Here is a 144,179-nt window from a genome sequence, read left to right as displayed (position 1 = left end):
AGAATATGTCTTGGTATAGATCTGCTTTTGTTGATATTTTGGGGGATTTTCTGTACCTTCTGGATTTGTATATTTGTTCGTTTTCTTCCCCAGATTGGGAATGTTTTCAGCTATTAGTTCTTCAAATGAAATTTCTAGCCCTTTTCTCTCTTCTTCTTCTTCTGAGATCCCTAGAATATGAATGTTATTACATTTTATGGAGTCACTGAGCTCTCTAAATCTATTCACATTTTGCATATTTCTTTCCCTTTTGTTGGGCTTCATTACTTTCTATTTTTTTGCCTTCTAGGTCATTAATTCATTCCTTTGTTTCTTCCAGCTTCTTGTTCAATTCATCAAGTGTGTTTCTCATTTTGCTTATTGAACCCTTTATCTCTGCTGTTGTCCCTTATCTTCATGTTAAAAAAATATCACTGATGATGATGATGATGATGATGATGTCCTCTACTCTTTTTTCAAGTTCAGTGAGTATCCTTATAATCATTACTTTAAATTCTCTATCAGGCATATTACTTATATCTGTTTTGTTTAGATTTCTGGCCACAACTTTGTCCTGTTCTTTCATTTGGGACAAATTCCTTTGTCTTCTCATTTTGTCTAAGTTTCTATGCGTGCTTTGTGTCTTAGAAAATTCAGTTATGTCTCTTGTTCATAGGTTAATGATATGAAGAAGAGGTCCTGTAGTGCCCTATAGTGTTGTGTCCTCTATTTCTCAGGAGCTGGCACTTCATAGAGTGTCTCCAATGTGTGTTGTGCATGCTCCACTCTTGTGTCTTGACCAATTTATCCTTCAGGCCAGTCATCAGCAGAAGCTTTCTTCAACTGTTGTGGGTAGTGTTTGGTCCCTGGTCTGAATGTGATTAACTACATGTGCTTTGGTCTATTTGTGAAGTGAAACCTGTTGCCACCACCACTAGAACCAAGATCCTGCAAAATTCCTAGGTCAGGAGATGCAGTGTGGGCAGGGGTTTGCAGCAGTCTTCTCAGAGATGGGCCCACTGAACTGGGACCGAGGCAAGCTTGACTGGAAAAAGCAGGTCCAAGGAAAAGTTGAGGGGAAAGGCTTGGTGTAACCAAGTTAGGTAGCAAGCATTGGTGCTACACTGGTTTCTGCAGGTGGTCCTGTGCTTATGCAGAAGGGTGGAGGAGGAAATGGTACTTGCCCATTTCTTTGTTCCCAGAGGGTTCTCTCTGTGAAAGCTGCCTCTCTGGGACATGTTTCAAGAAAAGCAATTAACCTCCCCATAGTGTGCCTCAACTCTTCAAATCATTTCTACACTGTATGTCCACTTGCTGTTTGCCCTGTCTTCACTCTAAGAGCAGCCCTAGTGTCCTCCATACTCTCATGCCAAGCGTACTGACTTTAAAACTCCAGGCTTTAAGCCCACTGGAGGCAAGAACTCATAACATTTGGGCCCTCTATTTTCCAAGCTAATTGCTATGGGGATCCATCTTCCACATGTGGGCGCCCATCTAAGTCTGTCTCCCTCCCATCTCTGTGATCATGGGTCCTTCATTACCATGGTGGTCATGATCTGTTTCTCTCCCAAACTCAATCTCTGCACTCCCTACATTCTTTGATGTGGTCTCTTCTCTATCTCTGGCTGTGGAGTTTGTTCTGACAGTCTTCAAGTTGATTTCTGGGGTATTTAGGATGATTTGATAGTTATCTAGTTGTACCCGGGGATGAGGGAAGCCTAGTGTGCCCCTACGCCACTGCCATCTTCCCCATCTTTCCAATTCTTTCTCACCAAAGCTGAAGAAAACTAAACACTGAAAAATGAGTAAAATGTGCCACAAAGCGAGGAGAAAAAAAATGTGGCTATTATTTTAAAAAGAAGCTACGGGTACGGCCCATATGATTAGGAGTCTATAGACCAGGGATCTCATCCTTCTCACCACAGATATGTGAGCTGTGAAACATCTTTTTCATTACTGGTTCCATGTGTAATTACTTTCATCATTTCATAACTGTTTTGACTGTTGTAAAGATTTACCATGAAAACCAACTGGAGGCTACATAAGGAGAAGAGTGTCCCAGGTTGAACTGATGACTTAGGAAACACCACTGCCACAGTTGATGAGGACAGGACAACACATCACGTGTGCTCATCCTGCTCCTGCTTCCAGTGTGGCTGCCATTCTCATCCCAGGAAGCTTTCAGTCTCCCTGTAACCCCACCTTCAACCATCATGAAGAAGAATGGTCCAGGCTGTCCCTGTTTAGGGGTCACTAGCTCCAAAGCAAAGTCCAGGCAATAAGGGATGAGGGAATAAACTCATGAGGGAATAACCAGCTGCAAAGGAGGCTGGGAGAGTGAGGACTTATTTCCCAATGAGAGTCAGGTGAAACATGATGTAAGTAAGAGGAAAGATCAAACTTTCACTTGTAAAAAGAAGCAGTCAGAATTATCCCTTGAATTCTGCAAGGACTGGTCCTGGTTTGTTTGGTAGCTAGAAATGGGATCACCTTTGCCCCACTAGAAGATGGGGCAGCTGGAATAGAACCTCTTGTAGTCTTCTTCCCCAGACCCTGAGGGTCAGTAGCTCCCTCATGGGCATTGATTTTATGTGCTGGGCAGCTGGCTTTACCGACAATTGATGCACATAGTTCAGACTGTCTGTCATCATATATTCTGCTTGTACAAGGTGACTATCACATGTAAACCACCAAAAAGGATCAACAGCATGCCAGTGTCTCTACTGGCATGGTGAATATCCAGCTTCACCTTAGTTTAAACAGGTCTCTATGGGATGTTAGAGACTGGGTATTCATGCCCTGACTGCCCTTTTGCCTGGAGGTTTCTGCTTGAGCCCTGTATTTCCAGTGCATTCTTGGTATCCTGTTACATAATAACATCAAGACATACACATACAGACCCTTATTCAGAGACTAACACTTAACATAGACTTGCTCTCTTTTGCTATGTGTGCCATGGGTCTTTTTAGAAAATCTAGACAAATCAGGGATCCCTGGGTGGCTCAGCAGTTGAGCACCTGCCTTCAGCCCAGGGCGGGATCCTGGAGTCCTGGGATTGAGTCCTGCATCGGGCTCCCTGCATCAAGCCTGCTTCTCCCTGTGGCTGTGTCTCTGTCTCTCTCTGTGTGTCTCTCATGAAAAAATAAATTAAAAAAAATGGAATATTACTCAGCCATTAGAAATGACAAATAACCACCATTTGCTTCAATGTGGATGGAATTGGAGGGTATTATGCTGAGTGAAGTAAGTCAATCAGAGAAGGACAAACATTATATGTTCTCATTCATTTGGGGAATATAAATAATAGTGAAAGGGAATAGAAGGGAAGGGAGAAGAAATGGGTAGGAAATATCAGAAAGGGAGACAGAACATAAAGACACCTAACTCTGGGAATGATGGAAGGAGGGGTGATGGAAGGTGAGGAGGGCGGGGGATGGGGGTGAACGGGTGACGGGCACTGATGGGGGCACTTGACAGGATGAGCACTGGGTGTTATTCTGTATGTTGGCAAATTGAACACCAATAAAAAATAAATTTATTATAAAAAAAACAAAAAGAAAATCTGGACAAATCAGTGAAATTATTAAAAATTAATATTGAGTAAAGCTTAACATAAACAGTTTAACTATGAAACAACTCATTAATCTTGTTTTAAAAGCTTAAAATTAGACTATAATCTTAAAAGTATTTTAAAACATCACAACCATCTCAAACCACATAGTCCTTAAATTTAAAAAGAAAATAAATAAGGAGTACAGAAGAGTTCCACTTGAAGCTCAGCAATAGCAAAAACTCTATCTGGAAATGTAGTACTGAAACATCTCAATGTGATTAGAGTTAGGAAGAATGATGAAATTCTTACCTTCCAGAGAAAATAACTCAAAATAACTGACAAGGAGAAGATAGGAAAACCAAGAGAAAACATGTATTGGTTCTGTGATCTAATCCTACCAATTAAGAAGAAGAAAGAAGGAAGAGCCCAGAGGTCCACATTGCCAGGCTGAGCTTCCTAGGGAAGGTGGCACTCCCTCTCTGAAAGCAGGATGCAGACTTCTGGTCTCAGCCCTTAACTGTGAAGAGCTTGGAGTCCTACTTCCAGTTGATATGAAAAACCTGAACAAACTGGAAATCAATGGTTTATCTTGAAATCCTTAGAGAGCTAAATTCTGAAGGCAAAACACCACCCCCAAATCCAGAGAAACACCATTAAATTCTGCATATCTGGAATAGAAGCTGCTGGAACCATAAACTGGTAAGAGCACTTCAATGGTGTTTTTTGATGAATTGCTGGTGGTCAGTATGGACTAGCATGAGACTAAGAAACTCCTGGAAACTGAAGTCTTTATCTCTAGGAATCCCACCAAGTTTTCACAGTGAATATCTGAGAAAGATATTCTCATGCCTCTGCTAGGGGAAGGAGAAGAGTGGTAACTGAAATGTTTCCAGTATTCTTTAAAATCAAAGCCTACATTTCAGGAGAAAAGACTGCCAGAACCATATTCCACCTGGGGGAAGGGCATTCTTTCTACAGCTTCTGTCTCACCTAAAAAAAAAAAAAAAAAAAAAAAAAAAGCCAACAGGAATCAGAGCTTCAGGGACATAGGTTCAGAGTGTTATAGCCCTGAAACGAAGTAGGGGTGAGGATGGGGTAAGTGGGAAGCCATACCATTGGAGACACTCGTGGAGATCAGAGACTTAAGCCACAGTTTGTCTGAAACACCAAGGTTTAATCAGAAGATTACAGAATGTTCCCACTCTCCCACACCATCTCACCACACTATCAGGGCTCCAACAGAATAACAATGAATCATAGCTAAAAGGGCTATAAGACACTGACACTTTGGAGAAACCCAAAGTGAAGGAGAAATGAAAAACAAGACCCATAGAGGAATTTGAAACCTCTACCACCTACAGCTGTAGTGTACTTTAAACACAGCTCAATTCCCAGCCTGAGTAACATATATCCTCACACTAAAGGTATAGTTACCTCAGTTATTATCACCTAAGAAAACATGTCTGGCTTCCAACAGAAAGAAAAAAATATAAGGTACCCCAAGTGCCAAGAAAAAAAACACAATCAGAAGAGACAGAATTATCAGGACCAGACTTAGACCAGACTCAGTTGGAATTACTAATAGGAAATTGAAAATAACTAGAATTAATAGGCTAAGGGCTCTAACAGAAAAAAATATACAATATGCAAGAGCATGCATATTATAGGCAGAAAGATGGAAACTAAAAAAAAATCAAAGGGAAATTCTAGATGTAAAAAAACATTGAAAAATAATGAAGGATACCTTTGGTAGGCTCATTAGTAGAATGGATATGGTCAAAGGAAAAAAATCATTGAAATTGATTATATATTAATAGAAACTTCCCAAGGTGAGATGAAAGGAGAAGAAATAGTATAATAATAATAATAATAATAATAATAATAACAATGCACAAACATGGAAAATCCAAGACCCATTGGACAATTTTATTTTTTTTTACTTTTTTTCCATTGGACAATTTTACATGTTTTATCATATGTGTAATTGAAATACCAGAAGTAGAACAGAGCAGAAGAAATATTGAAAGTAATAACATCCAAGTACATTTCAAAATTAATGACAGACACCAAATAACAGATCCAGGAAGTTCAGAGAATACCAAGCAGAATAAATATTAACACACACGCACACACACACACATACACACACACCTAGGCATATCATATTAAAACTACAGGAAACTAAAGATAAAGAGAAAATCTTGAAAGAAACCAGAATAAAAACAAAATAAGCAAAAAGCCAGATTGATTTAAATAGAGAGAGGAAAAAGGGATAAAACTTATAGTGGACCTTTCCTGAGAAATCAAATAAGCAAGAGTTAGATATTTAAAATGTTGAGAAAAAAAAAAAGAGTCAGACACATATATAATTCTTCTTTTTTAAGATTTTATTTATTTATCTGAGAGAGAGTGGGACAGAGAAAGCACAAGTGGGAGGGGTAGGGTGAGAGAGAGGGAGAGAATCTAAAGCAGACTCCATGCTGACTGAGTGAGGAGCCAGACATAGGGCTCAATCTGAAGACCCTGAGGTCATGATGTGACCCCAAGCCAAGAGTTGGATGCTTAACCAACTGTGCCCCCCAGGCACCTCAACATCTAATTCTATATACAATGAAATTATTCTTTAAAAGTGAAGGAGCAATAATGACTTTCTCAGACACACAAAAAATAAATTAATTGATAATTTTACTCAAACTCTTATCTGCAATCACTCAGTTCTGATTTTTATGTAATTTTCAATTATTATTACTTGCTATATATATATGCCACATATAAGCAGATTATCTGCCCATACAGCTAGTTTTCTAAATATCTAATATCCCTTTGTCTACCTACTGACATATCTGCCCAACTATCTCTTCCATCTTCCTAGTTTCCAACCATTACCTCCTCCAGAGTATTATAGTTGGAAGAAAACGCAGGAGATGGGATATTGAAGGATGTGTAAGGTTTATTGAAGTGAAAATATTCCTCTGCTTCCACTAGGTCTTTATGGGGCATCATGATATATACATACATAGTTTCTTAAATTGATTATAGCTAATATGTTATGTTTAAATGTAAGCAGGCTAAATGCTGAGTAGATTGGAGTACCAAGTGAATCTCATACGTAAATGGCATTAATTATATATGACACATGGACTTTCCAGCAAACACTAGCCAAGAAGGCAGATAAAATTGTCAGGGAAACCAGGGTCAGTATCATCATCATTGGGAAAATACTCACTGCTATGGCTGTTAGCTCAGAACTTAATGAAAATAGATTTTACTATAAGACCAACCAATCAAACATGATAATAAGCACAGAAAAAATAAAAATAAGTAAATAAAACCAAAATTCACAGCATAGAACATAATACCTGGAAGATTCAGGAATCCTGATGACAGAGCTTTGCACAAGGCTCCAGCTGCATATATTAATACTTGGATAGATTGTATTTTAAGCTCTATACTCTCTTTCTTTCTACATTGTTTCCTCTAATGAGAATCAATACCCATATATCTGATATGGCTGTCTTTTTTTTTTTTTTTCCCTTCTTCCTCTGGACTGCTCATAGACAAACACTTCATTTCCTAGCTTCTATTCCAATTTGCATTTTTGTATTCTCTATCTCTGGATTATTTTACTCTGTTTTCCATAACCTTTTGAATCAGTTCCCCTACTTGACCCAGTTAATTTGTTTAAAAATACATTGGCATCAGTACTTTTAATTTTTTTTCATGTTCTCTATTCCAATTTCATTACATCATGTTCTTTTGATAAGAATGCAAAGTAGTTCAAAATCTGAGAGTACTGAGTAGAAAATTGTCTTAATTATTTATTTGCTGGATTGCCTGCTTTTTCTGAGGTCAGTTTTTTGTTCATTCATTTGTATTTTTCTCTTTCATGCTCCAAATTTTGTTGCCATCTGTTGATACTATGTTCCAAATCCATGACTGAATCAATAGTATGATTAGTTTTGCATATTTTCCTTTACCCCGCAGGCCTCTATATAGGATCAGTTCCTCAGATCTATCAAGGTAGCTAATTATGTCCACTTCCGAAGACTAGGAGCAGAAATAGGTGGAATGAACTATAACACCTATAGAATATGAGGTTAAAGAATGTCCTGTTGACCTCTCTGTACAATTTAATGTGTTGCTGTTTACTTCTCTATGCAATTTAAATTAATGTAATTTAATATTACCATATGCATTTTTTTGTGTGTGTCCTACATAACAGGACATGAGCAAATTTGATGTCCCTCAGCTCTTCACTGGGTAGCTATGTTGCAAAAGGGCACATTGCAATGTAATTTCATTTATCTCTAATCGTCACAGCTATTATCTTTACAGAGATTTCTGGAATGTACCTGAACCATATAAATGACTGTCGGCACATTTAAGACTACCATGTTTACAAAATGGGTCCAGTTGCAAGTATTTGGAAAGGGTCATTAGAATATCCTGAAGATCATACATGACCTCATTCAAAATATCATCCATAACTGATCATCCTGTGGTGAATATTTTAAGGTTGGAAGTTTATAGCACCGTCTGACCTGCATATATTACCTTTTAGCATCCCTATATCCTACTTGCACTGACTTCCTCTGGTCCATAGATGAGAAAACTCTTGCATCCAGTGTTTCCCTTTTTTTTTTTTTTTTTTTTAAGGATTTTATTTATTTATTCATGAGATACAGAGAGAGAGAGAGAGAGGCAGAGACACAGGCAGAGGGAGAAGCAGGCTCCATGCAGGAGCCCAATGTGGGACTGGATCCCGGGTCTCCAGCATCATGCCCTGGGCTGAAGGCAGGCACTAAACCACTGAGCCACTCAGGCGTCCCATCATCCAGTGTTTCCTTTAATCCCAATGTACTATGTAGAGTGGTGGGACAAAGCCTCTCTCTCAGGGGGCATCTAGAACAGGCATCTTTACTTATGTTATAGGAAAGATCCAGAAAGTCCTCACTCAAAATAATGTCCAATGATAAGTTTAGAGTAGAAGGCCGAGTAAGATTTCTGGTACCCACAAAGAAGACCAAGACTGAGTGGTTGAGTGGTTAAAAATGGAGGAAGTAACAACAGAGACACAGTCCCTACAAGGAAAGAAAGAAAAGCATCAAATTGTTTTAGCTTAAAAATATAGTAGCATCTTACGTAACCATCAAATCATTCTTCTAGTCTTGCTGTGAATTTTGGGGTTGTTCAGTTTTACCTATGGGTCAGCTGCAGACAACAGTGTGGGGATCACATACACAATGCAGTCTACACTGACCTTATATCCCCTTCACCTTCTCCAACCTGTGACATCTGTTTCCAGTTTAATTCAGCATGGCGGCACTTCTCAGGGTTCACCCTTAACATTGGTTTAATCCACAGTTATTCTATCACTAAAGTACAAAATACTGTTCTTTGCACAAAATCTCAGAATGTGTCACAATAAGCTGACTTTTCATCTCAAAAGAACTTCTGGAATCATTATAAAAAATAAACAAAGAGACATATTTCGTATTCCAAGGAAAATGCCTGCCACACCACAGGCTCTCGATGTTAATTCCTTTATCCCTTTGCCCAAGATAAGTTCAATGATCAATTAATTTTCGCCAATCCAATTTGCACTCAGCATGCTATTGATAATTACATACCTGCAGATAACCATATTACAAATGTATTTATTTTGAAGAGACTAATTCTTCAAAAATTGTATGCATGGGCACGAAAAAAAGATCTATTTTCTACAAACATTTACTAAATATAAGACACACATGGAAAAATTTACAATTATAATTGTACAGCTCAGTGATGTATCCAAAGGAAACACCCACATACATAACACATGGGTAAAGTCATAAAAGATCAGCAGCATTCCAGAAGATCCAAGATGCCTTGTCCACACATTTCTTCCTCCTAAATTCAACCATTACTTAGATTTCTAAAATGATAGATTAGTTTATATCTATACACTTAAATGGACACAGACCATATGCATTTATGTCCTGAACCTGACTTTGATGTGGCCTAGCTCTTCACTGGATAGCTAAGTTGCAAAGGGACACTTTCAAAATAGTGGAGATGGGGACTGCAAGTCTACAGAAGGCTCAGCTCTGGCTTCAGCAGTATCCCACTGGTGAAAAAAGACCAGGGTCAACCAGATTGAAGGAGAGTGGACTTAAATTTTACCTAAGAGTGGTAAGAGTGGAAAAAAAAATCCTCTCACCTTTGTTCCATCTCAGAGATCACCTATGTATTAACTAAAACTTTTTTGGTTATATTAATGAAAAAAATTCTTATCTCAGCTTAGATAAATTGCTACCCACACTCATCAGTGGAGAGAGTACTCATTTTTCAAGGTCTAGTTTACTGCCCCATTCTCTGGGAACACACAATTTTTATTCTTCCATCAAAAATTATGACTTTCACTTCATATTAATTGCATTATGACATTTTTCATTCCCAGCATCATACTTGAGATTTATATTAAATTCCTTTCTGCATGACATAGTAAGCAAGTTGAGAAAGGAACAATATTTTATTCATAATTGTTCCCAAGTTACTATAACCGTGTCTATTTTGTTAGCTCTTAATAAATAATTGTTGAATAGTTGATGTTAAATTACAACATGAATTAAACATGGGATTAAAATTTTAACAGAAGAAGTTGTGTGATAGGTTGAATTAAGTTTAATATTTATTTTAGCAGTGTGTATTTTTGTATTTTTCATAGTCTACTTGTTGTAGAGAAATTGGAAACTATGAGCAAAGGGTAAAAAAAGACAAAAATCCATAATTTCATGACTCAGATAATCACAACTAAATTGTGATTGATAGATTGTTTGAACTCCCTACTTTTATCAACACTCAGAATTACTTTTTAAGGATATACATTACTTTTCTGTGCTTCAAATTTTCTTCTTACTTCTCCCATTTGAAGTTAACAAATACCATTTTAATGTTTCTCCAAATAACAATGATAAAAACAAAAGCTACCATATCTAATATTTTGTAGCCAGAGTGATTCTTTAATTTCATCTTTAGCATTCATTCTGTTATTAGAAAATAACTAAGTTTTGATGTCTTCATATTTTTCTGAAAACCAATTAAGATTTTTTCCTATGTATTATGGGAAATTTTCTACTTTAGAAATGATGAAAATTTACCTCATGTTAGTAGCATGTAGTTTTTCAAATTAATTAATTAAAAATAACTAGATGTTCTTAAATAACTATTGCATTCTTCGAAATCTTTTGTATTATATAAAAATACTTTACTAATTTACATATTGTTGAAATGAATATTGTTTAGTTAAAAATGTCTGTTCACTAAAGATTATTCTTTGTTTTTTAGATAAATTATTTGAAATGGGACAACTGAGAAAAATTATAGTATGTGAACTTTTTTTTAAAGGGGAGGCAAAGTTAACTTGTTTTTACAAATTATCTACCTCTTGGATCATCCTGGTAGTCGTTCTGTGGTAGATGTTTGCTTTGCAGTGCATTTATGTTAATATATATATGTCACTTTTCATAAGTACTTATACTTTGCTTCTTAATTAATAATCAAGGTTTACCTTAACTTTTTTTATTTCAAACATAATGGACCATAGTTTAGAAGTAAGCAGCCAGAAAATTCGTCAAATATATTAAAATGCTAAATAATGTCATGTTAATATCTGGGGTCATATAATATGCAAAAATTTGGATTCCACAGTATCTTAGGTGAAATAACTCATAATTGATTTTGACTATGAAAAAGTCAAATTAGGGGCAGCCCTGGTGGCTCAGCGGTTTAGCGCCTCCTTCAGCCCAGGGCGTGATCCTGGAGACCTGGGATCGAGTCCCACGTCCGGCTCCCTGCGTGGAGCCTGCTTCTCCCTCTGCCTGTGTCTCTGCCTCTCTCTCTCTCTCTCTCTGTCTCATGAATAAATAAATAAAATCTTTAAAAAAAAAAAGAAAAAAATTATAGTAAGAGAAAAAGAACAACTCTAAACTATTTTGTATTACTCATCCAAAAATAATTGATTATAATGCAAATAATTGATAAGTTTCAACAAATATTGATAATTTTGTCTTTCTGTTTTTGTTCAAACTCTGTCAGACTCCTCCATGTCTTACATACACCTATAGTTTCATTAATTCTGTTTGTTGTGTAGTAGTCCACTTGAGGAGTGAACTAAACATTTTTATCCATTAGAAAATGTCATTTTCCCCCAGTTTGGAACTTTGGTATGTAATGCTATTATGGATGTTCTTGTGCAGAAACAGTTCTGTTGAGTACATATTAAGAAGTATATCCTTTAGATCAAAGCATATGTCCATCTTCAGTAGACGACAAAAAACAGTTTTCCAAAGTGCTTGTACGGGTTACATTCCAACTAGCAATTGGTGAGCATTCCATTTATTTTATATTCTCACCAACATTTGGTAATATTGGTGTTTATAACTTTAGCCATTTTGCTGTGTACAGAGATTGAGGATTTAATTTACATTTTCCTGATGAAAAATAATGACTTTTTGTCACTTTTATGAAGTGACTGTGTAAGAAATTTGCCCATATCCCTTTGGTTGTCCTTTTTGTTCTTATTGATTTATTTTTCTTTATATATTCTGAATACGGCTTTTTGTTTGACATATGTACCAATAATATTCTATCCCAGTCAGTGGCATAATTTTGAATTTCTTAATGATGAATTCTTACGAAGAGAAGATCCTTGTTTGAATGTGATCCTGTTTCTCAGGTTTTTCTCTTACAGTGAGTGCCTTTTGTACTCTGAAGAAATCTTTTCCCACCTCACTACCAGTAAGATCAAATGTGCTATCCCCTCTAAGCTTTAATTCCCCCTTCACATTTAGATCCCCAATCAGCCATGTATAGTTTTTGTGTACCATGTAAGGCAGATGCAGTCATTCACTTCCTTATGGATATTCCAAAGGGGAAACATTTTTTTCCCAGTGCTCTGGGTGCATCCATGTGAAAGTGGATTGCAGTGCAAAGATAGGAGCTCAGAGGAAACAGGTGTGTTTGGATTTCACAAGCGCTTCTACTGTGGGCACAAATTACAGATGCTTTTCATCTTGTAAACTCACTTGTCACCATTGTCATAAAATTCATTCCACCCATATTTGTTTTTGTTTTTTTTCTGGATTCTTTATTGTGTTTAATGGTTTCTTTTGGTACTGATACCAAATCGTTTTATTTACTATAGCTTTATTATGGGTGTTGATTTTATGGCAATGAAAGTCTACCATTTCATCTTTCATCTTCATTGTCTTCACTATTCTTCGCCCTTTGTATTTCCACAATAACTTGTAGAAGTGGCTTGCAAATTTTCACAAAACAACTTGATAAGCATTTTTATTAGGATTACATTAAATTTTTAGATCAATAAGAGGATAGCTGACATATTTAAAATATAGATACTTATAATTAATGAAAATGTTATATTCCATTTATTAGGCATTTAAATTTCTCTCTTAATGGTATTTTATGATATTTTATTACTTACTCTATAAGCTATTGCATAACTTTTGCCGGACTAGTTCCTAGGCAGTTGATTTTTTTTTTTAATGTTTAGATGTATAATTCTGTTTAAGTAGCTTCTGTTTTCTATTCTACTCCAGAAATTATTTATTTTTGCTGACAGGGAGCAAGTAATCTGAGAGTGAATCAATGTAATAATCCAATGAGAGACTGATATGATTTCCGTATGGATTGTGCAGTTTAGACCTTTGAATAGCCCTTGGTGTCCCCAAGGGAAAACCTAAAGAGTTTATTGAGACTTTTCAACCTTGGCAGGTCCTGAACCCCAAAGCCTGCCAAAAGTTCTACTTACTTTATCATCTCAAATGCCGTTAAATATGGGGAATCAGCAATCACCTAACTAGGACAAAGCAGCTCAAATGTCAGACTCCCCTCTCACTAACCCCTTTTCTTTCATATGATCAGATGATTAGTCCACAGGGTGTCAATACATCATATTTGACAATTTTATTTTCTAACTTAACTAAGAAAACACACTTTAGCAAACTGCAGAACTCATTAAGAAAGGATTTTATGAGATTATTAAAAACACTAATATCCATAGCTTTCCCCAAATAATTCTAATTTAGTAAAATAACTGGGTTCATATATTGCCAATATCGTACTGCATGTTTGCTATAATTGGGTTCAGATATTATATGCTTTACCAGTAAAATAAGTGATTCTGATATTTTTCTCTGAAGACCATAATTTTAAAATATATTTGAAAGTGAAAATGAATCACAATACTGATTCATTCCATTTAACTTCCATTCTCTGGAAGTTAAAAGAGAATGTATATTTTGCACATTCAAAAATGATGCAGATGTGGTACAATTTTAACCTTTCTTTCATTTAATGGCATGCATCACTGTTTTCAAATTCTTTCCACCCAAACTCTGTGTTGTTAATAACGATAATGGAGATATCAAATAGGCTATTTCCAAAGGGAACAGCCAACATCTCTCTCGGCCAGCATTCTTTTTAAACATATAATATTTTAAAGATTTATTTATTTATTTTCAGAGAGACAGAGAGCATGCACATGTAGGGAAGGGCAGAGGGAGAGCATGAAGGAGGGAATCTCAAGCAGACTTCTGACGGAGTGCAGAGCCTACTCGGGCCCGATCCCACACCCTGAGGTCACAAACTAAGAGGAAATCAAGAGTCAGACATTTAACCAACCGAGCCACTCAGGTGTCCCAGCCATAATAATATTTTTTAAAGCAGCAGTATTTTCATTTATTAGTTATTTACAACATATTCGTACTGGAAATATTCAGGATATTTGAAATATAGAATATGTAAGAACTTTCCAAACTTGGATTCTTTAATATACTTCATTGCTGTACATTTAAGGTATTTCTTCTGGACAAAAACTATTTGTCTATTTATATTTATCATGGGATTTTACCTACTCACAATATTTTATTGAATTGCTTATTTTTCTGTAATATCATCAATGAATCCTTTTTAGAGAAACTGAAGTGTTTTGAAGTTCTTGTTTTTCCTCATTATGATCTCACTCTCCTCTGACTAAATAAACCCACACAGTAGCATTTAATGTCATAGTGCAAGTTAGCTATAAATTAACTAACCTATGATAACATGTGATTATCAATGTTTGCTTATTCTGTAGCTCTTATAATAATATTAGTGATATTAACTTCAAATTATTTCTAATTTCTTCAACTGTCATAAATACTACTGCCTTTTAAATTATTAGAAGTCTTTCTTTTCTTTGAAAAACATGCTTTTATTTAAAAAAAATTGAAGTGAATCTTGTTTGTTAATTTAGAAACAAATTAGAAATTATGAAAAGCAACATATGCACATTGGCACAAATGCACTATAAACCAAATAACATTAGAAAATGTATTATAGAATATTGACTATTAAAATGAAACCATTAAGGAGTATTCATTTACAACTACAAGCAAGCACTCTTTTTAAAATTTTGTTCATGTACTATTGATGTAGGCTGTTTTCCTCAGCCATCTCACTCTTAGAGTTTATCCAAAATATCTTCAATGTACACACTGTTTTACCTAAAAGTTACACAGTCCAATATTAAGAGTAATTGTAAAAAAAATGATATTTTTAATATAAGAACATCCTTGAGGGGGCACCTGGGTGGCTCAGTCCATTAAGCATCTGCCTTCAACTCAGGTCATGATCTCAGGGTCCTGAGATTGAGCCCCATGTCAGGCTCCCAGCTCAGCGCAGACTCTGCTTCTCCCTCTACCTCTGCACCTTCTCCCGAACCCCCTCTTGGTCTCTCTCTCAAATAAATATTTTTTTTAATCCTTGAAATAGAAAAATATGGATCTCATTAAAATGATGTTAAGGAAGACCATTTTATTTTTTTTTGGAATTTGAGGCAATTTATGATTTGACATGATTTTATTATAATTTGATAAATGAAAATTATAAAATGTTACTATTCTACACATGTCACAAAGAGCTAAAGATAAAAAAAATGTAATCTATTTCTACAAATTTACTGTGCACTACAGATTAAATTGAAGTGTTGACCCCAGCCCTAAAATGTTAGAGAATTTTGTGTTCTCAGTTGTTATTAGTGAGAAGTATTAGATTTATGCGAGTCAACACAATGTTTAATGTGCCGAAAATGCCACGTGTGCTATCTTTAGAAAAAGCTAAGAATGTACATAAAAAGAATATGAAACTTTGCATGATTATCTATAAATTATGGATTATTGATGAATTTTATTTTCTTTTTGTATTTATTTGATTTACTTAAATGTATTATATTCATATAGTATATTTCTATTTTATTTATAATGTATTAGATTATATCATAATATGTAGTAGAAATACCTGTAATTAAAATAAATATTAAAATCATCTTCCCAATATTCCATTTTTCTTTCAAAGAAATACAGTCTTACCATATGATGCAGCAATTGTGCTTTTAGGTATTTATCCTGCAGATCTGAAATGTATGTCTGCATAGAAACCTACAGGTTAAATGTTAGTAGCAGCTTTATTCATGATTTCTAAAAACTAGAAGCAACCAAGGCGTCCTTCAACTGGTAAAGATATAAACAACTATGAAACAACGTACAATGAATTATTATTCAGCGATAAAAAGAAATGAACTATCAAATGACAAAAGACATAGATGAAACTTAAATGTGTATTACCAAGTTAAAGAAGCCAGCCTGAGAGACTGTGAACTGAATTCAATTATCTGCCCAATCAGCTATTGCTGTGGTAAGAGGGTTGAATAGGAGAAAGACAGGGTATTATCAGGATGGGGAAACCATTCTGTATGATACTGTAATGGTGAACACAGCATATTGAGTATTTGTCAAAAACTCAGGGAACTTTACACGATAATTAGGAGCGTAAATGCATGCTAATTTTTAAAGTCATTTAGGAGTTCAGGGATCCCAGAATAGAATGAAGAATGTGACAAAATAATCTAAATGTATCACATTTGTATGAAACAGCTGTACTGAAGGGAGAGAGAAGGTGCTGACCTATCTATCTTTGGACATTAAGGGGTCTATGACAATAAAGGCAAAAGAAATTATGCATAATTTTATAAATGGAACTTATAAAGCATACTGTACTCTGCTTGATAAAATTGTTTCTGACAGGGTACAGGTTAGCAGCTGACACCACTACACATGGATACTGGAATTGAAAAATTAAGTAAATGAATGGCAATGTGGGAGCCAGGATTCCCACTGTTGAAGTTGGATATGACAAGCAAGCCTGTGGAGGATTGTACAATGGTCTTACGGTCATGGACTAGAATTGAAAACATCTATATGAACTCATGTTCAGCTAAATATAGATATGTATAGTTACATATAGAAATATTTAGAGACATGCATGTAGACAAGGGTTAGTGTACCTATACTTTGCTCTATTAGCGGAAGGGCCTAAGAGCAATGATATCCAGTAGCAACATCTGGCACCCAGATCTGATTTCAATACCCTTATAAAAGGAATTAAAGGAAGGAAAGGAATCAGGGCTCTTTGGAGAAATGGCTAATTCTAAGACTAAGGCAGGAAATATACAAGATGTACCTGAAGTATCTTGTACTGCCTGAAAGTAAGGAAGCTATTTAAAAATAAAAATTTGCAACAACAGAGGTTTGTCAAAGGATGACAAGAACCAACTGAAAAATCTCCTAATGCTCAGACTGGCACAGTTTGTACAAAAAGGTTATTAAAAATAGTATTATCCATGATTCCAGGATGATATATACAAATAATTGAATGAATACATAAATTGGAGACACTAGACAAACCCCTGTGCAGAAACACTGAAAATAACTGATGTAGATATTCTACCTCAAAGAAGCAGAACATAACTCTCCACTCACTAAGTGTGGGCTATATGTAGTAACTTCCCCCATGGAGAAGAGTGTGGAAGGAAAGGAGATGATTCCAATGGAGAAATCTGAAAAACTCTACTTCAGTCAGTTGAGCAAGATCAACATCAACAGTAATGAGTCATCAATATGTACACTTGATAAAATGTGATAAAAATGACATTGTATCTCTGTGATCCTCCACCCCAAAACACATAAACCCAGTCTAAATCATGAAGCAAATATTAGACAGGTCGCAATAGAAAGCCATTCTACAGGGATGCCTGGATGGCTCAGTGGTTGAACATCTGCCTTTGGCTCAGGTCATGATCCCAGGGTCCTGGAATTGAGTCCCACATTGGGTCCCGCATTGGGCTCCCTATGGGGAGCCTGCTTCTCCCTCTGCCTGTGTCTCTGCTTCTCTCTCTCTCTCATGAATACATAAATAAAATCTCGAAAAAGAAAAAAGAAAAAAAGGGAGGGGTATTCTACAAATCCCTGATCAGTAATTCTAAACCGTCTAGATCATCGAAAACAAGGATAGTCTTAGAAACCGTCACAACCAAAAGGAGCTTATGTGTTATCTTGGGTAGGATCCTGGAGCACAAAAAGGACATTAGGTAAAAACCAGGATAGTCTGAATAAATTATGGGCTTTAATTAATAATGCATTGATATTGGTTCTTTATTGTAATAAATGTGCCATATTAAGACATAAGATGTTAATACTGAGTAATATCGGTAGTATATTGGAATTCTCTGTACCATCTTCATACCTTTCTTATAAATCTAAAACTATCTAAAAACATTTTAATGTTTATTTAGAAAATGTATATTCTTATTAATAAGTTAATTTATTCCTCACTAAATTTTGTAAACCTATGTTTAAGCCATGGTTAAATATCAGCAATTTAAAACACCAAATATTCAATAATTATTTATTAAGGACTAATAAAAAAAAGACACAGTTGTAGGCACTTGGTAAAAATGTATAAATAACTCAGTCTTTTTTTCTCAAAGTATTTGCATTCCAGTGAAGACAGAAATGAATATATTGTACAAGTATTATGCTGGGCATGAAGAGCATTATAATTTAATTAAAATGAAAAGAAAGCCATTATCTAATAGATGAATTAAAAAGGCTTCCCAGATAATGGATAATTAAAATACATCTTGAAATATTAGTGCTCTTTCAATTGACAGTGAGGCTGATGAAATGTAGCTTCCAAGTCAGACATTAGGAGATCTGCAAGTTCCTTCTTCACTTCTTGGAATGCTCCCTTTGGTCCGAGTCATAAAATGAGAAGTCTAGGCTGTATGGTTTGCTCAGGTGAATGGAAACCAAGGTGCCTTGATCGACCCTTAGTTTAACTCCCAGTGGAGAAATCACAACGGAGAAATCTGAAAAACTACTGCCTTCTGTGAGTCTGCCATCTGGGATGTCCCAGCCCCCAACCCCAGTATCTAAGGCTGCGGTGAAATGAGAATCCATGAATGTTGGTAGCAGCTTTATGTATTTTTATGTGGGAAGAATATAAATAATCTATAGGTAGTCTATCTCTAGAATTGTAAGAGATACTAAATGTTTTAAACCCTTAACTTTAGAATCTTTTGTTATTTATCAATGTATAATTGAAACAGAAATTGGTCCTTGTGAATTCGGCTTTGGGACCAGGCAAAATCCTCAAACCCCTCAGGCTTAAAACATGCCATTTACTCATAGAATTACTACTTAAGTCTTCAGAAAAGGAGTCTCAAATTATATATACTATAACTGCTAGCTAAGTGTTACTTGCAGCAAAATGTAAATAAGGACATATATAAAATGAGATTTCCCGGCAAAATGTTTTAAGCACCACATCCTTTTACTATGAAAAATTACATGACCCCCCAAAAAAGAAAAACCAAAAAAGAAAATAACTTAAAAACAACTATTAGGTTTTTTTTTTTTCAACTGTCAGTTTTTAAAGAGAATTTAGATAATTGACAACCTAGGTCTTGCTGAGTTGAAAAATAAAATAGTTTTCCTAGTTTCTCCAGCTATCTAAGGTTGACCAATTAAGAAATGGTTTCAGAGCAAAGTTCAAATCCAGTAAATATGAAGTCAAAGGCATGGCTATGACACATACCAGAAAAATTGAGAAGGGCCTACCTGGTAAGATTTATGGGTGTGCTTTAATATCATAGACTGGATTATAATTTGAAACATAGAAATTTAAACAGTACTTAAAGGAGTTATCCTACCTGGATTGATAGTTACAATATAGTTCAAAATGAAAAGATGCCTTTGAGCCCCCGGACCTCTATAGTCAGAAATCAGGCTTAGATTATTACTCAGTTGCAAGCACAGGCCATTTCTGATGGAACAGGAACACTGAGGACCCAGATGGTGGTGTCCAGACCCATAGAGAAGTGATGTCGTTAAATAAACAGAATTGATTCCTAAGCAAGGACTATTCTCTGTCCCTGGAGCAGGAGAATCAGTAGCATGTGCTTGGTTAGATTTGTAGTATTGTAGTCCAAAGACTGTTATGTATCCTCCATTCTTCTCTCCTATATTAAGAGGTGGGTTATGACACCCCCTACCCATTGTGTCCATTCAACTTAATTAACCTTTAAAGGACTTATCTCTAAATACAGTTACATTCTGAGGTATTGAGGATTAGTGCTTCAGCATGTGAATTTGAGGTCACACAATTCAGCCCATAAGACCTCATTTTTGAACAAGAGTGTCCATTGCACTTGTACTGTTCCCATCACCCCATTTTGTGCTGGGAATGAGGGAGCATAAGGTAGATAGATCCCTGCACCTGGAAAAACAAAACAAAACAAAACAAAACAAAACAAAACAAAATGCATGCAAAGAACTTCATCTTCAGTTGGACCTTACTTAGATGAAAAATCCTAGACCATAAGCTTGACCATGATGCTATAATAGAATGAGAATTTAAGCAGTTTTAGGAGGGGTGAATGCACTTTGCATGTGAGAAAAAAAATAAACAATTCTGACCAGGCAGCTGATTCTAGGGATTAAAAATGGCTACAAAACATTTTTCGTTCTTCTTATTGAGAGATAAAGTCATATCCCAACCTGCTTAAATCACAGCTCCCCCTGTGGCTTATTTTGACCAATAGGATGAGTTACAGATGATCCTATGCATCTTCTACAACAACTGCCTACGGTGCTAGAAATGCACTTTCTGGAAACTCGGTGGCAATGGTGAGACAAATGTAAACCACATGGAGATGCCATGTGCAGAAAAACTGAGTTATCCCTATTGATAGACCTAGTTGAGCCCTCAGCTGAGAGCCAACATAAACAGTTAGTTGTTAAGACTAAGACTTCTTGATGTGCCCACCTAAGCGAAGCCTTCAGGAGATTGCAGCTCCAGCCAACTCTAAAGGAAGCAAAGGAACCACCTACCCAAGCCTTACCAACCCACACATCTACAAGGATAATCAAAGTGAATTTCAGACTCTATGTTTCTGTGTGGTTTGTTATGCAGCAATACATAACTAAAACTGTTATATATTATCATATATTATAGAAACTTTAATAAGCTAATTAATAATTATAAAAATTATAAGTGCTATGAAATAAAACAGTTTTAGATACAGATAAAATAGCAATTTCAGTGAAATTGTTACATTTAAATCCTCTCTGAATTTAAAGTAGAAATAAAGATTTTAGTATGGGACATGTTAAATTTGACATACCTATTAACATCCAAGTGGAATTTATAATTAGCTGTCAAAAATAAAAGTCTGGAATTTTGTTCCAATGGGAAGTAAACATTTTGGAGATATTTGCCTGTGGAAGATTTTAAAAGTCACATAATAAATATTTATCACAATGAGTGAGAATTCTGAGAAAGAATACTACAGTAGCAGCACAGCACATAAAAAGGGGATTTAAAAGCAGAAATGTGAATGTGCACAGGACACAGGAGAATCAGGAACATGAATGGTCTGATGTAACTAGAGCAGAGCAAAGGGCAGTGAGCAGAGAGGTGTCATACATCCTACACAATAGAGACTAAAAGTGCAATATATATGTATTGTACAACATATATGGGATGGCCTGGTTCCTTCAATGAATAAAATAGTGCAGCCTAGCTAAACTGGAGGGTGAATATGAACTAAGCAGATCAGAATAAAGAGGAAAGTGGGCCCCAAACACTCATGTGCTTATGTATCATATTAAAAAAGGAAGGTTTCATTTTAAAGTGAATGGAAAACTCTTGAGGATTATAGTCATATAACTAGATTTTAACTTATGGAAGAGAATTCTTTTAAAAATCAGTAAAGTAGGGGTACCTGGGTGTCACAGTTTACTAAGCATCTGACTTGGTTTTGGCCCAGGTTGTGATCTCAGGGTTGTGGGATTGAGCCCTGCATGAGGCTCCACACTCTGCATGGAGATTGCTTAAGTTTCTGTCTCCCTCTCCTTCTGTGACTCTCCAAACTCCCCCCAATGGTCTCTCTTATCCTTTCTCTCAAAATAAATAAAATTTTATGACATAAACATAAAAATAAATAAATTAAAAAACAGTAAAGTAGCCTGAAAGGAGGTGAATATTACATATGAAGAGACATCTGTTACAAAGCCTGGAGATATATGGATGATGTTTAACAATCCCCAGAGTAATCATTCAACTCTCACAGTATTTTCTGAAACAGGATAAGCTGAGAGGAGGAAAGCTTGGTGGAGAACATAATAAGATTTGATCTGTGAAATGTAAAGTAACTGAAATTTGTCCATGTACAAGTGAGTTAAATATAGTTCTAGGCTGAGGAACAGATGTTTGGGCTGGCCCATTATAGGCTTTCAATATCATGCATTGAATAAATGAGCCACTGGATGAATTCCAACTTTAAAGAAGAAGTGAAAACAGATACTGTGAGAGAGAATTAGAACACCTTTTACTGTAGTAGACACACCAGGAAGACCAAGGAAAGACCATGATTTAGAGACTGAATGGCTCAGAGATATCCCCTCACACCAGACAGAGTGGCTCGTATCAAAAAGAAAGAAATAACAAGTGTTGGAGAGAAGGGGGAGAAAAAGGAGCCCTCATGCACTGTTGGTGGGAATGAATTGGTGCAACCACTATAGAAAACGGTATGGAGGTCTTCAAAAGATTAAGAATAGAAATATCCTATGATCCAGTAATATGACTTTGGGATATTTTTTACCTGAGGAAAACAAAAACACTAATCAAAAAAAAAAAAAAAAAAACTATGCACACCTATGTTTATTGTAGCATTATTTATGAAAGCCATGATATGGAAGCAACCTAAGTATTCACTGGTAGATGAATGGACAAAGAAGAAAATATCGATTATATACACAATGGAATATTAGCCATAAAAAAATAAATCTCGCCATTTGTGACAACAGGGGTAGACCTAGAATATATTATGCTAAGTGAAATAAGTCAGACATAGAAAGACAAGCTCCATATGATTTTACTTATAAGTGAAATCTGAAAAAGAACAGAAAAGAACAAACTACAACAGCAAGAGAAAGAGACACTGACTCATAAACACAGAGAACAAACTAGTGGTTGCCACACAGGAGAAGTTGAGGGTTGGGTGAAATAGGTGAATTGGCTTAAGAGGTACACTCCTCCAGTTTTAAAGTAAGTCACAGGGATAAAGAGTATAGGGAATACTACTAGGGGAAAAGAATCAATAGGGAATAGAGTCAATAATATTGTAATAACTTTGTGTGGTGACAGATGTTAGCTATCCTTGTAGTGGCGAGCACAGCCTGATGTATATAATTGCTGAATCACTATGTGGTACACATGAAACTAATATATATCAACCATGTTTTAACAAATTTTTAAAATTAAAAAAAAAATTGTAACAACTGAATGTCGCAGAATGTCAAGTGCCATAGAGAAGCCAAGAGTGATACACTCTTAAAAGTGTCGCTTTCACTCAAAGACATCGAGGACTTTAGCAAAGCTTTTAGCAATGCCAGAGGAGTCATGAACTGAAGAGTGACCAGTCAGTGGGGGCAAGTATTGATCAGTGGCCAGCATTGATGATGTGATCCATAGAGATTGTTTTTGTTTACATTTTAAATTTAAATAAAGTCTACAGGTTTACTTGATGAAATGAAAGAACCAGCAGCAAATTAAATTAATGGAGTGATAGCAGTTTATTGATGAGAAGGCAGGGGTTTTGAAGTCTGAACCATGGATTAGAGGTTTGGCCTTAAACTGAATCTGTTTTTATTTATTTATTTTCTTTAATTCTATGTTTCAGTTCCCATTCTGAAAATTTCCCAAGTTATCCACTATATAACTGATTTTATTCCTACAGTTTGACATTTGTTCTTCACATCTTTTACCCTGGCTTTCACTGCAATTTCACTCATCCTTGCCTTGTGAGATATAATTTCAAAAGTAAGCTTTTATGCCTCAGCCCAGATTTTCTTTTCCTTAAATTGCAGTATTTTATCACAGACCACCACCTCCTAAAATAGGGCAACATCAACTTTTGTTGAAAGAAGAAAGATATAATAAGAAGATAAGCATTTATTATAGGATTATAGAATTTTCTTATTATGTTTGTAAAGATCTAAGATATTAGTATTTCTTATTTTTATGGATCATCCTGCAATTTTATCAGTTAATTCACAAAGTAAAATGAAACGATAAAAATGGAAATCATTTGATTCCTCTATCTGCTTCCTTGAAATTCTGTGCACTGATAAAATTTTCAGTATCTAGAAGGAAGGATGTGAAGACCATCTTGCCAGAAGGCTGCACACAGAGTTGAGGACAGGTCATAAAATGTGCATTTAATTGACATATTGAGACTGCAGATCTTCCACTGGTTACGTGTTTATGTTTGCATAAATTGTTAACCTGATTGTCATCGTTCTCATCTGACAATTTGGTAGGTAGCAACATTTAATTCAAAAGCAGTTTGAGAGATTTAAATGATATAAACTGATAATGATACTGGAGAGCTTGGTTGTCGTCTCGTTCTTGGAGTCAAGAATGAAGTGAGAGGGGTCAACACTGAGGGCCTTTAGTGGCATCTTTTATTGAGAACCTAGCCAGGGAGCCCATGGCTTTGAGATTCTTGTGCAGTCTTGGTTTGAGCAGGGACTATTGATAACACCTTAATGACATATTTCTTTGAGGTCTGATGAGTTTCTGTGATTACTTGGTAGCCATTAAAGGGAGATACTCCCTAACATTTTGGAGCTAGGGAGCCAGGTTCATTATTTTCTCTGTTTTTACTGTCTTATCTCTGTTTTCTTGGGATGAGTAGGAGCCTGGCTCTGGGCCTTTCGATGTCCTTGGGGTTTACAGGAGCCCACAGATTTCTGGGAGCCTGACTCTGAGCCTTTCCCTTATCTTTCCCTGCCTAGCCCTATCCGCCTCTAACTCATTCCTACATCAATAATATTGAGCTCTGAATAAGCATTGAAAATGGAACACCACTATGAAAAAGTAGAACTTACATACAGACGCAAACAATCGTCAGCTCATTACCACATCAACCTGAATCATAGGGTCAAAAGATCAAAAAGTACACATACAGATGAGAGGGAAATCATGGGCAAGTATCAACCACTGGCTTTAGGATATATTTCTCATGGGAAGGTATCAGGAAATAACTGAAACCACAGGACACAAGTCCATCATACATTTGACTACTAGCATGCAAACAAAATCTATGGCCTCCAGAAGTCAAGAAAGTACAGTTTTGTTCTTTACGATTTGGAGTTTTCATGAAACAGTGTTTCTATTTGTAAAAGTTATAATATTGTCATCTAGTTCTTTTGCTTATACTTGGCCTCACAATTACTGCTGTGTTTTCTGAGCAGGTGCTGTAGATCTGACAAGAACACTGCCTTCAGCTCAGCCTCTATCTACCGGCTGTTATAACTGTAGACAGTGTTGCCATTATGTAATGGACAGAACCCTGATCTCAATGCTGACAGCTTCCTCCCTATTTGGTTATTGCTAGTCAAAATTTCTCTGCTCTCTCTTTAGTCATTTTTCTGTGAGTTACTTAATAATCAAGTTTATTGCATTATTAGTAACAACAATGGATGGTGTATGCACGTTAGCTGTAATGCTGGCCTGTCAGTTCTTGTTACCGACATCAGTAGAATTTGACAGTGGATTCAGTTCTGTGCAGTTTCCTTCACAAAGCTATGCCTTAAGATATAATTAGGAACTTGGCAATAGTACCATGATAAATGTTCAGTATTCTAAAATGATCTTTTTTCCCCCACATCAATAAGCTTTATGCTGCATCTAAAGGCAGTCATTCAAAATTTCTTAATGATGGTGATTGCAGCATTTTGCTGACTATTCTGCAGTCACTATAGCTGTAAGAGCTGACAATTAACTTCAAAGAAACTGAATTCATGTCACAGTCTACACTAAGCATAATCCACATGCTGTCCAAATTGCATATGGGCCATTCAGACGTGACAGATTACACTGAATTTTGCTGTGTTGGCAGCCATTCTAATAAACAAAAACTCAAATACCAAATAAGAAAATCAGATTTGACAACATCTGGTGTTAATAACATATGTATAAAGGAAGGTATAGAGGACCCAAGAAAAGGCAAAGAAGAAAAAGAACAACAATAACAAAACATGAGAGCAATTTATGTGTCAATGACACCAAGGACAAGAGCACTCCAAACTGACCAGTCTACCTTAACTAATCACCCCGTCCTACCTCTCTTTTCTTCCTTGCATTGTGGTAAAGAAAACTATGACAGGAATCAGTAAGTATATGACAACAGGCTGTTTTAGGGAGCTGTGTTGAAACCGGGTATGACACCTACCTGACAAATACTAGACACTGAAATTGAAACATAGAGTCTCACGGTTGGAAATCGGTTCTATGAAGCCTTGAAATATGTTTGCCCAGGAGTGCTTGAATATTCCTGGTTCTAGAGAACTTAATTATGCTGAAGGCAAAGTGTTACCTTTTGGGATCAGTAGCCACGCTTTTGAATCCTTACCCTACTTTTCTAGTCAATCACCTTGAGGAAGTTAAATAAAATCTCCAGTGCTCAGCTACCTCATCTTGGAAGAGAGACATAATCTCAAACCAAAGACCCATAGTCACTGTTTTTCAAAGATCATGTGTTTTTTTCCTTTGGTCTCTCACTTTCCAACTGCTCACCACTTAGTCTTAAGACAATCTTGAATTATGTAACCCTTGGTATACCAACAATTTTCGTTCTTTGTTTACCTCCAGCATGAAGACAAGAGTAAATATAATCTAAAGTCACATTGCCCTCACAGATGCCAGTATCAGTGACTGAGTCATCATTTTAGGTTATCTTCTAGCATTTTTACTGCCAACTGGACTTAGAAACCACCAACCTCTAGGATGACTATAGTTCTGGGGAACTGCGTTGGCAGGATACTTTTGATCTTAAGTCACAGGAAACCAATATAAAGCTAACTGGAATAAGTTCTAACTCCTGTAATTCAAGTCAGATTAGGCTTGGTACATCAGGTCAATGATATCACTAAGGAACTACTTCATTTATGTCTTTCTATTATGCCCTCTAAATGAACAGTTTTATTTAAGGCTGCCCTCACATGGGTACAAGATGAATGCTAATAGTTCCTGGGATAATATGTTCAACAGCTGCATAAAAACCCCTAGCTCCACTCCAAACCAAAGGTATGTGCCGACCCTGAAACATTCAGGCTGTCCAGACTACATGCTGATGGTCTGAAATGTGGGTTGGATACTCAGCCCTTCACCAATTACTGTGATGTGGAGATGGAAAGAGGAGGCTAAGGATGGGGTCAATCCATCTAAATCACTTTGCTGCTACTCAACAGATGTTATTGAAGGATGTCCAGGAGGCAATTACATTTCCCACCATATCTGGGTTACCACCAAAATATCTGTGTTCTTCTAATGTCCTACTATGCGATACTGAATAGAACAGTTCATACTTATCTCAGGATAGATGATTAATAGTAAATCCTCTCTCACATTTATGTAGCCTAACGCCTACTTTTCTGCTGCTGGTACTTCATCTTGCCTATTGAGAAAGTGGCCATTCTGAGAAGGCTGCATTCAAAGAGGTCATAATAGCAAAATGTAAGTTAAATTTTCATATGGTCCTTACCTAGCCAGTGCAAAAGAGTCATTCAGGATAAGGATGCATTCATATCTGCTCAAAGGGGAAGGGCAGCTGCAGAGGTTTATAGTGTGAATCCTCAGTTCTTCCACTTGGCGACAGCTACTGACACCCTTTTACAAATATGACTTGGCTGTGAGTCATTTAGCTTTGCGTCCTATGCTCTTTGGAACCAAACTGGGCTCAGGGGAGCTTCTCCTTCCAGGTATTGGACCACCACTCTGTTATTGTAAATAAGTAATTGAAATCTTGCCTCCAAGAAGCATTCATTACTGGCCGTTTCTGAAAGCAGTAGCCTCAGTGTCTTCTCCTGATTGCTTTTACAGGCCTGCCTCCTCAATTTCCACTGCTTTTGGAAGTTTTGCACAATTGGGTTTGTAATTTTGAATGTTTTCTAGTTTCAACAGTCATTGTACTTTGTTTCAAATTAGCTTTATTGCTTTTAAATGCTTCCTGGTGGTGGGGGAGTGGAGATGGGGGTAGGGGGAGATGGAAAGTAACAGTTTTATGCCTTTGTCATTATACCAGAATTCTTTCATTGTTTTTTAACAGGGATATTTGATGCACAATAAATCGATAAAACTCTTTTCAATTATTCTTGAAACTCTCTCCTCACATTAAGCTACTCCTGTGTTACCAGTCTTCAAGTATACAGTAACTATTTCACTAATTTTTTTCAGCAATTACATATATATTTTGCAAGACTAATGATTATTTCTTGTGTATAACATCATGTTCTTGTTTTATAGATGTGATCATTTCTTTACTCTCTATTTTTGCTCTCTCTAGATATAAATTCTATTGATTTTAATTTATTTTTGTTTCTTCATTTAGCACATTATATATATAATGTGTATATATATATAATCTTATATATTATATATATATATATAAAATCTTTTTCCTAGTTTTTATACTACTTGTTCTTATTGAGTAGTTGGGATTCCTGGATATCTATGGACACCTACAAATGATAAGTATTAATGTTTCTAGAGTGTGTCCCACTATTTACCTAAACATTTTTACAGTAATGCTTACACTATTTTGGGCCTTGTGTGAACTTCAGACAATCTCACTGATGATCTTTTCAGTTGGTCTCTCCCCAGTCTTGGAAGTGGCTTCCTCACTCATTGATCAATGCATAGCTGAATAATGCTCAACAAAGACCCTCCACAGATCTCCAGAGACCCGTCCATGCAGCTCTGTTCTCTATACTCCTTTGTCTCACAAACCCAATCAACTGGGTCTTCCTTGACTCCTAGCTCCATGTTCTCTGCTAAGGAAATGTTTCAGAGGCCTCTAGGCTTTCCATTCAAAGAGACTTGAGATGGAAGAAAAGTTGAATATATGTATTATTCAGCCTGGGTGTACTTTCACTCAGTCAAGTTACTTGTTTCAAGTTTAAGAAATGTGAAGATATGAGAAATATATGTTGCATTTATAATTAGATGCCATATAGATAATGGGAATTTCCTATATTATTAACAACTTATACCGCTAGACTGATAAAGAGTTATAGACTTGACATCCTTCTCATTTGAGAGGAACTCCTGAATCATTTCAACTATACATTAGATCAACTTGATCATAAAAATTGAGTTATCAATTAGTTTCTTTTCAATGTTTGCTTTAAAATATGGATCAAAAGTGTTTTATCTTCAAATTAATAGTTGCATTTGAACATAAAATTGTATTGCTTACCTACAATTCAGGTTTAATATATTGTTAATGGTCACTATCTGGAAATTACTTCATTAAAAAATCATTTTTTAAAAATTTTATATCATGGTCAGTAGCAACATTAAAATGTGGCTTTTGAGATTACAAAAAAGTCCAAGACTAAAGGTTTAGTGTGTATGTTGTTCACTTCAGTCAAAGGGGGTGTATTTTTCTTGAGCCACAATACATAGTAAAACTCAAATTATAGCATCTGGCAAATATGCACATTCAGCCACAGTATATACTACCTATATTCCTTTTGCAAGAAAAAGAAAAAAGATATATGAACAATCAAATTAATGTGTTATATTTATTTCAAAAATCTATTAGAAGCTTAAATAAAAATTTTGCGTATAAATTTCTAACATAATACTCAGTTTTCACATCATTTGATTTCTTTTTTATATTATGGTATAAATGATACTTAGTTTAAGCTTGTTGATGTACAATGTTTTATATTCACATTTGGCCCCAAAATAAGAAGAAGATAAAAATAGGATGTACAGGTCCATCTTTAGTCTGTAAGAAAATAGAATTTCATTCCATATTTTCCAAGAAATGCTTCCTTAAGATTACCATGTGTTGGGATCCCTGGATGGCGCAGCGGTTTGGCGCCTGCCTTTGGCCCAGGGCGCGATCCTGGAGACCCGCGATCGAATCCCACATCGGGCTCCTAGTGCATGGAGCCTGCTTCTCCCTCTGCCTGTGTCTCTGCCTCTCTCTCTCTCTCTCTCTCTCTGTGACTATCATAAATAAAAAATTTAAAAAAAATTTAAAAATTTATAAAAAAAAAAAAAAGATTACCATGTGTCTCTGCTTAGGTATAGCATAAAACTTCCTGTTACAGGAAGGTAGAATTGTGTTCAACAAAAACTAAACCATTTATATTTTAAAAATAAATATTTCTAAAAATCATGCTCTTATTTGTTCATATTTTGTGGGTCCCATAAGTATGTGTGATAATATAGGTTTTCATCATTGGTGGTCTTTGTGGGACCTAAGCTGGATTTCTTCAGTAATAATACCTTACTGAAGTTTTTCACCTTACTCTTTTCTATCATTTTATCTTTTTTTTTCACTCCCTTAGATTATATATGGATATTTAAATATACCACCTCCTTACACTTGGAACTTCTTTTCAAATCTACCTACTATGTTTTATTCAACCTTATTAATGACCGTGAAACCAAGGGAAGAACTCTACCTAGAGAATGAAATGAAATTAATAAGAATATCAGTAGTGTAGAAAAGAGAGTAATGACCCTTTGTGAAGACACTGGCAGGTAAAATAAAAGGCAACCTGCATGATATATACAAATAATTATCTTTGCCAGTAAATTTCAAAATGCTTATCTCAGAAATTTACTGTAGGTATTTCCGGTTATTAACTTTGTCTCTAATGCCTTAGTTTAAGAACACATTTAAGTATTGTGGTAGAACTATCTGAGCTTATGTTGATGGATCCTACTGTGTCGTATAAGGCACAATACAAAATCGGCATGCTGACAGAGATAGTTACAAAATTGGATTCCTGCCCAGGAAATTATTACCTTTAGACCAACTGTGGTTGTGGTAGAGAAAAAAATCACAACCCCTGAGAAATAACCAATATCAGAAGCTTTGAAGTTAAATTGGTCTGGAAGTTGAGGCCATCCTTCAGGAGCGATCTTTTACCTACACCCCTGAGAGATTGATTGCCTACAGGAAAACAAAGATTATTGTGGAGATATGACATTTTAATTTTAACATCTTAAGTTTTCTCTACAATAGAATCTCTAATATTACTTGTTAACTATTTAGCATTAGTTATTTTAGGAACTTAAAATATATATGAATCAAATGAAGTTCTTTGTGTTCAGTAAAAAGAACACATAATGTTCGTAAGGATCCTGAAAATTTATTTTTAATGCCTGGCAAAATGTAACTTGGCAGTGCAGACAAGCTAAAGTAATAGATTGTTGTGTAGATATAATATACTATTAGATGTACACATAATGACTCATGGGAACACATAGGAGGAGCTCAGAAGTAGCCTGTTTCCCCAGAGATGGCTATTATGGTGAAATCAAAGGACAACTGGGTCTTAAAAGGTGCACAGAAGTACTCAGGGGAAACAACAAAAAATCAGTGTGGTGGATAGAGATCATGTGGAAATTCTTCCTCTCCACAGTGCTTACACACCAGTTGCATTGATATTTATTCTAAAATGCAATAATTTATATATACACACCAATACAAATATGTGAATATCAAAGAAATGAAGCAAATATCCAGGGGTGAGATAAAAACAAAAGTATATCATAAATCAACAGAGGAAATAAGGAGGAATTGGAGCCAAACTCTCAGAAGTATATGAAAAGCAGAAATAACTCAATGGTTGGAATTTTCACAACCACATGGGGGATTAGTCATTCAAACTGAATGATCCATGAAGATTGGGGAGCTAGAACTCTAGCGTTTCTTTGTTTTAAACAAAATTAAGACATCTGAAGAGACAACCTTGAAAATAAAAACTGGGAATTTTTTTTTTGAATTGAGGAAAGACATATATTCTAAGACAGAATAAAGCAGACTATATCCTGAAAAAGATAAACACAACCAAATTTATACCTGGCCTCATCTAGTGACAATGCACAATAGCAAGCAAAATGAAATTTATTAAAAGTCCTGAAGAGATAATACAGGTCACTTAAGGAACAAACTTCACAATGAGAGCATCCCACCCATCAGAATTATACAGATACTGGAAGTGATTGGAATATTATTTATCAAACTGTAGAGTAAAGTAACAGTTAATTCAGAGACATACACTCAATAAAACACATATTGAAGAATGAAAATAATATTAAGGTAGCTTTAGGCATACAAAAGAGTTTATTAATATCCACATTTACCACTGAATTTTTAAAAAATATTTTTTAGATAAATGTCTAGTCAAGTATTTGGCCCTTTTATTTTAACTGGGTTGTTTGTCTTTGTTTTGTTTTTGTTTGCATGGTATATCTTTTCTATTCTCTTACTTTTAACCAATTTTTGTCTTTGAATATAAAATATGTATCTTGCAGGGAGCATATAATTGAGTCATATTTATTTTTTATCTATCTGCCTTTTGTTTGGAGGGATTCATTCATTTATATTTAATGTAATTAACTGATAGGGTAGTATTCATATCTGCCACTGTTATTTCTTTGTATATGTCATATTGGCTTTTGTGTTGGTCTTTATTTCTCCATTACTATTTTTTTTTATTTTGTTAAATACTATCTAGCATACCATTTTAAGCTCCTTGTCATTTCTTATACCATAGAATTTTTAGTTTTTTTCTTATCAGTTGAACTTGAGGTTACAGTAACATCTTAATTTAAATCTACCTAGTTGAGGGATGCCTGGGGGCTCAGGGGTTGAACCACCTGATCTTTGGCTCAGGTTGTGATCCTGGGGTATTGGGATCAAGTCCCACATTGGGCTCCCCACAAGGAGCCTGCTTCTCCCTCTGCCTGCGTCTCTGTCTCTCTCTGTGTCTCTCATGACTAAATAAATAAAGTCTTTAAAATCAATCAATCTACCTAGTTCTGATTAATACAAATTTGATTTCATTATTAGATAATTTGCTCCTATGTAGCTCCATTCCCTCCTTTCTCCCTTGTGCTGTTATTGTTATAAAAATTACATATTTATACATTATAAACCCATCAACACAGTTTTATATTTATTGTTTTATGCAGCTGTTCCTTAAATCAGCAGAAGAGAAAATCATAAACAAAAAATACTTTTGAACTTTTTTTACAGTTACCTTTATGGTGTTATTGTTTCTTTCTTAAACATTTATAAGATATATTTATTATTTTTCTGACCGAAGTGCAATGGTTTTTAAATCTCTTTAAACAAATAACTGAAAACAAGTATTCAAGAAAATAAAACATAAGTGGGAAATTAACCATTAGATGTATTTACTTCATGCCAACCCTACATTTAGTCTAGAAAACAAACAAAAACAGTTTGAGTGAGTGTTACTAAAACACTTAACCAAATCAGTTACCATCACGTGCATTTCAAGGTCCCACTGCTAGGAGTTTTGTTAAGATAAATTGAGTCATTAATAAGACTCTATAACAGAGCACAGGAACACACATCATTAGATGTGATCGTTGCCCTTTGCCCTCAGATTCATAATAATAAAGCTGACAATTCTGTCTGTCTCTAAACCTCCAGGGACTCCACTCCAATCCTTGGAAGCAAAGAAGATGCTCTGTCAAACAACTTTGTGTAAGTTGTAGCAAAACAAAGAACAAAGCCTAAGTTTTCTTACTTTTCTATAGGAAATGGTCAATGATTTGATAAATACTAAAATACTTCTAGGGCTTCATTTTATGTACTTGTTTGCTAAAAACACATTTTGCAAGAACTGACTACACAAAAAGTCCACACATTCATTTAATGAGCTGGAAATTTAAAACCTGCAAGAAAATGAGGAAGTGGGGAATTCCTAATTCTAGCATGTGTAATTATTAAGGGGATATACACACATATGAAACAGTTTTGTTCACAGAGGGACAGAGGGCAGAGGGCACAAACTATAAAAGGGATATGTTTTTTTGAGTAAAAAGAAAGAACTGGCTGATATCCTCTTTGTTTTGGGAGCGCCATATTTAAGTTGAAGTTAGGCCTGAATTTACTGTCTACTCCTATAACAAAAAAAAAAAAAAATCTAAGATAAGAAATTTAATTTGCCTTGCTGTGTTCTTTCCAGTCATTAATTGAGATGTAATTATGAGAGACTAAAATCGCCTTCAAAAAGAGTTGTAATAACAGCTCTCAAGGCCGCATTCAACCATGATTTCAAGGATGCTTTCATGTTTAAATTTTCATGTTTAAATTAGCCTTCTTTGTCAAAAATCTTTACAATTTCATCAAAAACTTCATCAACAGACTTAGAGGCATCTATTTTCTTGACTTTCCTCATTTTTTTTTTTTTTCAGATGAGTCAATAACTGGCCTGGTTGTCTGAAGATAGGTCTGAATTTTCTTTTCCAAGCTCTCTCTGTTGTCATCAGTTCTACATTACTTTTTCCCCTCAGGTCATTGTTCAATACAGAGCTCATTATTACAGTAAAAAAAAAAAAAAAAAAACAGAATGAAAAACACATCTGCCTTCCTGTCCATGCCATGGTCTTGTTCCAACCTTGAAGATTGTCTTGATTTCTTGGAAACCCATCAATCAAGAATTTATTCTTCTGATCAATGGCAGCCATTGTCTGATCCATTACTCTCTTTAAGTTGAACTGATGGTTATCTCAACTGGCATGATCTTTCAGTCTTTAATATACTTTATAGTGAGGTCACCATACTGTGAATCTGGGTTCTTCCTTTCATCATGAAGAAGTTCTCCTGCAGAAAGTTGTGTGTAGTCATATTTCATATCACTGGTTTACTGTAAAGAAGATGTAACTCAGGAACTGCCAGATAGATGCATAGCACAAGGGCTCAGAACTTCCATGCCCTCTCCAGGCTAGTCTCCCCCTGAATCTCCACGTGTTCATCAACCCTGGTTTTATTATTTCTTTACATGAGTTTAAATTCTTATCTAATGTTCTTTTATTTCAACCAGAAAAACTGCCTTTATTTTTTCTTGTAAACCAAATCTGAGACAAAACCTCTCAATTTTGTTTATCTGGTAAAGTTGTAACTTCTACTCCACCTTTGAAACACAGATTTGCTGGATATTAAATTTTTGGTTGGTGATCCTTTTCCTTCAGCTCTTCAAATATGCGATTCCACTGTCTCTTTCTTCCATGGCTTCTTATGATAAATCATCTCTTAATCTTATTGAGGATTCCTTGTATATAAAGAGTCTCATTACCCTTGGTGTTTTCAAGATTCTCTATTAGATTTTAGTTTTTGATGGTTTTATTATGATGTGTCTAGGACTGAATCTTTTTTAATTTCTCCTACCTGGAGATTTTTTTTTTAGTTTTTTGTATGTGTAGAGTAACAGTGTTCATCACATTTGAGTTTAGGCCACTGTTTCCTCAAGTATTCTTTCTCTGTTGTCTCACCTTCTGTTATTCCCAAGATTTGTATGTGGATACGTTCAGTGGTATCTCACAGATTTCAAAGATTTAAATTTTTTTTTCTTCATTTTTTATTTTCTGGTCTTCAGATTAGATATTCTCTATTAACCTTCCTGCAAGTTCACTAAATCTTCTGCCATTCAGAAGCCATTCTATTTCATTTGTTATACTCTTCAAACCCAGAACATCCATTTGGTTTATTTTTATAATTTGTATTTGTATCAATATTCTCCATTGATGAGATATTATTCAGATACTTTCCTTTAGTTATTTGGTCATGGTTATTTAGTTATTTGAACATGTTTAAAATAGCTGACTTAAAATTCTTAGTAAGTTCAATGTTTGAGTTACTTAGGGGCAAATTCCACTGACTTATTTTGTGTGTGTGTGTGTATTGGCCATACCTGCCTACTTCTTTGCCTATCTTATATATTTTTTAAGCTGGATACTCTGATATAATGTAGCAATCAGATTACCCTCTGCTCGGTGTTTATCATCGTCGCCATTGCTTTTTTTTAATGTTGTTGTTATTGTTGTTTGTTTGGGTAGTGACTTTCCTATACTAATTCTGCAAAATCTATATTCTTTGTCATGTATAGCCACTGAAGACTCTTCAGTTAGGCCAATGATCAACTAATGATTGGATATTGATTTTCTTAAAACAATAAGACTCTCAATTTTTGCTGAAGGTCTATGTGGCATGCATTCGGTGCTCCAGCAGGCAGCTTATAACACTGCCTTATTCTTCACTTCCTAGTTGCACAGAGCCTCAAGGTCAGCTAGAGGAAAGATATTAAGATAGCATCAAATCTCTTTCCAGCATATGTCCAGCCCTGTGCATGAATGTGGTTTTCTAGATTCTCAATATGTCAACACTTTTCCTTTTTTTTTATATGTCAAAACTTTTCAAAGCACTTATATTTATCTCATGCCACAGCTTTTCCTTTTAAGTTTTGCAGTTAGTTTCTTGTTAGCCCAAGCTACATCACCACCCGAAGCAGTTGCAATATTAAACCAACTGACACTGATTTTTCCCAAACACGCCATAGAAAAGAATTGAGCAAACTCTAAATCACTTCTAATACAAATAAGCCTGGTGTGAGGTATTTCAAGTAACTGCCAGATATGTGAAATAATAACAATTATTTAGGTGGTTGGGAAAGCTCCAAACCTATTCTTCTGTCTCCAACAGGTATTTGGCAGCTGGTTTTCATGGCTACCATTATAACAAGACTGTTGGTTTGTAAGGCTCCCTTGGAGCTAGGGACACAGAAAGGGAAAAGGGCTATTTAACATTTCATAAAGCTCAATCTTACTGAGATTCAGCTATTTTTCTTGAATAAATATCCCTTAGATTATTGCCAGTCTTTGACTAATTCACAGAATTCTGTAAAAGTTGATGTTAATAATTTTAACTGGCATTCTCATGCTTTTATAGAGAAGTAAATTTTTGGAGTTAACTAACCTTATTATTCTGGAAGTGCTTTCCTATATACTGTTTTTAAATTTCAGTACTGGCTAATAAAGCTTCGTTGAAACCAAAGACCTAAGGCTTTAAATAATAGCTTTAGCATAAAAATATCCTTTAAATCCAGTGTTAATCCTAAAGTTTACTTATTCAGGTCTTTCTCTATAATACAGAGATGGATATAGATAAGGTCTGCGTCAGAGACAAGAGAGTGATATTTAAAGAAGTGACTCATACAGTTGTTGGGGCTGGTGGCAAGTCTGAAATCCTGGGCAAACTGGCAGCCTGAAGATTCAGGTAGAGGTTGATGATCTAGTCTTAAATTCAAAGACTGGAAACTCATGCTGAGTTTCTATGTGGCAGTCTGGAAGTAGAATTCTTTCTTCATTGGGAAATAGCCTTTGTTCTTAATGTCTTTAACTAATTAGGTAAAGTCCATCCACATTAGGAAGAGTTATCTCCTTCAGCTGAAGTAAAATTATTTTAAATGTTACTCACATCTAAAAATACTTCTCAGCAGCATTTAGTGTTTCACCAAACCACTAGTCACCGTACTGTAGACACACTGAAATATAATAGTAATCATAACACTTGCACAGAAAGGCAGAGTTGAAATGGGATTCAAGGCTGCTTCCAGTGACTTCAGACCCATTTCTCCAGTTCTCTTGGGTGTTCCTATCCTTGTTTTGGCTTTATCTTCAGACAGGTAAGTGCCACAGTATTCTCAGAGATCTCTTTCATTCGTGCAGGACAAATCCTGAAGAAGAAAATCACAGCTTCCACTAGTTCACACAAAACAAACAAACAAACAAACAAACAAACAAAAAAGAATGTGTCAAATCTCTTTCAAATATCAGCTAGCATTGCATTGAGCAAATGTGTTCACCTACTCATTTGAGAGTTAATCTCTCTCTGGTAAAATAGAATTGGCCCTAGTTCGACAAGGTCCATCCTTGTAGATGAGGCTAGGGTTAGCTCCCCTGAGTCCCTTGTATGGAAAAGAATAGGTGACTGAACAAATTGGAGCTCTCTTGGAAATGCTAAAGGGGAATGGATACAAAGTAGCAATCTGCAATGTCCCTCATCCTCTGCAAACCAAAATTGGTTCTAAAGACAGCAGCAAAAACAACAGCAGCAGGAGCAGTCACAGCAAAACTCATCAAATGGACAAACCACAGACAGAAATAATTAAATAAGAAGAGAAATGCCTAAACTAGCACTGTGAGAAATAAAACTGGGGCATGACTATAGCCAGAAAAGTTTTAATTATTCAAGAATACTTTGAACAAATTATACCAATATTTTATTTTAAGCTTATTTATTTTGTCATGAAAAGAATGTTTAGAAATTTACAAACTAAAAGTACTTATTTTAAAAACTGTATTTATTTTTAAATGAGTAGAAAGCCTAAGTAAAACAATGAAATAGAGAAATTAAATTATTGTCACCTCTAGTTTTTAATCAAAAAGACCTAGTTACAGACATGGTTTTACAAACAAGTTCTGCCAACCTCCAGAAAGATGAGAAAGAGATAATTGTGAGATGATTCAGGGAATTTGAAAAGGGATGAAATTATTCATTTCATTATATGAGTGTAGTGTAACACTGATACCAAAATAAGACAAATAGAGACAAAAAATAGAAAAGTAAAGCCTGATCTAATTGATGAGCATAGATGCAAAAATCCTAAATAAAGGACAGCAAATTAAAACTAGCAAAAGATCATTACTAGGCAAATTTGGTTCCAAGTGTGCAGACATTTCAACATTATAAATCTATTCATGTAAATCACTCCGTTAATGGATTTATCTAGAAAAAAAAAACACAAAACATAATTAAGAGAATACAAGAAAATATATAAAAAATAAAATTAACACACATTAATGATGAAATATTCTGAGTTATTTAATACACACCAGTGATAAAAGTTTTGAGGAGAGGGGTAAAAAAACCACAAAACTTTAAATGAAATATATTTTTTTTTACAAGACCTATAATAAACTTCACACTTACGGTTCTATTTTACACTATAGTGTTTCAATTAAATTTAGAAGGAAACCAGTCATAACCATTATAACACTTAGTGTTCTATTATCAAACAGAATCAGTGCCAGACTCCTTAAAGGGATAAAAATTGGTTTCATTCAGAAACTTGTAATATGGGAAGAGAGACCTCTGTATCCAACCAAGCTCAATTTTGAATACAATAAGAAAGCTGAGGATTTATAACTAGGAAAAAGATGTGTGGGGTGTAGTTCAGTGGATGGAAAATTGCTAAAAAAAAAGAGATATTAAATGTTAGAGGGCAGTTAGGCTGAGGCAGGTCAAGAGGACCAGATATGAGGAGGGGAAGATGAGGAATTTGACTAGATATTGAGACTAATCACATAATAAGGGTGGAGGAGATTTCCTCTAAACTAGCAGCAGGGCTCTTGCTCAAACTAGGAGCTGCATATCTGGCAAGGATAGAGGCCAAGTTCAAGGCCTTGCTAGAAACAACCTGACTAAAGTTTGGTCAAGCACAGCATCTTGTCACCATTATTTTATTAGAAATTCAAGACAATAAAACAAGCAAAAAAAAAAAAAAAAAACGTAGCAGAAAATTTGAAAAGAAAAAGTTAATTTCTCATTGCTTTAGAATTTTACTCTGTCTATCCAGAAAATGCAAAGGATTCTACAGACAAATTGCAGAGCATGCTGATTTGCTGGATACATTCAAAAATGGGAATGCCAGCAGCATTGTAAAAACAGTAACCACTTAGAAAAATAAAAATGCCAGTAAGATATTTTATCTTTTCCTATCAAAAAAAGTCTATTTATAAAAATAATCTTGGAAAAAATTATAAAAACATTGAAATACATGAAAGATGAAGCAAAAAAAATGAAATAGACCATTTCATAAATAAGGAAAAGGATGGGCTAGAGACAGAATATTGGAGATTTTGATGTGTTATCCACAAAAGAGGAAGTGGAGGATCTTGTGGAAAATACAGAAAAGTGAGAATTTAAAAGGTAAGAACCATGACAGATTGGTAATTGGAACCAAGAGACTAGACTTTTAATGAGCGAATGGCCCACAGTATAAACAATAATTCAGTGAAACTAAGATATAGTAAAACAAGAACAGCAGAAGCCCATTGTTTTTGGCAGGATGTTGAGCAGCAGATGATTTTGTCAGTTGTTGCACCGCAGCATGAGTTATGGCAGATTTAATGCCTTGAGTTATCAGGCAATGAGAGAGTTGACGTCTAGGAGTAGACGATGCCTGTAAGAAGATTGGTTGAGAAAGGCAGATGTGAGGAAGGCACAGAGAAGCAGCAGCAAAAAAGAAAGCTGGGATGAGGGAAAGGGGATATTATTATTGTTGTTGTTTAAGAATAAGAGGTTTCTGGGCTGCCTGGGTGGTTCAGATGGTTGAGTGCCTTTGGCTCCAGTAGTGATCCTGGGGTCCTGGGATTGAGCCCCACCTCAAACTCACTGCTCAGCAGAGGAGTCTGCTTCTCCCTCTCTCTCTGTCTCTCCTACAGCTTGCACTCTCTCTTTCAAATAAATAAATAAAAATTAAAAAAAAAAGAATAAGATGTTTCTAATCTTAAAGGAAAGAGTTAACGAGGGAGAGTTGTAAAGAGAAAAATATTTATGAAGTCAGTTCTTAGAGGTTACAAAATCCATGAGCAAAAGTGGAATGCAAGTGCATGCTCCATCAGAGTTGTTAGATAGAACCATTTAGGAATAAAGTGTAGTCTGCGAATTGGACCAGTACTCCTCCAGGGGTGGTTCATACACCAGCAATATCAGCAATATTCGGTCCACTGACCTAGTATCTCTGTGGCTGGAGGGCAGAAATCCACCTTGTAACAGGATCCCTGGGTGACTCCTTTTTTTTTTTCCCCCTAAGATTTTATTTATTTATTCATGAGAGACACAGACACAAAGGCAGAGACACAGGCAGAGGGAGAAGCAGGCTCCTGCCAGGAGCCTGATGTGGGGACTTGGTCCCAGGACCCTGGGGTCATAACCTGAGCCAAGGGTCAGGTGGCTCAACCACTGAGCCACCCAGGTGCCCCTCCTTCAGTGATTCCTATGTATTTTATATTTTTTGTAATATCATGAGTGATAGTTCACAAAGAGGTCTGAAAAACCTTTTTCAGACAAGAATTTTAAATCTACCATTATACTCATATAATCAAGGAAATACAGCACCAGAAAAGTGAACAGGAGTATGAAGAGATGACCTTCCTGTTTCAGGCTTTCATCAAGGGAGGTAAATGTGAAATCAGTTTTCCTTTTCACATAATGCACACTGCCATTAGCTCTAATAATTGTATTTAGTAGTTCCAATTTGTATGTTACATATTTATATGTTTAAATGCATGGGATATACATACATACATATATGTGTGTATATATATATATATATATATATGTATATATATATATATGCAACCTAATCAGAAAAAAATCAGGTATCTTAGAAAGCCAACATTTCAAAATACTTATACAACCTTATTGTGCCTTATTATGTGCCTTATTATGCCTTATATTTATATGCATATATATTATATTTATATATATCTATATGCATATATAATATATATATTACATATATATTATATTTAAATGCATGGGATATACATACATATATATATACATATACATATACATACATATATATATGCAACCTGATCAGAAAAAAATCAGGTATCTTAGAAAGCCAACATTTGAAAATATTTATACAACCTTATTGTGCCTTATATTATGCCTTATATATGCCTTATATTGTGCCTTTTTATGAAATATAACAAATACATAAAATACATCATATACATATGAAATAATAATTATTGACCTGTTTCCCATTGGATTTGCCTCTCTATGCAATAACAAGTCAGTCTTGAGAAGGGTAGCACAAATTGAAGATAAGATTTGCTGGCCCTTTATTAGCCTTTACATAACTTTTTGGTCCTTTCCACTCTGATTTCACAAAAAGTGTCTTTTGTTTCTATTATCTACTGCTAAATATTCTCTTAAATAAACATGACTTTTTGACCCTTAGTTAATATCGGTGGCAGAAACGGGTCTCCCAGCAACCAACCACAGGTTTGATTGTTCTTTACTAAAGGAAACTTCCACTTCTCTAATCAACCAGATAAGAAAGGGATGTTCTGGCTTTTCATCTACTCCCTTTCCACCATATTAAATATGTAGTCTGAAATATGTGATGGTAGAGGATTACATAAATACCATAAAACACGGTGATTCTACTACTGAGTATTTACACAAAAAAAACAAAACCATCAATTTGAAAAAATATATGCACTCCTGTATTTATTGCAACATTATTTAAATCACCAAGATATGGAACCAACCCATGTGCCCACTAATAGTTGAAAGGATAAAGAAGATGTAGGATATACATATATCCTACATTAAGATATTACTCAGCCATAAAAAAGAATACAATCTTGCCATTTGCAACAACATTAATGGATCTTGAGGGAATAATACGAAGTGAAATAAATCAGAAAAAAAACAAATACCATATGATTTCACTCATGTGTGAGATTTAAAAAACAAACAAGGGGGATCCCTAGGTAGCTCAGTGGTTTAGCCCCTGCCTTCGGCCCAGGGTGTGATTCTGGGATAGAGTCCCGCATCAGGCTCTCTGCATGGAGCCTGCTTCTCCCTCTGCCTGTGTCTCTGCCTCTTGCTCTCTCTGTGTCTCTCATGAATAAATAAATAAAATCTTTAAAAAATAAAAAAACAAACAAATGAACAAAGGAAAAAAAAAGACTCCTAAATACAGAAAACAAAATGATGGTTACCAGAAGAAGGTGGGTCAGGAGATGGATGAAATAGATATAGGGGTTTAAGACTTACAAGATTCCAGCTGCAAAATTCAATCATGAAGATGAAAAATACAGCATAGGGAAGGCAGTCAATAAGATTGTTATGATTTCGTTTCATGACAGATGGTGACTACACTTATTTAGTGAGCACTGAGTAATGCATACAACTGTGGAACCATTATATCGTACACATGAAACTATATAACAATGAATGATAGTTATACTTCAATAACAGTTAATTAATTAAAGGATATAGAAAGGAAGAAACTGAAATATGTAATAGTAGAGCATTAGAGAAATATATTTAGGAAATTTATGGAAATAAAACTTGGAACAATGACAACTTAGCCATAAGTCTTGCTAGATAGAAAGTCCAAATTAGAGGTCAACTTAATCAGACCTAATACACCTTCCCATTTATCCAATATTTTGTAAAGTCTGTTTTAACATTGAATTTTTAATAGAATTTACTACTAATAAGCCATCTATACATAAAAGTTCTAAAATAATTTATAGTGGCCTTATTATCATGTAAATCTTATAGGAAATAACTTTCAGGAAAAAATATATATTTCAAAATTAGAAGAAATAATAGAATATAGATATCTAAAATGAGTAAGTTTGGATTTAAATAAAGTAAAATGATCATAGGCATTAAATTTTTCTATTTTTTGGAAAACTTTAAAAGAAATGCAAGAACTGATACAGATTTTAAATTAAACACTAGAAAGGCACGTAGGTGGCTCAGTCGGTTAAGTACTCTTGATTTTAGCTTGGGTCATGATCTCAGGGTCCTAAGATCCACCCCTACATTGGGCTCTGTGCTGGGCAGGGAGACTGCTTAAGAGACTCTCTCTCTCTCTCTCTGGCCCTTCCCCCTCCCACTTGTGCACACACACCCTAAATAAATAAATAAATAGCTATTAGATGCTAGAAATAGAATTAATTTGAGAATAAGTAAGAATAAGCCATTTATTTTTGTATGTGATAAGAGGTAAATCACCTTAAGAAAGAATAATAAGCCAGAACCAGTTAGTTTCAAAGATGAGGAAATAAGATGCTCTTGTATATGATCTGGACCTTATTCAAAGTATAATATCAAAATAAATTCCTTTATCATATTATGAGGTGTGATTGTACCAAATATAACGGGAAATATTTTTTCTGTACTGTGTGACCTATCACATATATCCAGAAACATTTAATCTTGGAGATGATATTTTAAATAGGTGACAGGGAGAAAAGAGGTAACATACAATTTAATGTTAAACCTTAGAGACAATACCAGGATAAGCTTGACGAACAACAGGCAATCTTAAGATTAAAAAATAATAATAATATTCAATTTTCAAAACAGTTTTCTTCATTCTGCTTCAATAACTATAGAAATGCATATGCAGTAAATAACATAATGTTGGTTTAATAATTATTAATAAAATGATAGATTCTTGTATTCATTGATGGTGATTTAACATTAGGTCTATTCTACAAGGACTCTCAAATTGATTTCATTGTTTCTGCATTAACTGCACAACTGCACTGAAACCATTTTCAATCAAATATGTAACTAAGAAATGTTATAATAAGTAATTTAGTTTCTTTGTAAATAATTGTAAAAGGATGTGATTTGGCTTCATTTAATTGGAAGTGAGTCTCCTAGATACATACTTATTAAAATTATTATGGTTTTTTTTGGATAAATAAACCCTTTTATCTTAAAGCACTCCATTTTATTGATGTGCTTATTTCTGATATTAATACACCAGCTTTTTTTTATACTTGAAGTTTTCATGATCTATATTTTTCAATCATTTTACTTTCAATTTCAGCCTATGTCCTCATATATCAAGTACCTCTCTTTTAAATAGAATTACCTGAGTCTTCCTTTTTTTTTTTTTAAACACAAATTGGCAATATCTATCTTCTTAATTGGACTTTTAAATGTTTTTTAATTGCTTAATCCAACTATATTTAATGTAATTATATATGTGATTGAATTTAACTTTATCATCTTGTGGTTTGTTTTCCATTTGCTTTATTTATTTTCTCCTTTACAGCCTTGTCTTGATTAATCAAATGATTATTTTCAGTATTCTTCTTGTGTTTTAGCTGTCTCACTTTGGGTTTTTTGTTTGTTTATAAATTAGTGTTGTAGAAATTGCAATACCACCCTTAACTTACCACAATCTGCCATGAATTAGCATCTTATCACTCTTTGTTGAATGAATAAATCTTAAAATATTATAATTCCATTTGTATCTCCTCTCATTTTTTGTGCTACAATCATATATGGTTTACTTCAAAGTAAACCATAGCACATATTTATAATTTTTGCTTAAAAATATCAGTTGTCCCCCTCTATTAAACAATGTTTGTATCAAAGGAGATACACAAATGAAAATGATTGTATTTCTAACAGAAAGTGATAATGGAAAAAAAATCAGAATCTCTAGAACATATTAAAAGCATTGATCACAGGAAATTTGATGCTGCTTTACACGTTTATAAGTAAAAAAAAGAAAAGAAAATTAATATAAATGGATTAAGCTCTCAGCCCAAAAACCTAGAAAGGGAACAACAAAGTAAACCAGATCATAGATGGAGAATAATAAAAGAGAAAACTAAAGTGAAACTAAAGTGACAGGGAATAGAAAAAAGAGTAAAGCTAATAATGAATGGATAAAAATCCTGGTGTTTGAAAATGCGGTTAAATATATATGTCACCGCCTAACTTGCTTAATTAGTAAATTAGTAATATAATTTAAAAATATATTACTAAAGAACAAAAGTACAGAATAAGAAATAAGCAAGAAGGGTGAATAACCATTGAAAAAGAAGAAAATATATATGTTTTTAAACCTTAAGAAGCTATTTTGAAGACTTCTAGGCATATGAACATGAGCACCACATCAGAAGGGGTAGGTTTTTGTTTTAATTTTTGTTTAATTCAAGTTAGTTAAAATAGACTGTAGTATAGGTTTTTTAAGTGAAATTTAGTGATTTATCCTTACAAATAAAGGCTCATCACGAGTGCCCTCCTTAATGCCCACCACCCATTTAGCTCATTCCCCACCCACTCCCCCCTCCAGCAACCCTCAGTTTGTTCTCTGTCATTAAGAGTCTCCTTCTCTGGGAAGGGATCATTTCTTAGTGAAATACAGACTAAGACAATTAAGCCACTAGAGGCAGAAAGCCTAAACAACCAATGTCTATGGATGACATAGAAAATCTTACTCCGGAACTACAGATGTTTCACAGGAAATTTCTACCAAATCCATAAGGATCAAGTAGCTCTGATACTCTATAACAGAGCCTCTGATTTTGTGCTACACAACTAAAGTAGTTCCAACAGAGAGAGAAAGAGAAAGAGAAAGAAAAATTCTAAAAAATAAGTCTTCTTGGGTTGGCAATGGACAAGTGGTAGGGAATTAGAGGTCCACCGCCAGCCGCCCTTTAGACTTATTAATTTCACACCTGTTACACTATTTTATTCTGGAACCAGAAAATTCAAAGAGATAGAACAACAAAATATACCCAAGAGAAGCAAAAGTAAGCAATAAAGAAAACACACAGAAATAAATAAGAAAACAGATGAAAACTATGTAACTAATAAATTAATTCAAGAGTAATTTCTTTGAGGGAAATAACTAAAGAGTTATTATATCAGATAACTTAGACAAGAAAAAGAGGAAGCAGAATAGTAACTACACAAAATAACAAATTAAATAAGGAAATAACCAGATGTGTGAGAGGAATCAATTGGAGTATCATAGACTACTTTGCTCAATTCTAGTATAATAAATTTGAAACAGAGAAAATGAATCATTTCCTAGCTTATAAATTGTCAGGTCTGGCCTTAAGAGACTAAATAAAAATCTGAATGATCCAATCATCATATAATACATAAAATGATGTATTAAAAATCATCCCATAAATAGGAATGTGCTCAGAAAATTTCTAAAAAGCCTTGAAGGAACAGCAAATTCTAACACTTTAAAAATTATTCAGAACGTGGATAAAATAGTTTCCAAAATGTTTTTCTGCTACATAGAAATCCACAAAAACTACAGAACAATCTTTTAGGTACAAATCCTCAATAAAATATTAGTAAAAAATTAAAGCAGCATACTAATAATAATAATCTACAGTTTTATTTTGTTTTATTTTATTTTTTTAAGATCTTATTTATTGATCTACAGTTTTATTTTCTTGTTTTATTTTAATTTTTTTAAAGATCTTATTTATTTCTTTGAGAGAGAGAAAACAAGACCAGGGGGAGGGGCAGAGGCAGAGAGAGAAGTAGACTCCCCGTTGAGCAGGGAGCCCAGGTGGAGCTGGATCTCACGACCCCAAGATCATGACCTGAACTGAAGTGAGATACTTAACTGACTGAGCCATCCAGGCACCTCTTCGGTTTTATTTTTGATAAACTTTTTTTTTTGGATGTTTAAAAAAATATTTTATCCACCTATGGAGGTAAAAACATAATGTCCTTTAGATATGTTGGTATACCACATTAATACAGTCATGTGGGAAATTTCACTGATAGAAGAAACCATACTTTTCATAGTGTTTCATAGAAACATAAATACAGGTGCCAGTTAAAACTGGATTTAAATCCCATTCCTGACACTTCTTGTTGGCTAACTCTAGATAAGCTTGTTGTTTCCCTGCGGTATGTAGTGTGTTCTTTTCTGTTTTAGGTTTGTTTTGTTTTAAGATTCCCTCTTCTTCTTTGGTTTTCAGCAGTTTGACTTTAATCTACCTAAATGATTGTTTTCTTTCTAATTATTTTTGGAGGGAGTTCACTGGGATTCTGGGTTTGGTGTTTTTGATCATAGTTGTGTGATTTATACATATTATTTTTCAAAAAATGTTGCCTCAGGCTCTCTCCTATCTTTTGAGGTCTCAAATTACACATAATTTAGGCTACTGGGTATTGCCTCACAGGTCACTGACTTTACTTTTTTCTTTTTCAGTTTTCTCTATGAGCTTCAAGTTGGATACTTTCTAATTGACCAGTTCTTAATCTGCTTTTAACAACACTGATCCTTTCTTCTGCGGCAGACAGCCTGCTTTTAAGCCTATCTAACATTTTTATTTCAGATATTTTACTGTTTTCTGACTTCCATTTGATCATTTTTAGAGTTTTCATTTCTCTTATAAAATTCTGTATTACCCATTCCTCCTATATAAAAAAATAAAATTGTTTTAAAGTCCTTTGCATTAATTCCAATGAGTTGGTACTCAGAATGTACTTCTATTGGCTTCCCCCTGCTCCCCTTTATTAGACATTCATTTTCTTGTTCCTTTCTGTTTAATTTTGTTTAATTCCAGATATTATTTAAAGATTTAAAAATGCAGAATGAAGCATATTTTTAAATTGTAATTATTATTTTCACAGAGATCTCTAGCTCTCTCCTGTAGCCCGCAGTTATGATGAGGAGCTATTTTGATTCCTCCGTGATTGAGCTGAACTAGGACTGGACCACACTTTTATTTAAATTAAGTACATTTAAAGTGAACTAATCTTAAACTCTATGCCGGCATCGCCAAAAGGCTGAACTTCTGATCTGAGATGATTGGAACTGAGAGGGAAATGTTCCAGCTTCAGTTAGTTTTTCTTCAACTTTGTATTCAATTTTGTCAGGACCCCAGAATTCAAGCACACTGAGAACACAGGACAGTACATAAATTCTCTTTGATTTACTGCCTCTTCACTACTTTTCCTTTGTTACAGTCTGATGGGAGGGTAGCAGAGAAACACTGTGATTAAGCTATTTACTTCCCCATTTGGGGCTCTCTAGGTATGAACCCATTCTTCTAGCTTATGCTGCCACTTAAAGCTTAATTTATGTCTTCTCAGTCCTGCAAATTTTCCAGTCTAGACTTGATGACAGACCCACTTTTCTGCATCCCTAATCTATCGATGATACCATGGTTTTCTGCTAACGTGAAGGATTTGTATTTCTACTTAATCAACCAGACCTTTCTCGTACCCACAGCTTATCTCATAGCAATGTATGATTTCATTTTATCCATTAACCTTTTTTTCCCTCTTTTTGTTAAAAGTGACAACCATTAACATTTTACTACATTCTAACTAGAAGTGATAATGGTATCCTTAATTTTTAACTAATAGCATAATATGTCATTATTATAATGTAATAAACATTATGTATTTAAACAATTTCCTTTAGAGACTCATCTTACTTCTTTGTAACCTCAGATGTTAACATCTTCCTCATTGTTGTGGGAGTTTACCAAATAATCTGTCATTTAAAGGATTGATGTTATATTGATAGCACTCATATCATATCATTCCATGATTTGTCATATATTTTACTAAGATCTTTTAATAAATAAACATTATCAGTAATAATGAAATAAAGAAGTAAAACATTTGATGTTATCTCCCAGAGTGTTGTACACCCATGTTGTGGACGAATTATAACTGTGGTTTTCTGTTCCAGAAACAAAGATAATTTTTAAGGAATAATTTTTAAGGAATGTGTATACTAGCAACCCCATTGTATCATTATAAATAATTATGTTAAAATATCATTTCCTCTATGACATTTTCGTTCCTTAAAAAACTTATATATGCTACTAGTTAAACTTCATTTGTCACATAGGATGATTTCAATGAGTTGTAATAAAAATTTGTTGTACTATAGTCTGTTACATGCTTATTTGTGAAATGTTTTGACATCTCATTGAGTCTTCTTAAAACCAGTATCATTGCTCAATTGGACAGAGATATAACTTCACTTGAGTTTTTTAATCAGTGTATTAATAACCCCACTCACATTTACTAAGATTAATTTTCTTTCAATATTCCATGGCTTATCAGGGTTATTACTTCCTCCTATTTTCACTTAAAATTGATGTTTTTATCTTGCTGATTAGAAGACTTTTCAATATTCCAAAGATAATATTCAATAGTTTTCCTCTGTATGTCAGAAGTAAGATATGTCTTTTCAAAATTTTTTAGTAAATGTGTGCAAAACATTTGCTTAATCTTGACAGTTTGCTTGCTTCATTAAAAACAATCTTTTTTTTTGACATAGGAGAAACTGTGCACAAAGATATAAAAATAAATTCAATTATTCAATAGAATGTCAATCTTAAACTTTATGAGAGGTTTTCAAAAATATAGTTATATATAGAACAATCAGAAATGTGACAACAAAAAACGAAGACGTGCACAATTTTCTTGAGTTGGTAGCTCAAATACTTAGTCATTGAAATAATTTTACAAAATAGTAAATTCTTGGAAAAGTTCCAAGCAAAAATATGTATGCATTCCTGGACAACTCATTAAATAATAAATACCTCAAAATATAATTTTTTGATATCAAAAATGGATAATCATGGAGAGTTTTACATACATGAATGATCTGGAGACATCTTATTGTTAAGCAGGATGCACGAAAATTCTTTTAAGAAAAAGATTTTCTCAAATATCATGGGCCACCTAGAACCTCACATCCACACACAAAACATAATTGTACCTTTCAGGCATTGGGACACTAAAGAGTTAAGTGATTTTCCAAATTTTATTGTAGAGACATGACCACTTAGAGAATCATGGCTTAAATAAATTAATAAAAGCAGAAATCACACATGTTAAATTTTTCAATTTAAAAACAAAAGAACTGGAAATTATTAAACAAAAGATATAGTGTTAGGTACTGTCCAGGACTAATAGTATGTCGAGAGAAACCGGTTCATTTTCTCAGCAGTGCTTCTTCCACAGATATGAGAAAAATCCATATAAATTATTCCACTGTGAAAGCACCTGAATCATGCTGGGTTTTATGAAGGAGCTCTTTAAACATTATCTCTATTTCCTCTGTGGTAATTGGATTCTATTTCCCCTAGAATATATTTTGGATTTTGGGGTTTTTTTGATTGTTTGTTTTTTAGCCTTATCAGGGAATTCTTTGTTTTGTTCAAATCAGCCAGTAAAAAATCTCTACAATGCATAAAATTATATATAAAATATAGAAAATAATAATATATATATAGAAAATCCTCAATATTTGTCCTTCATTTGATATCATGCCAATATATGTAAAGGAAAGTATTGTTCATGCGGCAAGAGGAAAAATGATTTGGGCAATGACCTAATTAGCCAAGCATTAACATTCAAAGACCGGTAAACAATTTTAGTCAGAAAAGCAGTATTGAAAGAGTTCGTCTAAAGCTGGGATGTATATGCTTCATTTTCCACTTCCTGTCAGGTTTCATACACAGCCTGACTATTCTCAATCATGATTCTCTGCCTTCTTTCACAGAAGAAAGATTATTAGGAGTGGTACTAAAGAAGCTCAGGGAATGGCTATGCCAACAGCAAATTTTCACCATGAAAAATAATAGAAATGGCAAGGCTTAAAGAAATGCATTGGATTTCCAAATAATTTATAAGAAAGTTTACCCTAAATATTTCCAGAATGATCAGGCTTTACAAAATATTGCACAATGTCCTGTGTATGAGTGTCAACATCTAGTTAGCCTGTCGAATTCTGTTCAGTAATTTGTTCTCTTCAACTCTTTCATCTCAGGAAGGGTGATAATCATTTGAATTCCTCTTTCTCTAATGACCTCCTTAGCCTACTTTTAACAATGGAAGAAGAAACTCATATATGGGTTAAGTCAACTGGTTGGATTTCCGTAAGTTTCCCAGTTTCAATTACGTTTGAACATCATATAATCATGAACTTAACAAAAGCAGTCTCTCAGTCATGAATAATGCTTTCCCAAACCTTGTTTTTGTTTTGTTTAAAATTCTTTAATTCTTTTAAATTAACTTAATTTAATTTAAACGTGCAAGACCAAGCACAGGCACTTTCCAAAAACAATGAAGCCAAGCCAGGAAATCACTGAATGCTTGGAGAGAAGAGCTCTGATGGGGGCGAGGCCATGCCTGGTTGCCATGGCACAAGCACTGGTCTTTGGCAGCTCTGGCATTTCTTCCCCTATTTCCACCACCCCATCCAGAGACCCCAGATCTCACAATTCCGGATCGAAGAGACCTGGAAAATTACAGGCATTAGAACACAGCAAGTTGCTTTCAAACCTGTTCCGCAAAATCACGCGGCACAAGGGTCTGTTCTTGCTCCTTGGGTGAAGCCTTCCTAAGAAATAATCGGGGTTCTGGAAGGAGTTTGCTTCCTGACTGAGGGCACATCCCAGGTTGGCAGGTTTTGCCCCTGGGGATCGGAGGATGTGCTGGGAAGCCCTCCCCGGGCCTCGCCGAAGGTCTGAGAGCCGCACCCCCGCGGCCTGGAGACTGCGTGCACCCTGGGGCTGCAGGCCGCGCCCTTGGAGAGCTTCCCCCGGCATCGCACAAGGGGTGGCTCTAACTCCCGAGCGCAGGAGCCTGTGCTGCCCGGGGCTCTGGATACTACTGGTGAGCCACCCCCCGGGACTTGGGCACCCAAAAAGCCTCCTCCGGGCCCTGGGGGGCTCAGCGGTTGAGCATCTGCCTTGGGCTCAGGTCGTGACCCAGGGTCGCGGCATCGAGTCTTGCATTGGGCTCCCTGCATGGGGCCTGCTTCTCCCTGTGCCTGTGTCTCTGCCTCTCTCTGTCTGTCTCGTGAATAAATAAATAAAATATAAGAAAGAAGAAAGAAGAAAAAAAGAAGAAAGAAAGAAGAAAGAAAGAAAGAAAGAAAGAAAGAAAGAAAGAAAGAAAGAAAAGGAAGGAAGGAAGGAAGGAAGGAAGGAAGGAAGGAAGGAAGGAAGGAAGGAAGGAAAAGAAAGGAAGGAAAAGAAAGAAAGAAAGAGAAAGAAAGAAAGAAAGAAAGAAGAAAGAAAGAAGAAAGAAAAAGAAAGAAAGAAAGAAAGAAAGAAAGAAGAAAGAAAGAAAGAAAGAAAGAAAGAAAGAAAGAAAGAAAGAAAGAAAGAAAAGGAAGGAAGGAAGGAAGGAAAAGGAAGGAAAAGAAAGGAAGGAAAAGAGAGAAAGAAAGAGAAAGAAAGAAAGAAAGAAAGAAAGAAAGAAAGAAAGAGAAGGAAGGAAGGAAGGAAGGAAGGAAGGAAGGAAGGAAGGAAAAGAAAGGAAGGAAAAGAAAGGAAGGAAAAGAAAGAAAGAAAGAGAAAGAAAGAAAGAAAGAAGAAAGAAAGAAGAAAGAAAAAGAAAGAAAGAAAGAAAGAAAGAAAGAAAAGGAAGGAAGGAAGGAAGGAAGGAAAAGGAAGGAAAAGAAAGGAAGGAAAAGAGAGAAAGAAAGAGAAAGAAAGAAAGAAAGAAAAAGAAAGAAAGAAAGAAAGAAAGAAAAGGAAGGAAGGAAGGAAGGAAGGAAGGAAGGAAGGAAGGAAGGAAAGAAGGAAGGAAGGAAGGAAGGAAGGAAGGAAAAGAAAGGAAGGAAAAGAAAGAAAGAGAAATAAAGAAAGAAGAAAGAAAGAAAAAGAAAGAAAGAAAGAAAGAAAGAAAGAAAGAAAGAAAGAAAGAAAGAAAGAAAGAAAAGGAAGGAAGAAAGAAAGAAGAAAAAGGATGGAAAGGGCCTGCGTGGCCGCCACGGCCTGGGGTGTTGGGCCCTGCTGGCAGGAGCAGTGCAGACCCGTGGGGATGGAGAGCGGACATCCTGCAGCCACCATCACCTGCACCAGCGTTACTGCTAGAAGCTCTGTCCAGGGCGGGCAGCCCTTCTGGGCCACCTCCTGGGGCTGAGCCTCTGGGCAGCGCTCCTCCTGCTGCTCCCTGCAGGCTCAGCCCCAGGCTCCCCCCACCCGCCACCCCCCCGGGATCTGTGTGGACCCCCCCTCCTTCAGGTCCCTGCATCTCCCCGGCCCCTGGACAGCCTGTGGCTGGGGCCGGGCAGCACAGCCTGCAGCGTGCCCAGGAGGTGGGAGGCAGGAGCTCTCCTAGAGCATACTGTGACCGTTTTTTTTTATTATCATTATTTCTAAGAAAAAAAAAGCCTTTTATTTAAAAATGATTATGATATCAGATGTTGGGCAGAGAATACTCTTTGGATTATTTGCATCCTTTACAATTCATTAGGGGTTTCTTTACAAGGTAATGTCTCACATAAACTTAGCAGGGCTATTCTCAGCTCTTTGTGTTGTAGCGTTGATACAAATCTATAAAATCCGCTTTGCCAGCTGTGTTGTTTGCCTCTATCTTCCTTGGTCTGCACTGAGATATTTGCTGGTTTCTTCTACTCTTAGCTTGATTCTATTCCTCCAAGCACCTGTAGCTCTGTGGTCTCTCCTGGAAGACAGACGTGACAGTGGTGCGGGAGTGATGATACAGACTCATAGAAATTGGTATATTTTCATCGTGAACTCTACCTTTCAGCCTTATAAGGTGACCTTTGCTTTTTCAGTGCTTCCTGGTCCGAATTCTAACACCAAGTATGAGACTCTTCTTCGACTTTTCATTGACCTATTTTTGGTTTATATTTGTCATCCTTTCATTTTTAATCTTTCCAAATCCTGTCTTGTAAGACGGGGGTGTCTCTTGTACTTGCTAAAATGCCAGATTTCGCTTTGTTAGTTATCTAAAATCTTTGTGATTGGTGGCTTAAATAAGCAAAATTCCATGTTTATCTGATCAAATGTTTGCTTTTGGTTCTTTTTATTATTATTATTATTATTATTATTATTATTAGACTGTAGTCTGTGGGAACTATTTTATTTGTTTTGCCTCTTCCTCTGTGTAGATCTTCTGGTATATCAAGGGAAAAGTACTTTCTGAGTCTCTGCATGTTTATTACAGGCCCCTGGCATTTTGAAGTCAATCTGGCTGGATATGAAATCTTTAGTTCTTATTTTATTTCCTTGATGAACTTAAATTCACTACTCCATTGTCTCCAGGCATAAACGATGACTGTCAAAAAGGCTGATGTCAGTTCAATTTTCTTTCTTTTCTAAATAGGAGGATCAAATGCTCCTTTCTGCCGGGATATTTCTGCTTTTTTTTTTTTTTTTCCTGCTTTACAACCCCGTGCATTCTTTCCTTTTACTCTCTAGTCTCCTGGGTTGGATAATAAATTATCTGGTCACTCCAATTAAAAGCAATTTAAACTTTTTCCATGGATGCTCTGAGGATATCTTCTTCTTTTACTTTAAAATTCAAAAGTTTTACTAAACTATGCCTCAGCATTGGCCACTCAAAGTTGATTTTCCCAAGTATGATGTGTATTCTTTCAATACAGACTTGCAAGGAAGCTTTATTTCAGGAAAGTTTCCTTGGACAATAGTTTTTGCTTCTTGTTCTGTTCTGTTGCTTTGGTTCCCTTCCTAGTGGGCCCCTTCACTCAGATGCTATGTTGTGCAGCTATTGCTTTATATCAAGTCATGTCTATCCACGTTTTATTCATCTTATGGCATTATACCTGGTGTTAATCCCTCTTCTGTTCCATCTCGTTTAATCTTTTTTTCAAAAATGATTTTTACTCATTTCATTAGCAATTCTTATTTTGTTGTTTTCAAATCTCTTATTTCTCCAATCTTATTTCTGAGTATTTCTAAGATGGGCTTTGCTTCATAAGTGTTATTGTTTTTTTTTTTTGTAATTTATTCTAATGCATTTTGAAATATTAGGTTGCAGATTGCATCTGCTTTGAAGTCTTGTCGTTCTGGTAAAATATTGCCATTTTTTACAACTCTTATTCTCTTTATTCTTCATATATTGTAGATGAAACTTTTATGGGATCAAACTATAATATTTCCTCTAGTTCGTGTTTAAGTGTGGTGACTTTCCCTCTATTCTTAGAAGAGGAGGTGGATCTCGATAACTTTTCTAGCTTCACACCCTATAGCTCTAGATTCTGAAACTTCCTTTTATTGTCACGATACAGTTCCCAAAAATATGACTTCAAACTTTTTTGAAAGATTCAAACACAGTTCTCCAACTTTTGTCTGGATCCTTTTTTCTCTTTTGCCTCTACCGTGTCTGTCTCTCCCACTCACAGAATTTCACCTCCCCATGGGCTTTTTCTTAGGGGGATTTTTAGGTTGATTAATTTAGAGCTTTTAGGCCCAGACTGCTCCAGCACTAACCGTCTCTATAAAATCCCTCAATCACTCGCAAATTGGAGATTGCACATTTCATGGTTTTGTTGTCTTCCTCAGCTTTCCATCTTTCACTTTTGGACATTAACTGTTTGTGAACGTTATGTCTTCTGGCTCACTGGGACATTGGAAGTCACTTTACTTTCTATCCACTTCTCTGCTCACAGTTGCAGGAATGACTCATGTTGTCCCACCTTCCGGTGGTTTGGGGAAAACAAGCCTACCCTTTCAACACATATTGTTGTAGGTGGTGTTCCTGGCTCTTTGACTTTACTATCCTGTATATAGAGAAGGCGTCCTGCCTGTATATTACATAGGAATCTGGAAGGATTTTAAAACCATGCTGTTGTTGCCAATCCCTTGTCCTTTTCCCCCCCTTTTTTAGTGGAAGTCATTCTTGCCTTGATTTCCTTAAAGACTGTAAACAGGATTTTGAGTCATTCTCTATGTCCATTAGTTTTCTTTCCCAGGGAACAGTTTCTCATGGTTTCTATTTTGCATATAAACTAGATATAGATATAATTTCTTAATAAAATATATCCCTAATATATTTAAATAATGTATATTACATACACATAACTTTTGTATATATGATTGTGTCTATAAATTTTAATTTGGATACAACTTTGAGTGGAACTAACTTCTCTTTTCTTGTTCTGTTCATGTCTTCATTTCTAGGAGTTTTGCATTACCTTTACCGAGGCTCCCAGAACCCCCAATAAAGTGGCAGATATTATGTTGGCAGCAAAGAGCTCTTGCCCACTGATTTAGCCTGTTGGTCAATCTGAGGGTTGCCTAACTCTTTCCTGTCTTATATCACCTTTAAGGATAGTGGGTTCTCATCAAGGACTGTGCCAAGGTATGGCCACCATCATTTCCAGCCTTCATTCAGCAGAGAGAACTGCTCCAGCTTCCTCCTTTACACAGGGATTTCTGATTCTATTCCCCATTTTGTAACCTATATTCTCCAGAGAGGTGAATTGTTTTTAGAATTCCTATGCCAGTCCCAGTGTCCAAGTGGCCTATAACTCCAGCCTTAAGCTTCTGCTTCATAAAGATATGTCTGGTTCCTCGGCACAGCTACATTTGGTGACTAATTTACTGCTTATTAGAGAGTGAGGGTGGATGATGGGAATTGTTGCTAGGAATGTTATTTTCAGGTAAAATCATGGAGCCATCATTATGAGAAAATTTTGTGAAGTACTCCTCCATGGTTTTATCAAATCATTTTAATTAAGACTAATAAAATATCAGTGTGCTACTTAGCAATCAGTTACTGGTTACCCAAAGGTAAATGGAAACAATGAATAATCCTCAGAGAATAAAAATACAGATATACAAATAGGACATATTCAGAAATATCTTCAAAATATACATTAAAAAAACTCACACATGATAAATGGGTACATAAAGCACAGGTACAGATTTTTCTAGGTAAAAAAAAAAAAATCCATGAGACAGTAATCTGGGTGAAATGGAAATAAATATTTTACCTCAGGGAAAACATACTGACATTTCTATTGTCTTTTTTTCCCCACTAAGAATTAAATTGGCATTTCTCGTAGAACAAAAGTGGCATTCTCTACACAAAGAAGGCTCCCTCTAACATTCCTGATATCTTAATAAATTACCACCAGTAATTTAATTAGAAATGCATTAGGTGAAGCAAGGTAGTCCGACCCAACTGGTAAAACTTAGATCAGTTTGTTTTCTGTGATGTGGAATAATTTAAGGGTGAACCAACACTTCAGAAAAAAAAATTCCAGTGAGGTAAACTTAGCTGGGGGCTACAGAGTCAGTGTAGCAATTACCAAGGGGTTCTTTGGGTCAGCGAGGTGAGGTGGCCTGTCACTCAATCTCCACAGCCAACACGCTTGCTCCTGCACTGAAGATTAGCCAGGTCATAAGGATAGCTGCTGCTAGCAACCAGTTCTTGCCACCTTGCAACACTATTTCATTTTTCATGTACTGTTGAAACAATTCAAGGAAATATGTGCCCATATATATTTGTGGCTTTGTACCTTCCAATTGGTTGGGTTCTTACCTGATTTTAAATGAAACGCCTCTTGATCAACTCAAACTTTAAGACTTAAGTCCTCAGGGGATCCTTGGGTGGCGCAGTGGTTTAGCGCCTGCCTTTGGCCCAGGGCGCGATCCTGGAGACCCAGGATCGAGTCCCATATCGGGCTCCTGGTGCATGGAGCCTGCGTCTCCCTCTGCCTATGTCTCTGCGCCTCTCTCTTTCTCTCTCTCTCTCTGTGTGACCATCATAAATAAATAAAAAAATTAAAAAAAAAAAGACTTAAGTCCTCAGAAATATAACAGTGCAATTATAGAGCAATAGTCCAAAATATTTTTTTCCTTTACCAGTACTAAAAAAATTGAGGACTCATACATAAAGTGGTGCAATATAGCAGTGATTCTCAAAGACTGATAATACTACCTTCCTCCCATTGCAAGTCATTGATACAGCATACCGAGGGGAAAATACGCTGCAGAATATATTTAATATATATATATTTTACATTGGTGATGGGTGTATATCTGGGAATACAGTAAATATATATATATTTTAAATGTTTGTGTACATATTTCAAATATGTGGAATGATTTATTACTTGGTAGTGTATTTTTGTTTCTAAATCCTTAAAATGACGTTCAAGGAAGAAGTATTCCCTGGTAAATTATAATGAGCGTTATATAACTAATAATTTATAATTACATGATGAGAGATATTTTACAAAGGTTGACTAAAATATTGTATGAAAGATGATTCACTATTCATTTTCAAGCTATAGAACTTAGTTCCACTACACATTAATATTTAAGGAATGTAAATTAGACATTTATTTACTGTCTCATGATTAGTGATAGACTTTCACTCTAATTTCCTGACTCTAAATTTGAGTTACTTTTCAAAGTTCCTAAGTGCATAGGCACAGAAGGGAGAGTAAGCAGGACTTAGGTGGTAAGTGATAAAAACAGTGGATATTCATAATAACTGATAGGTCAAGATCAAGGCTGCTACATCTGAAATCAAAGTGCAAATTATTTTTTAGGTTAATGGTTAAAGGACAATGTTATCTCTGTATAAAGTACATTGAAATCACATATTTTTGTTAGATACATTATTAGGTAATTGAAACTTAAGAGGAAAATCTATTTTTCAAGGAAAAAGTATGTACTGAAATACAATACTTCTTATTTTTATAAGGAACACTGCCTGAGTATCAGCCTTCAAAGATTATGAAGTAATAATGTCCTATTTAAGCAGAAATGTTAAAAAAAAAAAACAAGATTTATAGCTCACAATTTGAGAATTCTTTAGTCTCAATGGAGCATTGAAAAATAAAAAGATATTTCATGGAACATTTAAAGGATAGATTTCAATAACATTGTTACTTCATTTATAATGGATATTTGGGGATTGCCAGTGTCTCTCATTCCATAAGAAAATAAATTCCTGAAGACATAGTTTATTTATTTATTTATTTATTTATTTATTTATTTATTTATTTATGACAGAGAGACAGAGAGAGAGAGAGAGAGAAAGCATGAGATGGGGGAGAAGCAGAGAAAGAGGGAGAAGCAGACTCCAGACTGAGCAGGGAGCCCAACACAGGGCTGGATCCCAGGACCCTGAGATTATGACCTGAGCCAAAACCAAGAGTCAGACGCCTAACCGAGTAGGCTACCCAGGCGCCCCTTAGTGTATCCATGTTTTTAAAGGATTCTGTGAAGACTTCCAACTCCAGTGATGACAAATGAGGTAATTTAGACCATCTCTCACTCAGAACAACTTGGAAACTTGGTGTGATGGTTAACTTTATGTGTCAAATTGACTGGGCCATGGAGTGCCCAGATATTTGGTTAACATTATTCCTGTGTGTGTCCCTCTTTCTGTGTGTCTCTCATGAATAAATAAATAAAATCTTTTTTAAAAAAATCAGGTAATTCTTGGGATGCCTGGGTGGCTCACTGGTTGAGCACCTCCTTTTGGCCCAGGGCATTATCCCATGGTCCCAGGATCGAGTTCCCCATCAGGCTCCCTGCAAGGAGCCTGCTTCTTCCTCTGCCTGTGTCTCTGCCTCTCTCTGTGTGACTCTCATGAATAAATAATATTAAAAAAAAAAAAAGCAAAGCTTCAGAATGGTAAGCCTCGCATCTGGAAAGACTATTTTTCCATGAAAGCATCTGAGGGACTGTGTAGTGTCTGTTGGCATAATGTACTACGGATGCAAATGCTACATTTTGGGGTCTGCCAACAGGAGGAGATGTGTGCTTGTATATTTTGAGGTAAATTGCCGAAAGTTTGAATCGTATGATAAGGAAGAACTAAAAATGAAGCAACCATTTGCTCAGATTATATTCAAGTTTCAAATCATCTAACACGGAAAAGCTCCATCAATACCTAAAACTGAAAGTTTTACTTAGTGTTTTGATGACCATAAACTTAAAGAAATGCAAAATTTCTCTTTGAAAGAAAATACTAACATCAGTCTAGGCCTTAAATTACTTCTACAATTTCTAGAAGCAACTTGTATAAATGGGCACAAATTAAAAATAACCAGCACACAAGGAGAAACAAATGTCAATCAATAGAAATGGATTTGCCATAGAAATAGACCAACAAAGTCTCTAATATTGGAATTGTAAAGAATAGAATTTTAAATAATTAGGCAAACTATGTTACTCCTACATTTTTATGTTAAAATTAATTATTGCTACTATAAATCCAAATATAGAAAATAATTCATTGGAAAAGAGCAAAAAAACAGGCAAATCTGTATTTTAAAAAGTCTACAACAAAAATTTGCAATAATTTATGAATTCAGAATGTAGGGTTGACTGCAGATTAGAAAAATTAGCTGAAAATTAATAACTAAATAAAAAAACTATTCAGACTAAAGAACTAACAGAAAAAAAAGATTATTGGAGCACCTGGGCTCAGTGGTTGAGCATCTGCCTTGGGCTCAGGTCATGATCCTGGGGTCCTGGGATTGGGTTCCAGGTTGGAATCCCTGCAGGAAGCCTGCTTCTCTTTCTGCCTGTGTCTCTGTCTCTCTTTCTCTCTGTGTCTCTCATGAATAAATAAATACAAATTGTAAAAAAAAAAAAAAAAAAAAAGATCATTGATAGTAAAAGGACTAACAAAATGAAAACAGTAAGAAAAACTGATTTTTGTTTAGTTAAACTGAGTCCCACTGGAATACCCATGAGAATGGGAGGAGCAGCAGCATTTATTTTGTTATTGTTGCTGTTAAGTTTTTATTTAAATTCAGTTTAATTAACGTGTATTATATTATTGGTTTCACAGGTAGAATTTTGTGATTCATCAGTTGTATATAACAGCCAGTGCTCATCACATCATGTGCCCTCCTTGATGCCCATTACCCAGTTACTCCATCTCCCCAACACTCCCCTCCAACAATCCTCAGTTTGTTTCCTAGAGTGAAAAGTCTCATGGTTTGCCTCCCTCTCTATTTTCATCTTATTTTATTTTTCCTTCCATTCTCCCTGTGTTCATCTGTTTTGTTTCTTAAATTCTACATATGAGTGAGATCATATGATATTTGTCTTTCTCTGACTGACTTATTTCACTTAGCATGATACTCTCTGGTTTCAGCCACATCATTCAAATGGCAAGATTCCATTCTTTCTGATAGTTGAGTAATACTCCATTATAGATATATATGATCTATATCTCCCATCTTCTTTATCCATTCATCTGTTGATGGACATCTGGGCTCTTTCCATATTTTGGCTATTGTGGACATTGGAAGTAGCATTTGAAACTGATCATAAGACACCGTTCTAGGGATATATGAAGCTCTAAGTACTCCTGTGTGATTAAAATACATAAAAGCCATATCTAGGGACACTTATAGTATAACTGTAAGACATAAATTACTAAGAAAGAAATATTTAAGGAAGCCAAAGGTAAAACATTGAAGGGCTTAGAAGGAACAAACATTAAAAAAAAAAATTGACTTCTCCACAGAAATAGTTGAGGCCAAAATACAGTGAACAGCATCATCAAAGTGTGGAGAAGGTAACTACCAACCTAGAAATAAATACCAAAAGAAAAAATAGCCTTTGAGAATGAAAGTAAAATAAAGACTTTTTTAGGGGGAAAAGACACTAGGAAAATTTTAACCAGCACATTCATCCTAAAAGATATGTACAAGGATGTAATTTTTTAAGACAGAAAAAATGCAATTCAGATTAAAGGTTTCCTCCAATCTTCCAGAGAAGGGGGATCACCCTGGGAATGGGTGAGGGGTCAGGTGGAGGGAGGGGATGGTATCACTGAAGGTCCATTCCTTTAGGTATTACATACCAATACAAAGCTGAAGCCTTCTTTCTTCCAGTGCCCTACTGTGTGTGTGTGTGTGTGCGCACGTGTGTGTAGAGAGAGAGAGAAAAGGAAATCAATAAAATAAAAATAAAATTAATATCAGAAGGAGGCAAACAGAATTAACCCCTTTGAAGTCCTTTGCATTGATTGAGAAGAGAATAGTACCAATTAATATTACCTAGATTTTTATGTATATTGAAACCTAGAAATAGTAATGTATAACTCACAAACTATAAAAGGAAACATAAAAATACATAAATAAGCTAAAAGAGCAACGTGACTCAGCATCAGAGAAATACAAATCAAAACCACAATGAGATAACACCTCACGCAGGTCAGAATGGATAAAATTAACAACTCAGGAAACAACAGATGTTGGCGAGGATGCTGAGAAAAGGAATGTAAGCTGGTATAGCCACTCAAGAAAACAATGTGGAGATTCCTAAAAAAAATTAATAGAGTTGCCCTATGACCCTGCAATCGCACTACTAGGTATTTATCCAAAGGATACAAACATAGTGATCCAAAGAAGCACATGCACACCAAAGTTTATAGCAGCAATGTCCACAATAGCTAAAATATGGAAAGAGCCTAGATGTCCATCAATAAATGAATGGATAAAGAAAATGTATTACATATACATACAACGGAATATTACTCAGCCTTTGGAAAGAATGAAATCTTGCCATTTGCAAGGATGTGGCTGGAACTACAGGGTATTATGCTCAGGTAAATAAGTCAGAGAAAGACAAATACAGATGATTTCACCCATATGTAGAATTTAAGAAACAAACAGAAAAACATAGGGGAGAGGAGATAAAAAAAAAACCCAGAATGAGAAGAAATTAGGGAGGGAGGCAAACCATAAGAGACTCTTAACTAAACATAAGAGACTAAACAGGGTTGCTAGAGGGGAGGCCAGTGGGAGGAGGATGGAGTAACTGGGTGATGGGCATTAAGGACGGCACATGATGTGATGAGCAATGGGTGTTATATGTAACTGATGAATCACTAAATTCAACTTGTGAAACTAACAATACACTGTATGTTAATTCAATTTATTTAAATTTTTAAAAATGAAAGAAAAAATAAGCCTAAATCATAAAGAAGCAAGAAGTTTGAAAGTCAAAGAATAATAAAACATATATATCATTTAAACTCCAACCACAGGAAAGTACCTATATTCATTCAGGGAAAAAAAATAAGCTGAAAGCATACCAGGGATTAAGAAGGAAAATGTTTTATTTATCAGGATGTATTCAGCAGAAGTATTTTGCAATTCTAAAGTAGTATGCACCTAAAAACATGGCTTCAAACTACATAAAATATAAAATTGACCAAACACAAGTAGGTAAAGACAAATCACAATCATATCAGCAATTCGTTTTCCCTCTTTTAGCACCTGATAAAGTGAACAATCAAAAATAGTGCTGAAATATATACAATTTAAGCAATACAATCAACTTCACCTAATAAAAATGTTTAGATGTTTATGAATCCACAAATGAACCTATAAAAATAAAATATACAATCTATTCAAGCCCATGTAAAATATTTGAATATTTTATTAGAGAATAAAACTAGTTTCAAAATACTGAATCATTTAAACCATAAATAGTAACTTCTTTGATCACAATTTAATTAAATTAGAAATAAATAACATAAAGAAATACAGGTGTTTTAAAATTAAAGTGTATAGCTAAATAACCCTTAAGTCAAAGAATATTTAAACTGAGTACTACAAGAAACATCACCATCAAAAAGAGTGGTACAGCTAAACAGCATTTAAAAGGAAATTTATAACCTTATAAGCATATATCAGAACAAAAAAAAAAAAAAAACAAGCTGCAAAACTCTCAAAAAGTTAGGAGGAAAAAAAAACAAAGAAAGTAGAATGAGGTACAAATAACCAATGTTTGAAAAAAAAAAAAGAGTACATCACTTCAGATCACAGCAGCCTTTATAAAATAGTAAGATGACAATATAGACAAATTTATGCCTTTATTCCAATGAATTAAAATATTTATGAAATACACACATTTCTTTAAAAATGTAATTTATCAAGACCAAGACTGGCTTTTGAAAATTTAGCAAACCTGAATTTGCTTATAATTGTTCATTTTGCACACACACACACTTGCATACACACACACACACACACACACACACACACACAATTTCTAGTTTCCAAATGGTTTCCTTAGGAAGTTCTACCAAAAGAGAAAGGATTTTCAAATTGCACAATCACCTCTAATAGTAGGAAAGTAAGTAAATACTCCTCAGTTTGTATTATCTTCACTTCACAAAAATTTTAAAAGGAGAGTATATATTAACAACAACAACAAAAAAAGGCCACTCCTATAAAACTGAAGAGCAAAAATTCCAAACAAATATTGGCAAAAAAAAATTAGTGTGAGCAAGTTCAGCTTATACTTGGCATGAAAGGTTGGATTAAAAGTAGTAGATATGACAGAAGAAGAAGGAGAAGGAGGAGGAGAAGGAGGAAAAGAAGAAGGAGGAGGAGGAGGAAGAGGAAGAAAGGGGAAGGGGAAGAAGAAGAGGAAGTGGAAAAAGAAGAAAGAATCAATCAGAAACGAAGGCCTGACCACAGGCCCAGGTACAGGTCATGTACTTGAAGAGGTGAAGGTGCTGGCATGCACCTGCTGCGCTATTTGTGTACAGACTTTGTCCATTCCGATTTATTGCTGCCTCTGCTGGGCCAGTTGATTACTATTTTAATTATTACCTCTGGGGAAGGAAAAAATCCAATAAAGAGGATATTCACCTAAAAAAAGCAGTGAATCAAATAGTGTAATTCTTCACATAAGCAAAATAAAAAGAATAATCTTATAATCATCTAATAGATGCCTAAAATGTATTTGATAAAAATAAACATCCATTCATAGTAAAATACCTTAGCAGTTTGGGAACAGAAAATAACATTCTTAATGTGATAAACATACTAAGAAATATCTAAAATAGTTCTTGTCTTTAATAATGAAATGTTGAAAACTTTTCATTTGAGACACAGAACAGGCAAGGATGTTTGACTACAATACTTGGATCCCCCCCAAAAAAAAATAAAATAAAATAAAAAGTACTTGGACCCCGTACTGTGATTGAGGATTTCACCAGTACAATAAAACAATAATGAATGAGTGAGGTTATATGAATGAATATTGAAAGGGAAGAAATCAGGCAATCATCACTCTGCTTCCACAGGAAAAAAAAAAAAAAGTAAACTTCCTAAGGAGACACATTTGGTATGTTGACAAAATCATCTACAGATGTGAAAAGGATTAGCGAGTTTTGCAAAACTACTGGATATAGGGACAACTTCTAAAACTCGTACTGTCATGCCGGCAGCAAAAAGTAAACTGAGAACTCAAGAAACATACAATTTCAGTAGGTTCAACATACCAAAAATATACTAATATTTTTAAAGTCAGGTACAAAATTTGAAAGTAACTACCAAATAATATTAAAGAAGACCCAAGGAAAAGGAAAAATGGACCACGTTCATGCATTGGAAGTCTGAGAATTATAACAAAGAAATTGTTCCCCGTAGTGACCTATAGATTCAATGTATGTTCACTCGTTAGAGGTTTTTATGGTAGACTCTTAGGAGCTGATTACAAATTGTGGTGAAAATAGTGTGGGCAAAGAAAAGCTAAGGTACTTTTGATGGAAAATTTATGAAACATTGCAGTGCAGAAGATTGGAAAAATGATTTTTTTCTTTTCCATTTTTTTAAATTTATTTATTTGAGAGAGACCACGAGTGTAAGAGGGAGGGACAGAGGGAAAAGGAGAAGCAGACTCTCCGCTGAGCAGGAAGCTGGCGTGGGGCTGGATCCCAGGACCCATGGATCATGACCTGAGCCTAAGACAGATGATTACCTGACTGAGCCACCCAGGCGCCCCTCTTTTTCAGTTTTATAGAAATATAAGTGGCATATAACATGTATATATAGATATAAATATAGTGACCACAGTACGTTTAGGTAACATCCATCCATCACCTCACATGGTTACAAAAGCTTTTTCTTTTGCAATGAAGACTTTTAAGATCTGGTCTCTTAGCAACTTTCAAATATACAATACAGTATTGTTAACTACACTCACCGTGCTGTATATTAAATTCCCAGAACTTGTTTATCACGACTGTAAAAGTTTGTGCTTTTTCTTTTTCTTTTTTTTTTTTTCCAGAGAAAGAGATAGAGAGCAGAAGCAGGGGTGGGGAGGGGCAGAGGGAGAGGGAGAGAGAGAATCCCAAGCAAGCTCCACACCCACTGTGGAGCCCTCAGAGGCTTGATCTCACAACCCTGAGATCATGACCTGAACCCAAATCAAGACCCCAATGCTTACATGACTAAGCCACCCAGACCCCCATGGAAGTGTGTGCATTTTGACCACCTTTACCCATTCCAACCTCTCCCAATTCCTCCGACTTTGGCAACCACCAATCTGTTCTTTGTTTGTATAAGTTCTTTTTGTTTTTGTTTTCTTAGACCTCACACATAAGTGAGATCATACATTATTCAGTATCTCTTTATATGACTCACAATGCCTTCAAGTTACATCCATGTTGCCCCAATTTGGCAAGATGTCCCTACTTTTTATGGCTGGATGATATTTCATACCACATTTTCTTCATCAATTCATCCATCAATGGACACTTAGGTTGTTTCCATGTCTTGGCTATTGTAAATAATGCTTGCAATGAACTTAAGTAGGCATTATTTAAAAGAAGGTATTCAAATGTCCAGCAGGTACCTGAGAAGGTGCTCAACATCACTCATCGTCAGGGAACTGCAAATCAAAACCACAATGAGATGTCACCTCACACCTGTTAGAATAGCTATTATCAAAAAGACAAGAGATAAGTGTTGGCAAGATGTGGAGAAAAGGAACTTTGTGCACTCTTAGTGGGAATAGAAATTGGTACAGTCACTATGGAAAACATGGACTTTGCACAAAAAATTAAAAACAGAAACAAGACTATCATATGATCCAACAACTCCACTTTTGGGTATATTTCCAAAAGAAACAAATCACTAGTTTGAGAGAACCTGCATGTTTGTTTGTTGCAACATTATCTACAATAGCCAAAACAGAATTTTTTTCCCATAAAATGGTGCTGTGACATTGAGAGCTATATGTAAGGAAAATATAAAATGAACTTTATCACATACCACACACAAGTAGCAATTCTAAGTTTATTGTAACTATATATGTCAAAGAAAAAAATAAAACAGATACTTTAGTTTTTGATTTATCATCGGTAATTTTATAGAACACAAAAATCAGTATAAATTAAAAGATTAGTAGATTTGGCTACATTGTTAAGAACTCTTGGGACGCCTGGGTGGCTCAGTGGTTGAGCATCTGCCTTCAGCTCAGGTCATGATCCCAGGGTTCTGGGATCGAATCCCACATTGGGCTCCCTGTGAGGATCCTCCTTCTCCATCTGCCTGTGTCTCTGCCTCTCTCTGTATCTCTCAGGAATAAATAAATAAAATCTTTAAAAAAAAAAAACTCTGTCAAAGGAGCATTAAGAAAGTGAAAATGAAGTCATAGGGAGAAGATACTTTCAATACAAAAAAAAAAAAAAAAATGCCAAGGAACTCCTATCAGAATATATGAAACCTCTAAATACAAAAGAAATCAGATAATCTGAGAAAAACAAAACATGTAAAGGACATTTATAGATTTTGATTTATAGATTTTGATGGCTGCAGATTTTGACGAATTTGCCCTAGGAGAAATGACAGAATGAAAAGAGACGAGAGTGGGTCCCTAAGAATAATAGTCTAGTAGAGGCAGAGAATCTTACATAGAGCACTCAGAGGACCCCAGAGAAATGGTAAGGTGAGAGTCTGGAAGTTGAGAATGGAGAGTGTTTTTAAAGTGAAAAACTCAAGAAACTTACATGCTTATGAGACTCACTCCATATAAAATATCCATTTAACAAAAGAGAAATGCAAAAGCCCAGCAGATCTCATTTGTAGCCAGGAATATGTAAAGTAAAGCTGCAATGAGCAATCCACCAGAAGGGCTGAAATCCACCTGACAAGGGCATGATTTAGCAATGGGTGTGGTAGTAGAGAAACTCTCCTACTGCCAGCAGGACAATAAAGTGGTTAAACTACTTTGGGAAACCATTTGGCAATATCTAATATTTCCTGTGACCCCACAAATCTAGAGGCATATATCTGACAGGAATGAAGTCAAGGGTGTGCCAAGAGACATATTCAAGAATATGAAACTCAGTAGAATGCAAACACACACACGCAGCAACATGAAGGAATTTTACAGACTTTTAGAGCCAGCCCCCCACCTTGTATAATTCAATTTCTGCAAAGGGCGACAAATGGGAAAAACTAAGTTACGCCATGTTCAGGGATTCACAGTAAGGTTTAAGTAAAGCAAGGAATGTTTACCACAATGTGTAATGATGATAACCTTCAGGGAAGTGAGAAGGGATTGTGATTACGACGGTGCACAGGGAAGCACTTTTATTTGACCTAGATAGAGATGACACCGATGTTCCACTTACGATGATTAATGATGTCATACATTTATATTTAATGGACTTTTCAGTATGTAAGTTCTAGTTCACAACTAAAAAGTTAAAATAAAGGAACAATAACACAAAGATTCCAGAGGGTACCCAGGGTGCATTCTTAGTAAAGCATCACCGTCACATCGTGAATCTCCTGGGCCATAGGTGTGCTGGCATCTTGCATCTCAACAACAATCCTCCTGGTCCTCTCCTGGCAAGTATCAGTCTTTGGTTTTATGTCTTTGGGAGGTGGGGTGGGAATAGTATCGATCTAGTTCCCTGATTGAACGCTGATGGCTTCGATCAGATCACAGTAACATCTTCAGTTAGAATCTGAACTAATCTAATCAAGACTAAGCCATTCAACATACAGAATTTGTGTGGCTCTGAGAATTGAATCAGGAATTAACAAGGACCCAGTTAAACTGAACCATGAAGGAAGACTTGTTGAGACTTTAGCAAAATGATGTTCTTTGATCTTTTGAAAAAGTCCCTAGAGGTCATGGATTTCAAGCCTGGAATTGTTACTGTATGTGAGAATCCAGCTTTAGGAGAAAACAAAAGCAAAAACAAAACAAAACAAAACAAAACATAACAAAAAAACAAAACAAAACAAAACAAAACAAAAAACTACCACACTTGGAGAGAGAAAGAAATTAGGTCTTTGTAACCACTAAATTAAGGCAAACCCGGAACTTGTCCTATCTATGGACTTCACAATTTTATGAGTGACTCAATTCAATTTCTTTTTTGTTTATTTAAACCTATTTGCATTGTTTTTATTTCTTTCGACTCCTTGCAACATTAAAAAGCCCTAGTTGACAAATAGGAACCACAAAATTGCATATAATTAAGATACTATCATCTGATGTGATTGAAAGAATAAATGGAAGACGATTTTGAGTTAAGTATGCATTTATGGGAAAGAACACTGCGCTGACATTTAAATTTATTTTAGACCCAGCTGTGAAAAGAACTGGGGCAGAGCAGGGAACGTGACCTGGGGTAAGGGCATAACCTCTTTTGATTTTAGTTTTTTTTTCATCTAGAAAATGAAGTTAAGATTAGAAATCTATTTCAATGGATTTTCAGATGGTAGCACTACAGTTCAGCAGTTAAGAGCATGGACAAACTCTGAATAAAGTTGGATCTTAGTTCAGCTAGCAAATGCATATAATGATAATACTGAGGTCATAGGGCTTTTACAAAAATTAAAGGAGATATTTTATCCAGAGCTTTTTGTAAAGTATATATTTTCCAAGGCTCTTTTTACCTCAGATTTTGTCATCAGTGCTTTATAAACCCAGTCATTTGGGAAGATAAGGGAATTCAAGGAAAACCCAGTATGTGAATTTGTCTAATGGATGTATTTATATCTATCAGAATGACATTTTTAAAAAGATTTTATCTATTTATTTGAGAGAGGGGGGTGGAGAGGGAGAGTGAGAGAGAAAGCATGAGCAGGAGGAAGGGCTGAGGGAAAGAGAGAAGCAGGCTCTCTGCTGAGCAGGATGCCCAATGCAGGGCTCCATCCGGGACTCCAGGATCATGACCTGAGCTGAAGGCAGGTGCTTAACTGACTGAGCCACCCAGGCACCCTGGAATGACAACACTTAAGAAAGAAATTATTCTGGGGCACCTGGGTGGCTCAGTCACTTAAGTGTCCAACTCTTGGTTTCAGGGTCCCAAGATGGAAGCCCTGCAGATCTAGTCCTGCATTCCAGACTCAGCAAAGAATCTCAAGCAGATTCTCTTTCCTTCCCCTTCTGTCCCTCCCCCTGCTCACTCTCTCAATACGAAATAAACAAATAAGCAAAATCTTAAGAGAGAAAGAGAAATTCCTCTGTTGTCTACATTCTCATTATTAGGTTGAACCATATGAAATTGTCTTTTCTAACAGTGAAAAATTGTCAAATAGATTGTTGAACCACCCATTTAGGTTTAGAAAGGAGATTGCTAGCATAAGACTGATTGGGAAGAGATCATTGGTAACAGACAGTGCTGAAGGTAAGCTGACCACTCCATAAACTGAATCGATGCCACCAAAACACCAGGTCCTTAATCTTTGCTAAGGTTCCCATGATGCATTCATTGAACTGTGATTTGAACTCAGTACAACAGAGTCTGTTGCTGCACCATATTTTAAATTAGGCCGTGATAGAAGCCATTTCCCTGTGTGTTTGCTGTGGGCTTGTTTGTAGTAATTAGAATGTAATTTTTATTGTTGTTTTGCTGTTACACCAAGTCATATAAAATTTCTGGTGAGGAGGGAGTTCTTAACCATAAAGCTTTTTATTTAAATAGAAGGAAGAAAGGAGATGAAAGGAGCCTACTCCCCTAACAATAAGGATCTCTCCTATATGTCCATAATTCTGTGCTGGGTCTGATTTGTCTATCTATCTGCCTCCTCTGGACTATTTTATTCAATTTCCTAGTTTTTAAATTACAGTTCCATTATAAACTTCATGAGATAATGATAGATTTTGACTTCTATACCATGTTTCCTGTGGGCACCTGGATAGCTCAGTTGGCTGAGTGTCTCTTCAGCTCAGGTCATGATACCAGTGTCCTGGGATCAGATCCCACAGTTTGCTCCCTGCTCAGCAGAGGGTCTGCTCCTCCCTCCCCTAGCTTGTGTTCTCTTGGTCACTCTCTGTCTCTCAAATAAATGGGTAAAATCTTAAGCAAAGCAAAACAAAACAAAACCTAATCAACACAACATGGACTCAAGTCAAGAGGGCCTAAAGATATTTTTTAATAATCACAGGTAAAAAGAGGCTGTCACACAGATCTCCAAAGTCTGAATATCATCTTAAATTTTGGCAATAATAGTCCAAGACACTTATTTTAATGCTCATGACTTTCCCCTTGGTATTTGGGTACTATGTTCAGTTTCGCTTTGATTTAGAAATTTTAAAAAATGGGATCCCTGGGTGGCGCAGTGGTTTAGCGCCTGCCTTTGGCCCAGGGCGCGATCCTGGAGACCCGGGATCGAATCCCACGTCAGGCTCCCGGTGCATGGAGCCTGCTTCTCCCTCTGCCTGTGTCTCTGCCTCTCTCTCTCTCTCTGTGACTATCATAAATAAATAAAAATTTTAAAAAAAAAAAAAAAAAGAAATTTTAAAAAGTGAAATACTGAAATTAAGTATAATAATAATAAAATTCAAGTGCTGGTCAATAAAAAAATAAATATAGCTCCTATGATTCCTTTTTTAAAAATGTTATTGGACAAGAAAAAGTTATTCTCAAAATCTGTCTTAATCCTAAATCTGCTTATATTTATGAAAGAACAACATATTTCATCATCCTCCATAATATAGTTATTTCATGTTCAAATCAATATGTTTATATCTATAAAATACTGAACTGTCAATTCATGTTTAAATTGCATGAGAAATATTTAAAGGAATGATGGGAGTTTTCACTTTTCAATTAATCAATATAAAGGCATTTATACACAAGGAGGGGGAAGAAAAGAAATTCTTTAGTGAATTTAAGATACAGAACAGAGAAAATTTAATGACCCAAAGCTCAAAAGATGGAATCAATACTTGGTAGGAAAAGAAGAGTCTCTTAGGAAATAAAACACACAGGCCCCATAGGATGTGTTTCTTGAAGCGTTCCGTTCATGTAAGAAATATTAGTAGAGTATTGTTCACGGAGTGAGGTAAATTTTTCTATTTCTATCTGTAGTCAGTGCTTTCTTTCAGAAATAATAATGCATTCCAGTGGAAGCTTAGAAATCAGCCTTAAATTACTCTCCTATTGATGACTACTGCTGTTTATCAGTCATTATTGATTCTTAACAATTCATTGATAAATATAAATGAAATCCAAATGAATGCTGGGTAGGCATGAAGCTAAACAGATAAACACAGCAATCCATATTTACCAAGTTTTCACCTGAAATCCATGTGACAAACAATGGCCATGGAGTGAATTTCACATGATTGCAGACGAGAAATGATCTGTCTTCTAGATTATTTTTCAAATTTCTATTTTTAACATTGGTTATAATCTTTTCCATGAGGAATTTTTGAATATGGATATGTGTTGGCTTTTTTTTATTCTTTTAACACAAAGCTCTTCATTTTTTCCTTTCATATTTCAACCTTTGGGATTAAGCTTGAAAAGTCATCCATAAATGCATTGCTTTCTAGTAACTCACATAAAATAATTTGCCTTCCTAGATTTATTTTAATTAATAATGTGAGGTAAATACCTAATTTTGTTTTAAAAATAATTAATACGTTATGCATAATTATTTATTGAATTAATATGCCATCTCTCCGCCGATTTTATATAATAAGGTTTTATATCAGAGGCTTGATCCATTCATTGATGACATATTTATTTCTAGTGTTTTAGTTATCAGGCACAGTGTTAAGTTCAGGATGAGATAGCAAGCAACAGACAGATGTCCTCTCATGCTCTTTATCATATGGAGGGGAAAGATATGTTAGCCAAGTATTACACAAAGGGGTATCATAGGAGAGCATATTAAAAATGGAACTTGACCCAAATAGCTTATGATGGAAGTCTTCTCCAAAGAAGTGATGTTGAAGTGCAGTCTACTGGATAAGTAGGATTAAATTAACTAAGCAGAGGAAAGTTCCAGGCACAGGGAACCACCTGTAGATATGCCCTGGGTTTAGAGGGAGCTGGCCTCACTAAACTGTAGAAAGAAAGCTAGTGTGGCTAGACTGGGAGAGAGAGGGACAAGGTGGTACAGGATAAGGTTAGCAAAAGGATGGGAGTCAGACCATGCAGAAATCTACAGGACAATATAAGAGTCTCGATAATCCTAAAATCATCCAGAAATCATTGAAGTATTAGTTTTGAGTCAAATGATTAGCAATCCACTAAGGAAAGGTGATTCTAATAACAATATGAAGGGCAGATGGAGAAATGGGCTAGACAAAGGAGAAGGTAGGGTGTGAGATGATGATATTTTGGACCAGGATGATAATATTGAAATAAATGTTAGTAGATGGATTTCAGAATGCTTTAGATAATAAGGCATAATAATAGATTGGACACGGGAGGTAAAGGTGTACAAGCATGAGCACTAGGTTTTAGATGTACCTGCATGAGTGAATAATGATGTCACTCACAGAGGAAACATTATTTAGGGATGCAGAATATCCAGACTATGAATTCTGTCATAGTCTATGGATTTTTAGGGGACTTTATATCACTTAAAATAGTAGTTAACAAATTTTGTCTGTAAAAGGTAGAATAGTAAATATTTGGAGTTCTGTAGGCCACATACAGTCCCTATTACATATTCTTCTGTTTATTTTTTTACTTGTTTTTGTTCATTTATAATTTTTTAAAAGATTAAAAAAACATTCTAGGCTCCTGGGAAATAGAAAAATGGGGTCAAACTTTGGGCAACAGTCTTAAGCAATGAATATAGGTATGTGGAGTAAGAAAAGGCCATTGCAACCAGCAACAGGTACGTTCAGCCCTAGGTGCCATCAGTGTTTACACAGTAAACACTGTGAGGCTGCAGATATTGACGAATTTGCCCTATGAGAAATCACAGAATGAAAAGAGATGAGAGTGGGTCCCTAAGAATAATAGTCTAGTAGAGGCAGAGAATCTTACATAGAGCACTCAGAGGACCCCAGAGAAATGGTAAGATGAGAGTCTGGAAGTTGAGAATGGAGAGTGTTTTTAAGGTGAAAAACTCAAGAAACTTACTTGCTTATGAGACTCACTCCATTGAACAATATTTACTACGTACTGGAGAGATAATTAATAATGAGAGGTTTCCAATAAGGTAGAAGGGGTATAAAGACCAGACTTTATTTGGAGGAGGCATACCTCTCCTATAACATTTTATAAGAAGGGAGGAATGCAGATGGAGGTGGGCTGTAGATAGAGTAGCAAGAAGTTCCCATCTGGAGAAGTTCCCATCTGGAGAAGTTTCTATCTGGAGAATCCAGTAGGAGGACAGGAAGGAGTGAGCGTAGTAGGTCTAAAGAGAGACAGAGAAAGCTAATAGTGCTGGGTAGTGCTGAGAGCCTATTGGAGGTTAATGATCATATATTTATGAATGTACTTGTCTTTATTTCTATGAAATTTTCTAGGACAGTGCTTGATTCTCAGATATAGTACAAATATCAAATGAAAACAAATGAGTGAAATGATATATGCATTTATTCTTTGACCCAACAACATCTCAAATGAACTCTAGCAAAAATATTAAATAACATATTTTTGATATCAAAATATTGCAAACAGTTCATTTACCTACATTTGATGCAGTGAAATGAATTTTCTTACATGAAGTATACTCAAATTACCATGAAGTGTTATGTAATTTATTAGGATGGACGTGGGAAGAATTCTGTGTATGTATTTGTGAAAAAACAAAACATGCAAATCAGTGCCTAAAGGACAGAGGTATGCAACCTTGCTGGGTGGTCTCACATTAACTTTCTGGCCAAAACCTCAAACCATTCACTGTCTCGGTCTCTAGGCTCCTCAAACTCAAACATTTCCCATCCTCTTACTTTCAACAGTTGACTTTGCTTTTTATTTCACTTAGATTAAGAAATTCAGAATAAAGCATCTTTATACTCCTTCCACCAAAGCTAATAATGTAACTAACACTCGACCAAATAGGAAGATACTCTGAGCGACCACTGGAGGAAAGTCCCCCAACGTTGGACTAAGTCACTTGTCTCAGGCTTCTCACTGATTTTCCTCTGCTAAGTTCTCCTCCCCACCCATCCTCTTGAATCCTTCATTCATTAAACAAACATTTATATCACATTTACTACGAGCTAGGCAATATTCCAAAATGCTTTACAATTATTAACTCATTTAATTATCAGATTTTTCTTTCTACTAAATTATTTCTATTAGAAAGCACGACCTCATCTCCAATTAGTATTTCTCAAGCACAAATCCTCTCAAGTGCATTTTTCTGCTCAGCTCCGTAGGAAAAGTCTTTGAAAGAGTTGTGTATACTTAGCATGTCCACTGTCTCTGTCTTCATTTTGTCCCTTGCAGCCATGCCAATCAGGATTCCATTCCAACAACTCAAACAAACAACTTTAGAATCTCAATGATCCCTACAATGCCAATTTCAATAGTTGAATTAGCTTTTATTTTGTGGACTCAAGAAAGGCAGCATTTGACAAAACTAATCCCTCCTCTTTTTCAAGTCACTTTCTTATCTTGACTTCCAGAACATCATGCTCCCTTGATTTTTCTTTTATTTCACCTTGCTTCACTTTATTGGACTCCTTTAATTTTCCTTACCTCTATCCAGTGGTCTTTCCATTGACTGCAAGTTATAATCAACTGGGGATTTTTTTTTTAATTCTCAATGCCCAACCCACACTAAAAACCCATTTCTGAAACTGAGACCAAGGCATCTATAGTTTTACAAACTCCTCAGAGGATTCCAGTGTGTAGCCAAAGTTAGGAGTCACTGCTAGGCAAAGGAATATCAAGGATACCACCAATGATTTCCAATGGCACAACCCATTTCCCAACCCTCTCCCCACTGGCTACTCCTCTTTAGCCACACTGGTCTCCCAAATGTGCCACAAACACATCAAACATTCTTTCATCTCAGGCTCTTTGCATTCACCTTGAACTCCGTCAGCATGACCACACTTCCTTCATTCAGATCCCTACCCAGACTCCACCTTGGCTGATGACTTCTCTGACCATCCTGTGACAACTAGGCACTCCTTCTCCTCATACTCTGCCCCATAGCTAGCTCTCCCTACCCTTTCCCCTTGCTTTGTTTTCTCCACAGCCTTATCCTCATTGGATATGTTATGGGATATGTGCTAATCGTGTGTTTCCTTCACCAGACTGTAAGTTCTGTGAGGAAGACACTGTGTCTATTGTCTGTTTTGCTCAGTGTTGAATCTTTGATCAGTGGTAGACTCCACCAGAGAGCTATAGGTAATCTAGAACAGTCTACATAATAAATGGTTGAATTTCTCTTTCTTTACTTAAGTTTACTTTTTCTCTCTTATTTATGTTATCATAAACTCGGCCTCAAGTTTATTTTCCTTCCTGTTCAATGATGGCATCACGGAATTAATTTTTCTTTGACAGCCTATGTACATACATAAATTTTGTTCCCTAATGGTCTTGTTATTTTAATTTCTGTTATCTCTTTACATTTACCACTATGATCTAAGACCAGTTTTATCAAACTTCTGGTGGAGAAATGCTTCCTGTTCTCTCTTTTCCCCCAACCCCAATCATCTGATTTTTGTTTGTTTTAGTTATACATTAGTAATTTCACAAAATGAAGATTGCAGTATATATATTCTGATCTAGAGCTTATTGAATCCCTCAATACTTTTTCCATAAGTTCAAAACAAATAAAGTGAATTTAAGATCTATGATCATGCAAATATTTTTCATTGTACAAAAAGTAGAGGGATGATAGCCATAATTTTATCTTATTTTTTTTATAGCCATAATTTTAAAAGGTAACCTTTTGTCTTCTAGATGTATATAGGTTGAGATGAATCCCAGGCATTAAGCTAATTGATTTTATTTTATTGTTGCTAAATATACTCATTTGTTCCGGGTCAAATTCAACCATTGCTCTCTCTTATATCTCACATGAATTCATGAGTCTTTTTCCCTACAGCTTATGTGAATAGTAAACCAGCCTTTGTCCCTTCCATCCTTCACTATCCTGGTTACTGGTAAACCATCTTTGTGTTCTTTCTATACTTTGAGGATTTCCTTTTCATTGTGTGTGTGTGTGTGTGTGCATTCACAGATGTGTGTGCACACATGCAACCTCATCTGGAGAAAGACAGAGACAGAGAAAATGAAAAGAAATACAAACACATTTTTTAGGAGCCAAAGCCAAATTTGAAACCACATAAATATTTAACTGTGGGACTTAAAAAATAAAAAGGCTATAGCCACACAAATGAAAACTATTTAGTAATTAAATAATGATGTAAGTCTACCTCTTATTTGTATGGTTATGGATCTATAACATATAGTGGTATTAAAACAGCAGTGTATAAAAAACTTGAATATTAAAATCTCATTTTAGAAAGTCTTATGTATATGAACATTTCATGGAAAATAATTAAAATCTATACATTATCATCTCAATTTGCCTTTAAATGGGCTTGTAAGTAGTATTGCTTCCTCCTAACTTCTTTTGTAATATTTTAACTGTTTTCCAATGAACATGAACTAATTTTAAATTAAGAAATAAAAGCATTTTGTTAAGAAGTGCCTGGGTGGATCATCAATAGAGCATGGGACTGTTGATCTTGGGGCTGTGAGTTTGAGCCCCATGATAGGTGTAGAGATTACTCAAATAATAAACTTTTTTTAAATAAGCATTTTGTTAAATGTTGGATAGAATTAGCTCTTTAAATTACTGATGTGTATCTAAAATTCCAAATCAATTTCTGATCAAAGCACACTTAATATTCAATAATTGTGTCTTAATTATAAAACACAAATTTAAAACTACCATTGGCCTTACATTTAACCCCCAAGTTCCCCAAAGATTTCTCCTAAAATAAAGCTTAAGAAAAGCATGCCTGAATTCATTTACATTTCTAAATAAATATGAGAGTTCTAGCAAAGCAATATGACAAAAAAAAAGAAGAGGTTCTTAATTGAAAACAGAGGAATTTTTTTTTCATTTTTTTATTCATAATATGATTGCATTGCCAAATACCAAAAGATAAATTTTTTTTTTAAATAATGGAAGAGATAAGAGTACATGAAGATGATAAGTTATAGAATAATGATACAAAAATCAACTGTTTTCCTTTATATCAGCAAATACTCTTTAAAGACAATAAAATTGATCTGTAGTTTATTCTAAGTTTTGATATTGAAATAGGGTATTTTCCCCACCAGCTTAGTTATCTCAGTAAAATTATTTATAAAATCCACATTTTCCACTAAATAATAACTACTGAATATAAGAAAATGTTTTTGAAATGAAAAAGTTTGAGATTTGGCTAACACAGACAAGTACTGATCTTATAAAGTCAGATATCAGCACAGTACTTCATCACTGTAGTGAAGTTGGCAGGTCTCAGAGCTCCCCAGTAATGATCGTCACATAAACCAAGTCCGTCTACACAGAAAGCCTGCTTCCTCACACAGGTCAATCCCATCCTTTAAATAAATAATTGTTACTTGTTTTCCTGATGCTTCACCAATGCATTTTAATACATATATGCCAAAGGGAAGAGAATACAATTGATATTTGTCAACCTTTAATGATGAGGTTTTTTATGAGACTTGCAGATTTACCAATAATTTACCTTAAAAAAAGAATGAATAATTGTTAAAAGTCTAAAAATTTTGAAGAGAAAAATAGTTCTTTCAAGATTAAAAAATAGTATATTTGCTTTCTTCCTTTTGGTGGTAATTACATAAAACTTGCAAAAATTGTATGACCCATGTCAAATGATTTTTGAAAGAATATGTTATCAACAAATCTTCTAGACAAGAAATTATTACATAAATAATTCATATAGTTTGAAGTAAAATGAAGAAAGCAAGGAAAGCTGCAATGTGATGTGTCATAATCTGTTTCAAAGTTTTGTAGGCTTCTCAACACGACTTATATATGTTAACTGAGAAAAAATAATACAGAAGAAAAAAACACTATCCTTTAAGAAAAATTACAAAGAAATAAGGTTTAGTATATTCTTCTAGTTTTATATCACTGGCTCTCTACTTCAGAAGTCTAGGAAAAATATTTTTATTGCTATTCCAAATGAAGCTGTATGCAATGCTATCCAAAGTCATCAATACTTAATAATGCTAGGGTGTGTAATGAATTCTGTATAAGTGTTTTAAATATGCCAGTTTGATTTGTCCAATGACACAAGAATGCTGCAATTTACCAAAGACATCGTAATAAAGTTGAGGACTGGTTATTCCATCGGTACAATATGCATCACAGAGCTAAAGTAAACTAAGGCAGACCAATCTGTTTGTCGCCATGACTAATGAGTCACTTTTTTGTTTGAAATCTATATACTTTATTTCCATTAAATAATCAGACAATACTTTCATATATAATATGTTGTTTGGTTTCTGCTGCTTTACGTTTTCAGCAAATCCCTGAAACACCGTAAATATGTAATGGACAGTCCAATACAAATGTTAGTAATTCTAAATGTCAAGGATCTGAATAATGATCTTCTTGTCATAAAAAAATAAAAATCATGTCAGCAAGATTTGTCATCATGTGACCCTGAAAATCAATACCTGGCAATGCTTCCAAAGCATCACAAAATCCCTTATGTATCTATTTTCAAATAAATGTGACAGGGAAATGGTTTATGGACTTCAGATAATATATAGACTATTTGCATTGAGTTTTAACTCTACTTAACTAACTTTCAAAAAAATGTTTTCTTATGAGTTCCATTTCATAGCATCTTCCTAATTTTAAAGTAATACTGTGGAAAATTAGAGAATATAAATAAATTAATATTTTATAATTATGCTCTATTTTAATCTGCATATAAAGTTAGATATTAATTTGATTACATTGTACAGAAAAATTTACAGTCTGGTTTTCAAACCTAATCTAATAGTGTATACATTAGTGCAAAGTTTTTAAAAAGTGTCTATACATATTCTGGAGGGGATAGCATTTTTATGTACAAAAGTTGATTGTATGAATCTCAGAATGTACGTAAAATAGAGGGAAATGTTGAAAAACTAGCACTCATGGGCTCAAAAATATCCTCAGCTAAAACTATGCTGTATATTTCAGATTCTTTAATTTTCTTAAAGATTTACCTATTATTTATTATTTTAGAGAGAGAGAGAGGGGTAGAGGGAGAGAATCTTCAAGCAGACTCCTTTCTCAGCATGGATCTGGATCTGGGGCTCCATCCCACAACCCATGAGGTCATGACCTGAACCAAAAGCAAAAGTTAGACACTTAACCTACTGAGCCACCCATGTACCCCTCTTTCTCTTTATATTTATCTAGATGTGAGTATGTGTGCATGAATGTGTGAGTACACTTTATACTAACGATTTATTGTAAAAAGTTGAAGCTTCCACATGTAAACTTGTGTTCACAATCCAGGTCATTGAGATAAATTCTTAAAGATAAAGATAAAATAAAAACTATTGCTAGTCCCAGAAGTAAACAAGTACTATTATTATAAAACAACTACCATTGAAATGCTATACATATTGCCTGTAATTCCAGTTGTTCAATTATCTGCATGTACCAAGATATACAAAACCCCAAATACCTACAGGAGTACATTAAGATGCATTCTTAGAATTTTTTGTACATATTACAATGTAACCATGGAAAAATGAACAAATAAATCTTTAAGGCCATAAGCAGTGAATGAAAATCCGCAGTCCTCATACCTCTGTCAATATTGTATATTTTCTCATGTATGTTTGCTATCTTAATAGTCCATAAATAGAATGTAATTGTTTTTGAAGTTGCTTTTCTTTAGTTACAAGGGAATTTGACTATTTGTTTGAAAAAAAAATTAGCATCCAATGTGTTTCTTTAGTGGATGACTTGCTAATGTCTCTTTCTGTGATTTGTTGGTGTGTCTGTCTTGTCCTCAGTGATTTGTGAGAACATTTTCATTAAGGATGTCATCTTTGTTATACCTGCTGCATTCTTCCAAGTTTGTCACATGACTTAATGTCATGCTAATGGCAGTTTCTGACACACGATATATATAGTTTCATTTTTGTTATTCTTAGGGAGTTTTTTTTTCAGCTTCAAATTCATAAAAGTATTTATTGGCATCTTACTTTACTATGGATGGTTTACTGTTATTTGCTTTTAACTCATTTTCTATATTTTGAAACATGGAGTGTCTTAACTATTTTTGCTTATTTTTTTCTAAGCAGCCTTTTAATATAGAACTACTATATGAATCATCCATTTTTCTCTGTGTGTAAGTGCTATCTTTATGGTACAATAAAAATAATATCCATTTTACAATTCTGTGTACTTAAGGGTACTTTCAGACATAAGAAGATATTCACTGATAGAGTAGTCTCCCTTATCTATGAGAGATACATTCCAAAACCCCAATGGATGCCTGAAACCATGGATAGTACTAAACCCTATATACTATTTTATCCTATACATACGTATTTATGATAAAATTTAATATATAAATTAGGCACAGTCAGAAACTAATAATGATGGCTAATAATAAAATAGAACAGTTACAATAATATACTGTAATAAAAGTTAGGTGACTATGTGATCTCTATCAAAATATCTTATTGTACTATACTTACCCTCTTATGATAAAATGTCTATGTAATGAGGTAAAGAGAGGTGACTGATTTAGGCATTGTGACATAGCCTTACAGTAATACTGACCTAACAAAACATCAGAAGGATCACCTGCTTCTGGACCACTGTTGACCAGAGGTAACTGAAACTGTGGAAAGTAAAACCCTGGGTTAAGAGGCGTGGGGATTACTGTATTTCCTTCAGCTCATTGGTGATAGGGGGCACCTGGGTGGCTCAGTCAGCTAAGCATCTGACTAATGGTTTAGTTCCAGTCATGATCTCAGGGTCATGAGATGGAGCCCCATGTTGGGCTCTATGCTCAGTGGGGAGTCTGCTTGAGGATTTCTCTCTCTCTCCCTCTGCCCTTCCCCAGGCCCCACTCACTGTCTGTCTGTCTGTCTCTTTCTCCCAAATAAATAAATAAGCCTGAAAAAAAAACCCACAAGTGGATAAATAAACAAATTTGGCATCTTGACATACATGATGAGATAAGGCTGCTCACTGGTCTCAGACCACCTTAAATTACTAATAATTAAAAGGTACTTCCTAAATGATCTTGCACAGTGTGACTTTATCAATTAGGATATGTCTTGTCCAATATCTATCCATATATCCTGACATAACATACGAGATTTCTTTAACTCAGAATTTTATCAAAACAAGTGGAGAATGACTCAACATCTTGTGATGAATACTCCAGACAATTTGTTATAAAGATTCATGGGACAAACTGTAAAGGATTCAAAGTGGACTGAAATGTGTGTCTTTAGTTCCTTCTCATTAAAGAACTAATGATATTTCTTCAATACAGTGGCTAGAATCTTACTCCATCTGAATTTATTTCTTTTCTTGTTCCTCAGTTGAAGCTGGGAGAGAAGTTATTTCTGTCAGGACTCTTATTTAGAGTGTCAGGCAATTGTTTTCCTTCATGACCAAGCAACTATTTAGACAATTATGCATTGCTCTGTATATAAAAGTAGAGTGCAAGAGACTGCATAGTTTGGGGCAGCAGTGGTTCACCTGTGTGATCAGCTACCCATGGGGTGGCAATCAGGGGCAGTAGGAGGATGGGTGGCCCTTCCTTTTTACAGAAGCAGCTACCTCTTGTTTGTTGTATTTAGGAAAAACCGGTAGCTTCGAACTGACATAGTTTGTATGTATAAGCCATCATGAGATGATATCCATCAGTCAACAACTTGCCTGACATTGTATATGCTACAATGCTAGTTTTTATTTTTTTCTACCAAATACACCAGTTCTATTATTTAAATTCGAATAGTTGGCTTATGAAAATATAGCTTCTGCCAGAACCCAGAACTGCCCTAAACCATATCAAATGAACAATGAATCCTCAGGGGTCAGTATTGCTCTGTGTTCACTGACAGCTCACATTATTAAAGAAAATGTTTTTTTGTGCCTTTCTGTCAAATCAAAATGTTTCTCTAATATGTCAAGCAATTGCTTGTTTCGAATATCTGTCGGATTTGCCATTGCTGCTAGATTAAGGTCAAAGTTGACAACTGAGCAAGACATTGATAATACTTCCCAATAAGCAGAGGGTATGATCCTGACAGCATATTTTATGTTGGAACCTTAGTTCTTATTTGATTCTATTTAACCACTTAAATATTGTACCAAGTAGGAATATATCTGCTAAAAGTATAAAAAAGCAAGTTTGACATTTAACAGAGATTAAGTTCTTCAAACACAGTCTACGTACCATGTTTGTAATCTTGAGTGTCATTATGAATTCAAGCCAACTGTCTAGAAATATTTAATCCATGTGCATCTAACAGAGAGGCAATAGTTCCCAAAGTATGTTTGTTGTAAGCACACATCTGTTGGTTGCACATGACTTGCTAATCCTATTTTAGGACTGATTATGTAAAAATACTTGCACCATATGTCATTATCCTGGAATATTTGTATAGGCAAGATCATTAAATTTTTCAGATGTCCTTTCTAAAAAAAAATAAGATACAATTGTTTGTAGAATTAAGAGCAATGTCGTTTTTTTAATATGCATAAGTTTTGATGAAGATAACATTTGTGGATTATATACTGATACATATACTCATTCAAATGAAACTTGTTCAAAGTCACCTCTAAGACACTACAATTGATTTTCTTGCAAATGTCATATGATAAGATTTAATAGCAAAAGGGAAATGTTTCACAAATTAAAGGATGAAATTCATTTTCAAGTACTTCAATATGTCTGTTGATTAAATTACTTTCAATAAGGTGACTTTATTTTGAAGGTCAAAAGATTTCCAGCACTGTAAGGAAGGGACTTTCCCAACCTCCCAAAAAAGGTAATTATAAAATGTCTCCATTTTTACTAGAAAAACTTAAAATCATTTGGGACCATAATATACTTTATTTTTTATTTTTATAGTATTTTCTCATATACTTATAAACAAGTTTCCAAAAACTTGAAAAGAGCTATTTTTCTTGACCTTATTTTTTAAGAAATAAAGATAAATGATATAACTAAAACTCCACCTCTATATTTGTTGAATACATTCATTTTATTTGTATCTGAGATAAAGTATGTACTCTAAGTACAATCACAGTTCAAAATAAGTCCACAAAGGAACTCATCTACAATAGCTTCCCCCCTAAAACTTCCCAGAGGCTGCCTAGTTCACAATCATCCATAGTAGATAACAGTCCTATATTATGTTCTTTCACTTTGATCGAATACCAGGAGAATCCCTGAATTGCAAAGGACTGAGTAAGTAGAATTCTGTCAAAAGGAATATTCTGTTAGGTTGTGTATATTTGAAGTAACTCCAGTCAGAGCTGAGAGAGTTAAATTTTCTTATATTCTAAGAAATACCAACAGATAGTTTTAAGTTTTTGTTTTGCACTGTTCAAGTCTTGCACGCCTTCCCACATTTTATGGAAATTCAGAAGAAAAATGCAATTGGATGATTTCACACTGCTTAATATATTCATTGTGGTCATTAATAAGCAAGAATATCTTTAGATGTAATTAGTGGGCACTTCTACACTAGGTTTTGCTTTAATTTAAAATACTTTAAAAGTTTAGTTTCTCTGATTTTACTCTATATTATAAACTTTTAGGAGAAAAAATTACTATTACCAGTGCATCATTAAAGCATCTCACATATTAAAACTATTTACAGATATTCATAGGTCATAACAACCAGAAATATTTGTACAGAGAAAAGCTCTTTTTTTGAGAGAAATGATATTAACAAATTAATTTATTATTTAAAAAGTGATTTTAAAATAAAGAATAAAAATTATTGAAAAGTTTATTATGATTAATAGCAAAGTCTTTCACTGTAATGATATTCATTACATTGGAAGAAATCAGTTTCTGAAAACTAATGATGGTCAATATGTCAGATAGATAGATAGATAGATAGATAGATAGATAGATAGATACCAAAGGAGACTAGAAGAAAACAAATTTTGAACGTTTTTTTTTTGGTCTCTTAACACAATGTAAAATTCACATAGCATAAAATTTATCATTTTAAAATTTATAATTCAGTGGCATTTAGTGCATTTACAGTATTGTACAGCCATGACTTCTCTCAAGTTTCAAATGATCACCCCTTCTTCTCTCCTCCCACTGCCTGTCAACCTATAATATATTTTTTGTCTCTGGAGTTGCCTAGCCTGGATATTTCATATAAATAAAATCATGTAATATGACATCTTTTGTGTAAAGCTTCTTTCACTTAGCTTAATGTTTTTAAGGATTATCCAAGTTGCAGCACGTGTCAGTACTTCATTCCTTTTTGTGACTGAATACTTTTTCATTGTATTGTACACCACAATTTGTTTATCCATCCATCTATTGATGGATATCTAGAAGAACTGTTTGGCTGGTGAATAATGGATAATGCTGCTCTAAACATTTGTGTATGTGTATACTTACTTGTGTCTGTATGGTCAGAAGTTTTCATTGCTCATTGGTATACACCTAGGAATGGAGCTGCTGAGTTATATGGTAATTCTACATTTAGCTTTTTGAAGAATTGTCCATATGTCTTCCACAGTGGCTGAGCTATTTTGAATTCTCAACAGCAATATAAGGGTTCCTATTTCTCCATGTTCTTGTCAATATAGCTATTTTACACTGTTTTTATTATAGTCATTCAAGTCACTGTGAAGCAGTGTCTCATTGTGGTTTTGACTTGCAATTCTTTAATCACCAATGATGTTAAACATCATTTCATGTGTTTGTTGGCCATTTGGGTATCTTCTTTAGAAATATGTCTATTAAAAAAAAAGAAATATGTCTATTTAAGTTGTCTTTTTTAAAATTGAATTGTCTTTTTGTTGTTAAGCTGTAAAAGTATAAAACTTCTTTAATTTAAAGTTAGTATCTTTGTTAGTTATATGATTTTCAATTAGTTTTTTGCCATTCTGCAGGTTTTCTTTTCATTTTCTTGATAATTCCCAACCGGTTTTAATTTTTATGAAGTCCAATTTATCTGTATTTTTCTTTTGGTAACAAATTTAAGAATCCATTGACAAATCTGAGATCAAGAAGATTTACTCCTATATTTTCTTTTTAAGTGTTATAGTTGTAGCCCTTCTGTTTAGATCACTGATCAATTTTAATTAATTTTAAATATGAAATGGGGTTAAGAGCTCAATTTCATCCTTTTGTATTCTATCTCCCACTAAGTAGTCTTGGCACCTTCATGAAAAACCAATTGGCCATATATATTTGAGTTTGTTTCTGAACTCTCAATTCTATTCCATTGGTCAATATTTCTATCCTTATGCCATTATACACTGTTTTTATTATTGTAGCTTTGTAGTAAGTTTTAAAATCAGAAAATGTGTCTTCTAACTTTATCTTTTTCAATATTGTTTTGGCTATTTAATACCCCTTGTGATTCCATATGAATGAGCTACTTATTTGTACAAAAGAGATAATTGGTAGACATTGCCTGATATTCAAATAGAACCTTGAGGATAGGACCCATGTTGCTTTTCATTTGCATATTTTCATATTTTGAATTTCAAGGTTGTTGGTAATTCAGGCTGTGTCTATTCTAAAAATGTTTTCAGCAAAATCCAATTTAAGGGCACATTCTAAATAGTCTTCCTATTTTATTTTTAACTTATGGCTTTTTGATTATATTGTTGGGATTAAGATAGGACCCATATTTATTGTAAAAGTTTTTAAAAAAATAAAATAAAAGTTTAAAGACTTTGAGACAAATAGGTGGTTCAGTGGTTGAGCTTCAGCCCTTGATTCAAGTCGTGATCCTGGGGTCCTGAGATTGAGTTCTGCCTCAGGGTCCTTGCAAGAACCATGCTTCTCCCTCTGCCTATGTCTCTGCCTTTTTGTATGTGTGTCTCTCATGAATAAATAAATAAAATCTCTTTTAAAAAGTTTAAAGACTTTCAAATAAACATTGGGCTAAAGTATATCTGATGAAGAATAGATGACATGTCAATGTTTTGGCCAGAAATTAGCACTGTCCTGGCTATTTATTATTATTATTATTATTAAAAAATACTTTTGGTTAAAAAATGCTAACCATTGTTTGAGCTTTCAGTGAGTCATAACATTTTTGCTGATAGAAGGTCTTTCATGTTGAGGACTGCTGACTGATCAGGACGGTGTTTCCTGAAGGTCAGAGTGGCTGTGGCAATTTTTTAAAATAAGACAATGATGAAGTTTGTCCCATCAATTCTGAATGCCACATCAAATGTGCAGGAATACTCCTTGGCCTATACCCTTTCAGGGAATTTCTTTGATTGGGTATGAAATTTCTTCCACAAATACCTAGATTGCTGGATCTATGAGGCAGTAAAGAACAAGAGTAAATTAAAAATATTCTTCCCATCCCCTTACCTTAGATTCACACCTTTAAAATGGTATGGAAAACCCATCTATTGAAGAGACTGTCTTTCTTCCAATGGATAGTCTTTCCTCCTTTATCGAATATTAGTTGCCCATAAAATTCAGGGTCCACTTCTGGATTCTCTATTCTGTTCCACTGATCTATGTGTCTGTTTTTGTGCCAGTACCACACTGTCTTGATGACCACAGCTTTGTAGTACAACCTGAAATCTGGCATTGTGATGCCCCCAGATATGGTTTTCTTTTTTAAAATTCCCCTGGCTATTCGGGGTCTTTTCTGATTCCACACAAATCTTAAAATAATTTGTTCTAACTCTCTGAAGAAAGTCCATGGTATTTTGATAGGGATTGCATTAAACGTGTATATTGCCCTGGGTAACATTGACATTTTCACAATATTAATTCTGCCAATCCATGAGCATGGAATATTTTTCCATCTCTTTGTGTCTTCCTCAATTTCTTTCAGAAGTGTTCTATAGTTTTGAGGGTATAGATCCTTTACATCTTTGGTGAGGTTTATTCCTAGGTATCTTATGCTTTTGGGTGCAATTGTAAATGGGATTGACTCCTTAATTTCTCTTTCTTCAGTCTCATTGTTAGTGTATAGAAATGCCACTGACTTCTGGGCATTGATTTTGTATCCTGCCACGCTACCGAATTGCTGTATGAGTTCTAGCAATCTTGGGGTGGAGACTTTTGGGTTTTCTGGGAAAATTGGACATCCACATGCAGAAGAATGAAACTAAACCACTCTCTTTCACCATACACAAAGATAAACTCAAAATGGATGAAAGATCTAAATGTGAGACAAGATTCCATCAAAATCCTAGAGAAGAACACAGGCAACACCCTTTTTGAACTCGGCCATAGTAACTTCTTGCAAGATACATCCACAAAGGCAAAAGAAACAAAAGCAAAAATGAACTATTGGGACTTCATCAAGATAAGAAGCTTTTGCACAGCAAAGGATACAGTCAACAAAACTCAAAGACAACCTACAGAATGGGAGAAGATATTTGCAAATGACATATCAGATAAAGGGCTAGTTTCCAAGATCTATAAAGAACTTATTAAACTCAACACCAAAGAAACAAACAATCCAATCATGAAATGGGCAAAAGACATGAACAGAAATCTCACAGAGGAAGACATAGACATGGCCAACATGCATATGAGAAAATGCTCTGCATCACTTGCCATCAGGGAAATACAAATCAAAACTACAATGAGATACCACCTCACACCAGTGAGAATGGGGAAAATTAACAAGGCAGGAAACAACAAATGTTGGAGAGGATGCGGAGAAAAGGGAACCCTCCTACACTGTTGGTGGGAATGTGAACTGGTGCAGCCACTCTGGAAAACTGTGTGGAGGTTCCTCAAACAGTTAAAAATATACCTGCCCTACGACCCAGCAATTGCACTGTTGGGGATTTACCCCAAAGATACAAATGCAATGAAACGCCGGGATACCTGCACCCCGATGTTTCTAGCAGCAATGGCCACTATAGCCAAACTGTGGAAGGAGCCTCGGTGTCCAACGAAAGATGAATGGATAAAGAAGATGTGGTTTATGTATACAATGGAATATTACTCAGCTATTAGAAATGACAAATACCCACCATTTGCTTCAACGTGGATGGAACTGGAGGGTATTATGCTGAGTGAAGTAAGTCAGTCGGAGAAGGACAAACATTATATGTTCTCATTCATTTGGGGAATATAAATAATAGTGAAAGGGAAAATAAGGGAAGGGAGAAGAAATGTGTGGGAAATATCAGAAAGGGAGACAGAACGTAAAGACTGCTAACTCTGGGAAACGAACTAGGGGTGGTAGAAGGGGAGGAGGGCGGGGGGTGGGAGTGAATGGGTGACGGGCACTGGGTGTTATTCTGTATGTTAGTAAATTGAACACCAATAAAAAAAAAAAAAAAAAAAAAAAAGCTGCTGTGCTGGGCAGGGAGCCCTGGGGCAACAAAAAAAAAAAAAAAAAAAAAAAGAAAACCCATCTAACTACCAAATATGGGATAAAAACAGGTGATTTCATGTAAAGGTGAGATGGAAGAGAAAGTAGTCATAAATAAAGAAAAGGATTGGGATGGCTGGGTTGCTCAGTGGTTGAGAGTCTATCTTCAGCTCAGGACATGATCCTGGAGTTCTAGGATCGAGTCCCACACCGGGCTCCCCACCGGGAGCCTGCTTCTCCCTCTGCCTATGTCTCTGCCTCTCTCTCTGTATCTCTCCTGAATAAATTAATAAAATCTTTTTAAAAATGAAAGGATTGCAGTTTAGAATACTGTATCACTTTAAGAAATCAAACCAGATTCTTAAAGTTTATTTGAAAAAATAAGAACTTTTTGGAAAATGTTGCCACAATGAAGAAGAATAAACTATCATGTAAAAGAAACAATACAAAGAGAAAGAAGTTATACAACTATCTTCGTTTCTATCCAGACGTTCCCTGGATAGAAACGTCTCTCAGTTGTTCCTGAAGTTTGTGGCTACAGTGATCCTTGCAGAAAGAGAGGAAACACCTGGAAGCCTATATGTGGCCTCTCTTGCCTTCACTAAATATACCTTTTTCCTAATATAAGTATTAGTCAAATGAAAGTATGAATAAACAAAATGAAATTCAGGAAGATAATATGTCTAACATAAATTGCACTAAAATCCCTGCACAGAGATTTAACACTTGTTGTGACTCTATAATTATAAAACCAAATAAATATTACTTGAGGAAAAAAAGGCATCAGAAGGCAAAGATATGGTAAACTCAGAACATACAAGCCAAAGAACTCTCCTAAAGGAAGAATTAAAGGTAAAACAAACAACCAAAAAGCAAACAAACAAAAAATACAAGACAACAACAACACATTCCTGAAAAGTTACAAAAAGAGATACATCTCACCACTTGAAGAGAAAAGTCACAGTGGAAAGGGACAAAGTGATAAATTTCAGATATCCAATTAATAAAGCTGAGGGTGATATTAAGCACATTAATAGAAGCAAAATGGTTGTGCAATGGGGGAAAGTTAGAAAGGACAAAAACGGTCAATTGGGGACTTATTTTCCATATTATTATTAAACTAAAATTAGGAAAAAAAGGTTATTTTGCAATGAAGTTGTGACTATCTGGCCCCATTCATGGCTCTTTTGTCTTCTTTAATCTGTAATACTTCCTGGGTCTTTCCTTGTCTTTATCATGTGGACACGTGGACAATTCCATTCAAGTGTATCTGATGTTGCCTCATGACTAGGTCCAGGCTGTGCACTTCTAGAAGGAGGACCACATGCTCAGGGTATCCTATCAGGAAGTACATCTCTCCCATTTCTGGTCACATTAGTTTTGACCTCTGTGGTTAAGGTGATAGCTGTTAGATCTCCCACTGTGAAGTAAGTAAGTTATCATTAACATGTACTGAGGGGTTAATATTTTGAAGCTATGTAGCTATGTTGTTCCTCATCCAACTTTTACCACCAGTTTTAGTATTTGTTAAGGTCCTGCCCTGAGTCAATTATGGCCCATGAAGGATGAAGAAGAATGAAGATTCAGTTACAAACCTTGGTTCTGAAAAAATAAAATGAAATAAAAGTTAAAAAAAAAAAAACCTTGGCTCTGAATACCCAAGACCCTGCTCCAGGAGGACCAGCTTGAAGAAGGGTGATGAAGGAAAGAGAAAGGAAAAAGGATAAAGCTAATATTAGTGCATATTGATTTTATAATAAAAATATAAATGTTTCTCAAATCATTTGTGATTATCTTGGGTATGTTCCTTCCAGAACCTACCATGCTCTACGTATTGTAGATTATTGTATTAGGCAGAAATTATGCATCGGAGAAGAGGACAGATTGCCGTCTGGCAGTGGAAGTAAGACAACTCACTTAAGTAAACGTAAACAGTGATTAAATGTGCCGTGGGAGAGGGAAGTTGTAAGGACTCTTATCTAATGATCACTGTTTTCCCCACAGTAGAAGTGACATTTATTTGCAGAACATGAGCTGGAGGAAGTTGGAATTTAAGCCTGCAAGGATAGTCTCTGCAGGCTGGACAGGTGCTGAGGGCCCAGTGGCTTGGTAAACTGGCTCTGAGAGGGAGATTTGTCTGCACCAATGCAAGGACAGGATGGGCAGGGGGAGGCGTGGAGCTATGACATCACAACGGGCTCAGCCATCCCAGCGGAGCTCTGGGGCCAGATGCTCGCCCCTTTAGAGTCTCTCGACTGGATGAGGGGCCCAGGCCTTTATCCATCTACCACTGGTCCATCATTGGAGAACAGCTGCCTCTGGGAAGGGAGTGTGACCCTTGGTCATGACAATTTTCTTCACAGAAGGATAATCACCTGGAGGGGCAGTGCAGCTCTAAGCTCCCAGATGTCCTCACAGCTGGTCACTGTAGTAAAGGGTGCTTAGTCCTGGAAGGGAGGAGGGGTGGGAGGGATGGGAGTAAAGCACAGCTACCGTTACACAAGAACCCAACACTCCTTAAGTGCAGCGGGATACACCAACAGAAGGGAAGGGCCTGCAGCAGGAGCACAGTGTACACAGATCACCGGAAACAAGGCCTGTTTGTCATACCTTTGCAACTTCCACTGAGTTCTATGCTTCCCTTATGGTAATCTATGACAAAAGTAAACTTGGCTTTAAACACTTGTTTACAAAGTGCTGGCACCTGAATTTCTTGGTTGTTGTAAATTAATTTATCTGTGGAGAGGAGGGAAATATCTGAACGTTAAAATCACAGCTGAGGATGCTTTATAATACTCAGAGGAACATGCACGAGGAAAAACTGGTGCCAGAAGAATGGAATAATTACAATCTCCCTGTCGATTGGCTTTGGGAGTGAAATATCTTCTTCCTGTGTGATAAATAAATAAAATCTCAATATTTAAGGCCTCGTCAGAAACATCCAACTCTGAGCTACAGGAATTTCCATGCTGCCTGCAGGGTGATCGGTTGCCATTGAGGACCAGTGACTCTTAAATGATGAGATGAATTAAATAAGTGCTTACAGACTCTTCAATTCCTGATTAGACAATGAGACAAAGATTAAGATGATATTTTTAAAAAGGCATTTTACGGTTTCTATTTAGAAATCTTTGGGTGTTGAATCTGTGTTGACATTAAATACTACATCAATGTTTAAACTCATGACCATTCTTTCTCATTGCATTATATTTTGGAAAGAACATATTCTCATGTATTTTAATACATCTATACAGACAAAATAAACTGTAGTTTCAGTGTGTTTGGTGAACATTACCCACCGTCTAATTTTGGAGTTCTCAAAAAAATTTTTTAGTTGCAACGTTTTATTAATATTTTTTTAAATTGGCATAAAAATTCTATCTGTTGAGGCATAAGAGATTGGTTGATATATAAATATTTGCCTCCACAAGGAAGTGAAATTATTTTTTTTCCTTTTCAATTAGTTCTTTTTTTTTTTTGTATATATTTTATTGGAGTTCTATTTGCCAACATATAGTATAACACCCAGTGCTCATCCCATCAAGTGCCCACATTGATGGTCTTTCTGACCTCTCCGACCATTAAAAATGACCAAAGATTCCAAAGAGCTTTTTTAGGTCATGTGAGTTTTACTTATCATTACTTACTACCTATCAATCATTATTGGAAACAGAAACAGAAACTTTCTAAATATACCACTGAAAAATAGCAGCTATAAAATTATGTATCACCATAAAAACATATTTTTGAAGAAAAACAAACATTTTAAAAACAAAAGTGTACATACTGAGTACAATGGCATCGCTTTACATTTTTGCATTAAAAAAAAATAAACCTGGCTAAAGAGAAGTCAGCCATTTGAACTTCTACAGTCAATGATTTGCCAAATGGTGTTTTGGTTGAAGATATGAGGAAAATTTAGCCTCATACAGAAATAGGTTAAAAAGAATTTTTTAATTATCTTTTTTCTTATTTTCTTATTTTGAGATAATTATAGACTTACATGCACATACTGGAAGCAATGGGAGAGATCTTGTGTGTGCCCTTCACTTAGGTTCACCTGGGGGCAACATCTTCCAGAACCAGAGTCCAACATCGCAGCCAGGATATTGGCTAGAATGCTGTCAGCATCTAGGTATCCAGTTGCCTCTCGTGTTGCCCTCTTCCAGCTGCACCACATCCCTCCTCCACACACACGGCAACCATTAGTCTCTTCTCCCTCTTGATGCCACATCATTTGCAGACTATTATATAATTGGAATGTCACCTCTTAGGATTGATATTTTCACTCAGAATAATTTTCTGGAGTTTCATCCAGGTTGTTGTGTGCATCAGTAGTTTGTTCCTTTTTATTGGTGAGTATTCTTTATAATGTGAATCACCATAATTTGCTTTGAAGGACATCTAGATTGTTTCCAATTGTTTTGTTTTTTTGTGTTAGTTTTGGTTTTTTGCTATTATAAACAAAATTTCTAGAAATATTAGTGCCCAGGTTTGTATGTCAACACAAATTTTCATTTCTCTGAGATTGGATCATATGGTACATGCATGTTTAGGTTTTTAGGAACTGTTTTCCAGAGTGGCTGCACCATTTTACCTTCCCAATGTAATATACAAGCAACGGGTTTCTGTTAATGCTCATCAGCATTACCATTGTCACTATATTTTCCTGAGAAATATGTGGAAATACCTCATTGTGGGTTTAATTTACATTTACCAAGTGGCTAATGATGTCAAACATCCTTTCTTGTGCCTATCTGCCATCTCTACATCATTATCATTGACATGTCTGTTCATGTATTTTGCCTGTTTTCTAATTGGAATTTTTTTTTTTACCACTGGGTTTAGAGAGAATATAAAATATTCTAAAGACTAACCCTCTGTTGGACATATAATTTGCAAATATTCTGCCCCCTTTGGTATTTGATTTTTGGTTTTTAGTTTTTTTTTCCCTCTAAACAGGGTTTTGATGGAGCAAAAGTTGTTAATTTTAATGAAATTCAACTTTCCAATTTTTCTTTTATGGATCATGTTTTGGTGTTAGGTGTAAGAATTGTACAGTATAGACATTTTTTGTCTGAAAACTTTGTCTTATTTTTCCCCCTTTAAGTGTTGTATTTTTCTATTTTACACCTAAATCTATAATCCATTTTGAATTATTTTTTGTATAACAAGTTTATACACTAATACTTTTTGTATAATTTTATTTTGTATTGATTTAGGTTGAGATTTTTTTTTATCTTATTTTGTTTTGTTTTTTGCCAATGGATGTCCAGATACACAAGCACCATTTGTTGAGAAAGAAACTTGTGTCTGATGAATTGCTTTTGGACTTTTGTCAAACTAATTTTGTTATATTTTTGGGGGGGTTATTCCTGGGTTCTCTATTCTGTATCTGTATCTTTCTCTCTGTCAACATCACACATCACCTTGATTACTGTAACTATATAATACACTTTCAACGTGGGTAGACTGATTATTCCCACTTTACTTTTCTCAAAGTTGTTTTAGTTACTCTACTTCCTTTGTTTTTCCATATGAATTTCATAATAACCTTGTTTCCTCTTACAAACATTATTTCTGATGTTTGAGTAGAAATTTTGTTAAACCTGTACATCAACTTTTGGCAAATTGACATCTTTACTATATTACCCTTCCAATAAATGATTATAGAATGTCTATCCATTTATTTAAATCTTTTTTTAAACATAATCTTTCATCAATATTTTGTCATTTCTAACATACAACTTGAGTACAAGTTTTGTTAGATTTTACACCTATTACAGGTTTACACCATTGTAAAGAGCATTATGTTTTTGACCTCAAAACCCATGTGTTCACTGCTACTCTATAGAAGTATTGTTGAAAAAAAAAAAAAAAAGAAGTATTGTTGATCTTGTATCCTGTGATCTTGCTGAACTCAATTATTAGTTCTGGGAGTAATTTTATAGATGCCTTGTATTTCCTATGTAGACAATCGTGTCATCAGCAAAGAAGGGCGGTTTTCTTTCTTCCTTTCCAAACAATATGACTTTTTTCTTGCCTTATTGTCCTAGCTAGAATTCCACTCTTGACATCTGTAAGCCCCTCTGGTACTAGCATGTTAGGGAGAATGAGTGAAGCCATCTGGAAGGGATGAAAGTCTCTTCTCCCCGCTGCCGGAGGCTTTGTTGTCTCTGTGAGGATGGAGACACAGTTTTGTCTGGGTTTTTGGCTAAAATAGAGCTATTAGTGTCTAAAAGTTTTCCCTTTCACTCTCCTTGGCTAGAGAGCAGGCTTCTGGGAGGCTTTATTGTCTGTGTCAGTTTCCACCGAACCCACCACCTAGAGACAAACAGGATAGCTAGGAACTCACTCTCATGCATTCCTTTTCTGAGGTCTCTGGTCAGTTGCAACCTTTCAGAATATTCTTAAATTTTATTTTACATAGAGCCCATGATTTTTATGGATACGTAGAAGAAAAGAATAAGGAAAATATATATCTATTCCATCTTCCTAGAAGTGGAAGGCTGAGTCAAAGACATCTTGAAGATGCTTTCCTAAGAATATATATTTTTAATTTTTCTCATTACTTTTTCTCAAAAATGAGACCAATTAAAATAATCTATTTGGAAAATACCTTAGTGATATTAGCTTATGTAAATCTGTGACAATGTTGAATGCTATTTGTTATCAGTATCTATTATAATATGTTTTTAGACCAAAGCATTTCAGCAAGTGCTTATCTAAAAAGTAGACATTTATAGAATGCAGTTCTCAGATAAATATTCTTCTTTAAACCATAAGAAAATGATTGATAGTTTGAATTTATCCAACAAATTCACATAAAACATTTATAGGTAAAATGCAGTTGGGTTTTAAAGCATAATAATCAAAATAGGATTTGGTCATTTGACAGTTTACATAAATCAATAATGGTTTTGAGGTTAGTTTTTTAGTCAATGCAACAAGATATATCTTGATTCTAACTCAGCAATACCATTGATACCTTATGATACAAACCTGGTGTTATCAGGAACTCATACTACTTTATGTTTTTTTATATTAAATTTCAGTTAGTTAAAATACAGTATAACATTAGTTTCAGGCATACAAAACAGTTGAGTCAACATTTCCATACAAACCCAGTGGTCTAAAAAAAAAAAAAATACCCAGTGGTCTATCATAATCTCCATCACCTGTTTCACTTATCACTGTCTGAACCACTTTAAAAATCATTGCTAATATTACAACTTGTTCAACACATATACGTATTTTTTAATAAAATTATGATTTGGACAGCCTAGGTGTTTCAGCGGTTTAGCGCCACCTTCAGTCCAGGGACTGATCCTGGAGACCCGGGATGGAGTCCCACTTTGGGCTCTCTGCATGGAGGCTGCTTCTCCCTCTGCCTGTGCCTCTGCCTCTTTCTGTGTGTCTCTCATGAATAAATAAATAAAATATTTTTTAAAATAAATAAAATAAAATAAAATAATAAAATAAAATAAAATAAAATAAAATAAAATAAAATAAAATAATAAAATAAAATAAAATAATAAAATAAAATAAAATAATGATTTGAGTGTGCCTGAAAATATGTGGAAATACCTCTTAGTGCAAAATAGAATGTTAATGTCAGTAAAAAGAGAGCAATATTAAACAAAATTCTCTGGGGAATATTTTTTTTTTAGACTTATTTATTTATTTGAGAGGGGTGGAAGGACAGAGGGAGTGAGAGAGAGAATCTCAAACAGACTCCCTGGTAAGTGAGAAGCCCAATGTGAGGCTGGATTCCAGGACCCTGAGATCCTGGTCTGAGCCAAAACCAAGAGTCAGAAGATCAACTGACTGTGCCACCCAGGTGCCTCTCTGAATAAAAAATATAGAGATATTTTATCTCTGATTGCAATTTGAATTAATTCTGAGATATAATCCTTCTGACAACATGTCTAGCTTTACCCTGAAGTAATCAAATATTATTATTATTATTATTCCAAACCTTTGAATTCCACCTCTCATTTTTCAGTTCTTTCCACATTTCAAATGGCAAAGCAAATTTCTTTCCAGGACTCTTTCCTTGCCTGGGTTTGCCCAAGAGGAAAGAGGAAGGCTGTAATGATGAATAGAAGCCACTATTCCTACACTGTAATTATAAAAGTCTCTGTGTTATGTTCACATAAAGAGGAGAACTTTTCAAATGTGTCCCAAGGGAACATTAAAAATGGAGTGTAGGACAAGGCAAGAGCTCCAAAGAAAAAGAGAGAAAGGGAGAGAGAAAGCAGAGGTGAGGTGACACGAGCAGAGAGCAGAGAAGAGGCAGAAGAGTGGGCACTCACATTCACAGGCCCAGGGTGGCCATTTACACCCCACAAGAACAGGTGTGCAGCAAACTTTTCTCTTCAGGTAACTTACTCCCTGGAATCTCATTAGAACACATTGTTACCCTAGTTATAATCATCTCCCATACTCCCCTGGAGAACCAACTTCTGGCCAGGCACCTCAAAGGACTCCATGCTCCTGCTCAGATCTCCATGCTCTGCCAAGAGACAGGGCCTCTAACTCTGAGGGGCCATGGAAAAAATTGAGTACAAGTCAGATGGTTCATGTCTTCATTGGGAAAAACATTACACTGTTATTTTCCCTAATGTCTGAAAAGTCTGATTAGGGAAACTGAATTTTCCCTAAGGAGTCCCATGCCATTCCCTGCTCCCCATACCCGAATTCCACAGTCAGTGGAGACCACCTCATCCAGTAGGAGGAGGAGCACACAATCAAAACTACTATAGAAAAATGAGGCTATAGGTCAGGATTTTCCTGTTTGGCGGATTTTTTTTTTTTCCCTAACTGCTCAGTTTTCCTAATGAAAGTAGGTTTTAAGAACAATAATAACAAGGTCTGTCTATGTTTCTCACATTCTGAAACACAATAACAACATTGTAGGAATTAAGCAGAACGTAGGAAAATACAGTGCTACTACCCTTTGTTCTATTCATAGCTCAGCAGCCTAATTTCTAATCCACTCAAAGAAGAGGCAGCCATTCAACAATTTAGGAGTATTTCCCCTTCCAACAACTGGTTCACCAGAAAGGGAAACTGGTGGTAATTTATTCCATCCCAACATGTGTAGTCTATACATTAAGAGGTGGAGACTATATGCGTATTAGGTATAGAATTTCATGTCCTGCATTTTTTAGAAAAACCAGAGTCCCTCTTATTTTTAGTATGTGGGTTTTATTTCTTATCAGTGAACTAGGTGACCAGGAGATTTTATCTTGAAGTTGAGCAGTGCTACATTCTATTACAGTGACAGAATTGGGACGAACTTGTGACAACCTGAAACAAAAGACAGAGGGTTGAACATCTACAGGTACATAGCCCCTGTTCTCTCTGAGTTCCATGGAAAGATGCTTGCTCACAGCACCTCTGAATGTACTTTGGGTCTATACTCCATCAGAAGGACACGTGGCCCCGGTTGCTTCCTCCTTTTGGAGGGGCAAGCCTGATGGTGGCCCGCAGAGATATGAGACACTCTGGGCTCAGGGAGAAAATTGTAGATTTTAGGTGCCTCCTACTGGTGTAGGAAGCTCTAGGAAGGGGGGCCTGTCCTACTCATTTCTCTTTTCAGGTAACTCATCAAACTCCACTTCTCAAAGTCCATCCCCTGACCTCAGGGGCTCCTTAAATATAATCCTGTCTTCAGAACTACAAATGTATTGACCTTCTCTTATTTAAACTAGGAAGAAACTGGGTGATTGGCCTCATCCCACTTCTATTTTCTGGATGAACCAAGCAGGTTCTAACTGGATTTGCACCTGGGAATGCAATCACCAATGTAGGATGGTGAGCAGTCTAGACCCAGGCAGCTCCTACTAGGAATGATCACACAACTGGCTCCACCTGGTGGGAAGGTGGATGGCTAAAGGCAGGACAAAATGAATGAGCTCAGTCCGGCTGGAAAGGCACATCAGTCCTTTTTTCCTCCCCTCGGGAGTCTGTAGTCCATGCTGAGGTATCTCAGCCCCAATCCCCACCAATTCCACAATAATCCAAGTCAGTGCTCTACCATGTGGGGCCAGATAGGAGCAGAGGTCATGGCATGTGAGTGGAGCACTTTCATCCATGCCAGAACTCTAGAGAATCCATGTGAGTTTGAAAAGAAGACACTTAACAGGAGCTTAGAGGACATTATCCCTGTCCCAGGGACCCTTCCCCCATTCTCATCTACAACCCCATGGACACAAGAGCTCTATTAAGGCAAAGGGGCCAGAGGTCTAATGGGCCCAAAACCAAAACCGTATAGTCCAAAATCTCTAGAAATGGGGCACAGGTCTGACCTGAGTGTTTCTTTTCAGTGACAGCACAGCAGATGTCATCTTTGGAATATGGGGACGATTCCTTTTTGCTGGAAGAAAAGAGGAACTGGCTAGTCCCTGATGGGACTCCTCAGTGATCTTTTGGTTGATCCCCCCTTTCCCACCCTTGTGCCTCTCATGGCCCTTTATTTAGCTTCTGGGAACATGACCCCTAGTGAGCACAGTTGGTGATTCACATCTGTAACAGCTTGCCAGGGTCGTATTCCCTCAGAGAATCTGGTTATTGGCACCCCGCTTCCATTCCAGACTGACCTCTGGGTTAGCAGCAGTCAGAGTTTGAATACGAATTCCCCAGTTCAGGTCACTGGTCTCCCTACTTTTCCCACCAGGCTTTGTGTCTGGTCCACAGCGCTGGGCAGGCAGGTCAGGACGACCAAGCTCTGGGCACTCTAGGAAAACTCTCAGGAGGAAACCGGAGGTCAACTACTCTATGGGAGAATTTGAGCTTTTGCTTTTTCTCTGCTTTTCCCAGATCCTTACCACACAGGAAGCTGCAATCTTATCACTCTGGGTTCCCCCTTTTACAATAAATCCAATGCTCTGGGATTTCTGTGAACCATTAACTCAGGAATGTGGAGGCTCCACAGTGGGTCCTCAGAGCCAGGTGGTCACCAATGACCCACCCATCCATTCTCAGCTATAGTGACCATGGACTGAGCCTCCATGGTATCCTTCCATAGCCCCCAGGGGTGCTGCTCCATAGTCATCGGATACCCATCAGGACTGTGTTATCAAGCCTACATTCAGCACTACTCCATCCAGAAAATGACTCAGAAAAACACTAACACCATCATTTGATACAGCCTAGCATTCCCAGATAAAAGAACTGATGCAGGGATCCAGCTTCCTGTGGAAAGGAACCCATGAAAGGATACATAGAGTCCATAATGGGGCTCTAGGCATTGTGTTGCTGTGCTGCAGCAGACAGACCTCAGACATGTAGGTCAAATGCTGTCCTCTACATAGGACACACATGGGAAGAAACATACATGGATGAAATAAACAGGTAGGTCTGAGGCATTGAGCACTCTGAGCTTAGATGTCACCACAATAGGAGTGTTACGTTAAGTTGGGTGCTCCCAGAAGCAGACTCTTTAGACAAAGATTTAAACCTAAGTAGTTTCTTTGGGAACTAAAGGACAGTGATCAAGTATAAATAACATGGCTATCCCTAAACCCTTGCACATCTGTACAAACATGACACAACTATCACCAAAAGATGGAGCATATATTTGTTCCCTTTGATTTGGGGCTGGTTCTGTTTTCTTGCATTCACCAGTATAAAATGGTAAAGGTGGCATACTGAGACTTCTAAGCCCACACTTTAAGAGGCAGCTTCCGTTTTCAACCCATGAGTATCCAGTGAAGACGCTTAGGTTAGATGACTCTATGATGAGAGATCATGAGCCCAGCTGTTCTGAGCCGTCCCAGCTGAGGCAACAGACTTGCAACTGAAGACAGTTGGGTAGCGTAGTACCAGCTGAGCTCTCAGCTGAAGACAGCTGTATTAGTGAGCCCAACTGGTACCGCTTATCACAGAAAAACTGCCCAGCTGAGCCCAGAAAATACAGAGATGTAAGAAATTGCTTGAAGCTATTACTTTTGGGGATTGTTTGTTACATAACAGGAGTTAACTAATACAGGAAGTGACGTCAGACAGTACAAATGGGAGAGTGGGGAATTGGAACTGGGAAGGGAAAGAAGCCAAAGACTGTGCATTGATGAACACATTCTTTGTATGCACCTGGGGCTCTGCTTTGTTGGGGACCTCAGGCAGCAGCATTAAGCATGCCTCTGTAGTATTCCGCCTGTTACAATAGAGAACTGGAGTTATTTGGTCATTGGTTGGATATCTTAACCTGGAGATTAATTCCCCAGTATATTGGCTGTCACAGCAAGAAAAACAAAACAAAACAAAACAAAACAAAAACCCAAGTGAAGAATCCTGGGTGGTGCAGTAGACTGGTATGAACAGGAGCCATGACCACTGCAGAAATGCTTCCCATCAGCTGCCCATTCCCTGGAGATCTGGAGGCCTGGCCCCATGGGATATGTGAAGGATTAGTCTCAGCTTATCCATTTTATTGCTGGAGAAGCTAGAAAACATTCCCAGATCATTTATTCCACTTCCTCCAAGATGTTATGGAAGCCTGAAGCTGGGCTGAAAATAACAGCTCCATGAGAAATGAGACATTTTTCCTGTGAATGTGCATTCTTTCTACATCTAGATGGGCGATAGGCAACAGATGATTCCTCACAACATTTCTTTGTACCGTGGGTCACTTAGTTCTAATTTCAACAGATAGTTAATAAGCTGGAAAATCCAAGCACAATACCATGAGCAGGACAGGAGACACTGAGATCTGCCTGGAAGAAGCAGGGACGTACGTACCCAGATGAAGGGGACCCACCAAATAACCAGATGGCAGGAGCTTCTTGGCGGCGTTAGAAACAGAAGCTGGGTATCGTATATACGCCAAAACAAGTGAGGGATAAAACAACAGTTAAGGGAAAACAATGGTAAACTAAATGCAGAATTGAAGGAAAAATAAAAGCTAACATTCAAGTTAGAAGTAGTTGATAATATAGAGGATCGAATCAGCCTTATGACAAAAAAACATGTGAATCAAGGTTCACAATAAAAGGGCACTTGACGGGATGAGCACTGGGTGTTATACTATATGTTGGCAAATCAAACTCCAATAAAAAAAATATACACAAAAAAAAAGGGATGCAGAGAAGATGATAGAGGGAATGGAACATATGAAACTTGTGGGATAGAGAAATGTCAATAAATAGGTGAAAAACAATAGTTAAGTTTAAAAGAAAGCCTCTCATATCTGAAACAGGTATCCCACTCCAACTTCTGGTCAAGTTGGATGCAGAGAAGCTTATTTTCTGAGTGAATGTGGAGAAAAAGGAGCAGTGTGCAGAGAGGCATCACGGAGGAATGATTGAAATTACATGTTTTCAGGACTTGAATTTAAACTCCTTGAATTATCAGGTTGCAAAGCCTTGTTTTTGTATTTTTGTTTTGTTTTGTTTTGTTTTTTTGCTTCTGTCCTTATTACCTCATTTGTAAAAGGGACACAATGGCACTGATTTCATAAAATCGAATGTGTTACCTCTTTTATTTTATTTTATTTTATTTTATTTTATTTTATTTATTTTATTTTATTTTATTTTATTTATTTTATTTTATTTTATTTATTTTATTTTATTTATTGGAGTTCAATTTGCCAACATATAGCATAACACCCAGTGTTACCTCTATTTAATACATATAACAGTGTCTGACACATAGTATTAAATAAATATTAGCTCTTATGATTTGAGGAATCAGTGTTCAGCTTCAGAGGGAAAAAGATTTAGCTGGTAGCTGCTAATTTAGCATTCCATTGCCATCAATGCTAAAATCGGTGAGCGTTCCAGCTGGACATGGGCTTAAACTATTTATACATTGGGTTCTGGTATTGTTATTAAGGGCTATCTTTACAATAATGACACTAATTATTCCTATCATTTTATATATTTTAATGAGCATTTCAGATAAAGTAAGTTAAAAAGTTATTGTCTTCTCCTAGGCTAATCCAGACTTTTCAAGTCAAGATCTAAGCAAAACAACAGGTAGGGATACTTGTCTTTATTGTGTTATTATCCTTTAAAGATACTATCATAGTCTCCTTTAAATATCTTTCCCAGAATTGCATTTATCCACACTTTTCTTCTCCTATCAATAAAGAGCCTTTTGCTCTATGATGCAATAGTTAATAAGTTAAGTCCTTTCCACGTGGTTTTCAAGTGAGAGAATCACCCTCAAGTACCAAGGAATGGCACAAAGGAAATAAACATTTTTTTAAGCTGGAACATTTTAGCTACTACGCAGATAAATGAGCAATGAGTAATCTTGTTGGTCTGTATAGCTGAATGCGCATATTATTATCAAATTCCACATTCAGATATCTTTTAAGACCAAATATCTTTTCCTGAATACATTGGCTTCTGTCCAGATCTTAACACAGCTTACTTAATACATTCTGTTTGCCAACACTTTTATCAATCGTACTAGTTAACATAAACCTTTATTATTACTCATAAAATTACTGAGACTTGATATTTATTTAGCCATCTTACCATGACCATGAATTCCACAAGGTGACTATCTGTTGCATAAAGAAATATTCATTTTACTATGCCCTGTATTTACTACCCTCTTAATTTCCCTTAGTGTCTCTATGACAAACTTTATACTCAGGCATTTGGAATGTCACACTCATTCATCGTGTTGCTCATAATTCATTTATAAACCAGAATAACATTCATGCTCTTGCCAGTCGCTGGAGTGCTGCCCTAGACCTTAACAGGTTTAAATGCCAAATTTTAAAACCACAATTAAAATATTTCATCACCTCATGAGGCTGAACTCTTCCTTTTTTATAAGTGCTTTAGATAATGTGGCTCTTTTTGCCATCTTCTGCACATTTTGTTTAAGCACACTAACAGATAAGATGATTCAAATAATCATTCATTTAGATGTGAAATTATGCTTAAAATAATCAAAGTAAACAGATTTACACTACATTTCAAAAAATTGTATCTATGCAATTTACCTAAGCTCTTCTCATCTCATCTTTATTACAAAAAATTATCCTGACTTAATGGAGAATTAAGAAGTTATACTCTAAAATGTGCACTGCTACAACTTCTTGGTAATTTTTTCTCATTATTTTCAAATATTCCTCCATCTTCTTATGTTTGTTCCTATGATTTTTACTATGAACTCAAAATATTTATAAATAAATAACAATGTGAATTAAACGCCCGTGTTTGTGAAAACACTGTTGTAAAAATTAATATCCATTTATATCTTCTTGTATGAGGACATACATTGTTCATACTGTTGTTCTTATTTTTTCTATCTCTTTATTAGTAGCTTTATTGAGATATAATTCACATACCCTACAATTCATCCATTTCAAGTCTTAAATTCAATTGATTTTAGTGCATTCACAGAATTGCACAACTGTCACCATAATTACCTTGAGAACATTTTCATCACTCCAGAAAGTCATAAGTAATCATTCCCATTCTCCCTCAAGCTCCCAGAGGAAGAATAGGACATGTGGTGATGGAAGCAGAGAGTAAGAAGATGCAGGGAAGGGGCCATGAGTCAAGGAACCCATGTAGCATATAGAGCTTGAAAAAAAACAAGGAAACTAATTCTCGCCTGGAGTCTCCAGAAAGGAATGCAGCTTTGCTGACCCCTGGAATTTAGCTCATTGAGATATATATCAGACTTCTGACCTATAGGACTGAAAGATAATACGTTTACTTTTTTAAGCCACAAAAATCGATGGTAACTTATTACAAAAGCAATAGAATACTATACTAGTCTATAGAAGAAAATTAATTTTTGTATATTGATCTTGTATCTTGCAACCTTGCTTTACTTACTTATTTGTTCTAACAGATTCTTAGTGAATTCTGTAGAATTTTCTATAACAAGATCATATTATGTTCAAAGATTTTCTTAGTTATCCTATCTAAACCTCCAGCATAATCATGAATAGAAGTAGCAAAAGTGACATCCTTATCTCGTTCCTGAGCTTAGAAATAATCGTTCGGTCTTTCACCATTAAGTATAAAGTTAACCGTGGGCTTTTTGTAGATGTTCCTTACTAGGTTGAGAAAGTTCCCTTCTAATCCTAATTTATTACACACTTTTCTCATGAAAGAGTGCTGGATTTTTTCAAGTGTTTTTTTTCTGTCTATTGAAGCAATCAAGTGTTTTTGCCCTGTGTTTTGAGGGTACCTGGGATTTCTTGTAAACAGGTATGGTAAGATATGCAGACTTGAGGGGATCCCTGGGTGGCGCAGCTGTTTAGCGCCTGCCTTTGACCCAGGGCACGATCCTGGAGACCCGGGATCAAGTCCCACATCGGGCCCCCTGCATGGAGCCTGCTTCTTCCTCTGCCTGTGTCTCTGCCTCTCTCTCTCTCTCACTGTGTAACTATCATAATAAATAAATAAAAATCATTAAAAAATATTGAAAAAAAAAAGATATGCAGACTTGGAAGTGACTGCTATGAAGGAATAAGTTTGCTCACAGTTCCCTAGAAACAGGAGGCCTAGAATGTATGCAGGGCCACACAAGGGGACACCAAGGTCAGTAATGAGGCAGGAAGAGTTCAGGAAAAATGTTGGTAAGAGACTTCATTGTCGTATATACAGGAAGGAATGGGCTAGGCAGGATAATCAGGTTTAAGATTGACTAATTTGAATAATTTCAGTGGGCTCTGGAACATAGGGAATATCTCTAGTTGTCTGGTACCTGCCCCTGAGGTGATTAGGGCAGGGAGATAGTACCCATGGGTTTGACAGCCAGATAAAAGAGGTGTGTGAGGGGGTGGCCTTTGGATTGATTGGCTTGCATATGAAAAGCACACTTACAGGCAAGTTGTTATTTCTAGGAATTAGCTAACCTTGGGGGTGGGGGGCAGTATCTACAGAAGCAGCAAAGCCCCAGATGGCAAAGCACAAAAAAGCAGAACAACAAAAAAGACATGCTTAATACACCATGTATTCCAGTGAAATGGTGTTTTACATCAATTAACTTTTTAATGTTAAACCAACATTGTCCTCTTGGGATAAATTCCATTTGATCATGATGTATGATCCCTCTTATATGTTGCTGTATTTATTAGTTTTTTAAGGGATTTTTGTATCTAAGTTTCTAAAAGATACTGTTCTACAGCTTTTCTTTTTTTCTCTTTTTTGGGGGTTTTAGCAAAGGAGAGTGGTTTGTTTGGTTGATTTTTGTTTGTTTTTTCCCTTGGGATGCCTTAGTCTGGTTTTGTTATCGGGGTAATGATAATCTCATCAAATGAGTTGGGAAGTGATCCCTAGTCTTTAATTTTTTTGCAGACATTGTGAAGAATTGATATTCATTCATCTTTAAATATTTGGTACAATTCACTTATGAATCCATCAAAGTCTAGGCTTTTCTTTGCGGGAAGTTAACAAATTAACAGTTCAATCTCTGTTTTATGGGCTTAATCAGATTTTCTGTCTTTCTTGAGTCAATTTCAGTTCTTTGGGTCCCTTTTCGGTATTTTCCCGTGCTGAAATATTTTCAAAGTTTAAATTATTACGTTATTACATGAAAGTTTTCAAATTTAAACACAATTGTATAAACATTTCTCAAATAAGTTGTATCTAATTTATATTTGGTGTTATGTCCTCTCTCAGTGAAACACAGTGGGAGACTATGCAGACGGGAGAATCAAGCTTAGAATTCCTTCAAAACAAAAATGCAAATATTTATTAAGTTGTTTCAAATGAAACTGCCTTTTACAAGAGTGAAAACTTGACAAAGGTTGTCAATTTCATGTTTGACCTTATTAGTTACCCTAAAAACATGTCTATCTTGATCTGTTAAAATCCTTTCCTTCCCGTTGGCTGTTGCTATTGTCTTACTTTACTCTGCTAAGGTATTTGAATACCCACACAAACACAAGTGTTACTTCAGACTCCTTAGTCTTCTAGTTTTTCTCCTTCTGTACCAAGTCAATCTTTAGTTACTATAGATTCTTACACTCTAACATGCCTCCATGTCTTTTGTCTGACTCCTCTGGACACTCACAACATGGTTTTGGTTGAAGTCCATGTTTTTTTCTCCTTTGGATTATTTCTCCTATTCATTCCCTCTTCCATCGCCTGAAATCCCTCCTCTTCTCCACAAATTGAGAGATTATTCTTCTCTTAATATAAAACATATACTTCCATCTGCTTCAAAAATCTTCACTGACTAAGACTTCCAGGGAAGATGGCAGAGTAAGAGGACTCTAAAGTCACCTTATCCCATGCCTACAACTAGATACAGTCAAATCAGTAAAGATAATCCAGAAAATGATCCAAAAAAAGGAAAAGCACACTTCACAACTCACTGTAGAGGAAAGGCCACATCGAAGAGGATAGGAAGTGCAGAGACATGGGTGGGGGTTGTGGGGGGACCTGTACCTTGAAGGTCTGGCTTCCAGGTAGAGGAGCTACAGCAAGGAGAGGGGCAAGAAACCCACTATCACCCTGAAGAGCCTGGATGAGAAGGACAAATCCCCACAGCATTTAGCTTTGAAAATCAGAGAGGCTAAATTTTGTGAGTTCTTAACAACCCGTGGAACTTAAATCCTAGAACTCTAAAAATTAGAATGTTCAACTCTGAGAGATCCCAGAGGGTGAATAGAAGCTGAGTCCATGCCTTTAAGAGAGAACACAACAAACACGCCTCGGAGTTAACAGTGTAGAAAGAGCAATTTGACACATGCCTGGGGCATAAGAGAGGGAGTTAGTTATTAGTCTCAGAGTTTACTTAAGGACTTCTCCAGGAACAACAGAGCTGGCAGGCATCATTTCCCTCCCCCACCCCCAGTATAATCAAATAGCCACCTGTGGGAACAAACACAGCAGAGGCATTCACTACCTAACTTGGTTACACCACACCCCGGCCCCTTTAGCCAGGCCTGCCTCAGACCTAGCAAGGCAAGTCCCATCCCCTAGAAAACCAGCACAAACCCTACAAAAACTGGATCTCTTGAACTCCCGTAAAGGACACATGCACCTTGTTAAAATTGCACCCCCCCCCACACACACACACTCAATTTGTAGAGCCACTCATGATGCCCCAGCCTCTGCAGCAGGAATGCATCCCCTGCACCCTTGTACTTCAGTGCTTTGTGGAGTGGCCCAGCTGGGTCAGTTTCAGTAGCAGCTGCACATCCCCCGTGAAAGAGGACCAGCGCCACCTTGTTAAAAATGCATGTGCCACCCACTGCTTTCAAGATCAAGAGACATAGCTGACACAAAAACAGACACAGACAGGCAAAACAGGGAGACAGAGGAATATACCCCAAATGAAAAACAGAACAAAATCATAGCAAAAGACAACAAATTCAGAAAGACTGAAGTCATATTATACATTTTTTCTTTTTTTTTTTAAGATTTTATTTATTTATTCATGAGAGACACAGAGAAAGAGGCAGAGACACAGGCAGAGAGAAAAGCAGGCTCCACTCAGGGAGGCTGATGCAGGACTTGATCCCAGGACCCTGGAGTCAGGACCTGAGCCGATGCTCAACCACCAAGCCATGCAGGTGCCCCTGAAGATCCCTTGAAAAGTTAAAAATAGAACCATCTTATGATTCAGTAATCTCACTACTAGATATTTACCCCCCAAAAAATACTAAAACTAAATACTAATTCAAAGGTATACGTGCACCCCTATGTTTATTGCAGCATTATTTATAGTAACCAAATCATAGCAGCCCAACTCTCCATCAAGAGATGAATGGATAAAGAAATAGTATACAATAGAATATTACTTGGTCATAAAAATGAATGAATCTTGCCATTTGCAACAACATGGATAGGGCTAGAGAGTACAATGCTAAGTGAAATAAATCAGAGAAAGACATGTGGAATTTAAGAAACAAAACAAATGAACAAAAGATAAATAAAGAGAGACCAAAAAAAAAAAAAAACCCTGACTTAACAATGAAGAACAAACTGATGGTTACCAATGGGGAGGTGGGTGGAGGGACAGGTGAAACAGATGATGGGCGTTGATGGGCAAGTACGCTTGTCTTGATAAGCACTGAGTACCATACAGAATTGTTGAATCACTGTATCGTACACCTGACACTAATGACACTAATGTAATGCTATCTGTTAACTATACTTGGATTAAAACTTTAAACTTAAAAAAAAAGACAAAGCAGGGGTTTGGGTCCCACTGGCTTTTTTTTTTAATTTATTTATTTTTTTATTTTTTTTCCACTGGCTTTTCTTGATACCCTGGTGAGAGAGGACAGCTGAGCCAAAGTCAGAGGCCTCGTATCTGTAGAATGAAGACCCATGAACACAGAGAATCTTGTTTGATTTGTTTACCAATGAGCCCTCATGCCTAGAACTGTGTTTGGTAACATGGTAAGTGCTTAATAAATATTTGTTGAATGAAAAATGCGCACATACACACATACATATAGATATACATTCACACATACATACATACACAGTGCATCCATATATACACGCATGCATATGTATACATATGGACACACAGACATACATGCACATATACATTCACATATCTACATATATACACACAGACATACGTGTATACACGCATACACATACACACACACAATCATCTTCACTGACTATAGAATGTAGTCCAAGTCTACTTGAAATTTTCCCTTCAATGCCTTTCCCTTGCCTGGGTCTGCTTTCTGTACCTTTTTGTTCTCTAAATTCCAGTGGTCACAAGTTACTTCTGGTGTCTGAGTCCTTTATGATTCCACTGCTCATTTTTACTTGACTGCACAGGATGTCTTCCATGCTCATATGTTAACTGTTAGCTCAAATATCTAAAATGCATGTATGTACACTCTCCTGCCATCCCTTCTACCCCTATAAAAGTTTATCAATCACCTACATATCTCCATTCCACCCTGTACAGGTTCTATCATAAAAACTACAACATGTTCTTTATAAAACATATGAGTGCGCACACAGTCTGCCTTCCTGTTTCAGATTCTAAGCTCCTTCAAGCCAGGAACATGCTCGATTGGTATAATTTTACTTACTGTTTATAATTTGATAAGAGTTACAAAAATCTGAGAAGACAGACTTACATATGCAATAATGAGTTGCTTTTGTCATTTAACAAACAAAAAGCTTCAGCAAACAAATGTGTTTTCTTAACAATGGAAGTGTGCAGAGGGATTACACAGAAGCCCTGAAGGGAGGGGAGGGCTAATGGAACATATAAGTGATAATCAGTGAATAAAGTTATTAATCAAGGAAATAATTTTCACCAAAAGGAATAAAGTAGGCCAAGAACTTTTTTTTTTATTTTATTAATTTATTCATGAGAGACACAGAGAGAGAGGCAGAGACAGAAGCAGGCTCCCCACAAGGAATCTGATGTGGGACTGGATCCTGGACCCTGGGATCATGACCTGAGCCGAAGGCAGACGCTCAACTGCTGAGTCGCCCAGGCATCCCAAGTAGGCCAGGATTTGAATGGGATCTATGTTATTTTGAACCCAATATGTACCAGATACATTATATTTTGTTTGTTCACACTTAATACAAAAAAATTCTTATAGGGTGAGTAGATTTTTCTCAGGTTAGCTGTAAAGTGTGATAGTTAATGATAATTCAAGGACTGCTTTAAAGAAAAAAAAAAGCTTCTCAGTTTTATTTGTATTTTATGCAGGCTTGGTCGTCATATGTTACCTTAAAGGAAAATGTCTTAAAATTGTAAATATCATTTTTCTGTAATATTAAATTATGAAGACTCCGAATATCATGAGAAAATTTTATTCATTAAAACAAGTGACTTCCCCAAAGTAAGTTATTAAATAGGAAAAATAACCAGGTGTGTCTCATTCCAAATTCTGTAGCACCTACCCCTGCATTCTCCTGGGCTAGATTTAGGCATTTGTTATAGAGGGAAGGGGATCATGGATAGAGCAACTTCTGGCAAAGTTAATCATCAAGTTTGTAACATATTACATGTCGCTAGTATACTTTAGATTAATTCCCATATAATAGAAGGGTTTGCATTGGCAAACAATGGATACTGCTTCTCCTGGCGGATGGGTTAATGGGCCTGGAGAAATGCTTCACAACATAATTAGAGCAGAGAATCCATCCTGAGGGTATTTGCAAGCTACATTCTTTCCATTTGTTGGGTAGGGAACCAAAAGTCAAGTACTCTCCTTAGACTGTGAGGCTCTGTCCTCTGGGTTCCACCGGGCTACTGTTGTTCCCTGAGGAATTTAGGCAGGTCACACTGGAGTGGTGCAAATTTCACAAAAGCTTATGGGGTGCTGAGAATAACATTGTCAAGACCCGAATAATTGGGTCCCACCAACTAGGGGTTATATATGCTTGGCCCTTTCAAGTCCTCTTTCTTGGTTTGACTCTTTCATTACTAAAACAGTGAGAATAATTTGTACTTTACCTATTTCTCAAGACAGATGTGAAGATTAAATGGGAAATTATGCATAAGTGTCTTGGAAACTATAGCTATCTTTCCAATATTAGGTGTTATTATGTAGAGCAGTTGAATAAAAGATTAAATTTCAGTAAAGGCAAAGTCAGTCACACAGCATGAAGAGCATGCAGCTGTAAAAGATTATACCAGAGAGAGTAGACATCAAATGTTTTCCCTAGATTAAATGTAGATTGTACTTTTAAGCCTCTTAAACATCATTTAATCCTTCTATGTTTTAAATAAACTATTTCATTTTCAAAATAATTGTTCTTTGAAGTGAATGTGAAAGATAAAAAAGAGAGAGAGAGAGAGAGAGATACCCAGTTTATATAAGATAATAGAAAGTACCTGTATCTAAATGCTGATTTAAAATGCTGAGGCTGGGCAGCCCGGGTGGCCCAGCAGTTTAGCATCGCCTGCAGCTCAGAACGTGATCTTGGAGACCTGGGATCGAGTCCCGTGTCGAGCTCCCTCTGTGGAGCCTGCTTCTCCCTCTCCCCCTGCCTCTGTCTCTGCCTCTCTTTGTGTGTTTCTCATGAATAAATAAATAACATCTTTAAAAATAAATAAATAAATAAATAATAACTAGAAAGATGCTGAGGCTATTCCCAACCTACATGGATATTTTTTTTAATTGTATTTATTTATTTGAGAGAGAGTGGAAGGAGGAGCAGAGAGAGAGGGAGTGAGAGAATCTCAAGTAGACTCCCCACTGAGCATGGAGCCTGACACGAGGCTTGATTTCATGACCCTGAGGCCACGACCTGAGCCTAAATCAAGAGGAAAATGCTTAACTGACTGAACCACCCAGGTGCCCCTATATGAGTAGTTTTTTTTTAACAACATACTAATATTTTTCTAGAGTTTTAAACATGTCCACGTGCCTTTAAAATTCCATGTGAATTTTCATTTAATGGCTACAGAAAGTTCCTATAATGCACATTTGACTTCTCTTCTTTTATTTTTTGTTTAATACCTGTCCTCCCTTCCCTTAGCCAGCTCCAGTTTCAGAGAACTTTACTTTACCTGAGCCCATTGTTTTTCATCACTGTCCATTCTCTGCATATGGTTTCATGGTATCGTTCGGTGGAGAAATGTACTCCTATATGTACCTGATGGAGTTCAGGACACACCACCCGAAAGATGCTGTCTTGGCATATTAAATGTGCAGTTTCTCAAGGAGTTTGAGAAAACAGCAGACAAGAAGGTCACGTTGACCTTCCTCACCCCCTTTGTTTTTCTTCCCTGAAAGCAGAAGATAAATCTCCTTGAAAGTTACCATCTCTGTACCGGGAGGAAGAAGATGTCCTCAGCACCAGAGACAGAATTTAGGGCCAAGAAGATTGTAAAAGCAAAAATTGTTACTTCTTCATCATTTTACCACCCCTAACTCAAGCTCTTACATCTTATCGATCCTTCACAAATTTATTGTTTTACTGTCTGAAAGGTATAAAATCAGCCTGCTCTTTTCAGTTCTTTGAGTCTCATATCATGGGGGGGGAGGGGGGCTTCCTCATGTACACATGTAATTAAATTTGTTTTTCTCCACTTAACTTGTCTTTTTACTACAGGAGGGTCTCTGCCAAGAATCTAAAAAATTAGAAGGAGAATTATTTTCCTTTTTTTATATATCCAACTCCTGCCTGGATTTCCTGTTGACGTAGATAAGAGATTGAGGTCAGAGAGACAAGCCCCTATCCTCCCCCCTTCAACACACACACCTGGCTCATTCTGTAAGGGCAGCACTGAGGGTCTCCCTCTTTCCCACCTCACACTGAATACTTCAATCCCCATCATTCCCATTAAAATAAACAATGAAGTTTCCATGGCTGATTCACTTTCTAGGGTCTAGACTAAGACCAATCACTTATCTGTTCTCCCCCATGTACCCACATGCTCTAAAATCCCAGGATGCTTCAAAGGATAGATCCATTTCCCTCCCTCCCTGGACTTGGGCTTTCTTTGGATGTGGGAAGCTGGCCACGACAGGGAAGACTGGGCTTGGGGCTTTGAGCATCCAAAGACAGGATGGGTATGTTTGTCTGATTTTGCGAATCTTCAAGCAAGAGGGCTGCAGGGCAGGGACACCTAAATCTGTCTATTTCTGGGAATGGGAGTTTGATTTATGGGATTTCAGCATCTCAGCTGATTGTGTTTCTGCTTCCTCTTTCACTAGCCCTTTGATTGGCAGAAATCCTTTCCTGATCCTGGGAATAAGTATACTGGTAATCTTTGCATTCTTTCTTGTTGTGACTTTGCAGCTTTTTTCCCTATCTTTTCACAGGTGGAAAAACATTTTGAGAAGCCATGGCTAACCACATACATTTTATCCTGGAAGTATAAATCATTTTCTTTATGTATTAGGGAAGAAAACATTCATTTTGGCTAGAAGAGAGGTAAAGTATGATACCGAATGCTTTATACGATGTAATTATAAAAGATATAGTAGCAAAGCAAATAATTTCCTATAATTACTCATGCTATGTCACAGATAATTTGGCACAATGATAATTGTATTAGTTTGCTAGGCTGCCATAACAAAGTATCACAGACCAAATGGCTTAAATAACAGAAATTTATTTTCTCATAAATCTGGAGGCTACAAGTCCAAGATCAAGGTATTGGCATGTTGGTTTTTCCTAAGGCCTCTTTGCTTAACTTGTAGGTGGCTGTCTTCTCTCTGATTCCTCTCTCACAAGGTCTTCCTTTTTTGAATGTCTGTGTTCTTATCACCTCTCCTTTAAAAAAAAATTATTTGAAAGAGAAAGAGAGACAGAGAGCATGAGTTGGGGAAGGAGCAGTAGAATATGGACAAGCAGACTCCCCTCTGAGCATGGAGCCTGACATGGAGCTCCATCTCAGGACCCTGAGATCATGACCTGAGCCAAAATCGAGTCGGACATTTGACTGACTGAGCCACTCAGGTGCCCCTCTTATCTCTTCTTCTTATAAGGACATCAGTCACTCTGGGCTAGCGTTCACCCTAATAACCTCCATTTAACTTAATTACCTCTCTTAAGACCTTATCTCCAAATACAGTTACATTCTGAGGTACTAAGGATTACAACTTCAACATATGCATTTGAAGGGGACACACTTCAACCCATAGCAGATGTGAAGATGAATCCAAAATGATTTTTACAAAACTGATTAATATATAATAGTATTATACTTTATTGAAAAATAATTATCTACTTTAAGTAGCTACTGATTTATTTTAAATGTAAATTCATACATCACACTATAATTCTTATTAATTCACATAACACTTAAGCTATGCACTCAAGTATTATTTTCTTCAAGTTCATATCAAGACCATGATCATTCATTATGAAGTCAAAATGAAAATGAATTAGTACCAGAAAAAAACCCCTTCCACTGGGTTTCATAAAAGTTACTTTAAAATCTAGCACTCAAGATAATCAAAAGAACCAGTGTTGTACGTTCCGTTTCCAATTCCCTTGTCTGCTGGAAATGCAGACAGACAAGTTTCCTTCAAGGAAATGTTTGTAATTATTGTACTAACATGCTTCAGTATTCTGCATGTTAAGGAAATACAACCGAATCTTAAGTAATAGAATTTTAAAACCGAGCTTACTTTTTATCATCATCAGCATTCTAATGGTCCCTTGCCAATAATATACCAGGATATTTTTTAAAGCTTTGCAGATAGTACTAAGAAATGAATGCTTGTTTTCACTCCTGAAAGAAAAATCACATAAAAGAACTTAAATATCCAAAATAAGATATATATAACAAGCCTGACTTCTACAATAACTTTCTCTATTATGATAATTTGTAAAAACAAATGTATTTGGTATTTTAGAAGGAACAAGGAAAGTTCAAACAATTTTTGGAATTTGGAAATTAAGTATGTCATTTATAGTCAGACAAAAAGTTTCTGTTCTGTGATTTTTTTTAATTCTAAATTCTTCAGTATTGGATACTGAAAAAAATGAATTTTTTATATCCAATACTCCATGTTTGGTAGAATTGGTTCTTTTAATATTAAGCTATTAAAAGTTTGTGTTTTGTAATAGTTTTAAATTTTTAATATTAGATTTATTTATCTTAAAACTGGAAGTTTGTACCTTTTGACTACTTTAACCCTTTCCCTCCACCTAACCCCATCCTCTGGCAATCACCAATCTGTTCTGTTTCTATAACTTTTATTTTGTTATTTTTAAATCTTTTTAGTTTCTGCATATAAGTAAGATCACATAGTATTTGTTTTAGCGTGTCTGATTTTTTTCCATTTAGCATAATGCCCTCAAGGTCCATCCACGTTGTTGCAAATGACAGCTTGTTTTTGTTTTGTTTTGTTTTGTTTTGTTTTGCTTGTTTATGGCTTTTCTATGGCTGAATAATATTTCATTGTATACATAGACCACATTTTCCTTATCCATCCATTAAAGGACGCAGGTTTTATTCATGTCTCAGCCATTGCAAATAATGCTGCAATGAACACAGGGTTGCAGATATCTTTTTGAGATTCCTTTGATTCCTTTTCCTTCAGCTATATACCCAGAAGTAGAATTGATAGATTGTATGGTAGTACTATTTTTGATTTCTTGAGGAACCTTAATACTGTTTTCATGAGGTTTCTCCTTTTGCCACATACTCATTAATGTTTATTATTGTTTTATTTCATAAATCTTCTATGTATATGCAATAATATTGACTAGTTCAGAAATATTTTAAAATACATAAACATTTATGGTTAATTGGTTTTTCCTAATAAACTCCACTATTGCAGCACAGAATGATGTGAAAAGTTGAAATTTATTTTATTCCATATTTATGTAGTCTATTATACATTCCCCACATTAATTTTGAACACTAACAATTTGAAATACTTCATTTTACTTATCTTAATATGAACAAAATAGATATATGTGCTATTTTTCATTATAATTTCCTCTTCTCATCCATTTGCATATTCTTTTGTTGTGCGGTGGGAAGATTAATAAGAAATATTGTAACAACAAAGTAGAAGACTTCCAAAGAGTATTATAGTTGACCCTCAAACAACATGGGTTTGAACTGCATAGGTCAACTTATACACAGATTTTTTTCAATAAGTACAGTACACTACTGTAAAATGTATTTTCTCTTCCTTATGTTTTTCTCAATAGCAATTTTCTATAGTTTACTTTATAATAAGGAGGAGTATATAATATATATATAATGAGTGTGTTATTCAACTGTTTATGTTATCAGTAAGGCTTCTGGCCAACAATAGGCTATTAGTACTTAAGTTTTGAGAAAATCAAAAGTTATACACAGATTTTGACTATACAAGGGGTAAGCATCCCTATCCCCCCATTGTTCAAGAGGCAACTGCAATTATGAAATATTACTCAGCCATAAAAAAACAATGAAATCTTGCCATTTCCAAAGGAATAGATGGAGCTAGAGTGTATTATCCTAAGTGACATAAATCAGTCAGAGAAAGACAAATACCATATGATTTCACTTTATTTTAATTTAAGAAACAAAACAGATGGATACAGGGGAAGGAAGATAAAAAGAGAGAAGGAGGCAAACCATAAGAGACTACTAACTATAGAAAACAAGCTGAGGGTTGCTGGAGGGGAGAGAAGGGGAAAGGAGGGACGGAGGGGAAGGAGAGGGGAGAGGAGGGGAGTGGGGGATGGATTAAATGGGTGATAGGTATTATAAGAAGGGCACTTGTTGTGATTAGCACTGGAGAGTGCTAATGAAAGACATGAATAAATAAATGAAATATTTATTTCATAAATAAATGAAATATTTTTTTAAAAAAGAAGATATATAAACACTTGAATATAAATGAGAAAACTGTTGTTAAAATTACTGTATTGACCTTAGAAAAATCAAGTAGCCAATTATTTAAAACAATAAGAGTCCAATTAGGGGGCAGGTAAGGGGTTGAAAAAAAAATGTCCTCCACCACAGATAAAAAATGACTAGTTTGAAAACATAACATAAGAAAAAAAAAATCCATACATAATGGAAACAAATATTATAACTTATGGAAGTTAACTTGAAATACACCAGACCTTGTGAAGGATATGTGAATAGAGAGCTACTGCGTGTGTATAGATGAGAAAGCACAACATGCAAAAACTCAATTCTCCCTAAATTAATCTATAAATTCAGGGCCATAACAATCAAAATTTCTATAAGATTTTTTTAAAGAAAGTGGCAAACTGAGTCTACATTTATAGAGAAGAGTAAATGTACACAAATACCATATACATGTATGTGGATAAAATATATTTGTGTGAAATGTAATAGAGAAACATAGACTATTTATGTAATACACAAATATAGGCTCTCAGGGATAGTAAAAGTCTCTCTTTTTTTTTTTTTTTTTTTTTTTTTTTTTAACAGAGACAGAGTGTGTGCAGAGGTGAGGGGCAGCAAAGTTAGAGGGAGAGAGAGAATCCCAGGTGCCCCTAGTGAAAGTCATTCTTAAATGGAAAAAGTAAACCATAACAGAAAACAATTAGTAATTTAACTACATAAGCAATTTGTGCAACAAAAGCTTTCACAAAATCAAAACAAGTAAAAGATTTGGGGGATATATATTTAAAATATATAATAGACAAAGGATAAACATTCAGATTATATAAAGAATTTCTATAAATTGATACAAAAACTGAGCTATAAAATAAGGAAAAAAATATATAGAATAGAAAGCACAATGACTAATTTATACATGAAATTATCTTAACCTCACTAGAAATTAAAATAACACTGAAATATTCTTTTTCATTGATGAAAATAGGACAACTTGAAGTTTGATAATATCGAGTTTTGATTTATGAAAGAATAAATTGGTATAGCCTCTCTGATGAGTGATCTGGAAGCAGGAATACATTTGCTCCCACCATTTAATTTCTGGATATCCATCTTAGCAATAGTCCTACAGCTACACAAAGGGGCACAAACAAAAATATCTATTGAAGAGTTCTAATAGCAAAAAAGTTAGAAATAACTAACATACCCCTTAAAAAGGGAATGGTTTCAGAAATTGTGGTATATTCATACTTTGGAATACTTTCACACAGTTGAGTATAAAGACAGGCAGATCCAGATAAATCTCTTGTATATCTCACCAAGATACACTGTAAAGCAAAAGAATAATGTAATACAAGATACAATATATGCCTTAAAAATACCCTCAAAACAATACCATATGGTTCATACAAGTACATATGTGTGAAGAAAAATGTCTGAAAATATCACATGTAATTAATATATATAATCAGCTCCAGAAAATAAACAGGGAACTGGAATTGAATTAGAAGTCAAAAGAGAATTAGCCATCCTCTATAGCAAATCTTGTGTTTATTTATATGTATTTGCTTGTTGTTTGTGTGTTAATTATGTAATTAAAATCTATTTAAAAATAAAATTCTGAAAAAAAAATAAAAATAAATAAAAATAAAATTCTGCAACATGAACTTAACTTCACACACTATATTTGGGACCAAAACCAAAGTTAGCTTCTGCACTGTTTTCTTTTTAGAAGTACCTCAAATTTAAATGTAATATCCTGGGCTTCAGGATGTAAAGGCTAGACAAGACAGAGGTATATCACTGAGGTCACACACCCTTGGCTGGTGCCAGCGGGCAAGTCCTCCAACAAGGTAGGCGTGGAACAACGTAGCAGGGAAGTGGGAGGGAAAGGTGCCAGGGACACATGCCCCTTTCAGGGAGAGGCAGATTTTCTGCTGCTGCCCTGGTGTGTCAACAGCCTGTGCTTGAGCATTTCTTCCTCCAGCCTGTGCAAGGAACTCAGAGTTGCGTTACGATCTGCCTCATTGTCATGGTCCACAGGAAACCCATTTCCACACTCTCTATGAGGTGCAGAGATTGACGCTTTGTCAATAGCTTGACTGGCCACGCTATTATGCTGACACTTTTACCAAGTAGCACAGGAGCCTTCTTGCAGATCCTTGAGTGTCTCCATGTCCTTTCTTTCAAACACATGAAACTTGTTTACACATAAATAATAACATAATGAAAAGTATATCATTCCCGATAACTAAATTATAAAATAACTAAAGTTTAAAACCTCTGTAAGACATATAAATACCACTGAAATTCCCTCACAAATTGAAGGAATATTAGTAAAGTGACTGCACATAGGTTTATTGGTGAACTTCATCAATCCTGAGAAGCTATTGATTATCCCCAAATATACATGAAAAAATTGTTCTTATAAAAATTTTATTAATTTCTTCCATTTTTAGAATAATTTTCCTCTTGTGCTTTTTTGGAATTTTCTCAACATTTTGCATGACAAACCTATCTAGGTTTTGGATCGAGCACATGTCACTTCTGCCGAAACTCCTTTCCCATGCTACACTCTTCTCAGTTTGCCAAATAATTGTATAGCTACACTTTTGCTTTCATGTCTTTTGCACATCTGTGAGGTTCAGGAAGGCTATTGTAACTTATCCGTGCCATTAATTTAAGATGAGGAGGTCACTGATTTTGCCTCACAGGATATCTACCCCACATGTATGTGAGAACATTCTCTGTCTATTCCACTCATGACCCAAGACGGTTGCATCTCCCTCCCCTTAGCATATTCCTTAATTTAACCTATTTGCAAAGCACTTGGCTGGCTTTTCTTATAGGTAAAATTGTGTTTATAGGTATTTCCTCGTTTCAAAGAAGAGTTTCCTGATCCTTGTGCTCAGAGTAGCATGTTATTAGTTTGAGGGTACAAAGATGGGCATAATTTGTATTCTCTTATTACCTAGACAGTGCACTGTATTTTTGTGTAAATGTAGCCCAGGTTACTATGTATATAAGTAACTGTTTATATATATAAACATATATATATATATATATATATATATATATATATATGACATTGAAAAATTAAAGAAAAACATCAGTTTGTTATAAATTGCAATATTTTGGTAAAATAATATAATTGAGATAATATGCTTGTTTTGAGATACACATATCCTATGTGCTATGTAAATAAAAGCCATCTTATATGTAAATATAACTGTGAAATATGATATGCACATATACCACTAAGTGAAAGATATTAAGCAAAAGCCAACAGTTATCTATAATAGAGAAGTATGCTTGATGAATTCTGAATTCCTAAATTCTTGTTGATTATTTACAACTGTGACTGACATGTTAATTTCTGAATTTTTAGCCAAATCTAGGGTGGTATAATTTGTATTATATATAATTTGTGATATAATTATTTGACCTTTCTCTGAAAAAAGTCAAAATAAGTCTTTGTCACCAAACTTTATTGAGTCTACCATAATAATAATAAAATGAAAGTACTGCTTACTATAGGATCCTTGCCTGATTCTTGTTATGGGAATTGGCAGAAATAGTGGTGACTAGCATTTTATCAAATAGTAATGACTAGCATTTCTTCATACTCAAAAATATTTAGAGTCTGGTGCTTACTGGAAAATTGGAATGAATACATTCCAAAATCAATTTTTGTTTCTGAATGTACAAATTTTAGAATCAGACCTGTCATAGAACATGCTTCATATTATGGATATCTATGTACTGAAGAAAGTACCACTTCATTGGGCATTGAGCTCTATGACACTAAGGTGAATAATTGAGTATCCCTCCTGGATAACCCTGAAGTTGAAATTTCTAGCATTAATCATGGCTGGGGAAATTTGGCTATGTCATTGGAACAACCACAGTCATTAGGGCCAGGGAGCTTGAATTTCAGGTTGTTCTGATCCTTCAGGCAAGATATTCAATATTTCCTGAGTAGGATCTTACTCTCAAGCAAAATCTTTCCCCTATACAGAGAACTCTGAACCTTGGATTTTTCCATGATCCCAATGAGGTCTTACCTGAGAGTGTCATGGCATCTTGATGCTGAACCACGATGTCCAGGATAATTTTGTTGCATTGTTGTTCTACTCTAAATGAGATTAGATTGGTTTGTAGGACTATGACATATTGAAATGTCCATGATTCTTTTCTGTTTCTATTCTCTAACCTTTCTCTTTCTTTCTTTCTTTCTTTCTTTCTTTCTTTCTTTCTTTCATTCTTCTTTCTTTCTTTCTTTCTTTCTTTCTTTCTTTCTTTCTTTCATTCTTCTTTCTTTCTTCTTTCTTTCTTTCTTTCTTCTAAACTTTGAGCTCATTAATGATACGTGGTCTCATTGGAGGCTTACGCAATAAATAAATGCATTACTGACCTCTGCTTTGTAATGAAGAGAGAGAATCCAGAAATCTGAGTTCTCCCAATGATTTCTTGCTTTAAACATTAAAAACATACGCAAGCCTGAATGTAAAAGAGCTAATTTAGTTAATCCAATTAACTTCATAATGCAAGTGCAACATATCATTAATGCTATTTCCTCCCATTTGTTTAATGGATTATCTAATTTGTTTAATATAAAAAAGTAAGACAGAATTAGATTCAGATGTTGACAGGTTTTATGGAGAATGTGGGATGGAAAAGGAACAATGCACTAATCTGTAATGCCAAAGCTAGACATGAAACACATTTTATGCATTTCCTAAACCTTAACTAGATTTAAATTTAACAGAACTAAGTGATGTCATTTATATAAATTATTTGCATTGCCATGTCTGCTTTACCATGTGTTTCCCATATATGGGCTCATCTTAAAGTCATCTTTACCTTAAGCTCATCTTTACCTGAAGCTCATCTTTACCTGAAGCAGAAGAATTTGAGTAAATCCAGAGACAAATTAGGTGATTGGACGTTGTGTCAAACTGAACGCCATTGCCTCATTTCTCTTGTTCCCTTCATGCATCCCGAAATTAATGTTCAATTTTGAAAACTAGACGCTTAGAAAGACTTCTCCCACATGTTAGTATTATTGGGATATTACCATCTACCCTCTCTCTCTCTTTGTCTCCCTTTCTTCTTCAGTTCTTTCATTTTGAGAAGGTAAATACCTATTCAGGTAAATTTTAAGCTTTCAAAGTATAAAGTATCATAAGTCAAAAAAACAAATGAAAAACACATATTAGTATATTCTGGCAGCAGAGAGAACCTCTCTCAAAACTTTGTAGCTAAAATACAATCTTTTGTTTTGTTGTGTTGTGTTTTGTTTCATTTTTTTAATTTGTTTTGTGGTGGAACAAGAACACAGGAGCTATGTTTCCTGGGTCCTTATATACCAAATATGCACTCTTGCTCTCTTACCATGTCACATTAATCTCCTATGCTTTAGATATAACTGTCACATAAAACATGTGACCCTAGCCTTAATGAAATTACTTTTTCAAACAGAAATTATCTTATTTAACATTTTTAAGAAGATCTTATTTATTTATTTGAGAGAGACAGTGAGAGGAAGAGCACAAGCAAGGTGAGGGGAAGAGAGAGAAGCATACTCCCCAGTGATCGGGGAGCCTGATGTGGGGGTTGATCCTGGGACTCTGTGATCATGAACTGAGCAGAAGGCAGATGCTTAACCAACTAAGCCACCCAGGTGACCTTATCTTCTATTTTTAAGATTTATTTATTTATTTGACAGAGAGGGAGAGAGAGCACAGAGGGGAGGGCCAGAAGGAATAGGAGAGATAATGTTAAGCAGGCTCCATACTTAGCACAGAGCCTGACTTGGAGCTCAATCTCATAATCCTGAGCTCATTACCTGAGTTAAAATCAAGAATCTGACACTTAACCAACTGAGTCACCCAGGTGCCCCAGAAATTATCTCTTTAAATAAAACATATGCACCTTAATTTTGTTCTTCTTTTAAATCTTATATATATATTTTGTACTTTTTCTTTCTCCATATCTGTTTTTGTTAGTACAATTTTTTAAGTTAATTTTTCTATTTTGTGTGCTATTTTATCTTCCTAATGGACACCCTTCACGTTGTATAATTAATTATCAATCCATATTGTTCTAACAATCTGAAAATTTATTCAGTGGCTACAAAATAGAAAAATGTAGAATTATTTCCTTCCCTCATTTCTTGGTATACAGAGTTTGTTGAGATTAGCTAAAATTTTAGTTCCAGATTATTGCTTGTGTTTATGTCAATAACTTGCATGCCATTCTCTTTCACTTTACTTTTACTGATGAAAAAAAAAAGTTGAAAGGTAAACAAATTATAAGATATTTGCAAAACTCATGTGGAAGCAAAATATTCCATTCCCCTTATAATCCATTTTTATTTTTTTTTCCAATTTAAAAGTCTTTTGTTCCCTTCACATATCACTGTTTCACCAGCGCTAAAAAATGGGATTTCGTACAGAGCTCTGAGACCACAGGCTCTCCTAATTAGCAACTAATTAGCAACTGCTTGTGAGAGAAATGCAGGACAGATACAAAAGAGGAAAGAGTGGTTGACTGTGGTGGATGAAATAGAATTTTAAACAATGAAAGCGTGTTGAAGGAAATAATTTATTAGACTTAGAAAATGAACTGATATACACAAAGACTACGATCTTTTTTTCTGCATGAAATAATCATAAAATATTTGCCCTTGAATTTCCTCTGGTAGGTAACCTTTAATCTCTAAGGAAATTTCCCCTCTAATTAATCATCATGAGTGATATTCAAATTTCTAAATTTATGTATATAATTTTAAAAGATATATAAACATCCTTTCTTTTTTTTTTTAGTTTAAAGAATCTTATGTTTTCTTATCTTCTTTTACGCCAAAAAAATAAATTGATGCCATCTTTTTTTAAAATAATGAGTATGAATAATTGTCACATCTTCTGTCACACATAGGAGATGAACAGCTTCAGACACATCTATTATTTTGGAACATTGTATATATCAAGAATAATACCTAAGTTATTGGCTTTTTATTGACCTTTGATCCCATAGAAAGTGATCTCAACTGCATCTCTGTTCATATGGAATCTATACCATGGGAATAATCTATGGAAAGTTCAGTTAAGAACTTCTACTCATGTAAAGTACTGTTGATATTGTTATTATTTTCTTTTCTTTGTTATTGGTTTCTAAATTACCTGATAATCTTTTGAAGGAACTGAAGGCCCACTTCAATGTTAAAAGATAAATGCTATACACAAATTGTATATGCAAGTGATAAAGAAGGCCCAGGGCAGATGAGTCTAAGAATTGTAACATTTACATCTTTGGTCACAAAAAATAACAACATTTTAAGAGAGAAGATTCATGTTAGCCAAGCATGAGAAAAAAACAAATGACCAACTAATTCTCTGGTTTCTAAACTTCTACAACACTTCTATCTTAGGAAAAGCTCAGTCCACTTGTGCCACCTCAGCCGCTGTTTCTATACTGGAGTCTAGGGCCAAAGCCCAGCTATGCTTTTTTTTTTTTTTTTTTTTTTTTTCCAGCTATGCTTTTAAAAAAAATGTTCATTTTTTAGTCTTTGTCTTATGTACATGTAATTACTTTCTGGGTATTAAAAGGATATAATTCAGGTGTTCTTGACTTGATGTGCTTTCTTAATATCACCCCCTCCCTAAACTTCACACACACATACACACACACACACATGCCTGCACACACAAAAACCCTATAAGCAAGTTTGCTCTGTGATTCCATTGGATACATGTGTATAACCCGCAATACACTGTCACTCATTATTTAACAAAAGCTCCGTCAAGATGCACCTTTCAAAGCAAAGTTTTTGAAAGAAATACAATCCATCTGCATTCGCACTGTATTCTAAAATTTACTTTTTCACATATTTTCCTTTGAAGACCAGAAGCAAGTGAATAGTTCGAACAAATCATATTGACCCTCTGTATAATTAATTTTATGGAAATGAATTTTGACTTATTGCCAGCACCCTATATTCATATTTAAAAAAAAACACTCAATAAAGATATGCTATTTATATAAATAGCAAATGTTTAAGAGGATTGTCATCTAAAGAAGCACGGTTGAATATCCATCACCAATAATACAGGTAATATCACCAATAAGGTCACCCTTTTGTCATTGCTTGCTAAGAAGTTTAGAACCAAATTAAATCCTCATACTTAGCTAGTTTACAGATCAGTCTGTTACACATTTTGAGGTCATTTAGGTCTCATTTCTAAACTCACTGTTCCTTGTCATTTTTAGCGTTCAGTAGAGGGTGATGAAATGACTAATTTCTTGATAAAATCGTGTCATTACATGTATATGTGTGGGTGTGGGACATGTTATATCAATATCCTTAAAAACGTTCATGTACTTTGACTCAATAATTTAATATCTGATAATATACTTACGGTCATAACAAAATATGGACATGATGACTTATGAGTGGTAATTCGTTATAAAGATGTTAAAATTATAAAATAACATCATAATCCAACAATAAAAGAATTGCTAATTAAATTCTGTGCCAGTCGCATAAGATATGTTATCATAACACATTTAAGGTGAAAGATAAATTCTCATGATGTTAAATGAACAAAGCAGAATATATACATAAAGTAATGCACTATGGTTTCGATTTTATGAAAACTGTGTGTATTTAATGGAAAGATAAACTGAAAATCCCTATATTATAATGTTCTCAGAGGTTTTCTGAGTGACAGGATTTTGGATAATATTGTTGGATTATTACATTTTTCTTCATTTTCTGGATTTTCTAAAATGTATTATCTTCTATAAATGGAAAAAAAGAGTATATTAAAACGGTCATTATGCAAGACTAAAAAAAAAAGAAAATTACGTGGAAAATCTAGAAGAAAGCTAGGTTTCGTTTTGTTTTCTTTGCACTAGCCCTTCCAGTCTGCAAAGACTAAAAGAATAAAAACAAACATTTGACATTTGTCTCATGCATTGAATGATTACATTGCTACAGAAGAGACAGATAACTTACTTATGAATTTGAGTATATTTTACAAATTCTAAAACATTGCTAAAACATTTTCTGGGAGCTGTACAAAAATTCAGAATACAAAATCAATCATAATTAAGAAAATTACCAACAAGAAAAGACATAGGATTCCAACATTACCATTTGGACAGCTGATCAGGCAAGGCAAGTAAAACAAAATATTATGTTTTGGGATGGAAGATTAAGAACTGACCTTTGTGGCATTAGTAAAAAATAAAAAGAATAAGAATCTCCTAACTACAGAAAGGTGACTTCGCATATGCATTGATTCCTTTTGAAGTTAAGTGGATATAAAGCAGTTTTGAAACCATGCTCAGTCCAGGTCACTGAGCGAACTTTGTGCACGTACCTCAGTCTGGTAAACCTTCTCTCAAGATATAGGATGCTACACAAAAGTATATGTGAAGAACAAAATGATATAATACTCTACGTCCTATACTATAAACATTGTGACTGAGAACAGCAAACAAACAAGAAACTTGATATGTTTCTTCATAAAAACAAATGAATAAAATCAATCCATGTAAATTCAAAAACATATTGAAAATAAAGTCTTGCCTTCAGTTTCTGAGTGTTTTTTATGAAGAAATAATCAAAGATGGAAATACGATAACAACACAGACTCTTTAAATTTATATAGTGGTGGTGTCGTCAGCAAGATGGTGGAACAGAAAACCTAATCTTTGGAAAGAATGAGGTTGCTTTTAATTCAGGGGTTTAGAAAAATATTACATGAAAGATTTCAATGAAAGTATATCTTTAGCCCAAAGCAAAATATCCTGTAGTTATATATGTAGATGTATATGCACAGTATGTTTATATTCAGAAATGCACACAAACACAAATCTACCTAAATTTTTAAAAATCTTAATTAAAATATAGACAGTAGAGTTTAATAGTGAGAAACAAACAAACAAAAAAAACAAAAAACTTTTTTTTCCACAAAATTTTGCCATTCCTCTGCTAAAAAGTCTTCTCCAATTTTCTCTTAATCTTCCTAAGAAAAATTAGTGCTAATAGCTAAGTATTTTGAAAGTTTGTAGTATTAAACAGACTTAGATATTACTTTAGAAAATCAGCTGAAGCTGTAATGAGCCTGACTATGCCGGTCTTTTTTGACTGATGATGAGTTATTTAAACAAACAAACAAAGCCTCAAGGCAGCTATTGAAGTAGACACAGTAACCCATTAAATTATTTCAAGATAAAACCATAGTAAATGTCTCAGGCCGTAGATTATAGACATGAGATTTCCCTTATTTATTTTCATGAGAGCAAGGTACATATTTCAAACCTTTATGTTAAGAACAGTTTTCATTTAACTCTTGTTTTTATTTTGAACTGTTTAGTAAGTTGGAAAGCAAGATACAAAGTTAAGTACTGGCAATTGACAAATCAAGATATACTAAAATGTATAAATTACAAAACTACTGTAGATGTAAATTGGTAATATATTTCTTATAAATATTATGTGTAGAAAGAGATAAAAATGTTAGATCAAAATCTGCATTATCGTGGCAACAAATGTTGTCACAAAAAGTATACTATATTTTTCTTAGTAATTTAATTGCCATATGATTCTATTCCATAAAACTCTGAGATCTTATCATTCTAATTACGGGGGAGAGAGCAAGATCTTATTCCCTTGTTCCATCTTAACCTACCTTGGAGCACACATATAAAATCAAATGATTGCTTGGGACATTTCTAACTAAACTGCTTTCACTCTATGCTCTCTCTCAGGACTACCTCATTTACTCCTAGATATCTCTAAAATCATTTTAGAAATTGTCTTCAGGGCAATAAGGATAAAAAAAGGAATGAAGGTCCATGAGCTGCAGATATTTAACATATAAATATGCTATTTATAAGCAACAGATTTTTGCACTCTGGAATTTCAAGGTAGGTAATGGTTTATGATGAGATATACATTTAAGCTAAAGGACCCAAATGCTTTGAGGGACATAATATTCTAGAATGTTCTGCTTCAGAGAACACTGTTTCTGAAAATGACTTTGAAGGAAAGGGTCTATTTTGGCTCAGTTAAAAGATTTCATTTCCATTGCTGATATCCACTGGGATTCTCTGTAGTGTCAGAGAGAGAGAGAGAAACTATAGCAAGATTCTGTTATTACCTCAGAAGATATATAAGAATGTGTATGTCTATTGGGCCTACTTAAATCTATGAATATGACTAAAATATTTGGAAATTGTCTATCATACCAAGAAAAGTAATAGCCTTCTGAAAGCAAAGAATTTAAATACTTGGAAAACCATGTGGAGAAAATAGAAAAGAAGTATTTATCTTTGGGGATAGAACAAAGTTAATCTTCTGAATTTGAACTACTCTGCACACCAGACTCTATAGGCAAACTTTGTCTTTACATTAAAAAATAATTATAAATGCATTTGATTTCCAGAATATGAATGACTACATAGTTCTGATAATATAGTAATGACTTTATTGAATTACTGTCTAAATACCTCTTTCAAATAATTTCTGGTTTATAGTGTGTGTGTTTAATTATTTGGTTTGTCAATGAGTTTTTCTTTTCCTTTTTTTTTTTGTTTCTGACACTAAAAGCACACATAACAAATGCAAAAATAAACAGGTGGGACTGAATCAAACTAAAAATTTTCTGTACAACAACTACAACAACAAAAAACAATCAACAAAAAGGCAACATACAGAATGGGAGAAAATATTTGTAAACCATATATTCAATAAATGGTCAATACCCAATATATATAAGGAGCTCATACAACTCAATACCAATAAACCAAATAACCCAATTGAGAAATGGGCAAAGAAGCTGAATAGATACTTTTCCAAAGAAGACACAGATACATGAAAAAGTGCTCAGAATCAGTCATCATCAGGAAAATCCAAACCAAAAACCACACTAAGACACCACTTTATACCTCTTTAGGGTGTTTACTACAGAAAGGCAAAAGATAACAAGTGTTGGTGCTGATGTGTAGTAAAGGGAGCCCTGGAGCACTGTTAGTGGAAATGTAAATTTGGATAACCACTATGGAAAACAGTATGGCAGTTTCTCAAGAAATTAAAAATAGGACTTACATACAATCTGAATATATGTATCCCAAGGAAATGAAATAGCTAACCTATTAGAGACATATGCACTGTGATGATCACGGCAGCATTATTGACAATGGCCAAGGCATGGGAACAACCTAAGTGTCCATGGAGGGATGCGTGGGGAAAGAAAATGTGGCACCACTGAAAATGAACCTCTTTTCCTGGAACCCAATTTAGGGCATGGTACCCCTCAACATGTGCCTGTGACCAGCCCTAACAGTGGTTTAATTTAGCGTGTATTATTGTTTTTCCCATCAACATTTTGCATATATACTTCACATATTTTAATAATGTGTAATTTTTTTTGTCAAACATCGGTTTCCAAAGGCCTCATTTTGAATTTTTTCTGCATTCTTTAGAGTTGTTATTCCTATTTTAACTGCATTCTACTCTGCTAGTACTTTACTTACATAATTATCTTCTTTAAAGGCTTACAGAAACAATTGAGCCATTTTGGGGGAAATCTGTGGCTTTTAAATGAGGTTGCTTTTTTTGGGGAAATAACCTATCAGTTATTGATCCATTTTCCTGTCTTGCTTTATCAAACATATTTTCTCTTTTTTATGTCTTGTTCTAAATACTGAATATAACTTCGCTAAGTTAATCACCACAGCATTCTTTTCGAGATAGGCATTAACATCAACTTTTACAGGTAATAAAACTAAAACTCAGTGGTTCAAGGAATTGATTTAAATTACCTTGTTCATAAGTGGATGGGTCAGAATTCAAGAGCAAGTGTGCGGAATCTAAATGCTCGTTCTCCTGTTAGTCATAACATAACTGTTAAATGGGATATGGTCTAAACATTCCCACCTAAATGTGGGATTTTTTTTTTCATTCATTAAACTTACAACTTTTAAATTTATTTTCGCCCCAGGGGTGCTGGCTTCATCAGATCATCCCCCAAATTTCCAGTAGAACCAAAATTATCTTCTCAGCATGTGCAAATCAATACTATACCTGATGAATTACTTTTTTTTTTATATTTCCCCTCGGAGGCAGCACTTTCTTGCTCTCCATCATTCAGTTCCAGGCAAATTGGCTGGTTTGGCCCCGATTCCTAACGGGTAGCTGCTGACAGTCATAGATACTTCATCACACAATGAGTTCCCACTGCTTCTCTGGTTTTTAATCACTCAGATTCCTAAGTCTCAATTAGAATTTTAAAGATATTGAGAATGAGGGCACAGGAGATAGATGCCTTGAGATCTTGTATTGCTAAAAATGTCTTTATGCTTTCTCACACTATGGCCATAAATGTCAGGTTGAAAATATATTTTTTTCTCATAATTTGAAGATATGTCTCCATCATCTCCTGATGTGTTTTGTTGGCTCTCAGTTTCTTTTCTTTTTTTTTTGGGGGGGTGGGGTGGAGGGATCTGCATCTTTCCTGCCTGGCACTCTTGGTGTATCCACTATATGTGGATATATGTGTGGAAATTTTCTCCTGGGCAGAGCCAAGGCACAGGACTTCACACCAAGGCCGATCTAACGTATATCCTCATGTCAGCATATCTCTGGGCCTTTCTTTGGGGCCGAGCAGTTCATAAGTCTGACTGATGCTTATGAGAACAGGTAAAGGGAGAGGGATGGAGATCTCAATTCAGTACTCTGAATGTCACTCGAGCCCTGATTCCAATGCTAGACCTCGGCCTCCACACGGTGCTTCTCTGATTTAACATTTCGAGTGTCTATTTTCAAATTTCCAAGAAAGTATATCAGAGGAGGTAATTTTCTTCACCCCGACATTCAGAGATACCCGACTCTGCCAATGCCTCACCTTTCTAGACTTCTGCAACATAGATCCATTGCCTTTTCCTCCCTTCCCTCACAGACACGGGTGTCACGGCCTTTCTTGTTGTTCTTCAACTTTTGTTTTCCAACAACTTTGTTGTGCTGCTACTCACTTACTCACTCTACAGATTCCAAAATTCTGTTGATATCTCTTTGATTGCTCTCTATTCTCCTCCAGTTTTTGTCTTTTTTTTTTATTGGAGTTCAATTTGCCAACATATAACATAACACCCAGTGCTCATCCCATCAAGTGCCCCCCTCATGTTTTTGTCTTTTTATATGCGACTGATTTTTCTATGTTGCCAATTGTGCTTTATGAAGAGACGGGAATAAATATGTACGTTCAAACCGTCATGTTTTACCTGAATCTTTTTCTCTCACCCCCATTCTTTTCCCATCTTATTCTTCAGTGAAATCAGAAAACAGTTAGGGATCTATCAATCATGTCGTTTTATTTCTGAGATTTTTGTCTAGTTCTTTTGGAGCACATTCTTCTGTCTCTCCGTTTTGTTTGCCTTTCTGAGTTTGCTTCTATGGATTAGACTAGAACAGGTGCTTCTAAACTTGAAGGAACGGTCTCTTGTATGATGGCTGCGTGGGCCGACTGTGAGTGGCTGATGACTTCTGCTGGCTGGCTGGAGCTGCAGCTCGTGTGGGCTGAGAGTCCTGGGGCTTCCACACGGTGCTGCCTTGGCACGACAGCTAAAGCTGAAGTGGGTGCAAGCCAGAGTGTTTCAAGGCCATGGATGCAAAAGGCACTTTGGTAGAATAGCTGAAGGTAAAGTGGGTGTTAACCAGGTCTTCTGGGGCTCTGCATGCAGACAGTGCCTGGGGTGGCTGCAGCTGAGGACCAGCAGGTCCCAGGGCTTTCTGAGCTGAGGGCACCCTGGCAGGATAGCTAAAACTGAGGTGGCTGCAAGCTGGGGGATTCTATGAAGTAGAAACAAGCCATGCTGTCCCAAGGTGCTCCGTGCAGGCGGCACCCTTGTGGGGCAGCTGGAACCGATGCAGGCACGGACAGGGTGTTCCTGGGCCACTTCACACAGGGGACACTGGCATGGCAGCTGGATCTGAAGCAGTCAGCCAGGAAGTTTCAAAGCACTCTCCACCAGGGGGTATTCCAGCAAACTGTTTACAGTTGAAGTGGTGTGGGCCTGGAGTGCTCAGGATGCTTTGTACCTGCGTCACGTCGACGTGAAAGCTGGAGCTGCAGTGAGCACTAATCAGAGGTGTCCTAATGTGCACTGCCTTGCGCTCACCTCGAAGGACTGGCTGGGCTGGCGTGGGCTAGGTGCCCGGGACTCGCTGAGGCAGCAACCCAGTTAGGGCCCCAGACGGTGCTTTCAAGGTAGAGAGGGAGCATAGACCATGTGTGAGCCCTTCCCACCCAGAGACTTCCAGTAGCTCCGTTGACATTTGTAGGGCTCTAGGCTCTTTCCCATGATAGTCGTTGGTTTAAACCTTAGCCTTTTTGTGTGCCCCAGGGCACCCAGGGCTGGGGTGAGCAGACCAGCGATGGGGTCCAGGCCCTGCTCTCATTCACAGTGGTAAGGTGCAAGGAAGGGGTAAATCCTCTCCAGTCCCGCTGACCCAGAGACCATTGCCGCAGCTCCTCTACATCTTGGCAGAGTTCTAGGTCTGGCTGTTTTACAAACTAGTTGCTCTTTACACCATGACTTTTTTTTCCCTTGTGGCTAGGGACAGACAAATCTGGTCCCAATCCCTCAGTACTATCCCTCCCCACTAGAGTTCACAGCATCAGGGAAGGGTTCCTTCATTATTACATCTCTGTCTTGCTGTTCTTAGAGATATTTTGTTGTGCAGAAGCTATTTAGTTAGCCCTTAGTTCATCTTCAGGAGGAAATCTTCCATAAATCGGTGCAATTTAGTGTGTCCTGTGCAGGAGATGACTTCCTACGTCACCATCTTGAACTGGAACCACTGGTGCTGAGTTTTAATGACAGTTTTTTGTTTTCTGATTATATTTTAGTAAATATAAGCCAAGCATGATGCTTGAAGTAAGAAAGAAAAATTGTGACATTTTGCCTGTGTTGTGTGTTTTTCTTACTTCTTCCTGATGAATGTTAATTCTCTCGATAGTCTTTATTTTCTGGACCTTGGGCTACCTATTACAATTCTGGAAATGTCTATATATGATTTCTTCTTCCAGAATCAGCATGTGAGCTATGCTTCTACGTAACTATTATTACCAAAAGGGCAATTTGGTCTTCTCAACATGACATCGTTCTTTAAATACAACCCTAAAGTCTGTTGAAGATCTACAGTTAGAAATTGATTCCTTTCAAATAAAGTTAAGCCTTGTACCTCTTGTCAGAATTTTCCCTTCCTCTGTTGTCTTGTTTAACTGTTCTGGACATCGATATCATGATCTCAGGTGTTATTTTCCTCCTCCTTGGGTTCTTTTATTAGCATCATCCTGTATGAACACTACAATTAGCTGAAATTCATTTAGAAAGGGTTAGTGACTTCTGCAATAAATGGGAAGGATTAGTGAATTTTGCAGTGAATAAAAGTATTAGTCCTTTGACATAAGTAGAATTTATAATATAAACCCCAGAAATATAATAGATAAGACACAAGGGCAAACACTGCCACTTAGGAATCCTTAAAAATCCCAGGAAAAAATATTTTGTAAACCAATATCTTAAATAATTGGGAATTAAGGAAAATCTCCTGGAACCAAAATTGACACAACCCTTCACAAATCTTAAAAATTGAAAAACTATTAAAGCAAATGTGTGCTAGGGAGGAGAGGAGTAGGGCATCTGCAGGTAAATAAGCTTCTAACCCCTCCCTGAGGGGCGCCTGGATGGCTCAATGCATTAAGTGTCTGCCTTCAATTCAGGTCATGATCTCAGGGTCCTAGGATGAAGCCTTGAAACAGGCTTTCTGCTCAGGGGGGAGCCTGCTTCTCCCTCCCCCCTGCCTGTTCATTCTGGTGCTCTCTCTCTCTCTCTCTCTATCTCTATCTCTCTCAAATAAATAAATAAAATCTTTTAAAAAGAATAAATAAACCCTCTCTGAGTAGACTGCAAAAGAAAACAAATAAAGCAAAACAAAAACCAACTATTTATATGAATTCCAAGCTATAAACTGCCCTTTTCTTGAGGGATTGGAGTGAACACCGTGTGGACCTTAAAACATCAAATCTAAAATTTAATTTAAAGTGACCCTTAGCTGGTAGTGAACATAATCTTATTTTTGAGGAAACATTTTAAACCCATGCCTTTAAAAACTTGTACAGGAAAAATTAAAGCAATATGGCCTCAGAATTAGAAATTGAAGAACACAGAAGGAAATAAACCAGCATGAGGGAGACAGAAGAATCAATACATTTCAGAATGGAATTTACAAAGGTCTTTGAATGGTCAATTAGAGAACATACAATAAGATGCCTTAATACAGTTTTGAAAATAAGAGAAGTTTTGACTAAAAATGAAAAGGCAAATGGGGAAGGAAGCCTAACAATGTCTAGAAATACAATAAATGGCTATACAGCATGTGGGACAAAATAAAGTGTTACTGAATTGGAGGGTAGATTTGAAGAAACTACTTAGAAGGCAGCCCAAAGAAAAAGAAATAGAAATATAAAATGGAGATATAAAAAAGATAGGGAAAGAAATGAAGAGGTCAAACATACTTCTGCTCAGATTTGAAAGGAGAAAAATAGAGATTGTAGGCAAGGCTGAAGTAATATTCTAAGAGATAATGGGTGAGAATTTTCTAGAATTAATGAACTAAACCAATTCCTATATTAAGGGGGACTAATGAGCCTCAAACTAGATACCTAGAGAGAACAGAGTAAATTATAGACCAAAGAAGACAAAATATGTAAAATGGTCAAGAGAACAGAGAGATTTTCTACAAAAGGATGGTCATTAGACCAACTGGCTTACCAACAAATCAGTAGAAGCCAAAGACAAGGAAACCATAGTCTCCAAAATTCTAAAGTGCAGAGCTGCCAGCTGGCACTTGTTCAGTACGATATCTTAGATATTTTTTTGTACAAGTTTATCAGGAAACATTTATTAGAGTGTTTATTCCAGTGTGGATAATAGCATGATATTATATCACTTCAAAGATACCGGAGAAACATGAGAATATCTAAACGTGAAGATAAAGATAAACCATTAAATTTGGAAGATGATAAATGGGGGAGATTCAAAGTTAACAATAGAGATTTAAGACTTTTAGATTGGTTAAATCCTTGGCATAAAATAAGGGTATGTCACCATTAGAGAAAATGGGGAACACCCTTGAAATAGAGTCTAAAACACAAATTATTGATAAAAAATAGAGATGGTTCCAGAGGATACTTCAGAAAGGATTACTTAGCCTACAATATTTACCAGTGAAATTACTGACAACCAAAGTTTTAGTGATTCTACTACAGAAAGAAGCATTGTTAATCATTAATGTGTGATAAGACTTGGGCATTCTTTGGGATCCTCAAATCTGATCTTTGTTATGATCTTTCATGCCAATTTTATAGTCTATTTATATAGCTAGAATTTTATAATCCCATAATTAGAAATCCTGTGATTTTGTGTCTGTATATGTGTGTAATATTCACTCACACTTACCACAACACTTTTAACTACTAGACCAACAGCCACCACTTCTTCCACAAACTATACAGTAGCTTCATGATATCTGTGTTTCAAATCCTGCTTTTTTGACAAATGATCAATCCTGTATATGAGGTCTGCCCTGGTGACCCAATTTAAAATGCCTCAGCCTATTTTACTCTTATTACACCATGCGTATTTCCTTATTGTAACAAAATATTCCTAATTTTTTCCTCCTGTCCCATGTATCATTACTGTTACTCATTTCACTTATACATAAACTATCAAAATCCAATACATTGGTCCTGATATTATTGTAAATAAATCATCTGTTAGATGAATTAAGAATAACCAAAATAAGTTTTTCCATTAACAGTGCAGCAGGGTTCCTTTTTCTCCACATCCTTGCCAACACCTGTTATTTCTTATCTTTTTTGACTTTAGCCATTGTGATGGGTATCAGGTGATATCTCATTTTGATTTTGATTTGCATTTCCCTGATTATGAGCTATGCTGTACATCTTTTCATGTGTCTGTTGGCCATTTGTACACCTTCTTTGGGAAAATGTCTTCGGGTCCTCTTCTCATTTTTAAAATCAGATTATTTGTTTTTTTGGTGTTGAGTTGTATAAGTTCTTTATATATTTTGGATATGAATCCCCTGTCAGATATCGTTAACGAATAACCTCTCACATTCTGTAGGTTGCCTTTCTGTTTTTATTAATGCTTTCCTTTGCTGTGTAAAAGCTTTTACCTTCACTATTTCTTCTCTAATGCTCATCTTTTGTGTAGATCCAATTTTCTGAAATATATCATTTTCTTTCTCTTCAAGAAATTTATTTTAACATTTTCTTTCAAGTCTGGTCTACTGGCAACAAATTCCCCCAACTTTTGTTTGTCAGAGAAAGTCCTTATTTCTTCTTCACTTTTGAAGAACAATTCCATGGGGTACAGAATTCTACCCTGGTGGATTTTTTCTTTCAATGTTTCACTCTACTCTTTTCTTGCTTGCATAATTTATAAGGAGAAGTCTGATGTACTTCTTATCTTTGCTCTTTTCTTGGGGAGATGCTTTTCCCTCTGGTTTCTTTCAAGATTTTTTCTTTACCTTGGATTTTCTGCCATTTGAACATGATTTGCATAGATGTGTTTTTTCTTTTTCTTTTTCTTTTTTGTATTATTCTGTTTGATTTTCTCTGAACTTTGTGGATCTCTGGTTTGGTGTCTGATGTTAATTTGAGGAAATTCTGAGTCACTGTTGTTTCAAACATTTCTTCTGCTCCCTTCTCTCTTTTTTCTCCATCTGATATTCTCATTATGCTATACTGTATTTTATGTAGTTGTCCCACACAGTTCTTGGATTTTCTATTTTTTTCTCGTCTTTTTTCTCTTAGATTTTAAGATTTAGAAGTTTCTATTGACATATTCTCTAGATCAAATATTTTCTCCTCAGCCATATCCAATCCATGAATCCATTAAAGACTCTTCATTTCTGTTACAGTATTTTTAATCACTAGCATTTTCTTTGGTTCTTTCTTACAATTTTCATCGCTGATTACACTGTCCATCTGTTCTTGCATGCTATCTACTTTAACCATAAGAGCCCTTATTATACTAATTATAGTTTTATATTGTCAGTCTTATATTTCAAACATTTCTACCATACCCGAGTCTGATTTTGATGCTTGCTGTATCTCTCCAAACTATCTTTTCTGTCTTTTAGTGTGTCTTGTAATTTTTTTGATGAAAGACAGACATGCCATACCGAGCTTTGTGTTCATGAATTTCTGCTCCTGTAAGTTGTGATTTTCTGTATCTACCTGTTGGTCTCCAATTTGGGTGACTGTAGTTTACGCTGTGACTTCACATCTCTGATATATCTAAGAAGAGTTGTGTATTTTTAGCTCAATTAACTTTTTACTTGTTCGGATGGAGTGACAACTTCTTTTTTTGTGGGGGAAGGGGCAGAAGGAGAAAGAGAGAGAGAGAGAGAGAGAGAGAGAGATCAAATCTTAGGCAGGCTCCATGCCCAGAGCAGAGCCGAGTGTGGGGCTTGATCTCAAAGCCCTGTGATCATGGCCTGAGCCAAAATCAAGAATCAGATGCTTAACCGAATGAGCCACCTAGGTACCCTGGAGTGATAACTTCTAAGCTCATTACATGCTAGACTGAAAACCAGAAGCACATTTCCTTTGAAGTACACAGCTTATAAATACTTCTTTTTATGACCTTATTTTTTAATGTATCTTCTATGAAACCCAAAAAGACAGAAACTGTGATTCTTATACTAAGTAACTTATCCCTAGTATCAGTCTCAGCTCCTACTACAAAGTACAAAATCTCAATATTTCAGATGTAATGAAAAAGAAATTGGATCTTAGATCTCGTTACTCGCTACAGCAGATAATATGCTACCTCTCTCCTGGTCATTATTTCTGCTTGAAATTTCTCTACTGAGCTGCAGCTTTTAAAATAGTACTAACTAAAACTAAGTTACTTTCATTTGTGCCTAGATACACTTTCATTACCAGTTTATACTCATGTGAACAATATAGTGAAGTAGTTTTTGAAATGCATATGGAGAAACTACTCTCTCATAAGATGGTGTTTACTTGTAACAGCATTAGGCAATGTGTTGTGATCATTGCCTTAAGGTTTACAGTGTTTGACTCCTATTAACATTAATGAGAATCGCTCTGCTGCCTCTGTGCATAAAGTACTAGAATCTTGTCCCTAAGCTATGTCCCCTTTGGGTTTGTATGGCTAATATATGTCATTAAACCATAATGGTAAACATAACTACTTGGAAATTACATTTCACCTTTTCCGCCTGCAGATCTCAAATCAAATTGCAAACAATTAATTGTGCTTATAACACTTCTACAAGGTACTTCTGAAAAGTAATATATGAAGCTAGCCTATACCATTTCTGAAGAGCAGTTTTGGCTGAGGAAAAGTGTCACTCCTTACAATAGTAATCCTTGCAAATCCATAATAAACAATGGTAGGAAATATAAGTATTCAATATAATTGAACAAATAAATTGGCAGACATATTTAACTCAAGGGTTCCACCAAGACACAAGATTTAATAACTAAAGAGTAATTTAACTATTCAAATATATTTTGGACTCTATTTTCATGACCCATCATGAGCAGATACATTTTTTTCCAACAGAAGTTAAGGAATAATATTTATAGATCATTAAGATATGATATTCTCATCTCTCCTGGCTCTAGTGAGGCACAGAGAAGACAGAGCTGATATCTGGGTAACTTGGACTTCACACAGGAAAATAACACATGTAACAAGTAAACAGAAGCCTTTAGGCCTATGGGCCAGTATTTAACAGGATGTGGTGAATTAAAACTTGATTTGCAAGCATGGACAGCGGAGAGAATGTCAGTTCTATTTGCCAAGCCTTGGTTCAGGCAATGGTATACCCATGATGGCAAAGTCAGGCAAGGTTTCTGTTCTCATGAATCTTACATTCTACTGGGAACAGACAAAAAAAAAAAAACAAATGGGAGTGTGAACAGTGCCCAGATGTTTGGTCTAAAGACCCTTTTATACTGTTAAAAATTGAGAACTGCAAAGATTGCTTATGTAAGTTCTATAAATATATTTACTATATTTGGAATAACACAGAATTCTTTATTTATTTATAAGTAACAGTATAACCATTACCTGCTAACTTAGAAAATACATATTTTAGTGAAAAATAAAAATATATTTTTAGTGAAAAATAACTTTTCAAACAAAAATGAGAAGAGCCACATTGTTTCACAATTTTAAAAATATAATATCTACTTTAGTAGAACACAACTGAATTCTCACGCCTATGTCTGCATTAAATGTTGAGATACATTGCTTTGAATGAAGTACACAGTGTTCCACCTTGAAAAAGACAAGAATATTTTAATAGATACTCTTTTTTGATACTGCACTAAAACTCTACAATTGGTAGCTTTGTAAAGATGAATTGCAAGGTGGAATCCACAGTCATGTCAATAAACTTTCCACATATTAAATGTATTTATCTGTCTTGCTGTTTGCTTGTTATGTACATATTTTATTGAAGTTCGATTTACCAACAAATAGTATAACACCCAGTGCTCATCCCATCAAGTGCCCCCCTCAGTGCCCATCACCCATCACTCCATCCCCCCGTCCACCTCCCCTTCCACTACCTCTTGTTTGTTTCCCAGAGTTAGGAGTCTCTCATGTTTTGTCACCCTCTTTAATTTTTCCCACTCATTTTCCCTGCTTTCCCCTATAATTCCTTTCACTATTTCCTATATTCCTCATGTGAGTGAAAACCTATGTTTGTTTTTCTCTGACTGACTTACTTCACTCAGCATAATACCCTCCACTTCCATTCACATTGAAGCAAATGGTGAGGATTTGTCCTTTCTAATGGCTGAGTAATATTCCATTGTATACATAGACCACATCTTCTCTATCTGCTCATCTGTTAATGGACACCTCCTGCAGTTTGGCTATTGTGGACATTGCTGCTGTGAACATCGGGGTGCAAGTGTCCCGGTGTTTCACTGCATCTGTATCTTTGGGGTAAATCCTCAGTAATACAATTGCTGGGTCGTAGGGCAGATCTATTTTTAACTCTTTGAGGAACCCTTCCACACAGTTTTCCAGAGTGGCTGCACCAGGTCACATTTCCATCAACAGGGCAAGAGGGTTCCCCTTTCTCCACATCCTCTCCAACATCTGTTGTTTCCGTCTTGTTAATTTTCACCATTCTCACTGAGGTGAGGTGGGATCTCATTGTAGTTTTGATTTGTATTTCCCTGATGGCCAGTGATGCGGAGCATTTTCTCATGTGCTTGTTGGCCATGTGTGTGTCTTCTTTGGTGAAATTTCTGTCAATGTCTTTTGCCCATTTCATGATTAGATTGTTTGTTTCTTGAGTGTTGAGTTTGATAAGTTATTTGTAGATCTTGGATAGCAGCCCTTTATCTGATAGGTCATTTGCAAATATCTTCTCCCATTCTGTAGGTTGTCTTTTAGTTTTGTTGACTGTTTATTTTGCTGCACAGAAGATTTTTATCTTGATGAAGTCCCAATAGTTCATTTTTCTTTTGTTTCCCTTGCCTTCATAGATGTGTCTTGCAAGAAGTTGCTGTGGCCAAGTTCAAAAAGGGTGTTGCCTGTGTTCTCCTCTAGGATTTTGATGGATTCCTATCTCACATTTAGATCTTTCATCCATTTTGAGTTTATCTTTGAGTCTGATGTAAGAGAATGGTCTAGTTTCATTCTTCTGCACGTGGCTGTCGAATTTTCACAGCACAATTTATTGAAGAGACTGTCCTTTTTCTGCTGGGTATCCTTTCCTGCTCTGTCCAATATTAGTTGACCACAGAGTCAAGGGCCCATTTGTCTTGCTGTTTGAATGGATTTTTTTTACCAATTAATGATTCTATAAAATCGTGGATTGCTCATTTAGAAAATTATTCATGCATATCTTCCATATTTCATTATGCAATATCTATATATTTTTAAATCACATTTGCTAATATCACCCTAACAACCAAGAGAAATACTTTAAGTACTGAGAAGTTGTCAATGGCAACAAATGCAAGTTTCCAAAATTATAATTTTTACTTCAAAGTTTTCATTCTATAATTGGGTTCAAAATATAGTCAGTTGTGTGAAAGGTTAACTTCATTCATTTTCAAGAAAGGACTGTGTCTTCACAGTTTTTTTTTTTTTCAAATAAGGATAGTTCTAAGTGAAAAGGTGTCTAGTCCAGTTCAAAACTCAATCAAGTTCATAAGTCCTCAAGGACTCCATCATTCTCTGATATGCCGTTGTCTTAGTCCATTCAAACTGCCATGACAATACCATAAACTGGGTGCTCTATAAACAACAGACAAAATCAAAGCACGAGCAGATTCAGTGATGTGTGCCCACTAACTTATTCGTAAATGGCACTTTTTTGCTATGCCCACACATGATGGAAGGGATAAGCTAGCTCTCAGAGGCCTCTTTCATAAGGACAAATTCAATTATGAGGGTATTACCCTTAATGACCTAATGACCTCCAAAAAACCACACCTACTAATGTCATCACCTTAGGAGCTAGGATTTCAACGTGAATGAATTTGGTTGTGAAGGTTGCACAGAAACATTTAGACCATAGTAGCCTCAGATCTGATTAATGTAGATTTCTTATTCTGTAATAGTGTTTTTATTTTTTAAGATTTTATTTATTTATTCATGAGAGGCACACAGAGAGAGAAGCAGAGACATAGGAAGAGGGAGAAGCAGGCTCCATGCAGGGAGCCCAATGTGGGACTCAATCCCGGATCCCGGGATCATACCCTGAGCCAAAGGAAGACACTCAACTGCTGAGCCACCCAGACATCCCTGTAATAATGTTTTTAAAAATCACATACTAAAAGATAAAAGTACAATAAAATTAATATTTTTTTCTGTTCACTAAGAGACATGCCTATGTGAACCTGGCTTTGTTTTTTTTTACTGCAAGTTTGTGACAATGAAAAATTCAATGATACAGTTTGTTGTTACTGCCTAAATTTATGGTAAGACATAAATAGTTTTGCCTACAATTGCTTTTGCACCATCAGTACAAATACAAGACATTTGTATTTCCAAATAGCATCTTAGTATTATTATGAAGATATCTTGTATCTCATTAACCCACTGATAGGGTCATGGTGGACCTATGAACTACCTTTTGGGAACAACTGGAATAAACAAATTATCAGGGTCATTACAGATTATGGTAAGGGCAATACTGAGAATAAAATACATGATTGTGATGATTGATAACTGATCTGTGTTAGTTTCATATAGTATCTTTTATCTGTCTGTAAAGGTGACATTTGAGACATAACCCAATAACACAAAAGCTGTCAGAGCAGTGCTGTGAACCTAATTATATTACTAGTTCCAAGAAAAGAAAGAAGTCAGTGTGACTGAAAACAGTAAATACTGTCCTGAGAACAGGACAATGGTGAACCTGGAGAAGTAGGCATGTGTGAGGGAACATAGAGTTTGTGAGGCATGAGAACGGATTTGACTTATATTTTACTGGCATTAATGCTATTGAGGACTTTTTAAAAGAAGGAGAAAATAATGTCTGATTTTAAAAGAACACACTTATGTAGTGTGGACTACAGAGGAAAAACATGGAAATAGTGAGACCAGCTAGTGTATAGAAGAGAAGTTAGACCAGCAAGGCAGGAGTTAATATGGACAGAAATAAACAATTTGAGATATATTTTGCACATCATACTTCTAGGAGATGCACATGAATTTGATCTCATAGGTGAGAGCCAAAGGAAGCCTGAGTGTTAGCAAATTCACAGAGGTGAGTGTTGTTTGTTAAAATTTGGGAAAAGGGAAGAGAAAGAGATTTGATGGGTGTTAGGGAAAAATCATTTCCCTTGAGGAAAACAAAGGGTCTGTTTCGAGCATAGTAAATTTGAAACACGTACTAGACTTTGAAGTAGAGCTGTATGCAGTTGGCAATTCAGTTCTGAACATCATGGGAGAGATTAGAACCTAGGGAGGTGTCTACTTACAGCTGGTGTTTAGGTGATATTTAAATCATGTAAGGATAGAGTGCGTGCGCAGCAGGATAAAGGACCTAGAACTGAGCCCTAAGGCTGTCAATATTTGGATTGATTTTTGTGTATTGAGTCATTTTCTTCAGTATGGATATCCTGTTGACCCAGCATTATTTACTGATAAATAGTCTGTTCGCCACTGATCTGCACTGACATCTTT

The 144,179-nt window shown here is 35.6% G+C and overlaps 2 long non-coding RNA genes and 1 pseudogene across 2 annotated transcripts; 1 reads left to right on the top strand and 2 right to left on the bottom strand.

The window, feature by feature from the left end:
* Positions 1-34,131: 34,131 nt before the first annotated feature.
* On the bottom strand, positions 34,132-34,674 carry LOC144292081 (UMP-CMP kinase pseudogene; annotated as a pseudogene).
* Positions 34,675-74,387: 39,713 nt separating this feature from the next.
* Positions 74,388-81,917, bottom strand: LOC144293497 (uncharacterized). The gene is made up of 3 exons (XR_013360719.1): positions 81,867-81,917; positions 80,376-80,494; positions 74,388-74,568 (listed from the first exon to the last, which is right to left on the bottom strand). It is a non-coding gene; the product is annotated as an uncharacterized LOC144293497 (long non-coding RNA).
* A 38-nt stretch (positions 81,918-81,955) lies between these two features.
* LOC144293496 (uncharacterized) lies at positions 81,956-113,588 on the top strand. The gene is made up of 4 exons (XR_013360718.1): positions 81,956-82,002; positions 103,630-103,672; positions 109,903-110,026; positions 113,359-113,588. It is a non-coding gene; the product is annotated as an uncharacterized LOC144293496 (long non-coding RNA).
* Positions 113,589-144,179: the final 30,591 nt, after the last annotated feature.

The sequence above is a fragment of the Canis aureus genome, chromosome 21, assembly GCF_053574225.1.
Source record: "Canis aureus isolate CA01 chromosome 21, VMU_Caureus_v.1.0, whole genome shotgun sequence".
NCBI lineage: Eukaryota > Metazoa > Chordata > Mammalia > Carnivora > Canidae > Canis > Canis aureus.
This window is presented reverse-complemented; position numbering and strand designations above follow the sequence as displayed.